Source organism: Calliphora vicina, chromosome 4 (genome assembly GCF_958450345.1).
Source record: "Calliphora vicina chromosome 4, idCalVici1.1, whole genome shotgun sequence".
Taxonomy (NCBI): Eukaryota; Metazoa; Arthropoda; class Insecta; order Diptera; family Calliphoridae; genus Calliphora; species Calliphora vicina.
In genome coordinates this window covers 40,856,915-41,001,093 of record NC_088783.1, presented here as the reverse complement: position 1 = coordinate 41,001,093, position 144,179 = coordinate 40,856,915, and the positions used below count along the sequence as shown (strand labels likewise).

Below are 144,179 nucleotides of genomic sequence, written 5' to 3'. Positions count from 1 at the left end.
ATTAATGACTTAGTAATCCAGATATATATGTAGGTCCAAAATCAAAGTTGTCCTGTTTTTTCCCTCATATTTCTGCCATTTGTGGATCGATTTTGCTGATTTTAAATAGGAACTTCTCGAAAGCATGTCTGACAGAATTATTGAAGATTTGGATCCCGAAGATATCTGGGGTGTGCAGAAAATTGATTTCAACAGACAGACTGACAGACGGACATGGCTTAATCGACTCCGCTATCTATAAGGATCCAGAATATTGTATACTTTGTAGGGTCGGAAAATTATATTGTGGAAATTACAAACGGAATGAGCCACCATTAAAAAATATTGATTTTGTCGTTCCGTTTGTAACACATCGAAATATTCATCACAGACCCACAAAGGTATATTATTCGGGGTCCTTATAAAATTCTAAGACAATCTAGCTATTTCCGTCCGTCTGTCTGTTGAAAACGCGATAGTGCCCAAACGGAAGAAGCTAGCTGGCTGAAATATTCCATAAATACTCTCTTTTGATAAGGTTTGTTTGGTATTGAAAATCGATCAATGATTTCACCTAGCAGTCAGAATTATTTTGATCATGCGGCAATCCTGATAAAATTTTGCACTAATTAATTCTAAGTACATACTTGGAAATTATACTGTAAAGTATGGCGAAAATCGGGCAACATTTGTCCCTAGTCCCCAAACAAGATCGCCACACTGAAAATGACTACAACATTCATAATTGTCTTATACTAATTCCTGATGATATTGGACATAAACAAGTTGTATATGAATCTAAATTTGTGTAACATCTTTTGTGAGAATCGGTCCATAATTGACCCTATGCCAAATATAACCCCTATATTAGAAAAATATTTGGGTAGACAAGGTTCGGAACAGCCAACCTTGCTTAGAGCTGTGTGAGAGAAGAGACAATTAGATGCCCCTGGTAGGAATTGGAATCCCGGCTGTGATTTACTACAGTAGCAAATACCCTGTAAACTTTGTCTATTTTCATAGAGGTATGAAATTATTTACACCAATAATTATACAAATATGTAGTACATAAGTATGGATGTAGGTAAAATACAAAATATGTTTATGCTTGAGTTTTACTAATTTCAGTTTAAATTACGATTTGATAAAAGCATATTCAAAATATTGTACACACAAACATAAATACATAAATATTTTATAAATTCATGTTGTTATATTTATGTAAATATGTATGTATCTATGAAGGTTTATGTATCTATGAATATTGGGTTTTTATGTTGCTAACGGCACTTAGTAGCTGTAATTATTATGAAATATTATGATAAACTGCTTAATTTATGCAGATATTTAAGCCAATTTATTTGTTTAACGCACTAGATACACGTAAACACGCGTGCCACAAATAAGTAATTTTGTATTGAAAAGCCCGCCAAAAAAAAATAAATAAATTTACAACAAATTGGTGTTGAGAAAAATTTATAAAAAAAAATAGTAAGAGAGCTAATTCGACTGTGCCGAATCTTATATACCCTTCACCAAATTATACTTCAAAATAAAAATTTTAAATATTTTTAGGTAAACAAAATTAATTTTTTTTCCAAAGTTGTTTTTTAATTTTTTGGAAATTTTTTTTATTTTTTTAAATTTTTAAATTTTTTTTTTTGGTGAAAAAAGAAATTCGACTTAAAAAATATTTTTTCCGATTTTGACCCATTGTAGGTCCAACTTACTATGGTCTTATATACGTCGTTGCAAAGGTCTTTGAAATATCTATCATTAGATATCCATATTGTCTATATTAATGACTTAGTAATCCAGATATAGGTCAAAAATAGTCAAAAAAATCTAGGTTGTCCTGGTTTTTTCCTCATATCTCAGCCATTTGTGGACCGATTTTTCTGATTTTAAATAGGAAACTTCTCGAAAGCATGTCTGACAGAATTATTGAAGATTTGTATCCCGAAGATATCTGGGGTCTTCAGAAAATTGATTTCAACAGACAGACGGACATGGCTATATCGACTCAGCTATCTATAACGATCCAGAATTTGTGGGGTCACAAATGAAAAATGTAGAAATTACAAACGGAATGACAAACTTGTATATACCCTTGCCACTCATGGTGAAGGGTATAAAAAACATGAAAAACGTGCCTCAATAATATATGAATTTACTGTTAGAATCTAACACTATTAATGTTGAGTTAAATTCGATAAATCTATTTTTATACCCTTGAGAAGGGTATATATAAGTTTGTCATTCCGTTTGTAATTTCCACAATATAATTTTCCGACCCTATAAAGTATATATGTATGTATATTCTGTATCCTTATGGATAGCGGAGTCGATTAAGCCATGTCCGTCTGTCTGTAGAAATCAATTTTCTGAAAACCCCAGATATCATCGGGATCCAAATCTTCAATAATTCTGTCAGGCATGCTTTCGAAATTTTTCACAAAAAAAATTGAAAAAACAAAATAAAATTTTAAAATTTAAAAAAAAAATTTTAAAATTTAAAAAAAAAGAATTTAAAATTTAAAAAAAAAAATATTTAAAATAATCGAAAATTTTTTTTTCCAAAAAATTAAAAAAAAATTAAATTTTGTTTACCTAAAAATATTTAAAATTTTGAAGTATAATTTGGTGAAGCGTATATAAGATTCGGCACAGCCGAATATAGCTCTCTTACTTGTTTTTATCTATATCTGTCATTAATATAGACAATATGGATATCTAATAATAGATATTTCAAATATCTTTGCAACGACGTATATATAGTAAGTTGGACCTACAATAGGTCAAAATCGGGAAAAATATTTTTTTAACCCGATTTTTTTTTTCACCAAAAGTTTTTTTTTCTCCAAATATTAAAAAAGAATTGAAAAACAAAAAACAAATTTTTAAAATTTAAAAAAAATAAAAAAAAATTTAAAAAAACAATTCGAAAAAAAATTTACAAAAAATTAAAAAATAATTTTTGTTTACTAAAAAATATTTAAAATTTGTATTTCTATAAAATCCTTTCACATTTTTTTATTTTACTACGATAGCGGTTGCGACGCGAAACAGGTTAAGCTAGTACCTATATAAATTAGACATTTATGACCGATAAAGTTAATTTTCGCAATGACATTTGTATGGGGGCTAAGTGAAATAATGGACCGATTTCAGTTAGTTTCAATAGGCTTCATCCTTGGCCCGAAAATATTGAATGTACCAAATTTTATTAAATATAAAAAAAATTTAAAAAACAAAAAAAAAATTTTTAAAATTTAAAATTCCAAAAAATGATAAATTTATTTTTAGGTCTAAAATGAAATTCTTGTTTTAAAATTTAATATTTTTTTTTGCAAATTTCAAAGAAATATTTGCCAAAAGCTTTTTATGCGATTAAAATTTATATTTTCTTTACAGCTGTTAAAATTTAGGTTAATCTTTTAAATAAAATTTTTGTAAAACTTTGTAAAAGGAAACAGCTTTTTAAAGATACTTACTTACATTGTATCTAAAATAAATCTTGAATATTTTGCGTTTTTTTTTCTCTTTTTTTGTTTGTTTTTGATTGATATCTGATCCATTTAATACAAATGACAGATAACTGCTATGTTGTTTCCTTTTAACATTTACTCTTCTTACACATTAAAATATATGTATGTAGATGTATGAATGTGAGTTCATACATAAATAAAACATTAATGAAATGATGTAAGTATCTGTGTGATGTTTGTAATTCCATACATACAGTCAGCCAGTCACCAACCATGTCCGTCTGTCTGTCTCTCAGTCTGTCTTTCTTAGTTGTTTTGTATCATTGAAATGATTTTAAAAGAATCTCGTCAAAAGCCCACATGATCCCACATTTTGTACCAGATTAAATAAAAAACAAAAGAAACATAACGACAGCAACAACAACGAAAAATTCAGATGCAATTACGACATACCATAGCAATATGTAAATACATACAATGTATGTAAGAGAATGTACATATTTACATATGAGCATTTCCACGATACCGAACGCGACATTCACACGCCTTGATGTAAACAAAATAAAGATATTGACTTGACTCAGAACTATGTCGCGTGACAAATCATGCTAAAGTTTGAAAAATAAAAATCAATAGAACAATTTTAACAAGACATTCCAAGTTTCTCCTGATAACAAAAAATATTTAATTTTTTGTTTAATATAATGTTAGAGAAATAATTTGGTAATTTAAACATTTTGGTTACGTTGAACCTTTCTGTGGAAATGTCCATATGTATGTAGTATATAAGTAATATGTGTGGTTATATGTACTTTCATATGTGTTTTTGTAAACAACAATAATAATAACAACAATCTGAGAATATGTACAATACAATAAAACACTAACAATTGTATAAATATTTTCATTTACATATAGATAAAGTACATACAAACCTACATTTCCACAATTTTTATATTAAACTGCTCCAAAGAAATCCACGAAAAAATACTACTGTTTTCGGGGATATAGGTTGCTATTTCCTGCTATTCAACTAAACGAAATACTATTTCATGCTATTCAACAGATAAGCGGTTGCTATTTCAAGCTATTCTATAGGAATCGCTTGCTATTCCATACTAATATATAGAAACCAATTGCAATTATAAGCTATTCTCTAGAAATTGTCTTCTATTTCATGCTATCTAGAGAAAATGGTTTCTATTCCTTGCTATTCTATAGGAATATGTTGCTATTTCCTAGAAACTAATTTCTATTTCATACTATTCTTTAAAAAACGGTTGCTATTTCATGATATTGTATTTAAATGGTGGAAATTTTAAGCTATTCCATAGAAACTGGTGTATATTGCTTCTATTCTATAAAAATCCTTCATTATTTCATGCTATTCTATAGAAACCGGTTGCTATTTCATGCTATTCCATATAAATCTGTTGTTATTTCATGTTATTTTATATAAATGGTTGATATTTCATGATATTCTATGGAAACCGGTTGCTAATTAATGCTATTCTATACAAAAAAATTGCTATTTCATGCTATTTTATATAAATTGGTGGCTATTTCATGCTATTTTATAGAAACCGGTTGCTGTTTCATGTTTCATTTTATACAAACCGGTTGATTATATTCTTCGGAAGCCAGTTGCTATTTCATGATATTCTACCGGATGTTATTTCATGCTATTCTATAGAAAGCGGTTGTTATTTCAAGCTATTCTATAGTCACCGGTTTCTATTTCATGTCATTCTATAGAAACCGGTTGCTATTTCATGTTATTTTATTTAAATTGTTCCTATTTTCTGTTTTTCTATAGAAACTGGATTCTATTTCATGCTATTCTATAGAAAACGGTTGATATTTCATGATATTTTATTTAAATAGTTTCTATTATATGATATACTATAGAAACTGGCGTGTATTTCATGCTATATTATAGAAACCAGTTGCTATTTCATGTTATGCTATAGAAAACGGTTGCTATTTCATGCTATTTTATTTCAATAGTTGACATTTTCTGCAATTCTATAGCATTTTTATTTAAATAGTTCATATTTTCTGCTGTTCTATAGAAACCAATTGCTATTCTATGTTTCTCTATAGAAACTGGTTTCTATTCCATGCTATTCTATAGAAACCGGTTGCCATTTCATGATGTTTTATTTATATGGCTTCTATTTCATGCTATTCTATAGAAACTGGTTTCTATTTCATGCTATTCTATAGAAACTGGTTTCTATTTCATGCTATTCTATAGAAACTGGTTTCTATTTCATGCTATTCTATAGAAACTGGTTTCTATTTCATGCTATTCTATAGAAACTGGTTTCTATTTCATGCTATTCTATAGAAACTGGTTTCTATTTCATGCTATTCTATAGAAACTGGTTTCTATTTCATGCTATTCTATAGAAACTGGTTTCTATTTCATGCTATTCTATAGAAACTGGTTTCTATTTCATGCTATTCTATAGAAACTGGTTTCTATTTCATGCTATTCTATAGAAACTGGTTGCTATTTCATGCTATTCTATAGAAACCAATTGCTATTTTATGCTATTCGATAGAAACTGGTTGCTGTTTCATGCTGTTCTATAGAAACCTATTTTATTTAAGTAGTTCCTATTTTTGGCTATTATATAGCAACCAATTGCTATTTTATGTTTTTCTATAGAAACTGGTTTCTATTTCCTGATATTTTATTTAAATAGTTGTCTATTTCATGCTATTCTATAGAAACCGGTTGCTTCTTGATGCTATTCTTTAGAAACTAATTGCTATTTTATGCTATTCTATAGGAACCGTTTGCTATTTCATACTATAGGAACAGATTTCAATCATGATATTCTATATGAATCGCTAGCAGTCTAATGTATGAAACTTTACATACATAAATAAATTATACATATATTAAAATAGTACATCTATGTGTACATAAATAGCCCTAAGTTTTAAATTCCTTAAAAGTTTAAATTAAAACAAATTCATTTGAAAAATGTCCCATAACTTTTAACTCAACGTTTTCTACAATTAAATTTTCATTCAATTCAAAATTCCCTTCCATTATTTTCAACTCCACTGTATAAACAAAAAATACATCTTCATGCGTCTGTTTGTATGAGAATTTGAATGAAACGCAAAAAATCCTGTTTGTTTACGACAATAAATTTTGTTGTATACGAGTATAAGGAGTATAAATAAATAAAACAAAAACAAAAGAGAGAAAAAAACAGCTATACCATCAACATTAAGAAGAAGAAGAGAAAAAAATGAACTTTGTAAATACATATTTATTTACATACATACATATGTATGTATGGATGAGTGTAAAAATTGTATACATTTTACATTTGTGTGTAAAAAAAATAAAAATAATTTACTTACACAGAGTAAAGTTTGTTTGTATGTAAGTACCGGTTATCTGTTAAGCAAAAAATAAAAAAAAGTAAAATAAAAACAAACAAAAAAATACATAATAATAATGAAATAAAAGAATAAAATGAATACTAAAAGTAACAGCAACAAAAAATAAAGCCAGCAATAATATCAGCAACACAAAATAAAAAAATTAAAAAAAAAGCGGCAATGTCGACGTCAACAACATGACACGAATCCAACCAACAACGACAACCGGCACAATAATTTTTCTTACATTCTCCTACATTTGTACGAATAAATGTGTGTTTGAGTATTTTAGATTATTGTATATCTTGACAAAATATAATTACAACCATACATATTAATGGATATACTACACTAATGATTAATATTAAAGGTTTCACCGGTTGCTATTTTATGCTATTTTATAGAAACCGGTTGCTATTTCATGCTATTCTATAGAAACCGGTTGCTATTTCATGCTATTCTATAGAAACCGGTTGCTATTTCATGCTATTCTATAGAAACCGGTTGCTATTTCATGCTATTCTATAGAAACCGGTTGCTATTTCATGCTATTCTATAGAAACCGGTTGCTATTTCATGCTATTCTATAGAAACCGGTTGCTATTTCATGCTATTCTATAGAAACCGGTTGCTATTTCATGCTATTCTATAGACACCGGTTGCTATTTCATGCTATTCTATAGAAACCGGTTGCTATTTCATGCTATTCTATAGAAACCGGTTGCTATTTCATGCTATTCTATAGAAACCGGTTGCTATTTCATGCTATTCTATAGAAACCGGTTGCTATTTCATGCTATTCTATAGAAACCGGTTGCTATTTCATGCTATTCTATAGAAACCGGTTGCTATTTCATGCTATTCTATAGAAACCGGTTGCTATTTCATGCTATTCTATAGAAACCGGTTGCTATTTCATGCTATTCTATAGAAACCGGTTGCTATTTCATGCTATTCTATAGAAACCGGTTGCTATTTCATGATATTCTATAGAAACCGGTTGCTATTTCATGCTATTCTATAGAAACCGGTTGCTATTTCATGCTATTCTATAGAAACCGGTTGCTATTTCATGCTATTCTATAGAAACCGGTTGCTATTTCATGCTATTCTATAGAAACCGGTTGCTATTTCATGCTATTCTATAGAAACCGGTTGCTATTTCATGCTATTCTATAGAAACCGGTAGCTATTTCATGCTATTATTTAAGAAACGCATGTTTTTTAATTATATTTAGACTTATTTGTAAACATAGTCTATCTATTATTTTAAAACTGAGTGTATTGAAGAAGTATATAGTATATTGTAATACATACATGAGCTCATATACTACATACATATGCATATACCCCTTGTTTACTTTTTAATGCAATCTATGTATGAATATGAATTGTATTTTTTTATTTTTTATTTTATTTCTTTTGAAATTGTAATACAAAAAAAATGTATATAAAAACTGAGATTATTAAATCGTATCAGTTTCGCTTGTTGTGTGGTGTCGTTGTTGTCATTCAATTCTGGGGTAACAGTACAAGTATTCGTATATGGAACTCAAAATGATCTAGACCGATTTAAAATGTACAAATTACAAATGTATAGATAGATACATACATATTTATGTATATAACTTACATATATTTGTTGTTGCCATGACAGAATAAGTCGCTACCAATTTGAAATGTTATGATTTAAATAATTTTTCTACTGCTGGTCAAGTATAACTGGGAAATTCTTTAATTAAGAAAGGGTTTTTCATTTAAGAGTGTATTTTGGAAATAAATCACCAAATTTTTAAGCATACTTGAGATAAACTCAATTATTTAGTTGAACAATTTTAAATGGGCTATAAATTTTCTGAGTTAATTGTATCCAACAAATATAATGGCATAAAATCGTATACCACGTATCCACTTGTAACTTGTTTCTGAAGAATAGCATGAAATATCAACCGGTTTGTATAAAATAGCAACATGAAATAGTAATCGGTTTATATAGAATAACATAAAATATCAACCATTTTGTATAAAATAACATGAAATAGAAACCGATTTTTATAGAATAGCATAAAATAGGTATCATTTAAATAAAATAGCAACCGGTTTCCATAAAATAGCATGAAATAGTAACCGGTTTATGTAGGATAGCAGGAAATAGCAATAACAACAGGCTTTTATAAAAGCGGTTACTATAGAACTCCATGAAATAGCAACTGGATCCTACAGAATTGCAACCGGTTTCTAAAAAATAGCATGAAATAGAAACTGTTTCATAAAGAATAATATGAAATTGAAACCGGTCGATATATTGACCTTTAACCTTTGATTTTATGTCTTCAATTTACCTGTTTACAAATTTGTTTTCAAAACCAATTTTTTAAAATATAGCAAACATTTTAGTAAATCTCTTACCCCCATTAACACGAAGTCTGGTTATGCCTTAACTAATAGTTATACTGTCGGGTTAAAATTATTTTTGTATGAAAACTGTCAGAATAACTATTAGTTAAAACATAACCAGACTTGGTGTTACTGGTGGTTAGACATCAGAAAAAACCAATTCCCTCTTTTTTTAACTTTAAGCCGAAAAAGCCAAAAAAAAGAATAATAAGACCATTAACTACTACTATATACAGTTTTAATTAAAGGGAACATGTTAATTAATAAGTTTTATAAAACTCATACAATGTTGCCACATTTCAATTTCCAATCAAAATATGTAGTTTTGAATTCATTAAGTTGAAGTAGCTGGGGATGGGATGTATTGAATGGATGACTTGGCGGTAAAAAAACTGCGACTATGAATAAAAAAAAAATAATAAAAATTAATAATAAACAAAGAAATAAATATGTAAATATTTAATAAAAATTATAAAAAAAAAATACAATACAAAACGTGAATGACTTAAAAAATATGCTTGCTCGCTTGCTTGTGTTTTTGCATGGGATATTTATTTTTAACTTAAAGCTATTAATTATTATTCTAATCAAATAATATTTAGCATATGTAAATATGTACGAATATTTACAACAATACTGATGTATATATTTGAAATGTTTGTTGTACATATGTATACATATGATAATATATCTACATCTCTGTATTTATAAATATGTTAATTTAATATTCATTATGTTTGGTTGTGGCCATCATTAATGAATTTCTTATTAAACATGTGATAGACTTTTTTAGTTTTGTTTAATATACGAACATATATGGGAATTTTTTTTTTTTCAAAATAAATATTAAGCCCATATATTCACATGATTTTGAAATGATAATGATGAATGTTATAAAAGTTTATCAACAATATAAGCTGTCACTTTAAGAACACGTGTGCCATTTACACATTTCTTTAGAAATTATACATTAATTAACTTTCTCCCCCATTCGTAAAATTTACACAAAATTTGCCAAAAATAATATTAATTGAGACTATCAAGACAGGGAAATATATATGTGATTTACCGATTAGAAAAACACTTCAAACTACTTGATTTACTACAAATAATGCTGCAAATATTCTATGCAACACTGTAATATGTCTTCACTATATTGGTTTTGTGTTAGCTAAACGTCTTCGTAAAAAGTGACGTTTGTCAATATGTATCCCACAAGATTTTCTCACTGAAATAGCAATCGATTTCTATAGAATATCAGGAAATAGCAACCGATTACTATAAAATAGCATGAAAAGCAACCGGTTTCTATAGATTGCATAAAATAGCAACCGATTATTATAGAATAGCATGAAATAGCAACCGGTTCTTTTACAATTAAATGAAATATCAACCGATTACTATAGAAAAGTATGAAATAGCAACCGGTTTAAATAGAATAGCATGAAATAGCAACCGATTTCTGTAGAATAGCATGAAATAGCAACCGGTTCTTATAGAATAACATGAAATAGCAACCAATTCCTATAGAATAGCATGAAATAGCAAACGGTTCTTATACTATAACATGAAATAGCAACCGATTATTATAGAATAGCATGAAATAGCAACCGATTACTGTAGAATAGCATGAAATAACAATCGGTTTCTATAGATTGCATGAAATAGCAACAGTATAGAATAGGATGAAATAGCAACCAATTTCTATAGAATAGCATGAAATAGCAACCGGTTTCTATAGAATAGCATGAAATAGCAACCGGTTTCTATAGAATAGCATGAAATAGCAACCGGTTTCTATAGAATAGCAACCGGTTTCTATAGAATAGCATGAAATAGCAACCGGTTTCTATAGAATAGCATGAAATAGCAACCGGTTTCTATAGAATAACATGAAATAGCAACCGGTTTCAATAGAATAGCATGAAATAGCAACCGGTTTCTATAGAATAGCATGAAATAGCAACCGGTTTCTATAGATTGCATGAAGTAGCAACCGATTACTATAGATAAGCATGAAATAGCAACCGGTTTCCATAGAATAGCATGAAATAACAACCGGTTTCTATAGAATAGCATGAAATAGCAACCGGTTTCTATAGAATATCATGAAATAGCAACCGGTTTCTATAGAATAACATGAAATAGCAACCGATTTCTATAGAATAACATGAAATAGCAACCGATTTCCTAACCACGTTGTTTTATTTAAATTTAATGACATAAATCGCTTAATGAAAAACCCTTTATTTGATTTGCTGCAAATCATGCAAAATTATCCTATGTTATGCTGTTATGTGTCTTCTCTAATTTGCTTTTTGTGTCAGCTAAATGTCATTATAAAAATAATGGCAGATTTCTTGTACAGCAAAAATTAAAATTCTGGCAGAATTTGACAGATTAGATTTTCTTTAATAATAAAATGTCTGTTAATTTGATTTTGACAATTACTACATTTAAATGACAAGATATTAGTTTAAATTTTTTTAATAATATGTAGTAAGAAAGCTATATTCGGCTATACCCTTCACCAAATTATACTTAAAAATATTTTTTTTAAACAACATTAAATTGTTTTTAAAAATTGATATATGAATCATGTATGTAAGTTATTTGGGGGCTACGGAAAGTTGATTTCAACATACAGACGGTCAGACGAACTATATCGACATTGCTATCTATAACGATCCAGAATATATACTTTGTAGGGTCGCAAATAAAAAATGTAGAAATTACAGACGGAATGACAAACATATATATACCCTTGCCACTCATGGTGAATGGTATAATAATACTTAGCACGTGAAGACTCTTCGTCATTTGTAACTTGTTTTGATCATACTGTAAAAGCAGAATTGTCAAATCCCTTGATTTCCTGCATATCTTGCCACAAATTGTGTATACAACACTGTATTGTGTCTTCACTTACTTGCACATAGTGTCTTAGCTAAGACTTTGACAGTAAAATCAAAACTTCATTACAATTTTATTAATTACTTTATTATATTATATCTCCAGAAAATCTATTTGAAATTTACCAAAGATTAAAGAAAATTCTCTCAATTTTACAATTAAAATAGATTTAAATGATTTAAATTCATCCCAAAATTCCTTTCCTGGTCTACACGTGTAAATTTTTACACCACAATAAAAATCAACAGCCATTATTTTGGTATTAAAAACGCAAATCAATTTTGTTTGTTCAAACATTAATTCAATTTGTTGTCCTCTTCAGTTCAGTTTAATTTATTTTTTAATTTTTCGTAAATTATGGTTTTCCTCAACAACTGCAGATAATTTATATGACAAGTTTTTAAAATGATGGGTGTGTGCGAGTGTTTGTTGGTTTATTTCAGCTCACCGTTGTTTACGTCAGAAATATTTTCTATAATGACCAACAGGTGTCAATATGTTGTACATGGTCATCGCACCCAAAACTGTTTTGTTTTTGCTGCTACTACTACTACAATCAGATATATTTAACAGGTTTGATACATGTAAATTTACAACAAATTGTACCAAATTGTAAGAAATGTACTTTTACGGCCATAGCCTTTTAACTATTTTGTTTCATAACACTAAGTCTACAACTGACATGAACATTAACATGATGTTAGTGTTAGGTATAGACTCATCATGTTAGCGTTTTATCACAGTTGTTAAACCCAGCGTTTTGACAACTATTTAATAACATGAAATGACGTTTAAGCTTGACAGCAGTCATTTTGATTCTTTTTTATTCATTTACACTACATACACTTTACTAAAATCACAAAGAAATTAAACACACACACGATTTGATTCGCTGACAATGAAAAAATAGTTAAATATTTTGACATTGACATGAGTACGCTACTCCACCATTAATATATTAAAAATTTAATATGAAGTCTTAACATCATGTTTTAACAGCATTTCATGTCTATTGTAGACTCGGTGTAAATGGTGGTAACGGAGAGCAATACCAGTATTGATCTTAAAGAGAGGGCCCAATCGAAAATTCTTAGAACAATGCCGGGTGCATCATGGTACCTAAGATATGAGAACATTCACTGGTAATTGGAAGAACCACTAGTGAAGGATGAGTTTAAGAAAGTCCATGTATTAGAGGATATTTTGAAAGATTGAATGAGTAATAATTTACAAAAAAACATGTTCAACATTTGTTGGAACTTGATGTTGAATAGTACCCCCAAAAAAGTACTATTTTTTTAAAATGTTCATCCCCGTTACTGTCATGTTCTATAACTAATATGTGCATAAACTTAATTCTATTGCAGACAATGTTTTTTTTATAATTTTGTTGTTTATAGAAAGAATGAGTAAGTGTACGAATGAATGAATGAATGACTGACTGGCTGACGACTGATGGACAGAATGAAACGACTGACATACAGTAAAAATAAGTACACTTACCTTTTGCTAGCAGCAGTAGCAGCACCTCATACTCATGCAAGTTGTAGTAGTTAATGAACGATTAAATACTCATACCCGTTCCCGTAGCCATAGCCGTACTGCTACTATTTATACGATAAATCTGATAGAAAAAAACGATATAGGTAGAAACATATGTACGAATAGGTATAACGTTGACTTTTTCAATTTGAATATGGGTGTGAGTTTTTTTTTTGTTGTTAATTTTGTTTAGTTGATCGATCGATTTGTTTGCATTTAATATTCATTAGAGAGTTTTATTTTCTATATTATTTTTGTAGTTATTGGTGTTAAATTAAATATGGTCTGTTGTTGATTTGAAGCGATGATTCATGTCATTTAGAAATAGAAATAAAACTTTTAATGACTTTTCTAGCTCTAGTATATACATAAATATATATTTAGTAGTGTATTTTAAATACTTACTCGTCGTTTGGTCTCAATAATAATTTCTTTTGTTATTTAAATGAATTTCACAATTCCACCACAAGTGAGAGTTGTGTGTAATTATAGACTTGACCTATGTTAAGGATTTTAATTAGAAATGTAAATTTATAGAAAGTCATATTATTAGAAACAATTAATAGCACGTTTAGTAATTATTATGGGATATACATGGTTAAATTAAAATAAATAAAAAGTTCTTAATGGTTTGAGATAATTGAATATTTGTAGCTCAATAAGAAAACTATTTTAAAGCTAAATATGATTATATTTAAATTTTTTCAAATAAGTGCTATTTTGGGTGATCCTAAGCTTATTGCAATATAAATTTAAAGTGATTATACCAGGGACCGTAAATTTATACTCAACAAGTAAGAGAGCTATATTCGGCTGTGCCGAATCTTATATACCCTTCACTAAATTATAGTTCAAAATACAAATTTTAAATATTTTTAGGTAAACAAAATAATTTTTTTTTCCAAAGTTGTCGTTTGTCATTTTTTGAAAAAAAAATTTTTTCGAACTATGTTAAAATTTTTTTTAAATTAAAATTTTTTTTTAAATTTAAAATTTTTAAAATTTTTTTAAAAAATATTTTTTCCGATTTTGACCCATTGTAGGTCCAACTTACTATGGTCTTATATACGTCGTTCCAAAGGTCTTTGAAATATCTATCATTTGATATCAATATTGACTATATTAATGACTTAATAATCCAGATATAGGTCAAAATTCGAGGTTGTCCCGGATTTTCCTCATATCTCAGCCCTTTGTGGACCGATTTTGCTGATTTTAAATAGGAAACTTCTCGAAAGCATGTCTGACAGACTTATTGAAGATTTGGATCCCGAAGATATCTGGGCTCTTCAGAAAATTGATTTCAACAGACAGACAGACATGGCTTAATCGACTCCGCTATCTATAAGGATCCAGAATATATATACTTTATAGGGTCGGAAAATTATATTGTGGAAATTACAAACGGAATGACAAACTTATATATACCCTTCTCACGAAGGTGAAGGGTTTAAAAACTCTCCATGTTGGAGTCAATGGAGGCCTATACTGTCATATACCAATAGATTCGTATTGAAGAGCTCTTTCAGAATAAAAAAATAAAAGTTCGGATGAAACTGTTAAAAAGAGAGTTTTAATCATTCGTCATTAAAAAAACTTATTTGAGGAGTTTTATTTTCCCAGTCAGAAAAATATATCAGATAGACTCTATAAAGAAAAAAAATTAATAAAAATGAGAAAATAAACGAAATGAGTTTTATTTTGTGACGGAAAAAATAAAACTCTTCAATTGAGTTTTACTTTTTGACGTGAATAATAAAACTCATTCGAGGAGTTTTATTTTTACCGTCAGAAAATAAAACTCATTTCGTTTATTTTTTCAATTTCTTTCTTTACCCCCCTGTCTATACTTGAAAAATATTTATCATAACAATTAATGAGTTCTCTCGGCTTCAATTCGTATGATACACAATTTCCCTGCATTTAGATGAATCCTGCTGATTCGTAGTAGCAAACAAATTTGGTGCCAATCGAATGATTCTGAGTTAATGACAGAATTTTACTGTTGTGGCTACGAAATTTCAGAAATGGTAACAAAAGTTTGGTTGCTTCAAATGAAATTCTTCTTTATAGCAGCAACCGAATTTGTTGCCAATCCGTTGCACACATAGAGTTTTTCGGTTCTATCAACAGAAAGATAGAACCGAAAAACTCTATGTGTGCAACGGATTGGCAACAAATTCGGTTGCTGCTACTAATCTTCTTTCTCTGTATCGGCCAATGCTCGCTTCAAACGAATCAGTTGCGTTCGGTATAGGTTCTCTGTGATGCTCTCACCAAATATAGAGAAAATCATTAGCGCCATGGATATTTGGCTTTGGTGTCGATTCGGCTGGTTGGCCGGGCTTTACATACGATCTCTTTCACTTCGGTTTATTCTAATGGATCCATTGTATTGATTAAGTGCAAAAGTGATTTTCTTTTATAGCAATCAAGCTTCATTTCGGACATGGAAAATCGACTTTCAAGATCTCTGTTTCAATTCTTATGGTACCCAATTTCCCTGCTTTTGTATGAATCCTGCTATTCGCAAACGTTTTGAAATTTCTGCTTAAGAAGCTTCCAATGATTTTGCAAGCTCTTGTTGAGTTTTACAACAATCTTCATGGAGTAATAACTCCAATTCTTGGTCTTCGAACTATTTAGGCTGGCATGGGCGATCTTTGTCTTCCGTGTCAAACTCGCCACTTTTGAACTGCACAAATTGATACCGATGAAACACATTCACCATAATCTTCGATGAGCAGTCGGTGTTCTACAGCAAAAACTTTTTTTTAAATTAAAGAAGTAAATCAAACTATATTTTTAAAGGTGAACTTTAGTGCAGCATGGTTCAACCTGCTTTAAAATTTCACTTCCCTGGCAATAATATTATGAAAGCTTAAATACTGATCTATTCGTTTACCAAGTTATGTGACAATTGTTCACAAATTTCCAAAATCCATCTATAGTTTTCATCACCCACTGTGCAACATAATTTGGCCCCAATACCAATAAATTTCTACTTGCATTTCATAACTCCTTCCATATTTATCTAAATTGATCATTTCATGATCTTCATAAAAGCTCCACAAAACCAAAACCAAAAAAATTAAAAAGAAATAAGAAAACTATAATTTAAGATTTAAAATGCCCCTACTCGTACAAACATAAATAATAATTTATTTATGGGCAAAATGTTAAAGCTTTAACTTCATACTGAGTTTCATGGCAATGTGAAAAACTCCAGGTGGTTTTAATAAATTTTTTCCAAACTCCCTCATAAAACCGAAAAATAATAAAAAGAGAGAAGGAAACAAAAAAGTTGGCCTTATTTCGTGCTGTTGGCTTTTTTCCATTTTCAATATTATGGATTTATAAATGATTATATGGGTATTAAACGAAAAAAATAAAATAAAAATGAATTAAAATGTATGTTGGGGCCCAACTATGTGAAATAATACAAGTTTTATGATAAAAATCAATAAAAATATTTATTATTTATTTAGAAATGAACATAACAAATACAATATGTCATAAAACCTCCAAGCCTCCTTCTCTTATGTTAGACGCACACACTCATTATTTGCCTACTCATTTTGAGAGATATGTTCACATTGGGAGAATATTTGGAGAATTAAGCGTTTTGGGAATGTAAGCAACCAATTATAATCCCCAAATAATCGATTCGAAACTGTCTGGATACCATTAAGCCATGTAGTTTCCTTTTTTCCTTTAGCTATCATGGGGAATTGTAACTGTTTAAATGTTCTTACGTATATTTCCTCTACTATTTATTAAATGTGACTGGAGCTCTTTATATTAGTTTTATTTAATCGAATTGACTAATATCTCTCCGTCTCCATTCGTTTGTCTGTTTCTACTTATGTGAGTGTCAGTACAAGTATTTGCATACTTTTTTAAGTGTGTCAATGCTTAAAAAGAATTTATTCTTTAAGACACTGGTTTAACTTGAATTAGTTGAGAGTTATTAAATTCAAATATAATCCAATTTAGATGAGAAATATGCATGATCTCACATTAACCTTTTGGAAGCTAAAAATTAAACTATTGTTTAAATTTTTTGATTCAAATTGGAAATGTTTGCTACGACAAGCTGCTTAAATAGAGTCTTTATGGTAAAACTAACATGATCTCGTTATATGTCAGATAGTTTATCGAAGCTAGCTGATCACTTGAAGATCATTTGTTTCCTCGTCAATGCGGAAGAAGTTTTGAATGTACTCTTCATTGAAATCGCCGTAAATGCAGTTGAATAAGACAATATCCAGTTATTACAGACAAATGCCTCCTATTCATTGAAAGTAAACCCATTTATTCAGATGTAGCCATATTTCTCTGTAATCATTCCTGGTTACCCATTTCATATTCTCCATCATAATATTATTATCCTATATGTCTCTATGTTCCGAGACCCAAATTATCTTTATTTTAAGCTGTTCAGCCATCTCCTTAAGATATAAGGCGTGTTTAAGGTGTAATCCAGAATCTACAGAATATACATTTGTGTAGACGATATTTGAAACCATCCAGACCGCAACTTCCCAAATCTCTATTATGAAATCGTCCTAGTTATAGAAAGTAGGTAGGTAGCACAAAACTACTTAGCAACAAAATTCAATTCGAAAAATAAGTAAAACACTATAAAGGAATACTAAACCATGACCACTCTAATCTCAACTGTGATGATGATATGGCCCAAACATATTGAACCAGACAATACACTGGCTGGCTTTTAAAGTCCCGCCGAAATCGAAGAATGGATCAAGATCTGTCGTTTAAGCTTCATACGGTATCGATGGCCAGCTCAAACTAAAGAAGAGTTAAGAGACAATCTTGACGAACTTCCACCATGATATTGATACAAAAACAAATAAAGCAACAAAAACTATGCCAACTTCAGTGCTCAGAGCATCTATCAGACCGTTTCTGGAAGGCCTACATCCAAAACAACTAACTAAAAGAAGCCATGATCATTAACATTGCAAAGAATGGTAATTTTACAGGATACAAAATCTCAGGATGACAAAAACCCTTACCTGACGCTCTTCTCCATTACAATTACAGCAAAAAATCGAATCATCCGCTTATAAAGTCTTGCATCGAACATCAACAGCCTCCATAGATAAAACAGATTCGTTGTGGTAACAGAATTCATAGTCAATCGAATGATTCAGTCATAATGAACGAATTTTCCAGTTGTGGTTGCAAAATTTTAGAATTCATCTTTATCAACTGACTTTCTGTCGCCGGAACTGGAAAAAATCTCTGTATATCGTCGAAATAATCGATTGGATACATATTTGGTTGTCACAAGGAACATTTCTTCTAAACAAATAGGAAGAATGATGTTGTCCTTTTTATTCAGGTTTCATAGATCTCGAAAAGTTCTTCCATAACAAAAAAATCTGCTGTTTCGGAAGCAGTTTGATGAGGGCTTCGTGAAAAACTCATAATCCATGTACAAATGGTTTAGGATAACGACAGCATTCCAAACAATATTGTGGTGGATGTTCGTCAAGATCGTCTCTTATCACTCCTTCAGTTTGAGCTGGCCGTCGATACGAGATGCTTGAAGAGTTGGACTATGTAGACGAAATTAAAACTTATCTAACCTTATGGTCTAAAAATGTCTACAATTAAAAAAAAACAGATCGAATTTGTGGTTCAAACGAGGATGTTGCAAACAGCTGTGCGAAATGGATAACGTGATATCGGTAGTTGGAATAACGGACTCCCTAAGCAGAAAGTGTCTTAGATTAACATGAGCACCTGCCTCATAGGCCATATCTCATGGTGATCTAAATACCGGATAGAAACATGCGTTTATCACCGCCATTGAACGCCTCGCCAAAGAACGCTCAATTTGCAAATTCTCGCACAAAGATTGCACGGATCATTGCACAAACCCCTTGCTCGAGAGCTCGGGCTACCTAATCCCTGCCATCCATAGCTAGCTAATCAACTAACAAGCCCTGGACAATTATCAGAACAGCAACCTCCGGCCTGGTAATCCAGTCCGATGTATGATCTCTGACTTCAAAAGCTCCCGACCAATAAAAGTCAGAGTGTGCCACTATAATGCACACTTCAGACCTCGATCAGGAACCAAGCCCAATGATCAGTACATCACGGATGCTACTATCCCAACACATTTCCTGAGCACAAACGCTAGTTGTTATCTGCTATTTTCAATGGCTCTGTTGTTCTCAGCAACAGCACTCAGAAGATTCATTTGGTGCACCGAAATTCGTCACTAGCCCGAACATCAGTACTTTAACTAACGATCTTCTTCCCGCGATTTTGGGTTTAAACCACAGCCAGCTCGACATCACCCTAAGTGACCAACACCAACGATCCTACAGGACCGCAGTCCTGGGGCAAAGGATCCCCGAGTTACTAGATAAGACTCTAGACAGCTGCGAATTTAAAAGAATTAAATTCTCACCAGGAATGAGACCCGTGCGTCTCGGAGCTCCGGTTTCGCTCCATATTTTCCCTCGAAGCACAACACCAAGGTCTGGAGCTAACCAAGATGCATTTCCGTGCCCCGAGGGGAAAGGACTCCCTAAGCAGTTTCCAACGCTGATTATTAAAATGTGTCCTACTAAAAACAGTATTTATTAGCAACGATAGACTATGGGTAGAAAATGTAAAGACTCCGATCACGCCGAGAGGCCTATCAGTCTTTACAGAGACCTCAAAGTGATATTACAACCCCTTTTACAATAGATTGTGTAACATGAAAAAAAACGTAGCAGTGGACAGATATGTCCTAGTTTAATGTAAAAACAATGCGTACACAAGCACTCCCATGCAGGACAAACTCCATTTCCGCGTTAGCCGGTTCTATGCACCGGAATGACCCGAGTTCTCTCGGCAAAGGGCAACTCAGCAACCACTGCTGCTACAACAGAAAATTTGAAATCATGTATTAGAACATGACCTCTCCCTTGGTGAGGAGCCTATTTCATCTAAAACTCCTACCGATCATAGCACTCGGTTTTAGTTCAACTCCATATCAAACTCGTGCTCTTTCCGCGATTTGGATTCAAACTACAGTCACGATCGCTGCAGAGAACTATTGGAAATTTAAAGAACTCGTTGAGGATATATACATATATGTTTCTTGAAGGTAACGCATCTTCAAACTTTAGTATCATAGCGACATCATTTAAATTCTCAAATTAATTTTTTAGAGCCGTCTATTGAACAACTTATCTTTTTGATAAAACCTTTAGTTTTCAAGGGAATAATGAAATTGTTATTTTAATATGATTTGTAATCACAAAGAAACATTTGCTATTAAACAATTTCTTCTTAAGAAACACTTCTCTTATAGTATTGTAAAACAAATCCTGTGTCTGTCATTACGACGTCCGCTTCCTTTTGACTGCCCACGTTTTCTGCGAAAAACAAAATCGATTTTCTTTTTCTAGGTATTTTAGAGGTAATTGAGGAAAATAGACAAAAACAAAAATAATAAAACTTCACATAAAGAGTTTAAACTTAATACATACTTGTTTCTTATACCAATTACAACCCATCATGGGTGAAACTAGTTTTTCAACGTCATCGTAGTTGAAGTCGCTGTCGTAGTCGTCTTGTTTGTGTTTTCCAATTTTGCACAATTATACTGGAGGAGGAGAACAAAACAAAACAAAAAAAGAAGAAGAAGAAAAAAAACAAACATTTTAAACCTGTCACCATATGAAAAAAAAAAAAAAGAGTTTAATCCTGTCTTGATTGTCTACTCGTAAGTATAAATATAAATAAATGTGTGCGTTTGAATACATATTTATGATTTGTATGGGTCGTTGTTTGTTGTTTAGTGCACTGTACATTGTACACTGCACTGTACATTCGTTTATGACTTCTTTCCTTCCTCCTGCAGACGTTTCAGGTTGCTGCTGCTGCTTGCTAGCTGTTACTTCAGGTTCAGGTTGTTCATGTCTGTCAGTGGGTACTTGTTTTTCATTTTAGTTGGTTGCTTGTTGGTCTTTCATGCGCTTGAAGTTGCACACTGAGTGTGTTTAGGCGTAGGATGTGTGTTCATATGTCTGTATGTAATCTGCTAACGTACTGGGTTTTAGAAATGTTGTTGCCACATGTGCAACAACAAAGTGGGTTGTAAAAGTTGATTACACGTTTCTGAAGTTTTAGAAATTCATAGTAATTTTAATAGTTTAAGTGTGTGTGTCGTGCGTTTTTTTTACGTTTGGTTTCTTAATAATCAACTGAATGTGAATTTACTTAATGAATTAAGAATTTGTTGCAGGTTTTTTTTATTGTGTTAAATGGAAAAGAATGTTTGTGTATTAGACTGCTGCATAATATGAATTCGGGAATTTTGAAAGTATTAGGTGCATCCACTCCGAAACCCTCAAGATACATTGTGATTGTCTTTATATAAAAAACAGAAAAAAGTTATAGCTGAAAAGAAAAGTATTCCCTATAATAAAAAACTGCTTTACCAATCATTAAGCCTCATAATTCCCTTAGTGAAACTAAAAATATCCTCCAGTCTTCAAGTTGTTATTTCCTCTCTTACATTATGGTAGATTAGGCACGAGGATACCCTTGAGTCCATTATGTTTCCCTCAAATATATTTCCTAACATGTACATTCAAGGCCTTAGAGACCTTGGACTTCTGCACACTTGCAGGAGTCCAGACGCTGAACCCAATTTTCGACGGTTTTCAAGCATAAATCGGCCGATACTGCTGCAATTTCACGTTCGATATTCGTACGAAGTTCATCAATCGTCGCTGGCTTGTTGGCATATACCATAGACTTGACATAGCCCCACAGGAAATATTCTAACGGCGTCAAATCGCACGATTGAGGTGGCCAAACGACAGGACCATTTCGTGAGATAACACGTTCTCCAAACTTGGTTTCCAATAAATTGATTGTTGCATTCGTTGTGTGGCTGTGGCGCCGTCCTGTTGGAACCACATGTCCTCCAAGTCCATATCATCCAATTGGGGCCAAAAATATTCTGTTATCATTGAACGGTAGCGATTCATATTCACAGTAACGTGCCGGTCTTGATCATCACGGTAGAAGTAGGACCCAATGACGCCGCCAGCCCATAAACCGCACCAAACCGTAATTTTTTCGGGATGCAATGATGACTCATGGAGTACGTGTGAATTGCTGTCAGACCAATAACACATATTTTGCTTATTGACGAAGCCATTCAGCCAGAAATGAGCCTCATCGCTGAAGATGATTTTTCGATGAAAATCCGCTCTTAACGTTGAGGCCACTGACTCCGAATTTCGGTAGTAAAATTTAAAAATTTCGACTCGTTGTTGGCTCGTATATCTTTCCATCATAAAATGGTAAACCTTACTGAAAAAAATGTCAAAAGAGCGGCAAAAAATTTGGCGTCGTTTGCTGTCCCTATCGGTCTATTTTTGTAGCGTCCCTGTTGAAAAACCCTTTATTTCCTTCCTCCACGGAATTGATCATTACTATACATGATGATCAAAATAATACTCAATATAGTGCTCTCGAAGACTTGGACAATGCAGACGATATTAGCTTATTATAACACAGATTCGATGGTACGCATTCAAAACTGTGCAATATACATGATCCTCTCGTAGTTCCACCATTACAACTTTAACTTTAGACAATGGCTCCGCTACATCTTTGCGCAATCTACAGAAATCCGGAGTGTTGCTGTCCTATTTACTAGACAAAGAGTATAGCCCCTATAGAGATGCTTAGACAATTATATATTTCTAACAGAAGTTTGGTGCCGGACATGACCAATCAAGGTTACAGAGATCTTACAGTATTGCCTTTCTATCCGAGATTGATCAGTACTATTGATGATCCTCTAACCAAGCACTCAATAGCTATATCTAAAGGAGCATCAACTGTACACTCGAAGACTTAGACTGCAGGTGATGTTTTATTATTAACACTCTAATTAGATGATATGCAGTCGAAATTGTGGAATTTACTTAACGTAAACTTAAGACTAATCTTCGCGAAATCTACAGAAATTCAAATTGCAAGGTCATAGATCCTTTGACTACTTACAGTAATCTCTTTCTCCCCGGAATTGATCAGTAACAATCATAGAGAACATAGAGCGGAAACTAGAAAAAAACTCAAACAAAAAAATTACTCAAAATAGTCACATATACGAGTGTTGTTTTTGTTTTCATATTGTTTCCGCTCTATGTCTATTATCTATGGTAACAATATCCTCTATCCTAGCACTCAATAGAGATATCACATGGAACTTCAACGGTACTCTCAATGACTTTGACTATGCATACACATTTGATGACATTTAACAACATTAATTCCACTATTACAACTTTAACTTTAGGAAATGGGTCCTTTATATCTTTCTAGTAGAAATTTGGTGCCCGACATGATCAATCAAGGCTACAGGGACATTATAGCAATGTCCATGATCCTCTTACCAATCACTCAATAGATATATCTAAAGGAGTTTCAACGGCACGCTCGAAGACTTGGACTATGCAGGCGATATATACTTATTATTATACAGATTCTATGACATGCTGTTAAAACTGTGTAATTTCACCATTACATCTTCAACTTTAAGCAATGGTTTCTTTACATCCAAGCTCAATCTACCGAAATCCGGAGTTCCGCTGTTTTATTTTCTAGTTCTTATCAAACAGTAAAACCCCATAAATATCCTTAGAGCATTTCCTTTTCTAATAAAAGTTTGAGACCTGACATCTCTAATAAAGATCATAGGACCCTAGATACCTTACATTTTCTCTTTCCTCGATGATATACCGATCGTTTTCTTACTTGCAGATTATGTTCTGAACCCTCTCTCGTAATTTCGTCCACGACTTCATTGCCCTTTACCTACCTGTTATCCTATTAACCGCAAAGAGTTCATTTATCCTATAGATATCTCCTCAACAGTCGTCCTGTAACTTCGACTTATTGACTCTTTTAAGCCTTTAGCGTGATTTGTTTCTCTACATAGATATTAACTTTGTCAGTAATAATACATAATAATATAGGTTTCCAATTCCTTTTAGAATGGTTTCATTCGCATAATGGGTGGGCAAATTTAGGTTTATGAAGTAAATTGGCTGTCATCTGATGAAAAGTTGAGCAATCATCCATTGACATTTAATTAGTACAACCTTCGGAAATTTTACCATGGAACGCTACACTCGTAAACAACGAATTTTAACTGTCAACATTTTCTATCAAAATTCTAGCAGCTTCCTTCAGAAACCATAATAATGTTGACATCAGTGATCTTTGGTTTCAACAAGACTTCGCCACGAGTCATGAGAAATCAGTTGAGTCATGGGAAATTTTAAGGTCATGTAATTTCCTGATTTTACGATGTAAAATGGCGGCCCCTCTCTTGTGATTTAACGCCGCTGGATTGGGGAAAATTGAGAGGCCAGCTTTACCAGAACAAACCATAAATATCTGATGCTCTGATAAATTAAATTCAGCGCAGCATTGACGAGATAAGCATAGCGTTTTTTCACTATGTTGTTGAAAATTTTGTGAAAAGAGTGGACGTTTGCCAATGTGCTAGGGATGAACATTTATCTGATATCATATTCCATTATTAATTCCCATATTTCTAGTTTATATTGGTATCAGTAAAACTGAATTTGTGGAAAACAGGTGTATTTTTAAGCCTTTTTACTTCAAAAACTCAAATTGTCCCGCCCTTTATGTCCGCTGTGTTCTGCCAAACCGTTTTTAAGATCATAAACTCAAAGGCAAACTCAACGAAAGGTTATCCAACAGCCTTATACTCCTTCAATCCTTTCTCTTTCCTGTTTTTATACCCTTCACCTTCGTGAGAAGGGTATATATAAGTTTGTCATTCCGTTGGTAATTTCTACATTTTTCATTTCCGACCCTATAAAGTATATATATTCTGGATCCTTATAGATAGCAGAGTCGATTAAGCCATGTCCGTCTGTCTGTTGAAATCAATTTTCTGAAGACCCCAGATATCTTCGGGATCCAAATCTTCAATAATTCTGTCAGACATGCTTTCGAGAAGTTTACTATTTAAAATCAGCAAAATTGGTCCAAAAATAACGGAGATATGAGCAAAAAACCGGGACAACCTCGATTTTTGATCTATATCTGGATTACTAAGTCATTAATATAGACAATATGGATATCTAATGATAGATATTTCAAAGTCCATTGCAACGATGTAGATAAGGCTATAGTAAGTTGGACCTACAATGGGTCAAAATCGGGAAAAATTATTTTTTAACCCGAATTTTTTTTTCATCAAAAAATTTCTTGTCATACATTTTTTTCCAAAAAAAAAAAATTTAAAAAATAAATTTTAAAAAACAATATCAAAAAAAATGGAAAAAAAATTAAATTTTGTTTACCTAAAAATATTTAAAAAAAATTTATTTTAAAGTATAATTTGGTGAAGGGTATATAAGATTCGGCACAGCCGAATATAGCACTCTTACTTGTTTAATATCGGTTTAAAAAATCAAGCTGATGGCCCTGCACACTTATTTAATCCTTTCTTCCCCATTTTCATTTCCCCCACTTGTTAGCAGTGCCGAGAACTTGAATGAATCGGGAGTATTTAAAGAAAACCGGTGCCAAGATACGAGCAGCCAGTTATCATTGACCGGATTTAAGAAGTCAAAATTTCAATTTATATCAAGTTGATCTACTAGAAAAGATAATTTAACTGCTTTAAATAAATATTTTTCTGTATTTTGTCATACACAGAAAATTGTTTTGGTTCTGACAATCGAATTTTTTATACTTTCTGTTGATAGAATCGAAAAAATCTGTGAATATAATCAAATCATTCGATTCGATACTGAAACTTTAAAAAGAAAACATATAAAGAAATTATCGAATAAAAATTAACCGGGAATACCATTTCCCTAGTAGGAACCTTTGCTCTAATACTAATAACGTTTATAAGAAATTTGCAACTGCACATCGATTCTTTAACTCGAGAAGACTACTTTTCTGCCAGTACATACATCCTTAACTTGACAAATATTTAGCTTAGTAACCGGCATCATAAATTGCCTGATATAACAAATATTTTTTTTATCCATTTGTTTAAAACACACGTGTCCCATACATTAATCGTAAATCTTTGTTATGGTCAAAAGCTGACATCGAATCGAATATTTAATTTTGCCTCAAACGAATGCTGTGCAAAAAATTACAATTAAAACAGTAAACAAGAAAAAAAAAACAAAAACAAAAAGAGAGAGAAGAATTTGACATTTATTTTTAAATATTCAAATATCACATGACCGGACTGGACAAACAACTTTCAGACTTTTAAAAAATTAAGATTTAAACACAGCTATAGAGACATACATACATACATATGGTATTTATATGCAAACATTTTGCATGCCAACTGCGATAAATAACATTTAAATGTAAATGCAATAAATGTCATTCAAAATTAGTAAAATTCAGTTCAGTTCAATTCAATTCAATACTGTTCTGTTCTAAATTATAAATATTTCAGTTTTCAACCTGATTTTTAAACAAATAAACAAACAAACATATTTAGTTGCAAGTATAGTTAAATAAATAAAACCTTACAAACAAAATAGTGTTATAGTAAAAGTGGTATTTATTTTTTTTCATTTTCATAACGAATCAGATTACAACATTAAAGGAAAATCGCTCGAAATGGTCTTGATTTACAGAATACTAGTACGTGTAGTACCATTTATTACATACGTACATAAATACCTATATACTGGTATAAATAAATAAATACATCTGTACAAATGTGTATGTCTTTTTATATAGTATGAACCACGTTCAACTCTACGACATTGTGGTATGTCGGAATGTTTTTGTTTTTCTTTACATTTCACTACTATATATAAATGCAGTGTCGGCCAAAACTTACTCAACAAAATCGATGTATGTATGTATTTGTTTCTTTCTTCGTTTCTTTCTTTACTGTCAAAGAATGCTTGTTATCCGCTCTTAATATAAAGATAGAATAAGTTACATTTGACAAATGGATTCCGAGCCAAAAAAAACTGCTCATCTTTTGAGGTCCAGAATGAATCAAGCCAATATCGGATACTCTGTTCCAGAGTAAAGCGTATCCCAGAGAGAGCGTTCTGCATCGATCGAAAAAATAGTAGTCGGACGAGTCACTGTCTGGACTATAAGGCGGATGAGGCAAAACTTCCCAGTTTCATGTCTGGCCGCATATTCTTGGTGATTTTCGACTAATTCTGTGATTTGAATCCGTGGTGGGAACCGAGGTTCCTTTTTTCGATTAAACGCTTATTTACAAAGTTATTAAGGATTTTAGAGTTTGGAGTTTTCATACTTTAGATTTTTCGTATGAAAATTCGATTTTTGGTCCGAAAAATTAGTGATCGCAGATCGATCTCATTTTCTCCATTAAACGCTTCTTCACAAAGTTATTGAGGATTTTATATTTTTGAGATTTTTCATATGAAAATTCGATTTTTTATCCGAAATATGTGTGATCACAGATCGATCTCCTTTTTTCGATTAAACGCTTATTTATAAAGTTATTAAGGATTTTAGATTTTTGATTTTTTTCATATGAAAAATCGATTTTTGGTAAGAAAAAGGAGTGATCACAGATCGATCTCCTTATCTCGATTAAACGCTTATTTACAAAGTTATTAAGGATTTTAAATATTTGAGTTTTTGTATATGGAAAATCGATTTTTGGTCAGAAATATGAGTGATCACAGATAGATCTGCTTTTCTCGATTAAACGCTTATTTACAAAGTTATTAAGGATTTTAGATTTTAAAGTTTTCATATGAAAATTCGATTTTTGGTCAGCAAAATTAGTGATAACCAGGGAAACCAAAATATGCAAATGCATGTTTTTTCTGGTGAGTCTAATGAGCACTTGGATAAGATATTTACACGTTTCAGAACTATTTAAGAATTTTGGCATCGATTTGTTAGTGCATATTTTTGCATATTTTGCCCTTAAATGCATATTTTTGCATATATTTGTTTTAGGAGCATATTTATGTCATATTTTTGCGTTTTAGAGCATATTTTACTGTTTAATAGCATATTTTGACTTTATCAAAAACAAATTTTGTCTTACTTATTTTCGCTGTTGCGTTACAGGTTTTTACTTCCTTTGTTTAAAATTCAAAATTGAAAAATATATTTGTTTTAATATAAAATAAGCTCTATTTTAATAATAGCGCCATCTAAATATCAAATATTAGTTCTAATTCAAACTCAACCGTTCTAAGTGTTAAAGAAATATTATCTTTTAAATTCGCTCCATAACATCAATTGATGTCGAAAGAATATTTTCTATGATAAAAATGTTTTCAGATCCAATAGTCAACGATTTTTATTTGAAAATTTAAGTCAACATTTTGTAATTACAATAATAATCTTAATTGAAGAAGTGACTTTATATTTATATAAAATATCATCAAAAAATACCTCTCGAGGACTTTTCATCACTTAAGTTCCTATTGTTTTTATGTTGTATTTATTTTTTGTTATACTTTTTAGTTCTTGTTATTTTTGTTTATTTTATGTTATTTTACCTTTTTAGAAATGAATTGCATTGATTTTTTTAAATAATAGTATAGGTTTTTCAGTATTTTTATATGAAAAATTGATTTTTCGTCGGAAATATGAGTGATCATAGATCGAGCTCCTTTTCTTCATTAAATGCTTATTTACAAAGATATTAAGGATTTTACATTTTTGAGTTCTCATATGGAAAATCGATTTTTTATCCAAAATATGAGTGATCACAGAACGATCTTCTTTTCTCGATTAAACACTTCTTCACAAAGTTATTAGGGATTTTAGATTTTTGAGTTTTCATATGGAAAATCGATTTTTAGTCAGAAAAATGAGTCATCACAGATCGATCTCATATTTTCGATTAAACGCTTCTTCACAAAATTATTAAGTATTTTAGATTTTTGAAGTTTTTCATATAAAAAAGCGATTTTTGGTCAGAAAAATTAATGATTACAGATCAAGCTCCTTTTCTCGATTAAACGCTTATTTACAAAGTTATTAAGGATTTTAAATATTTGAGTATTTTTCGTATGAAAAATCGATTTTTGGTCAGAAATATGAGTGATCACAGATCGATCTCTTTTTCTCGATTAAGAGCTTATTTACAAAGTTATTAAGGAATTTATATTTTTGAGATTTTTTATCCAAAATATAAATGATCACAGATCGAGCTCCTTTTCTCGATTAAACGCTTGCTTACAAAGCTATTAAGAATATTAGGTTTTTGAGTTTTTGCATATGAAAAATCGATTTTTTTTCGAAATATAAGTGATCACAGATCGACCTAATTTTCTCGATTTAACACTTATTTACAAAGTTATTAAGGATTTTAGGTTTTTGAGTTTTTTCATATGAAAATCAAATTTTGGTCAGAAAAATGTGTGATCACAGATCGATCTACTTTTCTCGATTAAACGCTTATATACAAAGTTGCCTTATAACTATTAGTTAAAACATAACCAGACTTCGTGTTACTGGGGGTAAGGATTTCAGATTTTTGAGTTTTTTTTTTATATGACAAATCAAATTTTGGTCAGAGAAATTAGTGATCACAGATCGAGCTCCTATTTTCGATTAAACGCTTATTTACGATTTCAGATTTTTGAGTTTTCTTATGAAAAATCGAATATGAGTGATCACAGATCGATCTCATTTTCTCGATTAACGCTTATTTACAAATTTTTTTGTGTGATTATTGTTGAGTTTGTTTTGTCCGACACTGTATATACATATATACATACAGTTTTGTTTTTTTTTTCTTCTTAACCACCAGGCAACACCAAATCAAACGAATGGAAGACATTGTTTAAAATCCATGATGATGATTATGAAAGACGCGACATTGTCCATATAGAGTAAAAATGGATTCATAAGGTTGGAGCTGGTAATATTTACAAATGAATTGTAACTATGGTAGTATGGATGTGGAGCAAAAACCAGCTACAGAGTATAGGGAAGTAACAGGCCATATACTGACATTACATTATAAATATGTACTCGTATGTAGTTATGTAGTCAAACATGTGTATATAGAGAAGTGTGTATATACTTACATATTTACTGATCTAGGTAGGTCAAGGTAAAAGATACTAAATTTGTTTTTATGTATATTATTACAGTTTACTGAATTGAGATAATCTTGACTAACCTATAGCAAGTGATCATTCAATCGAGATTTCTTGTTGGAATAACAGAAATATGATGAAAAGGGTTATCTACTTGATATCAGCTATTTACGTACCTTGAAAATTTAACACACTATTGTTCTAGGATGAATGATTTTAACTCTTTTGGTTAATTTTTGAAAAAGTTTCAGAAGTTGTATTTTTAATGTAATGAAGACATGATTTGCTGCAATTAAAAGTAGCTAAACAAATTACTGTTGTCTTTCCATAATGGGATCTTCTCTGCCAAGTTTATAGAGATCTAGTCAATTGTCATATTTTATGGTTTTCTAAAGAGACACCATGATCATTTAATCTCTTGGGATCGATTCATGTATAAAATAATTAACATCATTAAAGGATGTTTTACATTTCCCTATGGTCGATCTAGAGCTTGGTTTGGACACTTTCCAAAAACGAATTACACTCAAAGGTAGTCTTTTCAATCGTTGGAATTTATACGAAGTATTTCGTCAGTTCGTAATGATTCACTGAAATAACGGGATGCTAAAGGAGAAGCTGGAGTAATGGATCTCAACTTCTTTGAAAATAAAAAAACAAATCTCCAAAAACACTGTCAGTTAAACTGGTATGTAAGTTTTTAATCGTAGAAGTGTAAATTAACCATTGTTTTTATATTTATTAGAAGTCAAATATTAAATCAATCGAACTACGTCAGTATCTGTGCATAATAAACCCGAGTCATCCAATTTCTTTGAAATTTACATTCGAGACACGAATGGAGTTGCTAGCAATATTTTAAGGTTATCTTTCAGAATCTCATTGAACTTAGATCAGTCTGACTGAAAGTATTGGTCATGTTACCATCCTAAAGAGTGTAGGAAGGTAAAGTCTGGGATTGCGGATGTATTATATTTCACCTATAATGAATTGGTTCGCGATTCCTTCGCGATAATTTGATTTCGTTCTACTTTAGCGGATATAGGATGGACACCGTTTAGGGAAATTTCTTTAAATGTCGTGACCTTAAGTATCACTTGGATAACACAACACCTATTGATTCAATTTCAATCCAAATCCGGAAGACGTCGACCATTGGTCGATTCATAATGTGGTGAAATGGAAGCATTCAATCAAGGAGAGGTCATGGAAAATCCTCTAGGATTTGTTGATTTCAACATACAGACTGACATGGCTATATCGACTGTGATATTTTCGTTTATAGATTAATTAAACACAATTTTTAATTTACCCACCGACGCGTCGAATGAAAATGCATTTGTAGTTGAAAACAAATAAAACTCATAACTAAGAATTGCAAATAAATCCAAAAACAAACGATGTTGGATGTGAAGTCTACTACCACTCTGATTGCCATGCCGAGTATTCAGACCAAAGTAGTGCGCACAGCATGCAGCAAAACTGAGCAAAAGATACAACAGACATTCATACTTGCACATACTTAGATACTTCGTTGTACAATATTTAATGTGGCAAACAGATAGACAGCCGGATGGACGGACACATAATATATATACAGACAGATCTACATATATGTACCAATATATAAGTTGTATATGGATACATTTATTCATACAGACTCTCAAATGTAGCTTTATGTATGTGTGAATACATAGTGAGGTGCATTTAATGCATGATGAATCGTGTGTGTAGTTTTCTTTTCTACATAGAAACCGTTATTATGTGGCATGTTGGCAAAAAAAAAACAGAAAGACGACAACTGCATACAGTGAATGTGTTTGTTCAGCAAACCATCCCTGCGTCCGTCCGTTTGTTTATCCGTCCGCTTTTATGGCTGTCTATATATCTGCCTGTCTTTCTGTCTGTCTCTGTTTATGTTGTCTTTTGGTATGACTGGCATGGTTGGTTGCCATCACCAACATTATTATCAACATCATCTTTATTTTCCTCCTCGTCGTCGTCATCATCATCATCAACAACATGGTTTGTAGCTGAAGCATCAGCAACTGCAAAATGCATGAGTTTTTCATATGAATGTTTTTGTTTGGAACATGTCTTTGTTATTCTTGCATGCTTTTTAGTTTTAATTATACCCTACGCTACACCAAATAAACATTAACTGATCTGTTGGTTGGTTGACTACACCACTGCAATATGGCGGAGAAACTAGAGAAGCCTTGACATTTTTATTACGCTCATGGCACCATCATAAGTTGCGTGGGTCAATCCAGAGTCTGCGAAATGATTACGATTCAAAACAAAGGCGGCAAACTCTCTCTTTCCCCATAATGCGAGTCTGGTCTTCAAGCTGAAGTATTGGTCATGACATCATCCTAAGGAGTATAGGTATGTAGGTCATTCCTGGTACTGCGAAGTGATTATATTTTCCCTACGATGAATTTAATCACGATTTAAATCAAAGATAGCAAACCTGTCCTTCGCTGTGATGCAAGTGTGGCCTTCAATCTGAAAAGTTTTCATTGAAGGAATAAAATCCTAAGTAGTGTAGGCTGGCTAATCCTGGGCCTGTAATGGAATTACATTTCTCCTATGATTAATTGTTTCATAATTCAACCCTAAGGCGACGGAATCTGTCCTTCGCTTTAATACGAATTTGGTCTACAAGATGAAAATGGTTTACATTTCTATAAAGAAGTCAGTCAGTATTGGTCATCATCCAAAAGAGTGTAATCAGGTCAATCCTGGTTCTGGGAAAGGATAATATATCACCAACGATGAATTAGTTCTCGATTCAAACCATTGCAACCTTTGCTTTCTTTCACGATAATGTAAGTTTGTTCTTCAAGGTAATTGCTCCTATTAAGATCTCCTAACGTCTAAGGGCCAGTCAGTCAGTCGGACCAAGGAATAAGTTGTGTGGGCAGGATTCTGAAAAGCAATCATATTTCCCCTACGATGAATTCATTCAAATTGTCCCTTGAAAATTTTATTTAGTTCTGCCAAGGGTCAATATTTTCTTTCTTCAGACGGACTGAAAGTATTGGTTATGCTATGATTCAAAGGAGTGTAGGAGGGAAAGTCTGGGATTGCGAAGGTATTTTATTTCGCCTATAATGAATTGGTTCACGATTATAACTAAAAGCGGCAAAATTTGTACTTCGCGATAATTTGATTTTGTTCTACATTAACGAATAGAGGTCGGACATCGGTTAGGGAATTATGACCTTAAATATAACTTAGATTACCCAACACCCTCATGGGTTTCTAAGCAGAAGTCAACGCTATTGATGTAGTTTCAATCCAAATCCGGAAGGCGTCGACCATTGGTCGATTCACAATGTTTAGAAATAGAAGTATTCAATCTTCCACTTCTTACCTGAAAGGTATCATCGTATGGAGTTAGTATTAATTTCGGTCGGGAATTGTGGTATACGGTTAACTAAATTGGTCGAGTGTGCGAAATACGAAACGATATCTACATTCCTTAGGTAGAATTATAGAATGATATTGGTAAGTGGAAAGTAAGGATAAATTAGTACATGTGATCTTATGGGTAGAGGAAATAAATTGGCGATCAAGTGTACGAGAAACGGAAAGCTTTTCTTATTAATAAAGTAGGATTATCGAACAAGATTGGTAAGTGGAACTCAAGAAAAATTAATACATGTGGTCTACGTTTACCATTTGTAAGATATCTAAATTTAACTAGCCATAAATTGCGCCGAACAGAGTCTAATATCTCCTAGATCTTTTAATTCTGCATGGAATTTCCTTGTTCCGTGTATTCCAACTCCACCTCAATAATACACATGAACGCAGACGAATTATCTTAGTACAATTGCTTTTAGAATCAGGACTGCTGATGTGATGAGTTGCTAACAAATTTGGTAGAATTTTAGGGGAGTATTGGATGTAAGAGCGCCAGACCTAAGGACTTTGACTCTATTAGGGTAAAAGATTTGAATCTCTGTGATTTATTTGGTTCCTATGGTCCTTCTAATAACAGCTGATTTCTGCAATTGTTTGTTATTGATGACAATCTCGATGACTTTATCAAGTAATAAAAGTAAATCAATACACAACCAAAATTTCCAAACGATTTAGCAATGTTTTGCTTGAATTTCGGTTTTCTAGAATCCTGCAAAAGATAATTTCCTTTGAAGGAATAGTACTGGTCTATTCCAATGATCTACCTATGATTTTAGCTTGTCCTCGTTTGGGAACATATTGGCTTTGTCTGGATAATGGTGAGAGATTTAAATCTATATGAGAGATTTGGACACCATGATCCCTCAGCAGCATGTAAAGGAGATATCTATGACTTCGCCAAGGAATGAAAGAAATTCAATACACAACCAAAATTCCCAAACGATTTAGCAAGGTTTTGCTTGAATTTCGGTTTTCAAGAATCCTGCAAAAGATAATTTCCTTTGAAGGAGTAGTACTGGTCTAACACGATCATACGATAGCCTAATTACTTGAAATGTTTTCTTCTTTTCAATAATCTATCTATTTGTTTCGCTTGTCCTCGTCTGAAGTAGGGTGAGAGATTTGAATCCATATGAGAGATTTGGACATCATGGTCCCTCAACAGCATGTAATGGAAGGCAATATCTTTGATTTTATGCAGGAATGAAAGTAATTCAAAAAGCAACACAAATTCTCAAACGATTTTAGCAAAGTTTTGCTCGAATTTGGGTTTTTTAGAAAGGAATAGTAATGGTCCAAAAAGTACCTACGAAAGTCAAATTTTCTTATTTAAACAGACTTTATTCCAGTATTATGACAGGAATGAAAGTAAATCAATACATAACCTAAAATATTTAGCAAAGTTTGGCTCCACCTTGGGTTTCTTAGAATCAACCGAAATTCTTCTTTATCAGCTGGATTTCTGTTGATAGAGCAATCGAGTCATTCGATTGGCAACAAATTCTGTTTCTACTAGGAATCTGTTTTCTCGGTGTACTGATGCAAGAAGTCCATAAGACAGACCGTTTTCCTGCTTGCATTTTTTTTCTCATTTGTTTATTTTTCTGCATGTTTGTTTATTATTATATTTTTTCTTGTTTCAACTCCTTTCTACACAAACTCAGTATGTAGCAGCCACTAAAACTAAAAAAAAACGAAAAACAACTCCAACTTTAGTAACATGCCACTTGAAGCAATGTATGTTACGTTTACCAGCAAAACAAAAAACAAAAAAAAAGTGGAAAAAATGCAATGTTCCATGTAAGACAATGTAGGTATGGTATGATATTGTTGTTACATTAATCCCCACTCTGGTTGTAATCCATTAACATGAAAATATATAGTAATTATTAGTGTAGATACCGTTCGTTTCCCGCCTGATAAGGAGTAACGGTTTCGTAATTGTAAAATTTCGATGTAGGAGATGGTGGTTTTGTTTTTATTCTGGAAATAGGATGTACAGCAAAAGGAAATTACTCAAGGAAAAAAATTCATAGTTATAGCTCGACCCTCGTAGTTTAATGACAAACATGTTAAAACATATTTTTTTTAACACTGTACTTCGTACCCGTAATTTTCTCCTATTAGTAAATTTGATAATTATTTGTATATTTGTTTTCACTATTATTTAATATTTAAGTTTATTATTATTTATTATTTCTTTTTTATCAAATTGCAAAAATCGTCTGCTGGCTGTACGAGTAAATCAACCATAAAACTTTTGCAAATAATGATGAAATCTTTAAAAAATGAGCTTATAATCATGATTCAAAGTCCATAAACTATTCTTCTTTTCAAAATTTCAAACTCGCAATGTTTAAACATGAGTTGAAAATGTACAAAAAACAAACAAAAAAAAACTAATAATAATAATATTCAAGTTTGCACAGTACAATGACTTGGTGAAAAGTAGGCTCGTGATAGATGTTTGAAAATAATCATAATTTTGCTTTTTTTGTTTTTTTGTTTGTAGTTTCCACTTCAACCAAACACTTGGAATTATGTAAAAAAAAACTGATGACTTTTATTTTTATGATGGAAGGAAATGTTTAATAATAACTCTAGTGGATTTGTGAGAGGTTTTCAAAATAATTATTTGTATGGTATATTGGTTTTTATTGAAATTCAGACGATATACGTATGTAAACAAAATGGTGAAATTCAATAAGTGAGCCAAGATATGATATACAGTCAGTAGAGAGTATCAATAAAGAGATGGTCCAAATTTTTTAAAATCAATCGATATTGGCGCAAATGGCGATATTCAATAAGTGAGCTACAGTCAGTAGACAAAAACCCTAGAGAAATAGGCCAAATCTTTAACAATTCTCTTCAAATCATCAACCTACATCTATTTAAAATATGTATGTATGTTTCTTACTAGTGAAAGATCATGAGTTAAGAATCATGTCCTAGAAGAACTTGTAGGTTAAGTTAGATGGAGGATCGATCACACAATTTAACTATGTGAGTTCATAGCACAAATATTGCTGATCTATGGTGATTGCTCAGAAGATTGATAGATTTCACAGTATCATAGTCCTTCTACAAAGGTTATAATTGGACCGCCTTTCAGAGTTTTGTCATGGAGGTAAATTTAATTCTGTTCTATGGATGAAATCCCTTTAAGAACCTAATCTATTAAATAGAGTACAAGATATTGTGGATTATTGTCAGGGAAAGTATTCTTCTCAGGTATCCTCGCCATTCTATATTCAGATATCATCTATACCAGAGTTTTGTCATGGAGGTAAATTTAATTATATTCTATGGATATAATCCCTTTAAGAGCTTTATGTATTAAATCGAGAACAAGACATTGCGGGTCATTGTCAGGGAAAATTACAGGTATTCTTATCTTCCACTCCATTCTACATTCAAATATCATCTGTATCAGTCGCGGATCCTGGGAGGAAAGAAAACCCGCCCCAAAAAAAAACCGAAAAGTTTTATTATAAACCCCACCCCCTGTTGATCTGGATCCGTGCCTGATCTACATGTCTCGAGATTAAATTTCTCTTTTAATACCCTTCAACTTCGTGAGAAGGTTATACATATATAAGTTAGTCATTTCGTTTGTAATTTCCACAATATAATTTTCCAAAAATAAAAAAAAAACAATTTTGGAAAAAAAAATAATAATTTTGCTTACCTAAAAATATTTAAAGTTTGTATTTTGAAGTATAATTTGGTGAAGGGTATAAAAGATTCGGCACATCCGAATATACATAGCTCTCTTACTTGTTTATACTCAAACGTTTTCTAAACGTCATCTTGTTCTTGGACTCTCATAAGGACATTGTTGTAAACAAATATTTAACAGTGTATCTGTCTCGAAATTAAATTTCTCTTTTTTCATTTTGTAATTAAAATCAAGTTGTTATATTAGTTACAATTATAATATTTGTATCTACATATATATCCGTTTGATGACATACAACTCTTTGCAAGACCTATGATAGCTCTATCCAGTCCTAAACATCTCTTATTTTCTTCGGCAAGGTCTTTTCCTGAGGGGAATCAAGCTATAGGCTTGAATATCTGCTTTGATGACATTCTAGTGTGATCTTCTATATCAAGATGCTGTTACGTTCTTTGAAATACCTTTGTTTCCTTTACGAGCATCATCTTACATAGGAAAGTTCTTCTTTATGTGCTCTAACTATCATCTTTTATTTTCTTTGGCGAAGTCTTTCCCGAGAGGAATCTAACCTTGTGATATAGCGGTGCAATTATGATTTTCTTTGTCAAGATGTTTTTATGTTTTTCAACATCAATAACATTAGTTTCCTCTAAAGGAAACTACTGAATATGAACTGTGATCATAAATAGGAGGGTCCTTTGCTTTGTGAGTAAACTCAATTGCTCTATACTAATATCTAGCGCCTTTTACCGAGATGAATCCAACTATGCTATGTGGTGGTTCAGATATCCATTTTGTTGACATCCAAGATTAATCTTCTTTGTCAAGATGCTGTTGTTTTTGAAGGATCTTTGTTTGCTTTAGGGAAACTACCCAGTACGCGCTGTGATCGTACATACGAGAGTATTTTTTGAGCTTTCATGATATGGAAGGAGGATATTTCGTATCAAGATACTGTAACGTTAATTGACCTTCGGAATGACCTTCGTTTTTATAGGATTTACTGCGATAATTCCAGCGAATGTATTTTGTTTGAAATATCTAATCAAACTGTTGATCTATTCAGACCTAAACATCACATGATTTCTTCACAGAAATTCTTCAAATAATTTAACTATTTTTTTCAATCAGCAACAAAAAAGTGAGAGCTTATTAGCTCCGTTTCATTTTTAAAAAAATATTCCCGGTAATTCCCCGGAAATTATTATCCGAATACGAATACTACTTGTAAAGCTTGTCGATCAGACCAAAACATGCGGTAAGGATATCGAATGCAAAAGATGTATTTGTTGATCAATTCCTAAATTTACGACACTCTTATCTTCCAAATATTTGTTTGTTGGAGTCGATAATGAGGTTAAAAAGTCTTCTAGGATCAGAGGAGTAATTATTGTGAGATGGTTTAATTCTCTTTATACCGATTTGATTCAATATCATGAACTTCAAGATCAGACAATCGCTACCACGGAATAATGTTCTATTATCGGAACAGTACCGCTTTGTATACATTAGTATTTATTTTTACGGTGTTTTTGTGGTTTTAATGGAGAAGACAATCTACCCATTAAGATTACAAAGCAAAATAATGATATTCGTAGTGAACGGCAATGGTAGTTTTTGCTGATGCAGATCTTGTTAATGCTAAACACAAGATCTGCTATTACTGAAATTAGAGCCATAATTTCAAAGTAATTTTCACTGTCTCGACTTAATCAGTTTCTGAATAGAATAACTATAGTTGGTATATGACTCATACTTTTCTAAACCATTCTGAACAATAGACAACAATATTTTCATAATTTTTTTAAACTTCACTTTCTTGACTTTATGAAAATAGTATATACAAAAATGTATGCAAAATTTGTACATAGAAATCCATATGAGTATTAAATTTTTAGCGCCAAAATGTGGTATAATATTCAATATTCCTAAAAACTATATGAAAATTATGAGCACGTTAAAACAAGCCGGTTATGGGATCTAAAAAAACTTAAACATTACTACTTAGCGAATAATAAAAAATAAGAAAATAAAATTGAGTTAACACCGACAATATTATTACATACATTATTTCACTGAAATTCGCATACATAGGCTACCGATCACAATCTGTCAAAATTTAAATATACACGTTTATATGAAGACGATTCCTCTGATGCCATCTGACAGCTACATGGCTTCACGACCACCGTTGTCGCTATAGCCAACCAACTAATGCTTTAAACACATAGACTACAGCAGACTACCGACTACAATCTGTCAAAATTTAAATACACACTTTTATATAAGACGATTCTTCTGATGCCATCTGACAGCTACATGGCTACACGACCATCATTATTGCTGTAGCCAACTTAAGCTAATTTCTATTTTCATAGGCGACAATGAACAATATGCATCGAAACGTCAAACTTCAATGTCAGATGGCTACTATGTTGCTGTCGTTTTCATTATATTTAAGTAGCTGACCACAGGGAGACGATTACTGTCATCGTCGTTTGTAGTCGTGTTGCTATGTAGCCTGCTGTAGACCATGCGTTTTAAGTATTAAAAAGCTTTTAAATTAAAAAATTGCAATCATCAAACGCCTGTTAAACCGGTGTAGGGCACTCAAAGCGATCTTTAGTACACAAACAATAACAAAATCATTAACAACAAATATCGATTTGTTTATGGCAAAGACTGGTTTTTTGCTATTGTTGTTGTTTTTTTTATGGTATTTTAATGGCCAGTCGTCATTAGATTTGGTCTCAAGTCGATGGACGGCTGACTGGTTCGATGAATGGTATGTAGATTGTAAAGTAGATGTTTAAGAAGTATGAATATACGAATATAAGGAGTATTACCAACAATATTGTTTATCATAATCATGCTAACAACAACAACAACAAAAAACAACAGCAAACAACAAAAATGTTGGTTGGGTCTTGAACCCATATAAGGGCATGAGGGGCATATTTCTTAATACATTGTATTGCTTTGTAATTTCCATAACTATTAGTAGTATTACTCGTACTCGTGGTATGTATGCTGTGGTTGATTGTTATCCAGCGGAAAACAATTGCTAGGGTTTCACTTCTTAGGCCTTCTAAAAGAGCTGATTATACATTCTATAAGATCTGATACTCATTTCGCTCTGTCTTCCCTGAGAAGGTTAAAATCAAACATGATTGGTTTTGCAATTATTCCTTCATATACAGTCAGCGTCAAAAGAAAGTGTACAACTTGTTTTTACATTTAAAACGTTTTATTTACATATTAAAAAACAAATCTTTCTCCAGTTCTAGTATATTTAACAAAACACTTAATTGTTCTCTTGCAATATATAAACAAAAAACTAAACTATTTCAACTGCAACAAAAACAGTAACAACAAAACCAAAAATACTCCATTTTTAACGCGTCAGAAAAAAGTGTACACATTTAGAATTGCAATAAGATTTTTCTAGCTACATAAAAAAATATATTGTTATTCTTTATTTTTGCCTAGATTATAATTTTTTGTGGATCTTGCTGCTAGTCTCATGAGATTTTAAGATAGTAGCTTTTCTTGTTTGATCGCGAGAACTTTAAAACCAAAATGGGAAAACAAACTGCAATTGAAACAAGAAAGTAAGTCATACAATTTAAAAATGGAGGCAAATCGTCACGTGAAATCTCCTCTATAATAGGAAGAAGCCATAATACTGTAAAAAAATTATAGACAAACAAAAAAAATTAGAATTTTAGAAGATCAGCAACGTGCCGGAACACCAAAACGCCTTAACAACCTTGAAATACGATCGATTGTGAGAGCAGTGAAGAAAGTATTCACAGTAAGTGCAGTAAAATTATGCGAAGAATTAACAGATTCGTCTGGAGTGAGAGTTAGTAACAGTACGGTTCGCCGAGCGCTACACCCAAATGCTCTATATGGTGGAGTTCCGAGAGAATAACCCCACATTTCCAAACGAAATAAAGAGCGACTTCGAGAATTCGCAAACAGGTATAAAAACCAAGAAAATTGTTTTGGAATAATGTGCTGTTTACGGACGAAAGCAAGTTTGAGATTTTCGGAAGTAAAAAAAGGAGTAAAATTTGGAGAAGCAAAAATCAAGAGTTCGACCAAAAAATGTACTATCCACCGTAAAGCATGGTGGTGGTTAGGTGATGGTGTGGGGGTGTATGGCGGCAAGTGGCATGGGAAAACTCATATTTATTGATAGTTTGATGAGTAAAACCGATTACCTAAACATTCTTATAGAAAATATGGAACCCATCATTAGAAAATTAAATCTAGACCGAACCTGGATCTTCCAACAGGACATCTATCCGAAGCATACTTCTTAATTTGTTAAAGAATGGTTGTTGTATCATACACCGAAACAACTGGAACAACCCCCACAGTCACCGAACATTAATCCCATTGAACATCTGTGGTAGCATTTGGACAGACAGATCAGAAAATGAAATATTACCAGCAATGACGCTCTACACGAAATCCTGCAGGAAGAGTGGTTCAACATCCCAACATCGGTGACATCAAAATTAGTAGAAACAATGCCAAGGAGGCTTGAAACTGTTTTAAAACCCAAAAGATGTCAAATAAAATACTAAACACGTTTTTTCTTCTAATTTCCCTAAACTGTACACTTTCTTTTGACGCGTTAAAAATGGAGTATTTTTGGTTTTGTTGTTACTGTTTTTGTTGCAGTTGAACTAGTTTAGTTTTTTGTTTATATATTGCAAGAGAACAATTAAATGTTTTGTTAAATATACTAGAACTGGAGAACAAATAGCTTTTTAATATGTAAATAAAATGTTTTAAATGTAAAAACAAGTTGTACACTTTCTTTAGACGCTGACTGTATGTTGTTTCTTTATAATTAAATTTATTTTGCTCTCTTTATTATAAAACTGAAGAAGATACAAAAACTTCTAAAACAAATTTGTCGTTAATAAAATTGTATGTTGTGAAGCTCGTTCTATATATAAAACTACACACGTGATTCTTTGAAGTCATTCTTTAGATTTTATGCTGAATTTATTAAGAATATTTTTTTAATAACCCTCTTTGAAGGCATGGTTGAGCAGAAGTCCCTAAATAGACAGGTCTCCTAACAGATCTTTAAAAGAAAAGCTTCTAATATGCCTTCTTAAGTAGGCCTGCAACAGAAGCGATTATGCATGGCCTTAGCTCCCAATGACAATTGAAAGGGTTTTGTAAAATTGAAAGGGTCTTGCAAGTTAAGTGTCTTTGTGTCTGCAATATAAGGCCTTTACGAAGGCCTATTTACTGCACCTTTTTCCTTTTGTGTATTCTTAGTTCATTGGTAAGTTGGCTGGTTACTGTTTTTGTTTGTTTTTGTGAATGTTATAAACAATTGCAAAGAAATACCTAAATAATTGTTATTTTTGAATGTGTTTCCATTATGCCCGTTTAAAAGCCATGATCATGCAGCAACCATATAGTTAATAGAACTTTGAACCTGAACTTCTTATTAATTTGACTTAAAATCGTGAATATTTGAAAGTCTAACAGAATATGGCTTAAATAATTATCATCAGACTACAATGTACAATTAAAATTGTGTATACAAAAAAAATGTAATTATAAATAACTGCATGTTTGTACATCTAACGAAACGTTTATCATTCGAAAATATTGGAAAAACTGAAAGTGCTAATAGGATTTATTAAATTCTCATATTTACCAGTATTATAATTTTCGTAGAAAATTTCTACAGAACTGCTACATACTTCGGAGAAGAAATGATGGATAAAGCTTTGTCCCATAAATACTCTATCAGCAATTATTCATAGTATTTAATTTGTTCTTGAAATTATTTCAATTGGATTAAGTTTGCAATCTTCTATCAGTCATTAATAATAGTAGTATTTGGCTATTTATTTGATTAGGATAATACAATTCTGTATTCATTGTAAAAGAACGAGTACATTTCTACTCGTTATCCTTTAATTTTCTTAGACAACTTTTCAACATTATAACTTTATTCAGTAAATATTTAATGTAGCATGGTGTAAGTGAAATTGTTTTGGCCACAACCAACGAGAAACTGTAAAATACAATCGACGCAAGATAAGTCAAACAATATTGCCAGAGCTAATGGATAAAAATGAATAATAAAGCAAAGACACATTTATAAACTCACAAGTGACCACACGGAACTGCCAGATGTATATGTATTTATCATAGACACTGCACCAATATAGGTGAATGTCTGAAATAAAAATTTGTAAAACAGTGATGGTAAAATAACAAAAATTAACTAACTAACAAAACAACGTAATTTTGTGGCGAATTTCTTTAATTTCAACACGATTTTTAATTCTCCACAATTTTTATATTCTACATGATTTTTTATATAAAGCGTGATTATTATATAGACCACGATTGTTATTCAAAACCATGATTTCTATATTATCCAGATTTCATCAGGATCACTACTTTGATGATATTCACTTCGATTTTATAATCCCCACGATTTTTAAATTCGCCACGTTTTTATATTGACCATGATCTATTATATTCACCACAATGTTCACCACGATTTTATATTGGTCTCGATTTATTATATTCACCACAATTTTCATATTCACCTCGATTTTAATATTTATCACGTTTTTATATTGACCATGATTTATAATATTCACCACAATGTTTATATTCACCACGATTTGATTCTCACCTCGATTTTTATATTCACCACATTTTTTATATTGGCCATGATTTATTATATTCACCACAATGTTCATACTTTTCACGATTTGATATTAACCTTGATTTTTATATTCACCACGTTTTTATATTGGTCACGATTTATTATATTCACCACAATTTTCCTATTCACCACAATTTGATATTCACCTCAATTTTTATATTTACCACGTTTTAAATTGATCATGATTTATAATATTTACCACAATATTCATATTCACCACGATTTTATACTCACCTCGATTTTTATATTCACCACGATTTTATATTGGTCACGATTTATTATATTCACCACAATTTGATATTCACCTCGATTTCTATATTTACCACGTTTTATATACATATATTCATTGACCATGATTTATAATATTCACCACAGTGTTCATATTCACCACGATTTGATACTCACCTTGTTTTTTATAATCACCACGATTTTTATATTCACCACGTTTTTATATTGACCGTGATTTATTATATTTACCACAATTTTTATACTCACCACAATTTTATATTAATCTCGATTTTTATATTTACCACGTTTTTATATTGACCATGATTTATAATATTCAACACAATGTTCATATTCACCATGATTTGATACTCCGCTCGATTTTTATAATCACCACAATTTTTATTTTCATCACGTTTTTTATTATGACAATGATTTATTATATTGACCACAATATCAAATCGTATGTTTATATTCACCACGATTTGTTATTCACCTTGATTTTTATATTCACCACGTAAATTGATTTTGTCATTTCGTTAATTAAAATATTTGTCGCAGACGTACATTAGTATACATATACATATATTCTGGGTTCTTATTAGATTATAAGACGACCTAGCTATGTCTGTATGTTGAAAACACGATAGGGCCCAAACGAAAGGAGCTAGCTGAAATTTTCCACAAATACTGATAGCGTATTTCATATAACCCATATATCAGAAAAATATTATATTGTCACATATTAATGGTGGGTATACAGGCGAATATTAACACTTATAAGAGAATACCAACTTTTTCAAATTTCTTTTAAATTTATTAATAATTTAATTGTTTTTACACCAATAACCAAAAATAATTATATCTAATTTGTTCACTATTTTCGACCTTTTTGGATAATTAAATCGGTTATTCCACTTTTTTCAGCACATAAAGTCGATTGTTCGAACAAGAACCCTACGCCCAATTGGATTTCGTTTAATTTGCCGATAAAGCCGAACTGAATGAAAATGTGTGGTAACTCTGCTAACTTTTTCTCGCGCTGTTTTCTCGTCTAATTTGGTTTGGAATTTTTTGATTTTTGTGTTAATAAAATTTACTTGTAATTAAAAATGTGGTGGTTTTAATAATTAAAAAAAGATTATGATGACAATGTGAAACATAGAATAAACGTCTATGCTGTGAAATATGTTCTATTTTCGTATAAAATTTATCAACAATGAAAAGAAGAGATTTAAAATTCCAAATTAATAATTTATCGGGTGACTACACATCTTTATTTTTGTTTTACACAAAGGTAAGTTTATATTTAATTTGTTTTAAAATTATGTTTATAATAAAAGAAAGCAGCGGACGGCACTCATACCCACCAGGTGCAAAATACATTCGACAATTCTGATGTGCCCAGCAAACGTTAAAATTATCAAAAGGGAATCAAATTGGAGATGGTGCAACATGTTGTGGCATGTTGTGTTTCTATTATAATAGCGAGAATTCTTCAGAAAATATTTCTAATCAGAATTACAGGCCTTAATTCCAAAATTGTCGTTAAAACATGAAGTAAAATTCTTAGTACAGCAATTGAAACATATTATGATATGTTTTAGTGGTATAATCTTGGAAATTACCTTAAATTGAGCCCATGAGAAATGCGATACCAATAAAAGTATTTTTTTTTATTATTTTTAAACTATTTTTTTATTTATTTTTAAAATATTTATGTCTTTAACGAAATCTGTTTCTTAACAAAACTATTTTGAAAAAAATGGCAACTTACTATACAATCAATTATAAACTTAACAATTAAGCCTTACGTACACCACGTAATTCTTTGTCAGCCTTCTTTAAGCTCACAAAATTGTTCAATTGTTTCACACGCAATTTCGACCAGATCATAAAGTTCGAAAGACCCAACATTTGAGCAGCATGTAAAGCGGCAGTTTCGGGATATAAAACGGTGGGACAGCCCAAACCCGAAGGTACATTAAGGCTGGACCAAACATCGACTTGCATATTTTCGGGCTTAAGAGGTGGGCAGTTGATGACGGGGTAGGTGGTGTTGCCCGATAGCACAGGACCCAAACCATTTGAACGTCCAGCAACACAAATGAAAATGAGATTGTTCATTACACTTTCGTATTCACGCATAATGCGTAAAGATTCTTCGGGAGCCTTGTGGGCCGAAGTGACACGCAATTCTGTGTTCAAACCCAAGCTCTTGCAGTGATCGGCAATCTTTTCACAATGCAATTTATCGGAGGCACTGCCCATTAAGATCACAACCAAATGATCGTTTTTGGGAATGATGTCTTTAAGTTGGTCACTGACCCAAATGAAATTACGTTTAACGGTGTCTAAATCAGACTCGGTGACAGAGGCTAAATTACGGTAGACTTGTTTGTCGACCATCAAGCGTTTGTCGCCAGCGGGCCAGAGACGCCATGAATCGGAATCAATGATATCGGCCAAAACAATAGTGCCTGTGGGGAAAAAAATTAAATGAAAATATTGAAAACAAAAAATTAAAAATCAGAACAAACTTTTTATAATAAAATCTTATTCGATATCGAACAGATTTTTATAAAAAAATTTACACACAGCACAGAGTTTTCAAAAAATTTAAAATTTTATCTAACTTGATGAATTATTTACTTTTTTCTTGTTGCCACATAATTTTTATACTAATTTATAAATTGTTTTTAATTACCTTTCTCATCAACACCAAATTCAACTTTCATATCGATCAAGGCACAATTTTTAGTAGCCCAGGCCTTTTCCAAAACCTCAAATACAGCCAATGTCATTCTCTTCATTATATCAACTTCATCTTGGCCTACAAAAGTTTCAAAAATATTTCATTATTATAGATTTTAAACCCTTTTTTCAAATTATTTATCACCTACCAATCAATAAACCATTGAAATTGAATTTAGCTGAGATAATTTGTTCATCCATCCATTGGGGATCGTGATTGGCATCATCCTTAAAGAAAGTCTCTTGTTTGGGTGGGGAGAAACTGTAAAAATAAAATTGTTAAATAATTAAAGTTTGTTTAGAATTATTTGTTATTTAAAGCTTGTTGCTAATTGTTTTATTAAATTTTGTGTTTCGTTATCAATATTTTGTATATTTATTTGCATTTGTTTATTGATTGATGAGTTTATTTACTTAATTTTACATGGTTTATGAAATTATTTCATCAGCATCATCAACAATCAGTCGTATCGTCATAAATGTTGTTATTTGTTTTTATATTTTGCCAATTGGGGGTAAATAATGCAAAAGGTCAGGAAAATTGATAATTTTATTTAAGCTTATCAGGATTGTTTTTGTTTTTGACATTTGTTTAAATAAACAAATAAAAACGTACATACATATGTATTTACAATGTTTAATTAAATATGTAAGTAAAATTTTAAAATTATGGATAAAAAATGCAATAAAATTGTTTGCAACATGTTAAAAATTTAAACAATTATCTATTTTATATTGTAAACTTTAAATTCAATAATGCAAAAAGAATTTAACATTGTTAAAACACCATCAGCAATGTAAATATTTAAAAATATTATAATAATTCAAAATTGTTAGGCATTTTTTTCAGATAACTTTAACCAAAGAATAACAAGAAGGGAAGCCTCTCAATTTTTCTACAACAACAACTTCTCTCTCTTCTCACATACAAGTAGCATGTGAATTCAACACACTTGAGAGAGAGATTTGACTTCAAAACTTTTTCTTGAAAATTGCAATAAATTTGCAATTCTAACACACTTTTTCACAGACACATAATATTCTTTTATTTTTTTCCACACATATAAACCATTAAAATAACCGAAACATGTATATTTCGCACAAACGAAAAATATTTTTTTTAAATTATTTTGACTTTTAATTTTTGGGTGTTGAAATTAAAACTGTAAAAAACACACTTGTAAAATTTAGTATTAAAAATTAATAAAATATTCAAATAGATTTAATTTTTGCAGAAATTATGGAATAAAAAGCTGAAAAATCTAATTATATAATCTTTTCAGTTCAAATATACATTAAATAATTTGAAAATTGTTTGAATTTTTTAAATTTAATTGTAGTACAATTTTGTTATAATTTTTAAGGTCGCTTTTTTACAACTCTGTGCGTTTGAGGAGTGTGGTGAAAGTGGTTTGAAAACTAATACATATAAACAAAATGTTACCAATACATGCATAGAGTTAGGTTTTTTTTGACAGCGTTTCACTTCTTGTTATTATTCTTTGACTTTAACTATTTAAAACTTATTTTGCATTTTATTGAAATTTATTGATTTTCAGTTTAATGTCATTGAATTAAAAAAATTGATACAGAATTAGACAAATTCTTTATTATAAAAACTATAAGTTCAATAATGCAAATGAAGACACATTTTATAAAAATTCTAAATCTTTTTCAGGAGTAGTTTTTGTTTGAAATACATATGTATAAATTTGTTGCACTATGTAAAGAATAGAAATAAGTCAATACTTTTGGAAATTTGTTAATGATCTGGATATTCAAATGAATCAGAATGATACTGACTTACAAAATTGTTTACACTATGTCAACAATGTAAACAATTGCAAAATTTAAAGATTAACTTTATTTTTTACTCAATTTTAGGTTGGACATTTATTTTTTTTTTTTTATTATTTATTTTCAACAACCTAGCCTATTGGCCATAATCGGTTACATTTGGAAAAATTTAATTTTTTTTTATTGATTTTTGTTTAATAACAAAAAAATCTTTTTTTTACACTGTGTAAAATATGAAAAAACTAACAAATATTAACTTTCTATTGAAAATTTTCAAATTTATAAAACTGATGTAGAGTTAGGCAATTGTTTACACCATGTCAACAATGTAAACAATTACAAAAAAAGTGGAAAAGATCATAAATTGTTGCTGGAAATTTTAAAGTTATTAATTAAAATACATTTTTATTTGTTTACAATATGTCAACAATGTTAATAATCAGAAAAATGTGTAAAAAATCTTTAGTTTTCTTATAAACATTTATTTTACATTATTTACACAATGTAAAATTTGTAAAAAAAATTACCACTAATAAATTGTTTTAAATTTGTATTAGAAATCTTTAAATTAATAAAGATTTACACGATTATTTACACTCAACAATGTAAACAAAACCAAAAATGTGGAAAACTTTTATCTTTTAATACTTTTTGTAGATTTACGATAGATGGCGTATCGTTTGAAAGCGGTTTTTGTTTCTAATAACTTATATGTCATTTTGAAGTATACATATCTGTCATTTATTCTCACTTAGTTATTAAACATTATAGTGTAAACAACAAAGATTTTTTTTATTTTTTTGCATCGAAAATGAGTTTTATACCAACAGAGCAACATATGCGGGAAGTTTTGCTTTACTTCATTAATTTGTAGAAAAGTGTCGCTGAAGCACACCGATTGCTCAGCAAAACTTATGGTGAATGTGTTCCATCGGTTTCAACGTGCGAGAGGTGGTTGGTGCGGTTCGGAAATGGTGATTTTGATACAGAAGACAAAGATTGCCCAGGCCAGCCAAAAAAAAGTTTGAAGACCAATAATTGGTGACATTACTTCATGAATATTGTTGTCCAAGAGCTTGCAAAATCATTGGGAGCTACTTAATCTGCAATTTCAAAACGTTTACGAGCAATTGAAGCCGACAGACCTTGAAAAACGATTTTGTATGTCTTAAATGTTGCCAGAACGCATTTTTGCACCGAATCATTACTTGCGATGAAAAATGGATCCATTACGATAACCCCAAGCTTAAAAGATTGTATGTGAAGCCCGGCCAACTAACCGAATCGATACCAAAGCCAAATATCCATGGGGCTAAGGTTATCCTATGTATTTGGCGGAATCAAAAGGGTCCTATCTATTATGAGCTGCTGAAATCTGACCAGACCATCACCTGTACCGAACACAATTGTTTCGTTTGAAGGGAGCACTGGCTGAAATATGCGGCCAGACATGTTGGAATATCTGTTAAAAAGTATTTAGAATGAAGTGGTTGGGAAGTTTTGCCTCATCCGTTTTATAGTCCTGACCTTATCCTGTCCGACTAATATTTGTTTAGATTAAAACAGAACGCTCTCTCTGGATACGCTTCACTTTCGAACAGAGTATCCGAAATTGACATGATTCGTTAATGGCCTCAAATTATAGGCCCCATATGTTGTCAGAAAGATGGGAAAGGACATAGCTAACAATAGCCAATACTGTGAATAAATTTATATTGTGCAAATGTTTCAAAATAAAAACAGAAAATTTTAAAAAAAAATCCCGCATTTTTAAGTCATACACCCAATATAATGGAAACATTTAATTTAATTATGATAAATTTGTTTAGATTATTTGCACTATGTCAACAATGTAAATAATTATGACAATTTTACACGAATTTGAATTTTTCATTCATATTTTTCGAATTTCGAATTTACTTTTAGCCAATTTTACATTGTTTTAAAACATTATATAAAGGAAATCTTTAGTTGAAACAAATTGTGTTACATGGTTTATTGTAAAAATTATTTACGAAACTGGTCTATATTTCTTTGTTGACAAAAACTTCAATAAAATTAAATAAAAACTCAAACTCACACAACTTAAATGCCTTTGAATTTACTTGATGTAGTTAGTTAGTATGTACTTTGTGGTAATTTTCCATTTTGTACAATATGTTTAAAAGTGATAAACAATTTGATTTGAATAGACACAAAGCAACACTTACCGATAACCTTCTGGTACACCTGGGTTACGTTTTAAAAATGAACCAGTTGCCAAACGTCTGGTAACCCACTCAATTGGCACCATTTCACATTTCTTGGCAATGAAAGCCTTAGGTCCAGCTGGTTTAACGTAGGCTGTGTTAATGCCTACAAACGATAAGCAGAAAAAATTAAAATTAAATAATAAAATCAATTTAATTATCTAAGTAATACATAGTTTGTTTGTGTTTTATTTATACTACTTACCGGCTTCATTGAGAATCTTGAACACTAAACCATTTGTGTTATTTGAAATTTCGGATTTGCCTTGCAAATCATGAGCCTTAACGCCATCACCAGCTGTAATACGATCCTTGCTCAACAACAAACACAAACCGGGTTGTTCGGGTAAATCATAAACCTGTTTAGTTTTACCCTCATTAAGAACTTTGCCCAATTTATAACCTTCAACTGTAATAAATTGTGTATTATATTAAATCTAGTTTCATTGAAATTACTTTACAGGAGCAGAGAATAAGAAAACTTACTGCTGGTGGCCATGGTGTGTTAAATTTGTTATTTATTTTTTAGAATAAGCTGATGAAAAAGAAAAATACACGTGTTTTTTTTATTGAATCTGGTAGAGACTATCCAAATTTAAAACGTTCTAGACGATCGTTGAATCCGTACTGATTCCAGTTGGCACATGTGTATCTCTTTATTATTTACCCACTGTGTGTATTATGGCGGTAGTATTTCGTTTTATTTTATTTTTGTTTTACTTCAAGTTGTTGTTTTTATTTATGTATGTTTCGGTGATATGCCAAGGGTACAAATAAAGTACTTTAAGGTAATTTATTAAAGTACTTTTTGTTTTTCAACGAATATCGAATACTAGATTGCCGATTTAGAATCTACTAAATATACACTGTTTAAAGTAGGGAATAACTATAATGAATTGATTGATTACAGTTTGAAAAATTCAGAATAAACTTTATATCGCCAAATTTGAATTAAGTAACAAAATATGTTCTAAAATTAGTTGTTTTCACTATTATTTTAATGTATTTTTATACCCTTCACCTTCGTGAAAAGGGTATACTCCTTATAGATAGCGGAGTCGATTAAGCCATGTCCGTCTGTCTGTCTGTTGAAATCAATTTTCTGAAGACCCCAGATATCTTCGGTATCCAAATATTCAATAATTCTGTCAGACATGCTTTCGAGAAGTTTGCTATTTAAAATCAACAAAATCGGTCCACAAATGGCTGAGATATGAGGAAAAAACCAACAACCTCGATTTTTGACCTATACCTGGATTACCAAGTTATTAATATAGACAATATGGATATCTAATGATAGATATTTCAAAGATCGGAAAAAAATTTTAAAATTTTAAAAAAAAATTTAAAATTTAAAAAAAAAAATTTTAAATAATTTAAAAAAACATTTTTAACAAAAAATTAAAAAAACATCTTAGGAAAAAAATTTTTTTTTGTTTACCTAAAAATATTTAAAATTTGTATTTTGAAGTATAATTTGGTGAAGGTTATATAAGATTCAACACAGTCGAATATAGCTCTCTTACTTGTTTGTTATTTGGTTAGGTTTTAATGACATAATTGGCTTTTCACCTTTATAATAAATATTGAAAACTATTTTTTTAAAAAAAATTTATGGTAAAAAAAAATTTTGGTGAAATTTTTATTGTTTATATCAATTGTTTTTTTGTTTATATCAACCGAACAAGGACTATTACCGATATATTGATGTATTAATCTAGTTTATTTATTTAATGACTTCGGACAGTTCATTCCATCCATTTTGGTATAAAAAAGTGTAATTATTAATTATAATTCAAACTTTTGAATATTTTTAGAATTAACTAAAATAATCATTGATTATTTTATAAATTTCAAAACATGTTTCATTTGCTTGCTACTCTTATATATGTATATTTTATTTCTTCTAAATTATGGTACTTTTTTATAATTATTGCCACAAAAGTACCACAAGATAAGAAAACTGATCAGCACTTGAATTAATATTATGATTTTGTATGCTCTTGCTAAAAAATATTCTCTTTTTATTATGAAAAAAGAGTACAAAAATCGTCTGATAGATGCTTTTAATCATTAATTCATTAATTAATTCATTAAAATTTAATGAATTATTGTTATTGTGTGTATTGTATTGGTCTCTAATCGCGTTTTCAAAAAATATTATATTTTTCATTACGTTTTTAATCATGAGACATGATTTTATAAAAAAGCTAAAGAGACAGGCCACCAGATGTTTTCAAGTACATAACTTTAAAAATCCGTTAGATTTAATTTTATCTAAAGATTTACTCAGTCACACACAAATGAAAATAAGTTGTAGATTTAATACATATGATAAAAATATTATTCAACATCAAAAACCATAAACAAGGATTCCTTCAACAATGATGCCATTGAGCTTGTTAAATATCCTAGAAACACAGATAATAATAACACCCATAAACTTCTGCCACAATCTCCGACTTATCCAATTAAATTCACCTAACAAATAAAGTATTCGAAAGTATATCCCGCTTCAATGGCTATTAAATCTCATCAACCACCCACAAACAATACAAATAAATGTATTAAAATACATATATCGATCAATATCATTTCGAACTGAAATCATCATGGAAGACTTTAAAGGAAAAATTAATTTCTGCTTTGAAGAAAAAACTATTCAGTTTTTTTGGTAAAAAATATGTAGTTATTTGTGGGGCCGGACATGTCTATATCGACCAGAGTATATATAGTATATATATGTACATTGTGGGGCCGCAAATGAAAAATGTAAAAGTTACAAACGGAATGACAAACTTATATGTATATACCCTTGCCACTCATGGTGAAGGGTATAATAACATTTTCGGAAGCATTCCGTATTTATTGATGTATTTGAGTGCTTCGGAAAGTTGACGTATATTGATAAATCCACACCCTTAACTATAAGGATCCTAAATATAAATACAGTGTTTGATTCTTGTCCTTTGAAATATTTTGCTTCCTTCGAGATATAATTTTGAGTCCGAATTTTGCGACCAACAATTTCTTATAGGTTTTCTATTATATAGAGATATGACGTAACACTCTGTTACACCTAGAGATGAGTTTCGGGTCATTGTCATGCTGGAATCTCCAATTTAGGAGCATACTTTCCTTAGCGTAAGTATACATAACATCGTTTAATATGGATCTGTTTCCAATTCCAGTCACATTATATTTTATGATAAGAATTGGACTCATACGTTGTCCTGAAAAGCAGCCCCTTACCATAATACAACAGTAGAATTGTTACAACAACTGTTTTATTTGTGTTCTTGGGGTCCAGTCTCTATCCCTTCCATTTCTGTCTTTAATAGAACAACTACTAAGTTTGAATTTATCTTAAGGTAGGATCACACATGGCAAATATTTGACGAAAAAGACGTCACCACTAAATAAAATATATTTGAATTATTTTATTTATTTCAAAAGAATATATTATTTAAGATGATTCAAAATAAATATTTAGTTTTACATATTTTATAAACAAATTTATGCTAAAAAAAGTGGTTACGCTTTTTTGAATAAATATTTGCCGTGTCATGTTTTTGAAAACTGAAATTACGGAATATAGTTGTCAATGAATTTTTCCATTGTAATGTCAGTAACGGTAAATGATATGAATATATACTCTAACTACAAATTATGTTATATTCAATATAATTTACTAGTAATTACATACATTTATTGCAGATTCTTAAACTAGTCCAAAAATGGAATTTTCCAACGTTTGCCTTTTTTTTTTTTAAAAAAGTGCATTCTATCCATGAAAATAGTAGTAAACAATTTATTTTATTACGTTACAACATTTACATTGTAAATATTTATTATGTATGCATTTAATTTTTATTAAATAACTACTTTTTGTTAATAATAATAATATAATATTGTAATTTTTTTTTATAAAGTATAACAAAAACGTATATTGATATTTGTATAATATTGTGTTATATTGCAATACTAATAATATAATAATAAATTTTAATTTAGCTACCTTAATTTAGAACTACGGAAGATAGAAAATTTTGTTAACCGGAATAATATTGCCATGATTTTTGTTTTGCCTTGATTATTTTCACAAAAAAATACTTTTTAAATAATCTAAATGCTGCGTATGGACTTCCAGCGTCTGAGAAGAAGACAGGAGGAGGTTAAACCCAAAGAAAATTGGCTAAATTCACTAATATTAATGTTGCGCGTAGGAATGTCAATTTTTTCTTTAATTATCTAAAAGGAAATATAAAGAAAGGGATTTATATTTATTTCTGCAAAAATAAAAGATTCGGTTTTAATACTTTGTGCGATTCAGTGATTTCCAAAGGTGATCTATGTACTAAAGTGCCATTGATGTATAACATATTGGCAGCATGTTCTTCGGGTAGGGTGATTTTTTGATATTTAAAACTAGCTTCACGCTCCATTCGTTTAAGAATTTCCACACATGTTTTACTAGAGCTAACGCACAGCACATCGGGACCAGCCATAGTGATATAGTATTTAAGACATTTGTTACCACCACCAACCTTTGAAGGGATTTAAAATTATTTTTTTTTATAAAATGTGAGTAACTGAAAGTGTATAACTGCGAAATGTTTTACCTTGATAGGCGTTACTGGATATTCGGGAAATGTCATAGCCACTGCTCTAGCACCATCTTCATTTGTGTATTCGGAAATGCCCACAAAGAATTCTCTGCCTAAAGAATTTTAATTTTTTAAAAGATTTAAACATTTAATCATTGATATTTATACCTGTAAATAAGACATCACCACCATCCAATTGTGCGTTGGGATTCTCTATCACTTCTACGGGTATATCTAATTCTTTTTTCAATATTATCGCCATACTATTGGCCTAAAATTTTTAAAAACACAAACAAATTTTATAAATTAAATTGTATTTAAAAGTTTTATTTTTTCAATTTTCAACTAACTTCTTTTTGTCTCATTGGATTATCCGATTTTCCTATTAACGCCACTCCATTACATATCACCGCCGACGTTTCCACAAACACACTTTCCGGTAACTCGTCATCGGGCGGTAATTCAATGACATCTAAACCAATTTCCCTCAATAAACTACAGTATTGTTTGTGCTGTTCTTTAGCCAATTCAAGATTAAAGTCTTTTTTCGTTTTTAATGAATCGGATATTCTGAAAATAGAGTAGGAAAATTAAAATGAGTAAAGTTTACTATTTTATAGCAGTAAAATTTATTAGATTTTCGTCTATTATTTATGTATATATCAAGCAATACAAAGGCCAAACAGTTTCTTTAAATAAAATTACATTTGTCTGGATCGTTATAGATAGAGGAGTCGATATAGCCATATGCGTCTTACATACATGATTGGGAACATCTACCAGAACTGAGGCTGAGCTATAAGCAAAAAATGACGACTAGTGACCTATTTTTGTATCTATATCAGGATTATTAATTAATTAACATAGACATTATGGATATTTTGTTACAACAAACAAATTTTTCAAATTTGTTTTTAAACTTTATCTTAATGTATAACAAATGAAAGCTATTGCAAAGACCTCCCCAACTATGTATATAACGCCATAGAAATTCAGACCTACATTAGGTTAAAATCGAGAAAAATCTCTTATAACCCGGGAAAAACACTGTTTCACCAAATAATGTGTTTCTAACTTTCTCACATAATTTCCATAGACATAAGACCTAAAGCAATCATGTCTTGCCTCCATTGTCAAAATGATAAAGTGAATAATTAACCACTTATTAGATACGCAATACAAACACATACGTATGTTAATTGACGTATGGTAATCTACTTGAAAAAGTCAATTTCTCGCCATAAATTTAGATTAATAAAGATTATATTATTGAAGAGTATTTATTCAAATATTAGTAATATTGTGGCAACAACAATTGCAGCATTCAATTACAGACTATATGTTAAATAGATGTATTTTTTTTTTGCACACCATTTAAATGAACCAAAAACAGATATATATTCGTTACAACAATGTGACAGTTATTAGTGGCTACAATTTTCAAAACTGAAATAGAAAAATTAAAAAAAATATGTAATTGAAATTTGTAGCCACTACAATTCAAATTTTAGTTTTGATTTATGGTGTTTAAGGAATGATAAAATGGGATGGAAACAATTTTATTCGAAACTGAATTTTTTTAACGGTCTATAGCATTTTTCATTGAAATTGACAAAATACATTAAGTAATTGAGAATTTTAAATGAAATTGAGAAAATTCTAATAAAATTAAAAAAGTCCGTTGTCAAAAACCTAATTCAAGACGAAGGTGGCATTTACACTTTGATTTAAAATCATGTCGTTTTTTTTGTTTTTCTATTAAAACCCCTACGAAAATCCCCTTGCATTTATACGATGCCTTTTTTTGTCAACCACGTTTGCCTTTTTTTGGCATATAATCGTATCAACAACCAATCAGAAAAGAGCTTAAAGCAGAATATCAAAAAAAGTCTTGAAAAACAGACAACTTGCCTTATGTTTAGACGTCAAAATTTGTTAGTACAAAAAATAAAACATGACTTAAAGTCATAATGTAAATGCCCCCAATGTATTGACATGTTTTATTAATTTGTATTCTATGATTAACCCCCATTAACACGAAGGCTGGTTATGTGTTAACTAATAGTTAAACTGACAGTTTGCATATAAAAATAATTTTAAACGACAGTATAACTATTAGTTAGCACCTAACCAGAGTTCGTGTTAATGGGGAGAAAAATTTAATTTTGTAAATTGAGAAAATACCAAATGATATTGAAAATTCCAATTTGAAATTGAAAGAATTCCAAAGAAAATTGATATTGAGAAAATTCAAATTTCAAATTCAGAGAATTCCATATAAATTTGAGAATACTAATTAAGGATAGGAAACATGTGCTTTTGAGGTGCAATATTGGTTTGACTTTTTTTTAGTTTAGGACAAAATTTGTAATTGAATTTTGAACTAGTTCTGGTAGCCCGACTTTAGGCTTTCATTTGGCATCCATTCATAAACCTGATGAGAATGCAATATTATGTTCGAAAATTAGAAATCAAATTAGAAAATTGGAAACATTTTTAAAACTGTTGAAATAATCTCTAGATTAAGCAAAAGCCTAATGATAATACAATTGGAAAATTAGAATTTTTGTTCGTAATTTTTTTAAAGCTGTTAAAATAATCTCTAAATCATGAGAATTCTTAAGTTTCTTAGTTTCATTTTAGACCGATTTCTTAAATTTTTCAAATACGAACGAAAAAATTTTGAAAAAAATAATTCAAAATTATGAATTTTAAAGTGAGTACAATAGCAGAAACGCATTCTATGGAAAATTCTGAGAAATTTTCCCCAAGAAACCATAGGTCTAAAATCAAATACTATCTTGCGCATTTCGTCTTTTATCCAATGATATTTCAATATAAATTTATTTTTTAATAGTTTTTTTATTGGATAAAAGACGAAATGTGCAAGATAGGATTTGATTTTAGACCTATGGTTTCTTGAGGAAACTTTCTATACGATTTTTTACTTTTTGATCCTCCATACAAATCGACCCGGCCTAATGTACAATGTACATATTTTTAATATACATACATACATAGTAACAGAAAATAAGCTTTTTAAAATATGTTCGAAAATTCGAAATATTCTAGGAATCTAAAAAGAATTAAAAATTTCTTAATTTAATTTTTTTTTTAATTGAAATTGAAACATATTTGAATTCTCAATTTCATTTGGATGTTTTTCCATTTCATATTAAAATTCTCAATCATATTTAGATTTTTCTCAATTTCATATTGAAATTTTCTATTTTAATATTGAAGTTCGTAATTTCAATAGGAATTTTACAAATTTTAAATAGAAATTCTCAATATCATTTGAAATTTTTTCAATTTCGTATTAAAATTCTAAACTTCAATCGGAATTTTCTCAAATTAGAAAATTTTTAGAATTTTTAAATTTTGAAAAAAAAAATTCAAAATGATCATGAATTTAAGTATTTTCAAAATAGTATCAGAAAATAAACTTTTTAAAATATGTTCGAAAATTCATGAATTGAATTTTTTTTTGTAAATTTCTGAAATTCTCAATTTCATTTGGATTTTGCTCAATTTTATAATGAAGTTCATAATTTCAATTGTATTTGCTGTTACACTGTTGCATTGTATTTTGTGCACACACTCAGTATGTATAGTGCCATCATTATTAACCACTTATCTACTCCCACAGTAAAGGTGATGATGATGATATTGTTTTTTTTTCTTTTGCACACCAAACACACTTGTTTACACTATGAATTGAGTGAGATATAAAGCGAATTAATGTTAAATAAAATACAAATTGAAAAAAAAGAAACGTACAATCACACCACACCCAAACTACACACTAAAAATTTCAGTGCGAATTAAACAACAAACTATGTACAATAAGAAAATCTAACTAAAAATTTGAAATCCAAACATGACAACATACACACGCACTCAAACACACATTAAAAAGGAAATTGAATTTGAACTGGAATAGAAATGAAACCAACTAGAAGAATACAAATTGGCAGCAATGTTGTAACTAACAACAACAAAAATATCCTGATGTATTTAAGGATATAAACAACAACGCCCTATTGGCCTACTTAACTAGGAGCAATGAATAACTAGAGTTTGCCTTTTTAACAGAATTTCTTACCATAGACCACAAATAAAGTATGTCAAAAATATCTTCTTCCAAAAAAAAAAAAATCAATTTTTTAATGAGATACCAACACACAGTATATTTACAGATTACATTAGATTTACACAAAAAGTCGTTTGATAACTTTAATATCTGAAATATCTGAAATATTTCAATAATTTTTATTGCTTTTATTTTATTACGCACCTGGCCACTATGGCATGACTATATTTAAGCGTCATTTCTTTTTATTAATATCTAGTTTAGTTTTAGGGAATTTTTTCACACTTTATTAAACTGTTTAAAATATGTATAAATAATTCCTTATTGGACTTGTGTGCTAATGGAATGTAGTTTTATTTAATATTTTTATAATTTTATTTAAGAATTTTTGCAATAACAATAGCACAACTTAAAATACTTGTTATTTTAGTGAGTGTTTAGCAGAGCTTAGTAAAATAAACACAACAATATTTGACGACTGTCATCAGACATTCCACACAAATACATCTGCAATTGCTTAAAAAAATAAATGTTGTTTATTTTCTCTCTCTCTTTTGGACTGGTTGTATGACCAGCTACTACTAAACTACTTAATGTCCACAGTTGGAAATAATATGTAGTTGCAGAAACTGTAGCGGAAACAGGAAACAATTGTCTGATTGGTTGCGAATTATTTAATTTAGTTGTATAAAAAATTGTCGTAATAAAAATAATAACAAATTTAGTTTTAATAAATAACTAGAGGGGCCCAATAATTTTACAATTGTCTATAATCGCTTTCAGACAATTCAATAGTTTTGCTTATATCCTGTTATTTTTATGATTAAAAATATAACTGATTATTCGTTTTTTCATGTATTTTATACCCTTTAGCTAGGTACTCTGTTCAAAATTTCGTGCGAAATGCTGTCAAACTACATATAAAATATTTGGAATGAAATATATGCGAAATAATTTCGCACAAGCAGTACTCTGTCTGGCAACCTTATTTTTCCACACGAAATAACATACGCAGCACTTCTTTCGCACGAAATTAAAACCAACAGCTAGCTGTCAAACACCATGTAAAACTTTTCGTATGAAAAAACCATAATTTTTCGCAAATATGAACAGAGTACCTAGCTTTTATCGTAAATGGTAAAGGTATATAGAGAAAATCAAAAATTTTGGAGAATCGCTTAAGCTAAATTCAAATGGCTTGTATTTCGAAATGATAAAAATAAAACAAGTAAGAGAACTATATTCGGCTGTGCTGAATCTTATATACCCTTCACCAAATTATACTTCAAAATACAAATCTTAAATATTTTTATGTAAACAAATTTTTTTTTTCAATTTTTGGAATTTTTAAATTTTAAAATTTTTTTTCTTTTTTAAATTTTTTTTTGGTGAAAAAAATAAATTGGGCTTAAAAAATATTTTTTCCGATTTTGACCCATTGTAGGTCCAACTTACTATGGTCTTATATACATCGTTGCAAAGGTCTTTGAAATATCTATCATTAGATATCCGTATTGTCTATATTAATATAGTAATCCACATATAAATCAAAAATCGAGGTTGTCCTGGTTTTTTCCTCATATCTCAGCCATTTGTGGACCGATTTTGCTGATTTTAAATAGGAAAGCATTTCTGACAGACTTGGATCCCGAAGATATCCGGGGTCTTCAGAAAATTGATTTCAACAAACAGACGGACAGATAGACATGGACATGGCTTAATCGACTCCGTTATCTATAAAGATCCAGAATATATATTGTACTTTATAGGGTCGGAAAATTATATTGTGGAAATTACAAACGGAATGACAAACTTATACATATATACCCTTCTCACGAAGGTGAAGGGTATAAAAATTGTGACACATATCGAAATATTAGGATAATAATATGGCACCTCTTAAGCTGAATTCACCCATGAGTTTCTGAAACATTTTTTGTTCGGAACAATTTTTTTTATCTCTCAAAAATAGAACGTCAAACTACATATAAAAAAAAAATTGTTCCGAACAAAAAATGTTTCAGAAACTCATGGGTGAATTCAGCTTTAAAGTTATGATCATTTAAAATGTCACCTGCGAGTTTTAAAATTTTTTTACATATTTTTCACTCACATTTTTAATAAAAGTAATAGATAAAATCATAACTTTTTTCATTCAATATTATTTGTTCACTAAATTAATTTTTTTTAAAATTGTTTTCAATCTTTAACTTAAAGTATACATTGGTGAAGATTATAAAAGATTCGAAACAGCCGTATATAACTGTCTAACTTGTTTTTCTTTAGGTTGAAAATTATTTTTTTAAACAAAATTTGATTTTTATTGAAGCAATAAGAAGTTTTTCTGTTAAAATTAAAAATTATTTTATTTAACTTAACTTAACCGTTGTCATTACATACTATTTACACATAAATCTATTTAAATTAGTACTTGATTTTTAACCTCATTTACATCAATTTCGGTTGCTAGTTTTGTTATTCGTTTTTTTCTTCCTTCTTCCCATTCCACGGGATGTGCTCGCTTACGATGATGATGCATATTCGAACTAACTTTGAATCTTTGCGGACAATGTGGACACTGATACAGTTCTTGTCCTGTATGCGAAGCTATGTGTTCTCTCAGTATTTTAGGCTGTTTAAATGCTTTATCACAAAATGTACACTTGTATTTACGTTCCTCATCATGGACATTCTTCTTATGAGCTAATAGTGTATTCTTGCTAGCAGCCACTTTACCACATATGCTACAAACATATACGGTTGTATCATCATGCAATGCCGAGATATGGCGTTTTAGAGAGCTGCGTGAATGAAGCTCAGCACCACAGTGATCACAGGGAAATTTTGGTTTTTTAATGCCAGCATGTTCCATTAAATGCTGTTTTAGAGCTGCTTTGCCATGTATAGTCTTGCCACATTGATCACAGACACGATCAACATTATGTACAGTACGTATGTGTGCTTTTTGCAAAAATTCCGAAAGAAATGCTTTTCCACATTCTGGGCAAACGAAGTCTTTACTACCCGTTTCATGTTGCAGCATATGTCGTTTTAATGTGGTTTTCAGATTGAACGCTTTGTGGCAGACTTCACATTCAAATTGTTCGGTATTTTCATGCATATTTTTTTTGTGTAATTTTAGATTTGATATGCTAGAGCTGATTTTACCGCATATATCGCATTTATGCGTCTCTGGATTTAAATGGAAATTAATGTGATCGACCAATAAATGACGCCGGTAGAACTTCTTTTCACAGCATTTGATATAAGGTCTAGCGTTATGTATATTTCTAAAGTGACGTCGTAAATTTTCCAAGTTAGTTTCCACCGCATCACACAAGTCACACTGTAATTCTGGTTTCCATTCAGCTATAAACAAATCCGATTCTAAACCTTTATCAATTTGATTACTAGACTTTTCTGTATCTTGTTTTGGTAGTCTGCGTTTACGAGATTTTGATTGTTTTGATTTTATGTCTTTGCTTTGTCCTGTAATTTCCTCAGATTTGTCCAAACTTATTAATAATTCTTCATTTTCAACTTGGTCATCATCATCTTTTATAGACATAACATCATCAACGAAGTCATTATTATCATTATCATCTTCTAATGTTTCATTTTTAATATTTACATCATCAACACTTTTATCAAAGACATCTTCTTCATCTTCATTGTCCAGCACATCTTCCTGTTTAATTTCCACCGATATTTCATTAAAGTAGCATTTCTCCTGCAGTACATTTCTAGTGTTCATAACAGTCGTCTGAAATTCATGAAAATCTTTGATGTGCAACCAACATTCCTGGCAAAGGATCTTAATTTCTTCGAAATGATTGCTGTCATCATCATCTGTAAGTAACTTTATAAAAAAAAGGTTTTTGGTAAAAGGTTTTCTTTGTTTTTAAATAAAATCTTACAACTGGATCAAAGTATTTGATAGTAATTTCGTAAATTTCATTTTGCAAACTTTTATATTCATTACATGTTCCACAACACAAGCTGCAGGATTTATCTACAGACATTTTATGCTTCATATGTTGGAATATTTTATATTTAATTAACAAATTTATGATTTCTGATTGGTTTTTGGTTTATTTCATTTGTAAACAATAACTTTGTTATGATCCAGGCGAATTCATATAAGGTGGAGTCAGTTAAACAGCTGATTACTTCTTTTCGCTTGTTTGGTTCTAGCGCCTGCCAAAGCTTGTTTTTATATTTCAATATCTACATATTCTATATGCTAATTAACAAAATATTTTTTTTACAAAACAAGTTAAACCCGCTCTATTCAATTATCCACCCTATATTAAGTTTTAGTACACATTATTTTAATTTTTCATTTCTGTTTTATGACATTTGGTAAGACCAATTTTGTTTTTGTAGAACTGCCATCACCTTGTAGGAATTCGCCTTGGTTATCATACTGCAATCAGTGGTGTCTGTCATCTGTTATTGAAAAAATCCCGTAAAATTTATTTCGTTCATTGCACGTTGGAAACTTTACCACATTTTTGCCCAAAATTCAAAATTAAAGTTTTTGCAAAATGCATGAAACTAATTTTTATGAAAAAATTTTTGGTTAAAAAGTTTTTGATTGAAAAAAAATGGTGTAAAATTGGTAAAAAAAATAGAGGTAATCTTGGATTTTTGATTACATCTCAGTTATTTGTGTTCCGATTTTCTCGACTATACCCGATATATTGATTTTTGTAAGACAGACGTACAAGTCTATATCGACTCCGCTAACTATAATGATCCAGAATATACACATCTGCTCAAAATAATAGATACACCTAATTGGAAAAAATTTAAATGGCGGTAACATTGAAAATTTCCTCGCAAGCGTTAAGAATACATCATATTATTAAAATTTCTATCTGGCAATGTCATGTCAGTCAAAAATCTGGCAACTATTTGCTTTCATGTTGATTTTTAAAAACGAATTTATTTGAATTACAAACAATTATTTGCTCATAAAAATAGATACACATCAGTAATTTGTAATTTGTTTATATACAATGTTTTTTTTGTGCAATTTTTTGTTCCTATTTACGTGAAACAGTAAGTATAATTTAAATTTTAGCAACAATTTTATAAAAAATAGGACTCTTTTGAAGAAAATGGGACGAAATCATCATTGTACCGAAGATGAGAAAAAAATTGTTCAAACGATGAGAAATCAAGGAAAATCATTACGGGAAATAGCAAAGAGCATAGGAAGATCTTTACATTTTGTCCAAAATGCTTTATCTAAAAAACAAAAAAGAGAAACTTGCGGTAGACCAAAGAAAACCAGTCCAGAAACAGATAGGCGGATCGTCCTTATGGTTAAAAAAGACCCTTTCATATCATCGAAAGCTATTTCTGCGGAGCTATGTAACGAAATCAGTCCACAAACAGTTCGTCGTCGTCTTTTACAAGCTAAATTGCCGGGAAGAATTGCCAGAAAAGTGCCACTAATGCGCCAAAAAAATATCAAGACAAGATTAGAATTTGCTAAAGAGCACTTACAATGGTCCGGGTGTGAAGGCGAAAAAAAATGGAGAAATATTTTATGGAGCGACGAAACAAAAATAAATTTGTTTGGAAACGACTGCCAAAGAAATGTACGCCGACCAAAAGGAAAAGAATTCCACGTTAAATTTACAAAAAAGACGGTAAAACATGGCGGGGGAAACATAATGGTTTGGGGTTGCTTTCATGGAATGGTGTTGGTCCGATATTCCGAATAGAAGATACCATGAATGCTAGTGGGTATAGAGACATATTGGAAAACGTAATGCTTCCATATGCATCGGAAAATATGCCATTAATATGGACATTCCAGCAGGACAACGACCCAAAACATAGTTCAAGATTAGTTAAAAACTGGTTCTTGGAGAATAACGTACCTGTTTTAAGCTGGCCCAGCCAATCCCCTGATTTAAACCCAATAGAAAACTTGTGGATTGAATTAAAGATAAGGCTTTCGAAGGAAGTTTTCAAAAATAAAGACGATTTATGGGAGAAAACGCATAAAATATGGTACGAGATTCCATTGGAGAAGTGTCAGAACTTGATATCCAGTATGCCCAGAAGAGTGGAGAAAGTTTTACAAAACAAAGGTGGATATACTGGATACTAGCTTTACTTTAATAATAAACTAATTTTTTTAAGATAAAATTTATTAGCTTTTGTTTAATAAGAATTTTTAAAAATGTATCTATTATTATGAGCACCAAATTTTTCGAAATTTAAGAAATTTTATTTACTTTATAATATTTATTATTAATTATGAAATATTTTGTTTTTGTTTTTTACTCTCCTTTTAACTATAAATAAAAATCGACTGAATTTTTTTTATAATTTTACAATATACCATTATTTTTTTTCGTTTTTAAAAAATAAATTTTGGTGTATCTATTATTTTGAGCAGATGTGTATATACATATGCATCCCACTAAGCGATTAAAACCCTCTTAAAGGAATGGACCTAAGCTTTCTTTTGAGCAAAACAAAAAGTCAAAAATTGTATGTCTTGAGCTACAAAACAATTATTTTGATAGATAGCCCACTCGCATCCCACTAAGCGACCATAAGGGCCTGCAAGGAAAAGACCCATGCTTTCTTTGGAGCAAAAAAAAAATTAAAAAAATGGTCCATTTTGAAAAAAGGTCTACAAAGTTTTTGATTTTGCAAAAAATCAAAAAATCAAAAATTATATGTCTTGAGTTACAAAACAATTATTTTCATAGATATCCCATTCGCATCTCACTAAGCGACCAAATAGGTCTTCAAGAAAAATATGCTTTCTTTTAAGAAAAAAAAGGGCCCATTTTGAAAAAAAGTTTTTGTTTTCGAAAAAAATATTAAAATTTTTTTTTTTAAATATTTGTTTTCTAAAGATGTAAGAAATAGATACATATCTAAACTATTTGGAACACATTTTGCTAAGAATAATAGGTAATAAGTTACATGGATGAGAAAAAACACATGTTTGGTGAAAATGTAAAATTTTGACCCCCTCTAACTCAGAGAGTTTTTGACAGATCTTGTTGAAAAATTGTGTCTGAATTACTATTCAATAGCTCTAACCTTGGTGTAAGTTTCATCCCGGAAGACATTGATTTAAAAAGGTGGTTCACTTGACGTGAAATCGATGAAAAACTATTGTAAAAAATCGATTGAAAACAATTGTAGTTTTTTCGATCAAACAATCGATCTTTGAGAAGTAATATGAGTGATATTAAAATAACAGGGAGGAAACAAAAATGTTCGACAAGGTATCGGACCTTACCCGTTCCAAATGTGTTAAAACTTCGTACTCTTGTTCCTTATGGTCTTACTAAATTTGAATTTGCTTAACAATTGTATTCGCATTGATTTGTTTATCTTTAATCGAAGTTCAAGAATCAAATTTTATATAAGAATGAATCTTGAATCGCTCAATTTAAATTGTATATTACTTTTTTACAATAGTGGTCTCATTATTAATGTTTCAGTAAATTATCATATAAATCCAAAAAATTATCCTTGAGAATGTGCTATGTAGTTAGCAAAACTAACCTTTATCTTATCACATCCTTAAAATCCCATTTCCAATTTTTGGCACGTTTTTCCCAACAGTATAAACTAATTTCTATTCAACAAAATACAAAAATTAAGGACATGAATTTCGAGATATCCTTCTTCAAATTAAACTAATTATCCTTTTTCTGATAAAAATGTTTTTTTTTTAATTATTCTTATTCTAACCCCCAGTAACACGAAGTCTGGTTATGTTTTAACTAATAGTTATACTGACAGTTTTCATACAAAAATTATTTTAACCGACAGTATAACTATTAGTTAAGGCATAACCAGACTTCGTGTTAACGGGGGTAAGGAATAAGAATTAGTAAATAACTTTTTTCAAAACATCCCAATATTTCAATTATCTCGAGACGAATTTTTTATATTTGATTTTAATTGTAAGTTTTCATGTGTATATTTTCATTTATTTATTATAATACTCTTTCGAAATATTCCTAATTTATATTACAACTTGATTTTTAACTTGATTAATGTTAACTTTTGGTAATTGTAAGCGATTTTTTCTGCCTTCTTCCCACTCTATGGGATGTACTTTTTTGCGATGATGATGCATATTGGCACTAACTTTAAACGTTTGCGGACAATGAGGACACTGATAAAGATCCTGGCCCGTATGTGTGGCTATGTGTTCGCGCAATACCTTGGGCCTCTTAAATGCTTTATCACAATACGTACACTTATGTTTACGCTCCTCTATGTGAACATGCTTCTTATGTGTTAATAAAGCATTTTCACTGGATGCAACTTTGCCACATATACCACATACATATATGGTTGTACCATCATGATGGAATGCTGCCATATGACGTCTTAAGGAATTGCGTGAGTTAAGCTCGGCACCACATTTATCACAAGGGAATTTAGGCCTTTTAATGCCGGCATGTTCCATTAAATGTTTCTTGAGGGCTGCTACGCCGTGTATAGTTTTGCCACATTGATCGCAGACACGATCAACATTGTGTACTGTTTTGATGTGGGATTTTAGCTGAACCTCAAGAACATAGGCTTTCCCACATTCTTGACACACAAAATCTTTACTTCCCGTAACATGTATCAGCCTATGACGCTCTAAGGTGGGTTTCTGGTTGAACATTTTATGACACACTTCGCACTCAAATTGCTCTGTGCTTTCGTGCATTATTTTCTTGTGAAGTTTAAGATTATATTGACTGGAACTGGGTTTACCACATATATCACATTTGTGCATCTCCGGATTTAGATGTAACCGTATGTGATCGACCAATACATAGCGACGATGAAATTTGCGCTCACAACATTTAATATAGCCTCTAGTTTTATGTTGCTCTTTAAAGTGCTGTCGTAATTGCTGAAAATTTGTACTAGTTTCACCACATATATCGCATTCTAATTCTGGTTTCCATTCGGCTATAAAGCTGTCCGACTCCAAACCTTTTTCTATATTATTCGATGACTCTTTTTTGGTATCATCCACCAATTTCAGTTTTTTTCTTTTGCTAGGCGATTTTTCGTTTGTCAGGTCATCATCATTGTCATCAGCTTTCAAATCTTTGCTAATACAATTTTTAGATTTTCTTCCTCTACGTGATTTAGGCTTTTCCAGTTGATTTTCCTCATCAATAACTTTATTTTCACTGTTTTTACTTTTATCACTGGCTATTTTTGTTAAAGTTATTAAGGGCTTCTCATCGTCATCATCATCATTATCCTCATTAGAATTTATAGAGATATTATCTGCTGCCAAGTTATCACATTCATCTTCATAATTATTTACATAAACATCTTCAAAACTATGGTCATCATCATCACTTTTATCAGTTTCCTCCTCATCTCCCCAAAATGTTTTATCATCCTGGACATTCTCCTGTTTAATATCTGTTTCTAATTGCTTTATCATGTTGCTTTTTTCCAGTGTATTCCTAGTCGTAATAACATTCTGTTGAAATTCATTAAAATCATTGATGTGCAACCAGCAATCCTGGCAAAGCACCTTAATTTCTTGATCATAATTTGGATTTCCTTCTTCATCTGTGAGCAGCTATTAAAAATATTTATAGAAAACATAAATTTAATTGAATGTTGTTCCAAGTACTTACCATGGGATCAAAATATTTGACTGTGATTTCATAGATTTCATTGCTATCCCCCGCTTCGTTTTGTAGCAATTGATATTCACAGCATGCAGTGCAACACAAACTGCAACATTGTTTAATTGACATTTTAATGCAATTGTTTATTAAATAATTTATTAAATAAAATAAACGCTTCTGTTTGGTTTTTAATTCATTTGTAAACAAATGTTTGGCTTTGGGATTGCCAGGTTTTATCAAATTCCACAGAGTTGCTATAAATTGTAGTATTAGTAGTTTCAAATAGAATTAGTACAGTGAATAGAGTTGAATAAATCATGTATACAATTTATATAAAATAAACCAAAGTTTACTTTAAGATTGAAACAAGGTGCATTTAATAAGGTGCCATCGGCAGCACAGCTGATTATAGAAATAGCTCGCACAAATGTCAAACTACATATATAAAAAATATTCGCCCGTACGCCCGTATGTCAAACTCTATATATAAAAAATAAATGAATTCGCCTGTATTTATTTCAATTCGCCACTGCTGTCACCATGTTAAATACGCCTTGGATTGAAAAAAATTGGGTTGAAAAATATCTTTTGCTGATTTTAAACCATTGTCGATCCGAATTTCTATTTTTGCATATATCTCTGGATAATTACTATCCAGAATATATATGGGGGATTTCATGTCAAGTGAAGCAACTTTTAAAAAATTTAAAAAGTATCCATTTTGCAAAAAAAGTCAAAAATTTTATGTTTGGGTTACAAAATATTTATTTTGATAGATAATCAACTCTCATCCCACGAAGCGACCATAAAGCTCTTTAAGAAAAAGTCAAAAAAGATTTGATTTTTTTTTTAGAAAGTTTGAAAAATTAGCAATCTAAACTAACTCAGAGAGTTCATAACCGATCTTGTTGAAAAATTGTGTCTGAATTACTATACAATAGGACAGGACCTTGGTGCAAATTTCATCCAGAGCTGTAAATGAATCATTCTTTTTTGATTTTAATTCATTATGAATTAGCTAAATTTTGAAATAATTCATTGAATTGAATGAAATTTTAATCAATTCAAACGAATTAGGCAGAAATGAGTTGCAATTCATTTCCAATTCATTTGATTTGAATTGAATTGATTTTGAATTAATTCAATTGAATTAGAAAAAAAAATTAGCAATTCAAATGAATGAATCAAAAATGAGTTGCAATCAATCAAATTCAAGGGGGAATGAAAAATTTCTCCTACCAAAATAAAAATATCCAGTACAAACATTTAAAAGCCTTGTCATGTATCCGCGCCTGTTTAATGAAAACATGGTGTTTGGAGTTTGTTTCTTCAAGAAGAACTGATTTTTATTTTGAAATAAGCTGAGCGACAAAACACATTTAATATTCAAGAAGCAATTAATAATTTTTGAAATTTTGTGACCTACGACCACCCAACGACAAACTTTTTGCTAATATTTATGTATACAAATAATCAAAAATCAGAAAAAATAACGTCGGATAATTATGCAGCATATGCTGCGAATTACGCTTCGGAGTTGGAAATGAATTGCTAATTATTTTTTTCTAATTCATTTGAATTAATTTAAAATCAATTCAATTCAAATGAATTGGAAAATAATTGCTAATTCTTTTCTCTAATTCATTTGAATTAATTGATTCAAATTTCATTCAATTCATTTTTTTTGTGTGAATGATTCGCGAATTAATTCAAAAAATGAATGATTAATTTAGAGCTCTGATTTCATCCCGTTCGGAAGACATCGATTTTAAAAAACTTTTTAAATAATTTGCACTTTTTTTATTTGTTTTTACATATTCTAATTAATTCTACATAAATATGTACGTACATATTATTGTATGTCAGTAAATCATATTATAACTTGTTTCTTAACTTGATTTATATTAATTTTAGGTTGTTGCAGGCGATTTTTGCGACCTTCTTGCCATTCAACGGGATGTACTTTTTTGCGATGATGGTGCATATTGGCACTAACTCTAAATGTTTGCGGACAATGTGGACACTGATAGAGATCCTGACCCGTGTGAGTGGCAATATGTTCGCGCAATGATTTAGGACGTTTAAATGCTTTATCGCAATATGTGCACTTATGTTTCCGTTCAACCACATGTACAAGTTTTTTGTGATTCAACAAAGCATTTTCGCTTGAAGCTACCTTACCACACACCCCGCAAACATATATAGTCGTACCATCATTGTGATAGGCTGCCTTGTGGCGTTTAAGACCATTGGGTGACTTTAGTTCAACGCCGCAAATGTCACAGCGGAATGTAGGTCGTTCAATGCCGGCATGCTCCATAAGATGTTTCTTAAGAGCTTGAAATCCATGAATAGTTTTGCCACACTGATCGCAAACACGATCAACGTTATGCACATGTTTAATGTGCAATTTAAGTAATTGTTCCGCTACATAACCCTTGCCACACTCGGAGCAAACGAAGTCTTTGCTTCCCGTAGAATGAGTTAGCAAGTGCCGCTCCAGTGTAACTTTTTGTTTAAAAAGCTTTTCGCATATATCACATTTTAATTGTTTTGTATCTTCGTGCATTACCTTTTTATGTAGTTTAAGATTGTGCTTGGTTGAACTGGATTTTCCGCATATATCACATTTGTGAGTTTCCGGATTAAGATGTAATTGTATGTGATTGACAAGGACACAACGGCGAAAGAATTTACGTTCACAGCATTTAATATAAAATCTGGTTTTATGTTTCTCCCTAAAATGACTACGAAGTTTATCGAAATTATTAGCGCTTTCACTGCACAAATCACATATAAGCTCAGGTTTCCATTCGGCTATGAAAGCATCAGATTCTTTTGCTTTTTCCATATTAAGGGCAGAGTTTCCTTTCTCTTTTTTGTTTTCCGATAATTTGGGTTTTTTTCTTTTTTCCCTTTCACCGCCATCTTCTTCGTCTTCAGGCTCTTTAGATTTTGTGGAATTTCTAGGCTTTCTTCCTCGGCGCGATTTAGCTGGTACTTCTAGCTCATTCTTGTTTTTCTCTTCATCTTGTGCCAAATTGTTTTTATTATCCTTTTCCTCGGATTGTATAGCTATGGAGTCTACAACATCTTCTAGGCTCGATAGTGATTCTGTTTTCAAATCATAATTTTCCACATCATCAAAATGATCCTCATCATCATCGTCATCACTTCTATAAAACTGTTCCTCATCCTCATATTTTGTACTGACATATGGCTGTTCATCTTCCTGTTTTACTTCAATAGGCAATTGTTTTTTATTTACTTTATCTTCCCATAACATTCGAGCTTTCAATACCGTTTGTTGAAATTCATGAAACTCTTCGATGTGAAACCAACAGTTCTGACAAAGTGCCTGATTGTGTTGAGAGTCTTCGCCCTCCTCTTCTTGGAGTAACTATTAAGGATAAACTTTTGTAAGCTATGGAATAATTTTGGTATATATTACAATGATTTCATTACCATGGGATCAAAATATTTCACTGTAATTTCATAGACTTCATTGCTTTCGCCCAAATCATTTTGCAATAATTTATATTCACCGCATGTAGTACAACACAAACTACAACATTGTTTTATAGACATTTTACATTAACTTTATAAATTAATTCAAAATTAAAATTAACACAAAAATGCATCAAAATACTATTATTTGTAAACAAAATAGTTTTATTTTCGTGTTGCCATATTTATAATCCCAGAGTTGTTTAAAAGGTTGGTGTTATATTCGGTTATGTTGAATCTTATACACCCTCCACCAAAGTATACTTTAAGAATAATATTAAAAACAATTAGTGGTGAAAAATAATTGTGACTTAAAGCTTGAGGTGTTAATTCCAGAATTTTAGAACTAATAAAACTTTTTGTTTTGTGCATTAGGAAAAAAAATTTAGTAGGCGGTCCAACTTCCCGAAAAATTCTTTAGTAAGCGAAGCCAGTGATGGAAATATCTTAAAAGTAATTTTATAATGATGTAATGTAACCCAGAAAATATGAGCCACGACAATTATTTTATTTTTATACCCTTCACCATGAGTGGCAAGGGTCGATATAGCCATGTCCGTCTGTCCGTCTGTGTGTTGAAATCAACATTCTGAAGCCCCCAAATAACTTACATACACGAATGATACATCAATATCTCCGAAATTCTTCCGGCTCGGTTGCTATTTAAAATCGAGAAAATCGGTCCATAAATAACGGAGATATAAGGAAAAAACTAGGACAACCTCGATTTTTGACCTATTTTTGACCCATATCTGGATTACTAAATCATTAATATAGACAATATGGATATCTAATGATAGATATTTCAAAGACCTGTGCAACGACGTATATAAGACCATAGTAAGTTGGACCTACAATGGGTCAAAATGGAAAAAAATTTTAACCCGATTTTTTTTTCACTAAAAATTTAAAACTAAAAAAAAAATTTTTTAAAATTATAAAATTTAAAAAAAAAAATTTTTAAATTTAAAAAAATTAAATAAAAATTTTAAAAAACAATTTAGAAAAAACAACTGGAAAAAAATTTAAATTTTGTTTACCTAAAAATATTTAAAATTTTTTAAAGTATAATTTGGTGAAGGGTATATAAGATTCGGCACAGCCGAATATAGCTCTCTTACTTGTTTTATTATACCCTTCACCTTCGTGAGAAGCGGAGTCGATTAAGCCATGTCCGTCTGTCTGTTGAAATCAATTTTCTGAAGACCCCTGATATCTTCGGGATCCAAATCTTCAATAATTCTGTCAGACATGCTTTCGAGAAGTTTGCTATTTAAAATCAGCTAAATTGGTCCACAAATGGCTGAGATATGAGGAAAAAACCAGGATTTTTGACCTATATCTGGATTACTAAATCATTAATATAGACAATATGCAACAACGTATATAAGACCATAGTAATGGGTCAAAATCAGAAAAAATATTTTTTAACCCGAATTTTTTTCACCAAAACTTTTTTTCGCTAAATATTTAAAAACAAAAAAAATTTTTATAAATTTAAAAAAAAAAAATTTAACATTAACATTTTACCAAAAAATATTTTTTTTAAAAAATTTAAAAAAAAAAATTTTGTTTTAAGAATGCTGTTTTTCCTTCACTGTACAAATAGTTTACTGAAAAAACTGCATGGCAGCCTTGTGTATATTTTTTTGTTTACAAACAAAAATCTAGTAAAATTTCCTCCAAATGAATTTTAAACAAAATTAAGAAAGAAAAAACTATTTTTAAATAAAAAATGTCTATAAAATTATGCTGCTGCTTGTGCTGCACGCCATGTAATGAATACAAATCTTTACAAAATGATTTGGGAGAATGTAATGAAATCTATGAAATGACTGTCAAGTATTTTGATCCGATGGTAAAGAATGGTCAACATTTTAAGGATTTTTATTCCTAAAAAAAAGAGGTGCTATATTAATAATATATTTTTATGTGATTTTAGTTACTAACAGAATACATCAATACAAAATGTTCCAAAGACAATAAGATACTTTGCCAGGACTGCTGGTTGCATATAAATGAATTTCATGAATTCCAACAAACGGTAATAAAGACACGGTCATTGCTGGAAGAGACTGATGTCAAGCAAATGCCGTTGGAAATTAAGATAGAAGAAGAGCAGGCCACTCCAGTAATAAGTGAGAAAAACAAAGATGTGGATAACAGTGATGAGGAGTTGACACATTTTGAAGATATGTTAATAAAAAATGATTCTGAAGATGATCAGGATGCATTAGGAGATGATGTTGAGTTGGATGACGAGGATGAAGATGAGGATGACATTAAGCCATTAATTGAACTAAGAAAATCCAAAAAGGCAATAAAAGTTACCAATGAAAACGACAATGACAATCAAACGAAGGAAAAAGAAATAAGTGACACGGAGTATCGGAAGCCTAAATCCCGTAGAGGTCGTAAACCCAAAGATTCATCTAAAGAGAATGCAAAAACGGATTGTATTGAGGACGAAGAAGGAGATGAGACATTAAAAAAAACACCCAGAAAAAAGAGAAAACTAAAAGAAGCAGACAAACCTAAAAAGAATCCTCGCATTAATTCTGGCCTGGAGAAAGGCAAAGAATCTGATGAGTTCATTGCGGAATGGAAGCCATTACTAGAATGTGATATATGTAATGAAACTTTCCCAGTTTTTGATTTGCTAAAGGGACATTTCAAGGATATACATAATGCCAGATGTTATATTAAATGTTGTGAACGCAAATTTTATCGCCGTTGTGTTCTGGTTGATCACATTCGTCTACATATCAATCCAGAAACCCATAAATGCGATATTTGTGGTAAGCCTAGTTCTAGTAAATATAATCTGAAACTGCATAAGAAAATTGTGCATGAAGAAACTGAACAATTTGAGTGCGATGTATGTCATAGGACTTTTAACCAAAAGCCCAATTTAGAACGTCATTTGCTAACTCATGCAACTGGCAGTAAAGATTTCATTTGTAAGGAATGCGGCAAGGGATACGTTCTAGAAGTTCAACTTAAATCACACATCAAAACAGTTCACAGTGATAATCGTGTGTGCGATCAGTGCGGTAAAACTCTGCATGGCATCGGAGCACTCAAGAAACACCTAATGGAACATGCTGGCATTGAAAGACCTAAATATCCTTGTGATGAATGTGGGGCCCAATTAAGATCGCGTGGTAACTTAAGACGTCATAAAGCAGCCTATCACAATGACGGTACGACTATATATGTTTGCAGCATTTGTGGCAAAGTGGCTGCCAGTGAATATGGCTTGTTGACGCACAAAAAACATGTCCATCAAGAGGAACGTAAGCATAAGTGTACGTATTGTGAAAAGGCATTCAAACGTCCTAAATTTCTACGTGAACATATTGCCACACATACCGGAGAGGATCTGTATCAGTGTCCCCATTGTCCGCAAACATTCAAAGTTAGTTCGAATATGCATCATCATCGTAAGAAAGCACATCCCGTTGAGTTTGAAGAGGGTAGAAAAAATCGTTTACAATTGCGTAAAGTCGATATAACTCAAGTTACAAATCAAGTTGTAATATAAATTAATTAACATATAGATATATAATTTAATTTTAATTTAATTAAGTATAATTAAGAAATTTATTTATTTTATTAAGACTAGTCCAAGCAGTTTTAAAATTAATTTGTAAATTAAATAAATCTTAGTTTAAATAAGTTGGAATGAGTACTTTATTCGGCTTTATATCTATCTTACATCAACAATTTTTTTTATTATCTTCTTTATATATATAATTCTTCTGTACGTGTGTTAGTAACTGAACTCCTCCTTAACGGTTAGGCAGATTTCGATGAAATTTGTTGTGTGTGTTTGAGTGGGTCCCTGAATGGTTAGGTTCACAATTGACCTATATAGGCACAATGGGCATGGTACCTCCCATACAAAGTAAACATTTATTATTGCATATCTGGAGTACTATTATAGCGGGAGTCTTCAAAATTTTTGTGAGCTATGGCAGAACAACGTTTGCCGGGACAGCTAGTTTTTCATATAATCAGACTATTTTATTCTTTTTTTTCTGCTAAATATTTCATAATTTTAAATGAAAATTACAAAAATAATGATATCGGATTAGTAAACAAGACACTACAATTGTGCTTTTATTGGCATGTAATAAATTATTACCTATTCGTTTAAAAGTTTAATTTGCTTCAACCATTATTTTTAACAACTGCAATTTTGGGGCTATATGCATGTACATTTATGCATACATATCTTTAATAGGGTTCATTATTTCTTTCATATTTTCAGTATATATCGATAATTATATTATATTTGTCTATAAGTTGCTCAAATACCTTATTAATTCTTAAAAAACCAAATAAAAGTGTTAATTTGGGTGTGCCAAATCTTAAAACATACCAAAGATAAAGATTAAAAAAAATGTTTGTTGAAACCTTTTTTTTTGGAATTTTTTAGAATTTCTATGGCGTTATGTACGTTGTTGGAAAGGCTTTTGAAATGTCTATCATTAGATGTACATATTGTCTATAACTTAGTAATCCAAATATAGGTACAAAATAGGCCAAAATTCAAATTAGTCGTGATTTTTTTTTTTATATCACAGCCATTTGTGGGCCGATTTTCCCTAATCTAAATAGCAACCTAAGGACTATAGCGGATGAAAATGTGGAAATTACAAACGGAATGACAAACTTAATATATCCTTATCACTCGCTCATAATGAATACATATTATTAAATTGATTTGAGATGTACTTTTATAATATTAAAAAAAAATTAACACGATTTTTGAAAAAAAAAAATTAAATTAAATTTTAGACTTTGCTCTCATATTCATCTGATGATCTCAAAATATGTAAGTTCTCACCTGATTATCTACTTAAAAAAATACACTTTGAAAACATTAAAAAAAATCCATCAAAATACTTTTGATTTTTTTGTATTAATCAATACATAATTTTTCTGAGACGGATCATAAAATTATTAATTTTTTGTGGAAACATTTTTTTTTTTTTTTTGATAAAGAAATTTCAGTGAAAAATTAAATAAATAATTATTAATTAAACAATGGATCATTCCTCTTTGTTACCTCATATTTTGGAAAGCCTTAGTCAAAAGCCTGAATTATGTAAGTATTTTTGATATTGCAGACTCTATAATAAATCTGATAATAAATTTCATTTGGTTTTCAATTTCCAGGTGACACTCTTGAAAATCTCTGTGGAGAGATTAATTACATTTTGTCCTCAGAGAATCTGAAACGTCGCTATGGAAATGTTGAAAAGGCCATAGAAAATGCTTTGGATGTTGGACAAAATTTGGGGGTTATAACATTAACAGACGATCTTGTACGGATGCCATATAAAAATGTAAGATTGCGTTTAGTTCATTCATAAAAAGATTTTAATTTTTTTCTTTTTAAAATCAGAGCGCACAAAAAAAGTCAGCTTTAACTGATGAATCGGAAAATTTTGCAATGCAACCCCGGCGTACGCACACTGTCCGACCAAATATGATACCTCATGGCCGTTCTAGAAGAAGGGTTTCTAGAAGTCGTCGACGTAGACGTGGAAGTCGTCGTCGCTCCCGCTCCAGACGTCGTTAGTGATGCGTCTTTCTAATATTGTTTGGAAAAATATGGTATTTATGTATTTAATATACATATTTATGTTGTATTTAAATTTTTGTGTAATAAAATTAGAATTGTGCCTAATGTTTTTATTACGAAATTTTGTGTATTTCTTAAAGAATTTCTATAAGAATTAAAAAAATCGAACATAGCTTGAAGAAGCTTAAAATCAATCGGTGTAAAGGGCCATAACATAACATAGCGACTGGCTTGACTACTTAAAATACATTTGAAATACGATCCATTTCTAGAATAAATTTTGAACCAATCGTTGTCGTAATCGGTTTTTAAAAAGACAGAAAATGTTCATTGGTCTCGTGAAATCGAAAGTTATCGGGTTTATATTCGATCTAGAATTAAATTCTTTATCGATTAAACAAAACATTATGCTAGGTATACACGTTACGATAAATCGTATAAGTATGAAATTAGTAACGTGTATCATGTTGTCGTACTAACGAAGTATGAAAATCAAAAATGTTTGTGATACTTTTATTACTTGTCATTTTCTATCACAAAATCGTACTTCAACTCATACTACGATTAGTACGAAAAATAGTATCGTGTATACCCAGCATTACAACGCACAGAGGGATTTTGGTGTCAAAAAGTATATTTTTCAAACACTCAATTTCAAAAATCAAATGATGCAGTTTTGTAGAGAAATGTTTAAAGATGAAATGTACACTTATAGTTTTAAGATAAAATTTATTTTATTTTTAAAAAATTGAAGTAAAGTCCATGCAATGGTGTTAAGCAAAAATTTATTTATATTTTCACGCAATTCAGTGGTTTATATATCGCACTCGTTCAACAATACTGTATTAACTCAAAATGTTTAAAAATTCACTTTTTGCAAGAAATCAACTAACAACATAAATATCTATGTATCTACTGTAAAAATTTCAACGTATTCCGATTACTCTTTCATCTTGAAAACCACATTTGAGACCATTTTTGTGATAATTAGTGACTACCTTGAATCAACAAAAAAGTATTATTTTGAGTTAATACAAAAATTTAAATAGAAATACATCGTATAATTGAGCCTTTATTAAAGTTAAAAATAATCAAATTGTTTTATTTAAATTTGGTTGTATTTTGAATTGATACTGTTTTGTTGATAAAATAATACAAAAAATTATCGAGAAGTTCCAGAAAAATGGTAGTAACTCAAAAAATAGATTTATTTTGCAATAATTACAAAAATTTTTAAGAAAAACAATGTAAATATATTTTCTAATGGAATTTGCTTACTATGATGTATTCGGATTTTCAAATTCTCTTTAAATGTAATCACAAACAGTTTTTGCCCTCTATTGAAAATTTTAAAATTTTGAGTTAATACAGTATTGTTGAACGAGTGCGATATGTATAATTTTCATAATAATATCATTTACCTTTAACATATTTGAAAAATATAACATGTCTCCATCAATAAAAAAAAAAATTATGGGGATACCATAAACCGTTAAGAAGATATGCCCAAATCTATAAGTCTCTAAAAATTATTTTATTTTTGATTTTCCATGGAGAAAAAAAAATGTAGCCCCACTTTCCCCCAAGCTATTTTTTAAATAAAATGAAAGGTGGGAGTGCCTTGTTTCGGAAGTTTTCGGAACAGGATGAAAATTTAACATTTTTTGTCGAATAATAAACGAAATATCAAAAAAGTTCTTATCTATGTATGGGTTTCGTTGGCTGTAGGGGTGACCGATTTTATTGAAACTCGTCATGCGTTCCTTTTTTGTTTCAATAAATGTATGTACCAAATTTCTAGACTTTTGCTTGGATATAAACAATTTTATACAAAAAAATCAATTTTGATTGTATGGAGAGTGGGCGTTGGGCGTGGACGATTTTGATAAAATTTATTTTTTATAGTGACAGATTATTATCGTAATATTCCGGACTCACAGTTATTTTCTATGGTCTACCGATATGTGTCACAATTTGTATACCCTTTACCTTCGTGAGAAGGGTATATATAAGTTTGTCATTCCATTTGTAATTTCCACATTTTTCATTTGCGACCCCATAAAGTATATATATTCTGGATCATTATAGATAGCGGAATCGATATAGCCATGTCCGTCTGTGTGTTGAAATCAACTTTCCGAAGCCCCCAAATAACTTACATACACGATTCATACATCAATATCTCCGAAATTCTTCCGGCTCGGTCGCTATTTAAAATCGAAGATATAAGGAAAAAACTAGGACAACCTCGATTTTTGACCTATATCTGGATTACTAAGTCATTAATATAGACAATATGGATATCTAATGATAGATATTTCAAAGACCTTTGCAACGACGTATATAAGACCATAGTAAGTTGGACATACAATGGGTCAAAATCGGAAAAAATATTTTTTAACCCGAATTTTTTTTCATCAAAAAATTTTTTTTGGCATAAATTCTTTTTCCAAAAAAATTAATTAAAGAAATTTAAAAAAAATTTCTTTTCAATAAATTTTGTTTGTTTTCGTTGCCATTAAATTCCTAAAATCGTTGTTGATTTTAGTTGTCACTCGTTTCCAACCCCCAAAAAAAAACTCGAGTTAATTTCCGGTGTTGTTATTTTTCGATGCTATCTTGACGCACGAAAACAAATCTACTAAAGTTACCTACCTCCAAATGAATTATTAAACAAATAACGTTATTCTTTGCAAACACATAACTATAAAAATAAAACATTTAAATTATAAAATGTCTATGAAACTATGCTGTTGCTTGTGTTGTACAGCCTGTAATGAATATAAATCTTTACAAAATGATGTGGGAGAATGCAATGAAATCTATGAAATTACTGCCAAATATTTTGATCCGATGGTAAAGATTAATCAATGATTTTTAATGTTAAAAAAAGTGATATATTAATAACTTGTTAACTTAATGTGATTTTAGTTACTAATGGATTACATAAATTCAAAGTCCTCCGCAGATAATAAGATACTTTGCCAGGACTGTTGGTCGCATATAAACGACTTTCATGAATTTCAACAAACGGTAATAAAGGCACGGTCTTTGCTGGAAGAGGCAGATGTTAAGCAAATGCTGTTGGAAATTAAGGTAGAAGAAGAGCAGATAACACCAGTAATAAGTGAGAAAAACAAAGATGTGGATAACAGAGATGAGAAGTTGACACATTTTGAAGATGTATTAATAAAAAATGATTCTGAAGATGATCAGGATACCTTAGGAAATGATATTGAGTTGGTTGGTAATGAAGTTGATGATGACGAGAATGATGATGAGGATGACATTAAGCCATTAATTGAACTAAGAAAATCTAAAAAGGCAATACAAATTACCAATGAAAACGAGAATGAAAATCAAATGAAGTATACAAAAGTAAGTGGTAAAGAGGACCAGAAGCCTAAATCCCGAAGAAGTCGTAAACCCAAAGATTTAACTAAAGTGAATGCAAAAACAGATTGTGGTGATGACGAAGAAGGTGACGAGACTTTAGAAGAAACACCTAGAAAAAAGAGAAAACTTAAGGATGCAGACAAACCTAAGAATAATCCTCGCATTAATTCTGGCATAGAGATAGGCAAAGAATCTGATGAATTCATTGCTAAATGGAAGCCATTACTAGAATGTGATATCTGTAATGAAACATTTCCAGTTTTAGATATGTTAAAAAGACATTTCAAAGATAAACATAATGCCAAATATTATATTAAATGTTGTGAACGTAAATTTTATCGCCGTTGTGTTCTGGTTGATCACATTCGTCTACATATCAATCCAGAGACCCATAAATGCGATATATGTGGTAAGCCTAGTTCTAGTAAATATAATCTTAAACTGCATAAGAAAGTTGTGCATGAAGAAACTGAACAATTTGAATGCGATGTATGTCATAGGACTTTTAACCAAAAGCCCAGTTTAGAACGTCATTTGCTAACACATGCTACCGGCAGTAAAGATTTCATTTGTAAGGAGTGCGGTAACGCATACGTTGCAGAATCTCTACTTAAATCACACATCAGAATAGTTCACAGTGATAATCGTGTGTGCGATCAGTGCGGTAAAACTCTTCATGGCATCGGAGCACTTAAGACACACCTAATGGAACATGCTGGCATTGAAAGACCTAAATATCCTTGTGATGAATGTGGGGCCCAATTAAGATCACGTGGTTGCTTAAGACGGCATAAAGCCGCATATCACAATGACGGTACGACTATATATGTTTGCAGCATTTGTGGTAAAGTGGCTGCCAGTGAATCTGGTTTGTTGATGCACAAAAAAAATGTCCATCAAACGGAACGTAAGCATAAGTGTACGTATTGCGATAAGGCATTCAAACGTCCTAAATTACTACGTGAACATATTGCCAAACATACCGGAGAGGACCTGTATCAGTGTCCCCATTGTCCGCAAACATTCAAAGTTAGTTCGAATATGCATCATCATCGTAAGGTAGCACATCCCGTTGAGTTTGAAGAGGGCAGAAAAAATCGTTTACAATTACCTAAAGTTGATATAACTCAAGTCACAAAACAAGTTGTAATATAAATTAATTAATATACATACGTACTTACATACATATTTAATTTAATATTAATATAATTCATTAAGAATAAAGAAGAATTTTTATTTGCCTATAAAAATATTTGTCATTAACATAGAAAATATGGATATCTAATGATTGATACATCATGGACCACCCCAACGACCTATATATAACGCCATAGAAATTCGGTCCGACAATGGGTTAAAATCGGAATAAATTATTTTTTAACCCAATATAGCTCTTGTTATTTTTGTGAAAAATCGATTTCATGTGAAATCAGACCATTTTATATTTTATGTTTTTTGAGTGATTATGGATCAAAAATGTAATTTTGATGACAATCATGTTTTTTTTTTATTTAAAAAATAGTTTTTCTTATATCTTGACCACTTGTGTAATTTCTCAAGACCCAATGACAATTTAAAGTAAATTCCGCATACAACGTATAACATTGACAAGTTAGTTACAATTCAATTCCTCAATAAAAATGCTATCAGCATTGTTTTTTTTGGGGTAGAATGTATGATAATTGCTGAATAAAATTGGTTACAATTTGTTCAATTTCAGTAACTTTAAAATGTTTAGGGTGATTTGGTAATTGCGTCCTGCAGCCACTTTACTGTATTTGATGCGAGTTACCCTCCTATTTATTTCATCATCGCTGTTTCTGATGTTATCATGCAGCTTCTTTTTTATGGTAGGAAAATGTGTTGCGTACTCACCATCTGATAAAATTTCTTAATAATTTGTATTTAGAGAGTAGTTAAGAATAACTTATTTTTTTGAAAGATTTGAAATCGCCATAATTTCCCTTATATCTGTCTCCTTTTTCCATGATATACATTTCCTAGCATCAGTGGAGACATGATCATTAGCATTGCAATTGATGCACTTCATTTCCTCACAAGCAGTGCAGCTTGTTTTCTCAAGACAAGAACTGCATCTAAAATTTTCACTTTCTGAGTTATCGCAGAGTAGGTGTATCCCACAGTTTAGGCATCGTTTCTTTGATAGACAAGACAAGAACTGCATCTAAAATTTTCACATTCTGAGTTATCGCAGAGTAGGTGTACCCCACAGTTTAGGCATCGTTTCATTGATCTGCATCTAATTGCAATATGGTCAAGGCGGCCACAATTTTTTCACTGACGCAAAGGGGTACATAAATTTCAGTAGACTTTTGTCAACATATTTTTTTAATTTTTTGTGAATAAAAGTTAAATTAATTATAAATTTAGCGATATTTTTTTGTTATATTACAAAAAATGCATTTGAAATAAAACTGCATCATTACTTTTACTTATTATGGTTTAGAAGTCCACGAGTTACGAAAATAATGGTCGTATGTAGACTTTTGTATACATAATTCATTAAAAATACAGAAGAATTTTGATTTGCTTTTTTTTTATCAATATTTGTCATTAACATAGACAATATGGATATCTAACGATAGACATATCAAAGACCTCCCCAACAACGTATATGAAACCATAGAAATTTTGATCGACAATGGTTCAAAATCGGAGAAAAATAGTTTTTAACTCAATTTATTTACTCAAAAAATTTTTTTAATTTTTATTTTAAAGATTCGGAGCAGCCAAATATAGCTCTTGTTATTTGACATTAATTGAAAAATTATAATAAAAGACAATTTACTGACACCATTTATTTACTTTAGCCGTTATTTTTATTTTATTTTTTTAATCAAAATAAAGGATATTTATATAAATATATGTCGATTAATATGTTTTTATTTTCTTTTCTATATGTATTATTTTTTTTTTGAATGGTTTTCTTTATTTAGGGCTCAAGTTACTTTTTTTAAAAACTCACTGATTTCTTTCGATGAACTTATATTTCCAAGCCTAAAGGAGCTCCCTGAGGTAGTAATTCTTCTTCCTGTTAATACACAGGTTCTAAACTAATTTTTCTTCACTTAAGCTCTATGCTAATTTTCTTTCTTAATGCCTGAGATATACATATCTATAATTTTCTATATTTCATTATGATTTTTCCTGTTGGGATAAACTTACTATAAGAGGGAACACTGTTTATAATTAACGCACACATACATCTAACTACACTCTCGACAGACTTACAATTTTCACACAGATTCACAAAAAACTTAAATTTAACTTAGGATAAATATTTTATTTATACTTTTAATAGAAATAAATAAATATAAACTATACAAGGACCTTAGATATTTTCCCTTATGTAATTTTTAGCTTCATACGGTTTTTTTTCTCAATTTCGTGGTTTAAAATGCAGGCAGATATTAAGCATTGTTAAGATCTTCCTTTTCTTTAAATTTACACAATAATAACTCTTTGTATGCACTTATCTTCTGTTTCTAGTGACTCTTTTGGATTTTGGCGATAATCAGGATATTTTCACTAAATTTCTAGGGTATTAATTCCTCTAAAGCTTGGCACATATCATATATTTGTAATTTAAAAATTTTACTTGGCTATTTCTGGAACAACTGAACATCCATATATTCCAGGGATAAACATACATCCATAGCCAGGTAATAAAAATATTCTTAAAGTTCTTTATCTTCAATATTTTCACTGCTCACTGTTCGACTTTAAATTTGTCCTTTTGCACAACCACAGTAAACCGTTCTATTTTAATTTTGCCTATGATACATTTTGTTAACCTTTTATCGCTTAAATACTCGCTACCATGTACTATATTCGCGGGTTTTCGCTATATACTGGAAATATAGTTTGTTGCCAATTTTCATACCGCCAAATTCAAAAGAAAATAAATGAAAAATTCCCCTCTAATCTTATTTTAGGTTCCTATATATTTAAATTTTTGCGCTCAATACTAGTTATTATTATCATTTGTATATTTCATAGATTTGTATTGCCCCTTAACTAAAATTTTGTCCTCGCTAATTCCCTATCCTATAAAATCCCATTATATCTGAAAGATATACCAGCCAACTATATTATCAGGAGCTCATGAAATTTAATTGGTCATTTTTTCATTCATAAATTTACTACTATTTTAACTTATACCTCCGTTACTATATTTTTGATTAATGAAAATACAACACTGTTTACTATCATTGCTTGTAGTTGCCAACTACATGCATCTTTAGTACCAAATACAATATTAAATTACATGTACACACATACAATAAAACAGACGCATTTCTTTTCTTGCACATCAGCCGAAGCACATGCAATTTTAAGTTGCTAAATTTATTCAGCTTTCTGCAACATATAAACAAAAATATTTAACGACAATAAAGAAATCAAAACATCACATATACGAAAAAAAAAATCATTCAATAAACCAAAAGGATAGACAAAAATTAAGGAAACCAAAATTATACATAGAATCTTTAGAAAAAAAACAGGCAACAACAACAAAAAACGATACAAGAACAACAATAGCAGCAGATTACAAGAATTTTCCATGCAACCATATAAACTGAAAAACCATCAAGAAACATACAAACAACAATAACTTGTACGAAAAAATAAACAAACCAAACATAAACACACAACAACAAAGAACTCCGGCTACTATTATATTGGAAAATTTTCATAGGCTTTTACACCCTTAAGATCCCTTGACAGTTCAATTTACCCGCAACAATTCTTTGCACATAACTAGTATAAAAATAAAACATTTAAATTAAAAAAAATGTCTATTAAATTATGCTGTTGCTTGTGTTTCTCGGCCTGTAATGAATATAAATCTTTACAAAATGATGTGGGAGAATGTAATGAAATCTATGAAATTACTGTCAAATATTTTGATCCGATGGTAAAGATTGGTCAACTTTTTAAGAATTTTTATTCCTAAAAAATAGGTGCAATATTAATAATTTATTTTTATGCGATTTTAGTTAATCACAGAAAACATCAATACAAAATGTTCCAAAGACAACAAGATACTTTGCCTGGACTGCTGGTTGCATATAAACGGCTTTCATGAATTCCAACAAACGGTAATAACGATACGGTCATTACTGGAAGAGGCTGATGTCAAGCCAAAGCTGTTGGAAATTAAGGTAGAAGAAGAGCAGATAACCCCAGTGATAAGTGAGAAAAACAAAGATGTGGATAACAGTGATGAGAAGTTGACACATTTTGAAGATATATTAATTAAAAATGAGGATGCCTTAGGAAATGATGTTGAGTTGGTTAGTAATGAAGTTGATGATGACATTCAAATGAAGGATACAAAAGAAAGTGTTACGGAGGACCAGAAGCCTAAATCCCGAAGAAGTCGTGAACCCAAAGATTCAACTAAAGTGAATGCAAAAACAGATTGTGATGAGGACGAAGAAGATGACGAGAGAAAACTTAATGATGCAGACAAACCTAAGAATAATCCTGGCAATAATTATGGCCTAGTGATAGACAAAGAATTTGATGAATTCTTTGCTAAATGGAAGCCATTATTAGAATGTGATATCTGTAATGAAACCTTTCCAGGTTTTGATTTGCTAAAGGGACATTTCAAGGATATACATAATGCCAGATGTTATATTAAATGTTGTGAACATAAATTTTATCGCCGTTGTGATCTGGTTGATCACATTCGTCTACATATCAATCCGGAGACCCATAAATGCGATATATGTGGTAAGTATAAACATAATCTTAAACTGCATAAGAAAGTTGTGCATGAAGAAACTGAGCAATTTGAATGCGATGTATGTCACAGAACTTTTAATGAAAAGCCCAGTTTAGAACGTCATTTGCTAACTCATGCTACTGGCAGTAAAGATTTCATTTGTAAGGAGTGCGGCAACGCATACGTTGTAAAATCTCAACTTAAATCACACATCAGAATAGTTCACAGTTATAATCGTGTGTGCGATCAGTGCGGTAAAACTCTTCATAGCATCGGAGCACTTAAGACGCACCTAATGGAACATGCTGGCATTGAAATACCTAAATTACTTTGTGATGAATGCGGGGCCCAATTAACATCACATCGTTACTTAAAACGGCATAAAGCAGCATATCACAAGGACGGTACGACTATATATGTTTGCAGCATTTGTGGTAAAGTGACTGGCAGTGAATCTAGTTTATTGATGCACAAAAAAAATGTCCATCATACGGAAAGTAGGCATAAGTGTACGTATTGCGGTAAGGCATTTAAACATCGTAAAATACTACGTGGACATATTGCCAAACATACCGGAGAGGACCTGTATCAGTGTCCCCATTGCCCGCAAACATTCAAAAACAGTTCGAATATGCGTCATCATCGTAAGAAAGCACATCCCGTTGAGTTTGAAGAGGGTAGAAAAAATCGTTTACAATTGCCTAAAGTTGATATAACTCAAGTCACAAAACAAGTTGTAATATAAACTATGTATATAATTTAATTAATATACATACATATAAAAATAAAAAATATTTTTTAACCCAATTTGTTTCCTCAAAAAATTGTTTTAATTTTTATTTTTCGGAGCAGGCAAATATAGCTCTTGTTATTCATGTCTGTAATAATGGACATAGAAATATGAAATTAAGCGTATATGGTCCTAAGTGATTGAAAATTCAAGGGTATACTTCATGGTACTTTTTCTTAATTCTCATTGGTACTTTTTTGCATTCTCTATAATAATGGACCTATAAACATAAAATTATGTGAGTGATACTATGTTCACATTTGCAGAGTTAATCATCTCAAACGTGATTAAGCTCTAATCACTTCAAAATCGAGATGATTATCCATACATTTAAATGATTTGTTAATCACTTCAAATTGACATGATTAAAAATTAATCACTTCATTAATCACCTCAAACCGACTATGATGTAGCATCAGCCACCATTCAGTGTAGTACCGATAAATGAATTTTGAAGGAAGTTTTTTTTCTTTTAAAAAGCCTTAAATAATCCATCAATGTTCACAATTTTATCATTAATAAGTTTAAAATAATCTGCTGATATCTTTAATAAAGTAGTTATTTCCATATTTAATGCCTTAAAGAAATATAAATTTGTTTGTTGTTTTTTATTTGTTAACTTATTAATTTTAGTGTCAACTTAATCATCTCAAATTTAATGTGAACGGCTTTGATTAACTTGCTTAAACGCGTTTAAAAGCCCAAGTGTGAACATAGCATGAGAATTCAAAGTGGTACTTTTTACTTATTCGAATGGTACTTTTTCTATTTTCATCACCAATGAACTTAGAAATACTATGCTCAGTTTATATGGACCCGAATCTACAAATAGTGACATTATGGAACTTTTTCTTTATTCTAACGGTAATTTTTGAATTTTCTACAATAGCTGATTGATTAAAAGTTTGACTTTTTTTAAAAATGTATGGTACTTTTTTTATTCTCATGGTACGTTTTGTATTCTCTTCACCAATGAACATGAAATAAATCTTATATGGACCTAAGCAAAAGAAAATCTACAAGTGGAGACTTTTTTCATTATTCTAATGGTACTTTTTGAATAGTCTATAATAATGGACCTAGCAAAATTAAAATAAATAGGAATCAGATGGAAAAGGACGATTAAATATTTTGAAAATTATGTACACACGTTATTTGCTAATCAAATAACTTGATGAGTTAAAAATTTTCATGCTACATAAGTAACACATTTTTTAATTGTACATTAATATACATACTTTTTTTTTGCATTTTGATGATAATCAGGTTGTTTTTATTTAAAAAAATCGTTTATCTTATATCGACCACTTTTGTAATTTCTTAGGACCTAATGACAATTTACAACGAATTCCTCATATAACGTATAACATTGATATGCCTGCCAAATTCGTTACAATTGAACTCCAGTGTATTAATCAACACCCCCTCCTAAAAATAGGTGTTCACATTGCTTAAATGTGGCAACCAAACGAAATTTATATAAGGTAATCTACAAAAACATCAACTAGTCTTAATTAATGTCAGAAAACAGCTGATTGTTTTATATGAAAAATTAAAAAAATATGTATTAAAACTTAAAATAGTATTTATATTTGAATAGTGGTGGATTAAATTGGTTATGTAAATAGAAAATATTTTGATAATGAGCATTGCATATGGCGATATTAAAATATAAAACTCTGCTTTGACAGAAGTTAAGACCTAAAATGAGAAACTATAATAATCAGCTGTTTGACATTTGTGCGAGCTATTTCTATAATCAGCTGTGCTGCCGATGGCACCTTATTAAATGAACCTTGGACTACATCTTATATGAATTCGCCTTGGTGGCAACTATTATAGAAATATTTGTTTACAAACAAATTTGTTTTGTAAATTCGGATGCATTATTTTTAATTAAAAATATATAGTTTATCTAAAAATGTCCATAAAGTTATGCTGTAGCTTGTGTTGCTCTCCAAGCAGTGAATATAAAACATTACACAATGAAGTGGGAGACAGCACTGAAGTATATGAAATTACAGTAAAATATTTTGATCCCATGGTAAGTAAATAGAAGTTACTTTATTATCAACTACTGACATTTTTTAATTCAATTAAAAATTTTCATTGTAGTTAATAACTGATGAAGAGATCTGTAAATTCCCACAAGAAAATAAAGTGCTTTGCCAAGACTGTTGGGTGCCCATCAAAGAGTTCCATGAATTTCAGCTGAATGTCATAAAAACCCGTTCACTACTGGAGAAATCTGAAATAAAACAGCTGCCATTGATAATTAAAACGGAAAATGAAATCGAACTGGCAGATCTGAATGTAAATTCTGAGGTTGATAGATATTTTGATAAAAGCGATGATGATGATGATAATGATAACTTTAGGTTTGAAAGTATTGATATTAAAACTGATTTGGAGGAGGAGGAATCAATAACCACACACGATGAAGACGAAGATGAAAAGCCTTTAATAAACTGGAAAAGAACAAATGTAGCTAATAAGAAAATTAAAATTTCCCCAAAACCAAAAAATTGTGAAAGTAATGCAAAAACAGAGCCAGATGCCACAAAACCAAAAGCCCGAAGAGGTAGAAAGCCCAAAAATATGCCGGCGGCAAGCTTTAATAATGACAAAAATGATAATAGTCATGAAAATTCCGACTTGGATGAAAATGGTCTAAAAATAAAGAAAGTAAAACTAAATGAGGACGATGAAAAAGAAAAGAGTAATTCTAAATTTAATTTAGAAAAAGCTCGAGAATCGGATGCATTCATTAGAGAATGGAAACCTGTATTGGAATGTGATTTATGCGAAGAAACAACATCCAGCTTTGATAAATTGCGATCTCATTTTAGGGAAAAACACAAAACCAGATTTTATATAAAGTGTTGTGAGAGAAAGTTCTATCGACGTTATGTATTAGTTAATCACATACAACTGCATCTCGATCCCGAGACTCACAAATGCGAAATTTGCGGAAAAGTAAGTGCAAACAAAAACAATCTTAAGCTGCATAAAAAATTAATGCATGAAGAAATCGAACAACTGGAATGTGAAGTTTGTCATAAGCTATTTAATCTGAAAACCTCTTTAGATCGTCACTCACTAACCCATGTAACCGGTGATAAAGACTTTGTTTGCCAAGAATGTGGCAAGGGGTATGTGCTTGAAGTCCAACTTAAGTCCCATATCAGAACTGTACATAATGTTGACCGTGTCTGCGATCAGTGTGGAAAAACTGTTCATGGAATTCAGGCTCTTAAAAAGCATTTAATGGAACATGCTGGTATAGCTAAACCTAAATTTCCCTGTGACGAATGCGGTGTTGAATTAAATTCTCGCAATGGTCTAAAACGTCATAAGGGGGCATTTCATCATGACGGTTCAACGATTTATGTTTGTGGGATTTGTGGTAAAGTTGCAGCCAGCGAAAGCGCTTTACTAAATCATAAAAAATACGTCCACGAAGAAGAAAGAAAACATAAGTGCACTTATTGTGATAAAGCATTTAAACGACCAAAAAATTTACAAGAACACATTGCCACTCACACGGGTCAAGATCTGTATCAATGTCCACATTGTCCGCAAACTTTTAAAGTTAGTGCGAATATGCATCATCATCGCAAGAAAGTACATCCGGTTGAATGGGAAGAGGGTAGAAAGAATCGTTTACAAGTACCTAAAGTTGATATCAATAGTGTTAAAAATCAAGTTGTGCTTTGAAGAATTGTAATTTAGTTAATTTATTTTACGAATGTACTATTATATTGTACAAGTTTCGAAATAAAACAATGATTTCGTAATTCATTAAATAAATTTGTGGTTTTCCTTATAATAAGTTTGAGTTTTTTTAATGTACACGACTCCTTGCTTGTATTTACTATTTTTACTAGCTTTGGTCATTTTCAATATAATAGTAAACAAATGATTGGAAAATATACTGATTATTGTATCATGAATTTATTAGTTTAGAAATTTAATTTATTTTTTTTTTTTGAAAATACGAATTTTTTACTTTGGTTCATCATCGATTTTTTTGTATACAAAGCTAATGGGAATAATTTTACAATTGCGAAGTGAAAATAACATGATCTTAACAAAATATGCTATTAATTACCCATAAAACAAATTTATTTCAAGTTAGCAAACTATAGAACACAATTTTAAAAAGTATGAATTTAAAATTTACCCAAAATAAAAACAAGTGTGTTATATTCGAAATTTAGGAGAAACATTTTTGGGAAAACCAAGGTTGGCTACCGATTCAAAACGGTTAAATGTTGCGGTAACGTTAATTTGGATTATTTCGGTAACGATATTTGCTATTATTTCGGTAACGGTTATTTCATCCTGAATTGAATTATTATTAATACAATTTACAAAAATAAAAATAAGTTGACATATTTTAGTTGGTGATATTTTATTACATTTTAAATTATATAGATTTCATTAAACTCAATTATTGAAAGTAAAAATTTTTATTTTTATAATTGAAATTATTTATAGAATATCGGTAACTGTATTTAGAGGTAACGGTATTTACGATTATAAACACATGTAACAATATTTTATCGGTTACGCTAATTGCAGTTATTTCAGGAATGGTAGCTTAGCGGTAACGATAATTGAGCTAAAACGGTAGTTTAGTGGTAACGGTTGCCAACCTTGGTAAAAAATGTATATGAAAAAGAATTTAGGTTTTTTGCTTATATATGTGGCCTGTTGCTGTTACTTTAACAAAAAATCGGGAAAAATTTGAATCTGCTATAAGCTAAAAACCATACAAATTTAATATAAACGTGTTAACGTTTTTTTTTTTTGGAATGACAAAAAAACGAATCCGGTTAAACCGTTAACAATCTGAATAATCATTACACATAATGTTCAGATAATGTATTAAATATAGGAGACATTTACTATTAAATATAATCAGCCTAACCACAAAATCTTAAAGTCTATAGTCCATAAAGTTGACTATTATTTTAAATTTCGGTCCATAAAACAAATTTTAAATATAATTTAAAATGTTTTATTATTTTAAAATAAGGTTTTTGTTTTGAACTTTTATGTACATTTTGTTTTTTTTTTTTTGGAAATTTCGTTTTTTCATTTATTTGAATATATGAGTTGGTAAAAGTTTTGAAAGATTTTTTAAAAACACAAGTTCTATTTTAAAATAAAGTCGACTTTAACAAAAATTAACTTTAAAATTTCTTTTATAGTTAGGCTGAATGACTTTAAAATCCTATAACAATGTAACGCTTTCGTGCTTATAATTAAGAGATCTATCAACACAAAACAAATTATTAAAATACAAGCTGTTGATCTTCATTTAATTAATATTCGGGATACAATTTTATTAATATTTAAATGTTTGTCTTTAAATAATTATCATAAAAAATCAAAAACGGGAACGGTGTAAAAAGCTGGCATCATCATTTGAAAATATGGCATGCCTAAACACATTTTCCATAGTTCGCACCCTGTATATAGATTAATTTCTTGTCTTTGCTTTCACTCGTGTACGTAAATACAAAATGTTTGTCAGCATTTTTTGGTGAATAACACAAACACAACAGAAAAAGAAAAAAAAATAAAAAATTTAGGAAAATTATTTTGTTGAATAAATGTAATTATTGTAAAAGTAATAAAATTTCCGCAACTACAATGTCTACAACATCTTTGTGTCGTTTATGTATCTGTGACTACACCGAAAGCAAGAGTTTATTCGATGAACTTGGCCAGGGAAATGAAGTCTACGAAATTACTGTGAAATATTTTGATCCCATGGTATGTATAGGTTTTTTAGTTGATATATTCGGAATGTTTTGGTTTAGTTATTAAATACAATTACTTTCCAGTTTCTTAACTCGCAACAATATCCACAACTGTCTATGGTAATATGTATGAAATGCTGGCATCACATTAGCGATTTTCATTCCTTCCAACAGACCGTGCTCAATGCTCAAACAAAACTAGAACAAGAATTTAAACAGATTGTTACTAATATTAAAGTGGAGGATGATTTGTTAGCTGGCACAGAACATATCAATACACAAAATACGGGGGAGTTGTACAATGATGTTTTTAATAATAAAAATGTGGATGTAGAGGAGAAAAGTGAAATATTTTTACCCGATTTAGATGCGGACGACATCAAGGATGACAATCCCTTTTCAACGGATGACGAAAAGCCCTTGATTACTAGTTTGCCCAAAAGCACAAGAAAAAAACGTGGAAGAAAGCCGAAAAAGCAAGAAGACATTGAAAAGGATATTTCCCCCGTAAAGCGCACAAGAAAACCAAGAAGCAAGAACAGCACAGAAGAAAGCACACCACAGACAAAAACTACAATAAAACGCAAAGCAAAAACAAAAGATTTGAACCATAAAAGTCCGCCTGTAAAAACGGAATCTGAAATAGAAACTTCTGCTAAAGACACTGATGTTAATCAGAATTCGGAAAATAATGACCATGATTCTAATGTATCCTCAAATGATGATGACGATGATTATGACATTGATCAGGACGATAATGATAGCGAAAATAATCATCACCAGGACGACCCGGATGCCTTTGTTTCATCCAATGACAAACAAAAGACGGGTAAACAAAAAACGAAAGAGATTGATGCATTTATTGCGGAATGGAAACAAGAATTGGAGTGTGACATTTGTAATCAAGTTTTTACAAATTTAACCTTTTTAAGAAAGCATTTTAGCACTGAGCATCCCAAACAAAAATGTTACGTTTCCTGCTGCCAACGCAAATTGAAGCATCGTTTTGATATAGTCGAGCACATACGCTTCCACATAGATCCAGATACGTTTAAATGCAAAATTTGTGACAAAGTCTCTACAAATAGTCGTAATCTGAATAAGCATATGCATGAAAAACATACGGCCGAAGGACAAGAGCGTCCATTTGAATGTTCGATATGTCAGAAACGGTTTGCTAAAAAATGTACCCTTAAAACGCATATGGAAACACATGATACGGGGAAAGATTTTAAATGTAACGAGTGTGGAAAGGGCTTTTCTACCGAACAACGCCGAAAGATTCATGAACGTATGGTACACAATGTTGATCGTGTATGTGACCAATGTGGCAAAACAATACACGGCGTTTATGCTCTAAAACAGCACATACTCGAACATGCTGGAATTAAGAAACGTAAATGGCCCTGTGATCAGTGTAATGCCGAACTAAATTCCCGTTCCAGTTTAAAACGTCACAAAACGGTGGCTCACCACGACGGATCTACGGTTTATGTCTGTAGTGAATGCGGTAAAATTGCTCCCACAGAGACGGCTTTGCGTAGTCACAAGAAATACGTCCATCAAGCAGAGCGTAAATTTAAATGCACCATTTGTGACAAGGGCTTTAAGGTTGCCATCGTATTGCGAGAACATATGGCCACCCATACGGGAGAAGATTTGTACCAGTGTCCTCATTGTCCAAAGACATTTAAAGTTAATGCCAACATGCATCATCATCGAAAGAAGGCGCATCCCAAGGAATGGGCGGAAGGCAGAATGAATAAACCGATCATAACAAAAGTGGACGTTAATTTGGTATCAAATGAAGTTGTTATCTAAAAATGTTAGGCAACGACACTTACTTTAAAATTATTTAATAAATAAAAAATAGCAAAAAAGTAATTTAAATCTAAAATTCGAAGTTTTATATTATTCATAGGTACATCTTTTAGGGCGGGTTATTTTTCACTTGAAGATCAAATTCAATTAATAATCACTTTACGTATAACATACATACGTACTTATTTTCTGAATGAAATCCATCAAATTAAGTGTTTGTACATTATAATGTATCCATTCGTAAAATATGAAGATTTGAATGCAATAACGACACGGGCATCAGTGCGACCTGTTGATGTCAACATACAGGCGGACAGTCGGACATGGGATCGCAAATGAAAAATGTGGAAATTACAAAGGGAATGACAAACTAATATAGGCTATATATGGCACTCATGGTGAAGAGTATAATTAAAATTTTTTTTTTAATTTTATGTTTTCAATATAAAAAAAAGTTACAGGGTTCCGTTGAGTTCAGTGAAATTTATTTTACTGTAGCGTTTACCATCCTTTCTATTTCTAGAAACAAAAAAGAAAATCCACCCCAATTCACCCCCGGAAAATGTTGACTCATAAAAGCATCATGACCAAACAAGTTGTTCGTAATGAAATTTTCGAAATTTGGCTTTAAAAAAAGCAAAATAACATGACCGTATTTTTGATTTTATATGTGGAAATACATATACTTAAGTACTGGAAACGACAAAGTTGTAGACTTTTGTTTATGAATTTTAGAAAGTCCATATATATTTTTTGAAAAGCTAACTCTACATAAAATATTTCAATAGAAAAATATTTTTAATTGTCAAAAGTTATATAGGTATATTTTTGAAAAATAAACAAATGTTTTTGACGTGGCAAATTAATTTGATGGAAAAATTTCTAAAATTCCTTTTTAGCTTGACAAATGAAATTTTTTCTTGATTCTTGACACGCATTGAAAAAGCTTAACAATCAAGCCCGTCTGGCAACCCTATGTATGGTTATATATTAAAATTTTGATTTTAACATTTGTATGGGAGGTAGGCGTAATATTGCCACGCCCACCTCCATTTTTTCTCCAAAAATTTATCAAATGTAGGAAAACTGTGTTTCAAAAATCATTGAATTTTCTTTACCCGTTTTTAAAATACAGACCTTGTAATAGATTTGAATTGAAGAACTATTTATTTAATCATTCCATACATTTTATTGAACTACTTTGTAATAAATTTAAATTACAGATAAATTTAATGATTCAATAAGGAAGTAATTCTATAAATAATGAATTCTCAAACGAATGAATTCAATACATTTGAACTGCAAACAAATTCGTGGTGAATGTCTGTAATGTAATGGTTAAAAGAATAAGAATTAATTCTTTCGAACCTTTGCTTTTTTTGCATAGAATTCATTTGTTAAATAAATTCATAATTGAATTAGTTCATAACCTTCAAAATACATAAATGGCAAAAATTCATTCAACGCCTGAACGTTATTCTTTGGCCTGAACATTAAATTAATAAATCATTTCATTGTAGTTATGTATGTATGTATGTAAAATTCTACTTTCACAAAAAATCGAAAATTTTACAAAATTCAACTCGAGGGGTAGCATTATGCTTTGGTGTTATACTTTGGCTTTGGTTTTCTTTCTATATTTAGGCCACCCTACATACGATATACAAATTCGTTGGAACCAAGGCGAATTTATACAAGGTGGAGTCAGTGAAACAGCTGATAATTTTTTTTTTTCGCGTTTTGGTTCTAACAACTGTCAAAGCTTGTTTTTATATTTAAATATCTACATATTCTAAGCTTATTAACAAAATATTTATTGTTTACATAAATAAGTAAAGCCCGCACTATTCAATTATCTACACTATATTAAGTTTAAATACTTATTTGTTAAATTTTTCATTTTGTTTTTTTGACATTTGTTAAGACCAATCGTTGTTTTTGTAGAACTGACACCACCTTGTATAAATTCGCCTTGGTTGGAACCAAATGTAGAATTATGTTTTGTTTTTCTTTCTATATTTTGATTATCATACGTAAACAAAATATTTGTTAACATTCCGTAATGAGTGAATTAAATAACAAAATTAGTTTACAAATAGATTTTTAAGAAGATGTCTGCAACAACTTTATGTCGTTTGTGTATTTGTGCCCACACGGAATTTAAAAATCTATATAATGAACATGACCAAGGAAATGAAGTCTACGAAATTACTGTAAAATATTTTGATCCCATGGTAAGAGAACTTTTTTTTTTAATTTGTAAATTGCTTTAATAAATATTTATTTTTATTTTTAGTTTCTCAACTCCCTGCAATATCCACAACTCTCAATGAGTATATGCATAAATTGTTGGCAGCACATTTATGACTTCCATAACTTCCAAAAGTCTGTTCTCAATGCTCAAATGCAATTTGAAAGAGATGTTAAAGAAATTGTAACTGATATTAAATTAGAAAATGTTTTCTCAGCTGAAGTAGAGCCTGTTGCTGATAATATACTATGTTTTAGCGAAGAAAATACAAAAGAAATAGCTGCTAAAAATGAAGATTCTAACTCATTCGATAGCATCATGGCAGATGATAACACCTTCACAATGGACTTATTGGAGGTATTACCCAAACAGACAAGAAAAAGCAGCAGACAAATTAAGAAACAAGATAAAGAAAAAATGTCAGTAAAATGTGTTAGACAAGCAAAAAAAGACGAAAAAAGAAAAGAACCTCCGGGAAAATGTAGACCAAAATTAAAGAGAAAAACACAGGTTAAAAACAAACAAAATGAGAAAGACAAGCTTACAAAGGACACTGACATAATAAAAACAGAAATTTTAAACGATTCTTCCAATTTATCATTAAACTATAATGACGTTAATGAAAGCGACAACGATAATTATGTTGCAGATCCAGATGCATTTGTTTCTTCAAATGATAACCAAAAGTCAGTTAAAGAAAAGAGAAATGAAATTGATGCATTTATTGCAAAATGGAAGCCGTCATTGGAGTGTGATCTGTGCAATCACAATTTTAAAAACCTTACATTGTTGCGAAAGCATTTTAGTTCAGAACATCCCCAGCAGAAATGTTATGTTTCCTGTTGTCAACGCAAGTTAGTACAACGTTTTCATATAGTCGAACATATTCGCTATCATATGGACTCAAATACTTTTAAATGCAATGAATGTGAAAAGGTGTTTCTCACTAGCCGAAATTTAAGTTATCACATGCGTGATCAACATACTGCCGAAGGACAAGAGCGTAGCTTTGAATGCACCATATGTCAAAAGCGTTTTTCTAAAAAAGGAGCACTGAAAAAACATATCGAAACACATGACACCGATCAAACGTATAAATGTAGCCAATGTGATAAAGGATTTTCTACAGAACAACGTCGAAAAATTCATGAGCGTGCAGTTCATAACGCTGATCGAGTGTGTGATCAATGTGGAAAGACGATACATGGTGTCGCTGCTCTTAAACAACATATGCTTGAACATGCTGGCGTAAAGAAACCAAAATGGCCATGTGATAAGTGTAATGCTGAACTGACTTCAAGATCTAGTTTAAAGCGTCATAAAACTATTCATGAATCATCGCAAGTTTACGATTGCAATGAGTGCGGCAAAACTTGTTCTAGCCAAATGGGTTTGCAAAGTCATAAAAGATATTTTCATCAATTGGAGCGTAAATTTAAATGCACCATTTGTGAAAAGGCCTTTAAAGTTGCACATGTTTTACGCGAACATATAGCTACCCACACTGGAGAAGATTTATACAAGTGCCCGCACTGTCCTCAGACATTTAAGGTTAATGCCAATATGCACCACCATCGGAAAAAAATGCACCCCATAGAATGGGCAGAGGGTAGAGCGAATAAATCGTATACTACTAGCAATCTGAGGTCAGCTGATAATATCTAATAAAAAATGGTAAGGAGATTAAAAATTATGGTTGTATGTGTAATTTGTAAAGAAAAATAAAAGCCAATATTTCTAAAAAAAATATCGGGACAAAATTGGACCAACGACTCGTCCATCGCCCCCATATATAATGAACATATTTTAGTATATTTATACTTACAGTGAGTGTCACTCAAAATCGTACAACATATTTTTTTTTTAAATATTATGAAATTATACAGGCAATAATAGGTGATTATATAAAAAATTAAAAGTAATTTTATTAATTGGAACAAAAAATATGTATTTTAACAAAAAAGTTAACAAAACCTCAATTCGTTAAAAAAAATATTGATGAAAATTAAAGAACATCACAAAATTCATATTTCACTTAAATTCGTACAATTATATTAAATTATAATTAAAACTTTAAAAATTAAAAAAAATGTTAATATTAAATAATCCTAATACTTTGTAGGCTATCATTTGCTATTTTTTAGTGCCTTTACGATTTTAAATGAAGCGTTGATATTCTGGGCACTGACAGTCTTACCCAATTTTTTTATTTGTGGATAAGGGCAATTAAAATTATACCCAATTTTCTGATAGGTAATACCACCATAGCTGTAAATTGTGAATAAAATTCAAAATATAAATATTTTTTTATATTTTTTTAGTTTTTGTTTCCAATTATAAATATTTATTTTCCAAATTATTTATTAGTTAAATAAAGTATTTATCTAATTTATTAATAATATTTACAGTTAAATTTATTCATATCTATATCTTTTAGAACCAAATAAATTATAAATAAAATAATTTTATATTAGTTTAATTAAATTATATTGATATTTTTTTAGAAAATAGTAAAATTTTATATATTCAAATAAAACAAAGTTGAATAAAATTTAAATTTATTTCATTTAGATACAAATAAAATCAACTAATTTCTTTTGAATATTTATTCAAACAAAACACAAAAAACTAAAACTATTCAAACAAAAAATGATTGAATAGAAATAATTCTAATAAAACTTTAGAAATATTTTTATTTCTCACAAATTTGAAACAAATAAATTTATTTTTCCAAAAATTACTGAATAGAAATAATTCTAATAAATGTTAAAGAATATTTTTATTTCACAATAATACTGATGTAAAATGTCTTCTGATTGCATTCTGAGTTGAAAAAGTTATTTACGAAACGAATTACAATTTTTTTCAGATTTAACTTGATTTTTCTTAGTTTGGGATGGAGGTTTATTATTAATTTAAATTGTGAAGAACAAATTCATGAATTATTTTTAAAATCTGTTTTTAAAGTAACTAGTTGTTCAAAATGATCGTCTTACATGGCATTCCTCCTATGGCTATTTAATAACCCTGCAAGTGAAATTAGACGTTCAAAATATCGTTGAATTATTTTTAAGCATTGTTTTATTTATAGCAAACGAAGGATATTTTTCATAATCCTCGGAAGAAAAATCGTTATCGTCCGAATATTTTTTTATATAATTGTTCAAAAATTTGTTGTTAAAATATTTAACTTTATTTTCATAAATAAAATTATTCAATGAAAATTTCTATGAATAAAAAAGTATTCTAAAATTTTTTGTTGAATATTTAAATATTTTTCTTTTTTTTGGAGAAATAAAATTATTCAAAGAAAATTGCTTTGAATAAAATCTATCAACAAATTTTCGAATAAGTAAAATAATATTTTATTCATAACTAGTTGAACAAACTAAATGAATATTTAATTTTTACTATAAAAATATAATTTCAAAATAATTACATGTTTTCATATTGATTAGAATATTTTAAAATCTATTCATTATATAATAAATAAAATACAACTTATTGTTACTAAAATACAAATACTATTAGTATAATTTTATAAATGTTTATTAAAAACTTTTAAGTATAATTTATTTAATATCGTATTCTATTGAAATCAAATAATATTTAATGCTTTATATTCTAAATAGATATATATTAATTAGTATCCTATTTTGAATAATATAGAATGATTTCAATATCAATTTATTTTTTTAAATATAACTAAAATTCAAAAATAATTAAGTTTTTGGAAATATTTTGAATAAAAATATTCACAATTTACAGCTATGAATACCACACACAATATAAAAATAGCATTTTAAAATATTTCCAAAACATCAACTTTCTAAAACTAATGAATAAAATTTGACTACGATGGTGTACGATTTTAAGTGACATTCACTGTATGTGTTGTTTGTTGGCGAATTTTAACTATTCACTACAAAAATTGGTGAATGTGGGTATATAAATTTGTCATTTCGTGTGTAACACTGAAAAATATTCCTTAAGTATGTATATAGTTTCTTGATCCTTATGAAATTTTAAATCAATTTAGCTATGTTACGTCTTTCTGTCTGTGTAAAACACAGAATCAGCAAATCGTTCCAGTTGAAGCAGAGTTATGGACCAAAATGTCAGCTAACCTGCAAAAAATAAGTTTTTCACAAAATTTATATTTTGTTTCAATATATTGCAGTTAATGCTATGAAATTTTACACACGTTATTCTCATGATAAAAGGGCTAACTCTGTTGAATATGGTAGGAATCGCTCCATGATTTCCCCAAGCCCCCATATAAATTATAAATAAGAACCAGGAAAACCTCAATTTTCAATGTTTGACCAAAATTTGTTTCACCTAAAAATTAAAAAAGAAATTGAAATTAAAAAAAAAATTGAATTTTTTTTTACCTAAAAACATTTAAATTCTTTATTTTAAAGTATAATTTGGTGAAGGGTGTATAAGAGTTGGCACAACCGAATATAGCTCTCTAACATGTTTTTTCAATGATTTTAATTTCTGAAATTTTTGTTTTTACAAAAAAATCCAAGTGATTTAATTCCTAAATCACTTAGATAAGTCGTTTATAGAATGACTTTAGAATTCCAAAAACGGGTTCCAGAAGTAATTGTTCCAAGGCTGCCGTTAAAGAATCTGAAGTAGTTCTGAATACATTCGTTCTAGATTTTTTGTGTTTTTGAATTATTATTTTTTTTATACAAAGTTATATACATGAAAACATAGGGTGCATGTAGAGTTTTGCTTGACTATAATAATTTTAATTAAAATATACGAAAGCAGATATCGGATATAATGCCAAATCCCACATTTATATTTACAAAAATATAGTTTGGCATCTCTATTAAGGTTATTATAAGTCTCAGAACTATATGGCAACTTTGCGTTAAAAAATGTTTGCATAAAAAGTAGGGAATTGGTTTCATTTACTTCTTAAGCTAAATAAATTGTATTACTTTTAAAGAGATAAAATGTCTTTAAAATTATGTTGTTGTTTGTGTTGCACACCATGTAGTAACTACAAAGCTTTACAAAATGTTTGGGGGGAATGTAATGAAATCTATGAAATTACAGTCAAATACTTTGATCCAATGGTAAAGATTGGTCATATTAAGTGTTGTGTTTATGTTTGTAAACTCATAAAAATGTTATTGTCTTTCAGTTACTCACAGAATGCATAAATACAATAAGTTCTGGAGAGAGTAGGGTACTTTGTGTGGACTGTTGGATACACATAAAGGACTTTCATGAATTTCATCTAACGGTATTAAAAACAAGGTCGTCACTAGAGCAGACCAATATCCAGAAATCACCGTTGCACATTAAACTAGAAGAAGAACAAGTCACTGTGCTATTGCATGATGAATACGTCGCTACTGCAGGTGGAGAGTTGGTAGAATTTAAACATGTATCAATTAAAAATGATCAGAATCCCATAGGAGACGATACTGAATTGGTCAGTGATGATGATGACGAAGATGACGAGTGCTACAAAAAACCTATAAGCGAATTATTGAAAGCCCAAAAGTCTTTAAAAAGCAGTAAAGAAATACAGGATAAAGTGACCAATTTGTGTAATAATTTAGACAATAAAAGTGAACCTAAATCTCGTAGAGTTCGAAAGTCAAAAGAAACTGAAAAATTAGCTGCTATCAATGATGGTGACGAAACTTTAGCAATAAAAAAACCTAAAGACACTGAAAATAAAACACGCCTTCATCCAGCCTTAGAAAAATTTCGAAAACATAATGAATTTATAGCGGAATGGAAATCACAACTAGAATGTGATGTTTGTAGTGAAATATTTTCCAATTTCGACTTGTTAAAGCGGCATTTTAAGGACAAACACAATGCCAGATGTTATGTCAAATGCTGTGAACGAACATTTTATCGTCGCTGTGCTTTGGTTGAACACATACGTCTCCATATAAATCCAGAGATACACAAATGCGACATATGTGGTAAACTTAGTACCAGTAAATTTAATCTTAAACTTCATAAAAGAACTATTCACGAGGTAACACAGCTCACATTTGAATGTACGGTATGTCAAAAGATTTTTAAACAAAAACAAAATTTAGAACGTCATTTGTTAACGCATGTTACGGGCAATAAAGATTTTAAATGCAACGAATGTGAGAAAGCATACGTTCTGGAAGTTCAACTTAAAGCTCACATTAAATTGGTCCATAATGATAATAGAGTTTGTGATCAGTGCGGTAAAACTCTGCACGGCATTGGTGCACTTAAAAAACACCTGAAAGAACATGAAGGTATTGAAAAGCCTAAATTTCCCTGTGACGAATGCGGTACGGAATTAGCATCGAGTACAAATCTAAAACGCCATAAAGCTGCATATCATAACGATGGCTCTACCGTGTACATTTGCAGTATATGTGGGAAAGTTTCAGGTAGTGAACGCGGTCTAATGAATCATAGAAAATTTGTACACGAAATCGAAAGAAAACATAAATGCCCGCATTGCGATAAGGGATTTAAAAGACCGAAAAATTTACAAGAACACATTGCCACTCATACAGGTGAAGCATTGTATCAGTGTCAAGATTGCCCGAAAACCTTTAAAATTAACTCCAAATACCATCATCATCGTAAAACAGCTCACCCTGTTGAGTGGGAAAAGGGCAGAAAGCATCGTTTGGAAAAACTAAAAATTGATTTTGAACAAGTTACAAATCAAGTTATACTTTAAGTTACCTTCACGCTGAGTAATAAGGTTGAGTAGCAGGCCTTCTTGGAGAAGTTTAATGTCCAATATCCCAAATGGAAGCCTCAAGAATGTTGCAGAGTCACGTTGACGTTATTTCAAATTATTTAAAAAAGAGGAATATAGAAAAGTCATCTCATATCACTTTTGCTCTAAGAAAAGGCTATTGTCCAGCTGTATACGAGTATATCGACAGACAACAAATTCCGAATTCGAATTGTGGAAAATATCTTGGAATGCACTTAGATAGACGACTAACATGGAAAGACCACATAAAAACAAAAAAAAGAACACCATAATATTATAAGATAACGAAAGTACTGGCTTTACGTTATAAAACAGTATTAAAACCTATGTGGACATATGGAATAGAGTTATGGGGCAGCTTCAGCAACTCCGATGTTGCAATTTTACAACATTATCAATCGAAAACTCTTCGAATGATAGTAAACGCTTCCTGGTTTACCAGGCTAAAGTTATCATTCAAACGTTCTTGCAATAAACTTACTAGACGATAGTAATGAGGTCAATAGACTTAAAAAATATATTCGAAGCTCCGTTAATAAGTTTATTTATATTTAATACACATGTAATTAAACATAATAAATATTTTGTATATTTTAAAATCTTAATCCTAATATTTTTATATTTATATTCACTAATAAGTTATTCGGAACATTCAATGTCATAATTTACGTATATATCACGAAGTGTATTACTAAAAGTAGACCATTCATCGTTTACCGGATTTGCCAGATCCTCGGAAACGTTGTATAAATACAACTCACCCTTCTCAGTACCAACTGCAATATGTTGCCCATTTGTATTCCATGATACACGATTGATGGCAGTCTCTCCTTTAATAGTAATCGATTTTGTGGGTTCATGAATATTTTCATTAAGATTGTATAAATCTAAATGTCCACTATCATCGGCCGCAACAAATAGAGCTGGATGTACTGGGGACCAGGCAACATCCATAGCATAATTGTAGTTATTTTTAAAAGTTTGTAAAGCCCTGGAGTTGTCTAATGACCATAATTTGATGGTGCCATCAATGGATGAGGTAAGAAATAAATTGCCAAAATCTGTTGATGCTTGATTGTAGTGCGCCGAGATGCTAGTGACGGGAGCTTCATGTTTTTCATAACGATTATTAATACCCGACTCGTAACCATAACGAAAGGCTATAGAATAAGTTAATTATATTTATACAATCAATAGGGATTCTGCGATTGTCAACATACATATCGTTAGCTTAATGTGCAATCGTGCTAAGTACACTTTTTATGAAAATTTAGATTTTAATACAAATCGCTACAAAAGAATTGAATAAAATTAAGTTATTAAATATTTAATAGTGTCAAACTTGTTATAAGGATTTGAGGGCGTTTTTTGTGAAAAGGAACCTAGCACGTTTGCACACTAAGCTAACGATATATGATCATGTAGCACCATGTTACAATTTTCATACAATGTTAAATTTTTACAAGATATAACTATTGAAATGTAGCCCATACGAAAGTTGAGTACTTGTAAATACATATGCTGATCTTACCTGAATAAACATAACCTTCTTCTCCACCTAACACTAAACTATTAGTACCGTCTGACGAAAAATCCATACAGTTAACTGCAATTGGCTTTTTTATTTTTTCCGATACATCTAATTGCAGTTGCATAACATCAAGCGGAAACGACAACATGTCCAAATTCCATGAGCATAATTTGCCATCTGACGATATAGATATTATATTATGAGAGCTATCGTCACCAATTACACGCAAACAACATATAGGCTGAGTATGAGCTTTATAATTCAATTTTGTACATTGCATCGGTATGGACGTTTTCAGACGATTGTCCCAGAAAACAATTTGTCCCGAATAGGTAGCACCTATTATTAAATTGGGATTGAATTTTGAAAAACACACACACATCACCGAACTATGACAATGGAATACACGTTCTGGAGTTTGATCGTTAAAGTTACGATTCCAAATGATCACATCCTCACCCGTAGCAAAAGAAGTCTCCTAAAATGTACAATTAAAAATCTCAATCAAGAATTAAATTTAATTTTACTGCCATAAACTACCTCATTTTTATAATAGGATGTTGCAATTTGATCCGGACAATGTGTGGACCAGTCTATACATGTAATGCAACGATTGTCCGTCAAATTTTTATTACAAAAAACATGATTTAAACTGAGTAAACCCTTTGAATTGTTGCCATATATACTGTCATCATTTACACCGCCAATATAGTCAACATATATATTTTTATTTGTGCTTATAACTTTCTCCATGGCAACGCTAACACGCTTTAGAGATTTATGAAAATCTTCTGATAATATCATTGCTTCACATTGTTGTTCCAATATTTCTAAAAAAAAAAAATATGTAGCAAAATTCATTGCATATTCCAAGTGTTAAGCTTTTATATACTTTTATTTTTCTCTTTCAAAAACCTCCAGGGACTTTCTTTATCTATTGGTGTTAATGCCGGTGGGATATCCATTAATTTCGGTAATCCGGGACTTAGAATACCAGGTGGTAAATTTGATGAAAACTTGCAAACCAATCTTAGGGGTGTCGCATCATCTTGATACTCTAAATCATCATCTTCGTACTCTTTATTTAGAGGAACTGTTGAATAGTGAAATTAAAAATAACATATTTGTAAATTACAATGTATAATCTTATAAAAATTCGACCCCATAAAGTATATATATTCTGGATTGTTATAGATGTCACCATGTCCGTCTATCTGTTCAAATCTACTTTCCGAAGCTCCCAAATAACTTACAAACAATATATGTATCCCCTATTTAAATTCGAGAAAATCGACCCAGAAATGTCTAAATATACAGTCCAATTATGAATAAAAAATAATTGGGTTAAGGGCGGTCCAAATATATCTTTTTAAAAATTAACTAAACTTAATTTCTTTTGATATATTATGGCTTTATTAGTAATAACAAATATTCCCATTATTTATGGAACACGATATCATTCATTTCAGTCGAATTTTCCAAGACTTCGTTGACGGTTTCTGGTTCTATATCCCGAATGGCTAGGACGATATTAGCCTTAAAGATGTGAATCGTTTCTTAATTATTCGCATAGCATCGGTCTTTAACGGACACAACAAGAAAAAGTCTAAAAGTCGCAGCTCCGAGGCGGCCAATTTCCATTGCCAAGACGGCTGATAACACGATTGCCGAACTTAGTGCGCAAAATATCGATTGTTTGATGAATTGTATGACTTCCAGCGGCATCCAGCTGATACCAAATATTATCCAAGTTCATATTACAAAAAATAGCATATCTTAGCATAGCCTCGATGTTGTTGCTCCTTTTCGTCCAAAATCTACTTTCAACGAACGAACTGTTTGGACAACATAGCACTCAATTTGGAAATAAGTTTGCAATATTTCCCAACGTTGTTCAAGTGCAGAGTGAACCATTTTTGTCCACGGAGGTATTGATTGATAGTCAATATTTCACATATAAATTTTTAATTATCCGATCATTGACAAGGTATGCAATCAAAAAGCCAGGGTACCCCACGTCGATTTAAGTAAGTCCCTAGTAGACCTATATCTTTATATAGGATACTGGAACGCTTAAACCTTGTTATCAAAATCAGAAGTGATAACGGTACTTCACCTGTTCATTAGTCGAGTTATAAATGGTACTCCATCAATTTGTAAATGGTACTTCACCAGTATCAATGAGTTTTTATGGTCTCCCACCAGGGTTTGTCCAAATTAAAAGACACGCGATTGGTGTAAACGACGTAGAATAGGAACCGTTATACGAAGCCTTACATAACACACGCACCAGAACAAGACCAAAAATTGTCGAAGGCAAAAAAACAAAACGAGGCTATGAAATAATTTGCGACGATAGAAACGCCATAGAAATTCGAGCCGATAATGGATAAAAATCTGGAAACAATTTTTTTCAACCAAAAATGTTTTCAACCAAAAAAAAAAAAATTCACCAACAATTGTTTTCAATCTCTATCTTAAAGTAAACTTTGGTGAAGTGTTTATACAATTCGGCACAGCCCAATTGTTACTTGTTATCATTTGCTTACTTACCATCGGTTTGTATATAAAGTCGTGAAATATCGGTTTGGGTCTGTTTTGAATGAGTGATAGTCTCTATGGGTGGAATTTCCGTTATTGGCAAATTACAGCATTTCAACTTAAGCATTTTGTCACTTTGATTTCTATTTGATTAATCAAATAGCAAATAAAAAAGAAAACAATTGAAGAATTAAGAACATTTGTATTAATAAAAAAAATTATAAAATTTTTTAAAAAGAATCCACAAAGATAAAAAACATGATTGAAAATATTAAATATTTTAAAACGTTTCGTTTTATAAAATGAGGCGCTACATCATAGGGTAGAACTAAAGGCGCAACTGAGTGTAAAATTAATTCTGGCTGACACAACAACCAAATACATTGCTTTACATGTATTTTGTTGTTGCAAAACTTAGGGTTTTGACAACAGACTTAAGTCTTTTGTGTCTCAGTAACGCTTCTAGGTAGTATATTTTATTATATGCCCTACATAGTTCTTACCTCATTGTTTGTGGTTCTAGAACCACAGTCTGTTCACTTTTAGAATTTTCATTAAATTTATTTACTTCGCAGAGTATTTTATCAATTTCTCTATAAAAACATAAAAAAAGTTAAGAGTTTATTCTCCGTTTTCTCAAAGTCTGGTTATTGTTTTTCATAACGATAAGCTGCCTGTAAACATATTTATCTACTACACAACCATGTAAGTCCGTCACTCTATCTGTTAAGCTCGTAATTATGAAAATTTTATTAAATTGACAGATATTATACTTTTGACACAAGGAAGAACCATTCTTGTGATCGGTAATTTTCATCTGGCTCCCACACAAATGTACTCGTGGAATAGTGCTTTTACATACAATATAAAAAAGTTTTGTGTTGTAAAAATTTAAAGTATAATTTAGTAAGAAAACTTTCAGATATCGTTACGATAAAAAATAACCAGAAATTGAGGGTAATTTAAACCTACGAATCGTTGATGATTTGTGTCGCCTTTTCGCGAATTTCATTTTTTTTACGAATTTCCTCAACATTTTCTTGTATTGCCATATCACGCTTTAATTTTTCAAATTGCAATAATTCTCTTTCTTTGCGCATTTTTTCCAATTTTGCTTTTCTAAGAATTATTTGATTCTCGTATTTGTTATTAGATTTTTTGGTATTCGAATTATCCATGATCAAATTTAATTCAGATAAAAATTAAAATCTATTATTATTATTTCAATAAAAATGTATTTGCTTCGTCTAACAGCCACATTTAAACTATACTAAATAAATCTTTATATTAATTTTATTTAATGTACTCGTTTGTAATAAAAAAACCACTTGACTCAGAAAGTTTTAAATTTAGATGGAACTGTGGTAAAAATAAGTTTTATAAAAAGACTTACGTTTTTGTTTTGTACTGCACCAATTACGTGAATATTTATTCGAATCAACACATTAATAGTTAGCAGAAGTATTTTAATTAATAGTATCGATGGCCACATGTTGACACCATAAGATGGCTTTATAGATAGATATTCTAGGTAAAAATGTCGTATCTTAAACATGTTTTGAAAAATTTAAATAAAATTCGAAATACATAGATTGAATTTCGAAAAAAATCGTTTTGGTGAATTTATTAGGCATTCTGTTAGTCCAATTTTGTGGAGATAAGGTCCGAAGATGCCACCAGCGTGTAAACCGCACCTAGCTGTTTTTGTAGTCTGTTGTGTATTGATCTCACTCCATATGCGAAAACTTTGTTTATTAGACAAAATTTGGATATGAGTGATTGTGATTCCCTTCAATAGATATAAACAGTGAGGATAGATTTAGAATAAAAGAAGAGTCCAAACACCGCCTGTTAAAAAGAGAAAGAAAGAAAGAGAGAACTTGTTACGGATTTGGAATCGCCGTAGAACGTCCCTTAAGTAGCCACCCTAATCCCTTAGTGAAACCTAGTATGTTGCTCAGTTTGCAGCCAGCAACACTATCAAGTTCGTCCAGAAATCTATTTCCTAGCCATCTAAGTCTGTGACCCTGTAACCTAGGGCAGTTGCACATGATGTGCTCTACTGTCTATAGCTCCTCTGCATCTCCACACACTCTATAGAAGTCTTGTGTGCCATTATCCCATTTACCCTTAAAGGCTCCAATTGAGCAATGACCGGTTATCACTCATACTAGAATCCTGAAAAAACTGAATGCGTTTGCATTCTGAATGCGTTTGCATTCAGTTTTGGCCATAAGGCCCTGGACACTTTGCAATCTGACCTATTGATCCAGGATTGATACCAATAGTGTATTAAATGACATTCCAGAGCCTTTAGTGCCGCCTGACTGTCTACATATATAGTTACTGCAGACCCTCTATTGACGTGTGCCTTTATCAACTCTATGGCTATCCAGATCGCGAAGATCTCTGCCTGGAGAGTCGTTAGAGAGTCTATATGAGCGCTTGATATTATTGTCGACCAAATAAACCCCGGCCCCTGTACCAGAGTCCATCTTGGATCCGTCGGTGAAAACTGCGCACCCATCAAACAGTTGATCGGATCCAACCCACTTATCACTAATGGGGAACTCTACTGGGGGTGATGCACCGAAGTTGAAGGTCGCGACCTTATAGTCAGAGATTCCAGATGGAATAATGTCCTTACCAATAAGACCAGCCTCATACAGTATCCTAGTGTGACCTACCCGCAGGGGTTTTACCAAAGAACTCTGATAGTCTGAGTAAGTTCCTTGCTGCCACACTATCAACGCCTAAGAGTCGGTTAAGTCGAGCCGCCGAAACGTGAAATTTTAGAACATTATGACATGATATCTTGTGAAACGACCAATTATGATTTGCCAGAGCATACTGGTCATAAATGTCAAAAAGTGAGCGCCGTATGACAGTTCGTTTCACAGTTAACCCTTTCGTAAGTTTTATCAGACTTAAAAAAACACCCTTTACTTCTTTCTCATGTCATTTTTTTATGAGATACAATCACTGGATTTTCAAATATATGTACAGTTGCGAACATGATAATAGCAGTACCGCTAGTAAAATATTTTGAATTGGCGTACAACCATTTTTATAGTTTAAAACTGAAAATTTTGTGTATTTAAATGATTGGATAAGTCTATTCATTGTTTGTTAACTTAATATTTTTGGAAGAATTATGATAACTATTGGGTGTATGACTTAAAAATGCGGAATTTTTTTTAAATTTTTCGCTTTTATTTTGAAACATTTGTACAATATAAATTTATTCACAGTATTGGCCATTGTTAGCTATGACCTTTTCCCATCTTTCTGGCAACATAAGGATTCCGATCCAAAAGAACTGTTCATCTTTTGAGGACAAAAACGAATTCAGCCAATATCGGATAATCTGTTCCAAACTGAAACGTATCCTAGAGAGAGCGTTCTGCATCTATCGTTCTGCATCGATTGACCCCATACAAATGTCGACCCGGAATACTGTTTGAAAAGTCATAAATATGTTGATTATACTGCAATCCTCCTAAATTTGTTAGAAGTACTCTGAAATTATACTGTAAAATATACCGAATATCGGGCAACATTTGTTCCTAGTCCCCATAGGAAATGATTTGAACATTCATAATTGTCTTATAATAATTAATATCGTGATGAAATTGGACATATACAAGTTTTATATGAACCCAAATCTTTCTACGAACTTTTTTGAGGATCCATAATTGACCCCATCCCTCTCTTAATTGTTATCAAATGAAAATGTTTCGATGAACTATAAATTTGCCTTATGGAAATTTACACACAGTTCTTTAGTTTGAACATATATTTTTATTAGACATATTGCCTATACTAAATATTTATCTTAAGTATAAAAATATATTAGGCACTTGAAGAAGGTGTATTTAACAGATTGAGGGAAGTGTTTATTGTTGCAAACTATTACCTTAGCAACTTGCGAATTCGTTAATGAATGCTGAATGACAATGCAAAAATTTAAAAAATATGCAGAAGCTTTTTGCAAATTAATTTTATATTATATTGATTATAAGTATGATTAAAGAATATAAATAATCTCACGTGAAAAGTTTGTGTTTGTAGAAAAATTTATTCATACATGTACCTTAGGGGGATAACGTTTGAATTTATTTCTAAATATGAAAATGGCCCTGTTGTATCCAAATAGAATACTAAATATTATTAAGAACAAAATTTAACCACAACAATCGCTTAAATTTTAAATGTAGATTTTATTTGTATGTCCATCACCATGATTAAGTGAGTCTGTCAGTCCATTTCGAGAATATTTCAGGAACAAGTTTTTAAAAATTTTTGCACATTTGGAAACATGATTTTGTAGATGTGGTTCTTGTTTTCCAAAATTTCACGAAATATTAGTTTTCGTAAATAAATAAATCAATAAATAAAAATTGAGCATCACGTGATGCTAGGGCCATAATTTGGTTATACCCCTAATGTACAGTGGTGGCCACCAATTTAAGACAAATACTTGCATTTTTTTCATCAACTGAATTTTAAGTGCGATAGAGCCAAAATAAAAGGACCTCTAAGGGTATGAAATTTATTATTAATGTTTCTAGTTTCTGGAAAATGTTTGGAAAAATCGGTAAAACATATATGGACAAAGATATGTGGAAATACGTTGACCCACCTCAGCGAACATCCGCTGTTAATAACATGATATGACCGAAACTAATGGAAATAAAAATACGAAATTTGGTCTGAATATTTTATAATAATAAAAATATAATGATATAAATGTGAGAAAATATGTTTATTTAAAAAAAAATTTTTTTGGTCAAGCTGTATAAAAATTTTATGTGTTCGTGGTGAATATGTATGAATTGACACAGTCGAATAAAACACATTTGTGTGTTAAAACAGTCCTCATGCATACATATGTGTGGAAATATTTGAAAAAATAATTGACAATCACGTGGAATTTAGCAAACTATTTTTGTCTTAAATTCGTGGCCACCACTGTATATACATACATATGTATAAATAAACTAACATTGAAATCTAGAAAAATTAGTAGTTTTTAGCTCTTAATCGCATGGTGACATTCATTTCTTTTTTTTTTAATTTTATATGAAGTGGAAAGATTTATTTGTTATAACATTTTTTAATCAGAATAAAACTTTAATATCAAATTTGCATAGTTGAACTACTAAATAGTCTAATTAAACATATTTTTTGTAAAGTCATGGCACCCTCCTCTTAAATTTATTAATAAAAAGATTGTAGTACATGACAAGCCTTCATTTATTTGTTTACTTTTTTCTGTTGTTGATTTGTTTCTAGCAGATTATGATAAGCTTTGAATTTCTAAATAGAAATGAAACTTGTATTCTATATTGATAATCTCGGAATTTCTGTATAAGTTAAAACTTAATAAATATGGAAAATTTAAAGAGGAGATATACAAGGTAATATAAAATAAAGTGAGTGTTAATATTCGGCTGTGCCGAATCTTATATACCCTTCACCAAAATATAATTAAAGATAAAGATTGAAAACAATTGTTGATGATAAAAAAATTTAATTTGTGGAAAAAAATTTTAGGCGAAATTAATTGTTTTGGTAAAATTTTTGTTGAAAAAAATAATTTGCTAAAAATAATTTGGGAAGAAAAAAATTGGTTCAGTTAAAAAAATATTTTTCATGATTTTCATCCATTGTCGGTCCGAGTTTCTTTGAAATGTCTTATCATTAGATATCCATATTGTCTACGTTAATGACTTAGTAATCCAGATATACATAGATAAAAAATATGTCAAAAATCGAGGTAGTCGTAGGTTTTTGCTTATATCTCAGCCATTACCCGAATTTAAATAGCGACCGAACCAGTACTATTGCGGATATATTGATGTATCTAAGTTATTTGGGGGCTTCGGAAAGTTAATTTCAAGAAATTACCAACTTATATTAACCCTTACCACTCATGGAAAATTTAATTTGTCTTGGATTATCTTAAACTTAAGATTTAAATAAATATGTACTTGAAATGATAATCGATTGATTGCCAAGTACTACAACTATTTGATTAGACTAATCGATTGATATAAGGTGCGTGTCAAAATTATAAAGTCAGTACATATTATTTCACCTTATCGACATTTTTTTCGATTGATACATTGAGTATTTTTATTTATTGTTTTATAAATGCGATTAGGCATACTATTTACGAAATTCTCTAGTAATCTTATCCATATATACCGCCAATCATTGAATATTTTAATTCAACTCTTCAACCGAAATATACTGATGTTTTTCACTAGAAGTCCTCACATGTTCTCTATAGCATTAAGATCTCGTGATCGTGCCGGCTTTTAGTTGATGGCACGATTTTTATCCAAAATGATATGATAGCAAACCTGGGAATCCAAACTATTAATTCTAGTTGAAGGAAACAATATAATAATGGTTCTACTTGATCTAAACGCAGCCCAAACCATTAGGGAATCGCCACCGAAATAATGTGCTTTAATGGTATGTCTAAACATTATACCCTTAGAACCAAATTATGTCACATTTGGTTTTTATTTTTACCGTAATTTTTCAGATGTTTTAAATAATTTTGCCAAACATAAATATGTTGATTATGCAGCAATCCAATCAATCCAGCAAAAATTATTTCTAAGTACTCTGAAATTATACTGTAAAGTATGGCGAAAATCGGGCAACATTTGTCCCTACGCCCCCCACAGAAAATGATTTGAGCATTCATAATTGTCTTATTATAATTATTATGAAAATAATAATATTGAAATAATGATATTATGAAAATGGACATAATCTTTCTACCAACTTTTGTGAGGATCGGTCCATAATTGATCCATATTGATGGTGGATATACAAAATTCAGCAGAGCCGAATATATAACTCTTGTCGTTATTTCGGTTTATAAATACAACTAACAGTAATCAAATGAGAGGAAAGGATTCTTACATGTATTTTATACAAGTATTTTATACAATATTACCATTCAACACTTTTTGTATTTTTAGATAAACAAAAGTAAAGTGACCTTATCATTTTGACACGCACCTTTTAAAAATTATATGTTTTTGCCGAATTTAATTGTGAAATTCTTTTGGAATTAGGTGATTTTAACTTCCCAGACTTTGTGATAATACCATTGATTTTCACATCATAACTGATTACACAATATTTGGTAAATAAAAGAAATGACAACATTATCAACGACTTAAACTAAATTGTATAATACATAAATAATATATTACCAGCCTTATTATGAATATACAATATTAAGCGAAAATTATGACTTTTAATTTTATTATTTTTACGAATTCGAAAAAAAATATCGGTTAAAAATTATATTTTACTTCATATTATTAATAAAATGATGTTTTGGCGATTTTAAAACCTACATATAACAAAATGGTTAAATGTAATGTGAAATATTTAAGAATGTATTTGAGGTTATGAAAGTATACATTGGTTTATAGAATTTTAAGTCCTTATTTTAAATATTTTTAAGTCCATAGGATTTTGGTATCAAGCTACATGAAAGCTTTAATATATGACACCAATTTTGATAGTATTATGAATATTTGTGTAGAATTTTATTTGAATATAAACATTTTTAAGAAATCTATACTCATTAAAATTATTTTCGGAGCGGGATTTATATGGGAGCTATGACAAATTATGGAGCGATCGTTATAAAAGTTAGTGCTATGACTTTTGTATATATATAAATTATTTGTATTGAATTTTATTGGAATACCAACATTTTTAAGAGATTTATTTGGTGAGGCGAGTTCGGCTTAAATAAAACTTATTATTGCTAAATTTGGTTTGGATATATAACTAAGTCCTTGGGGCAATTGAAGACCTTGTACCAAATTTTGTAGAATTATTTTTGAAATTATGACCTATATTATGATTACAAGGTTTACATGGACGGACGGACATCGCTTAATTGACTTAGAAAGTGGCCCTGAGCAGATTGGTATACTTTATGGTAGGTGTTGGGACAATATTTTTGTACGTTACAAACAGCACTAACCCAATATACACTCACCATTATGGTGGTGTAAGGTATAAAAATGGGAAAAGGGCAAATACTCCCGCGCATTTTTTATTCATTTATATACATTTGTATGTATGTATATACTTATTCCAGAGAATTTAATGTTGTCGACAATTATTTAAATGTTTTATTTTTAAGATATACCTACTACATAGTAATTTTTACTCTGCTACACAAGTTATAACAAATATAATATGCTCTCAATAGTGTTGTGGCGATTGAGTATTACTACAAACAGCTGACTGACTATACAACATTGTTTGTGTAAACTTATCAAAAACTAAATAAAAACAAACATAAATTTAGTATTTCTAACAATACATTCCGCAATTAGAATTCAGTTTCAGTAAACAACTTACTTAGATCACATACATATTTATAACGTAAAAATAAACTGATAATGGTTTTAGAAAATCAAACAACTTATGATAGAACAAATAAAATATGGTACGGCCGGAAAACCAAATCACGTTTTGATTCGGACAGCTCTATAGGTTCAGTGATTTTCGATACATTGCAAAAAAATCCTGATCATATATCACAGGTACATAAATGAAGCTGCAGCAAAAAAGTGTAAAAAAAATAAAAATTTATTTTCGTTTAACAGATTTGTTATCCTTCGAATAAAAAATATACCAATAAGGAAATTTTAACATTATCCATACGTGTGGCTCAACATTTGGAAAAACTGAAAATTAAACAATCTGCAGTAATTGGCATATGCGCGGGTAATAGTGATTTTTTGGCACCTCTTGTATTTGGTTGCATGTTTAGAGGTTTAACTATCAGCACTTTAGATCCCAGTTTTGATAAAGGTAAGAAAAATTTCCGTTATCTGAAAATAAAAAAAAATTAATTAAAATTAATTGGAAAGTCCACTTCAAATATAATTTGAAATTATAAAAATCGTGTTAGTTACCCAAAGGAATACTAAAACAATCTTCATTCATAAGAGGTTGTTCACATTATCCAAGAATATTCCTTGGTATATATACAAATTTTTCCGAACGTTGGATGTGTTAATAAATGCAGTAAATTACATTTTTGTCATGATATACTCCGTCCGTCTGGCTGACTGGCTCTTCATGTAAACCTTGTGCGCAATGTACAGGTCGCAATTTTGACGATATTTCGATCAAATTTGGCACATGCATTTTTTCGAATGAAGCCTTTTGAAACTGACTGAAATCGTCCATTATTTCACATAGCCCCCATACAAATGTCTTCCGGAAATAGGACTTTATCGGTCATAAATGTTTAACAATTTTCACTCAAAATAAGTTTTATTTATATTTACGGAAGTCATGTTACCTAATTTTATGATGATGGGTCCATTATTGGTTACCCACTTCCAAAAATCACTCACGAATATAAATAATTGAAATTTTAAATGTTTTTGTTCATTTATTCAGTGTATGGTATTATATGGACGGGCTTGGTCGACCATACTTACTTACTTGTTGTTATTATTGTACTAATTTATAAAATCTACTTCTAAAGAAATTATTTAAACAATTACTCCCATATTCATAAAGGCATTTTCACACTACAATACTCATGTATCATAATATAATTTCATCGTCAATACAAAAACTGTATTCGATGTTCATATAATACAAATGATTTTTTTGATGTACGGTCGGTATTCGCAATTTTTTTAAAACAAACATATGTTTGTTGTATGGAAATTTAGTTTTATAAATCTTATATAAATTTAAAAATTGTTTATTAGATATTAACCATATTTTTTTGTTTGTTTTGCAGATGGAATTAAACATATTTATTCAATTACTAAACCGAAACTTATGTTTTGCGACGGTTCTGCTTATGATAAAATTAAGGAATCATTTGTTGAGTGTGGTTTGGCATCAACAAAAATTGTTACAGTCCGTGATCACATTGAAGGGGTACCAAGTTTGGAACGATTTTTAAAAGAAACTGGAACTGAAAACGAATTTAGGTAAGATACTCATTATATGTATATATTTCTTATGTAGATGTTTGTTGAAATTATAAGTTTAGGCAATTATAAATATTTTAAAAAATTTTCACGTTTCAATACTTTAAAAAAAATGGTCTTATTTTATATTTAAGATGTGTTGATTTGGATGATGGTTATGATCAAACAGCTGTAATTATTTGTTCATCCGGTACTACGGGCCTTCCAAAAGGTGTATGTGAATCTCATGCCAGTATCTTAAACATACTGTAAGTAATCTATCATAGATTTATATATGGGGCATTTCATGTCAAGTGAACAAACTTTTGAAATAGATGTCTTCCGAAAAATTGTGTCTGAGTTACTATCCAATAGAACTAACCTTGGTGCAAATTTCATCCCGATCGGAAGTTAGTTCACTTGACATGAAATGCCCCATATACTAAAAGTTCGAAAGAATTATTTCTTAATTCAATTTTTAAAATCATATTAAATTTCATATATTTATTAACCATTCTATTAAAGCATTCATAACGATTTAATTTATAGGCTTAATTCTTTAGTACTTCAATCGTATTAAATGGAATCATTATATTTTTTTAATTCAAATCTGTTACATACAATTTATTGAATAATATTGAATTGTTCCTTAATCTATTACAAATTAGCTATATACATTTTTTTCGTTCATTTGAAAAATTGAATTAAAAATAATATTTCCATTCAAAAATAAAAAAGTTTTCATTAAGATTTCAATTAAACAAATTTACTAATTATTTTGCGTTTGTGTTAACTGTTTTAGAAAAACTTATTTTGATCTTTTACATTCAGTCTGTTCCCTTAGCTGCTAGTTTTACTACTATTTTCCAATATTGTTCATTTGTTGTAATGAAAGATTGCAAAAATAGTAATCAAAAAAATAATTTCATATCCATCCTTCCATCAAAATATTCCCAAATTTTCCCCATTTAAAATGTTAACAATTATTTTTGTTATTTATTACTATTTTAGCAAATTACCATCCAGTCCCAGTATTCTTTGCTTCAGTTCCATTTACTGGATTTCTGGTATATTTGCCCTCATCACCGGTACCATTCAGAATATGACTCGTATTATTAGCTACCAACCTTTCAATCCCGATGATGCTTTAGAAATTATTAAACTTTATAATGTTGAATTATTTTTGGCGCCACCAAATCAATTGGCCCTAATGTTGGCTTCATCGAAATTCGATAAAGATTATTTGACAAGTGTAAAATTATACTTTATGCTAGGTAGTCCGCTGTCCTTTAAATTAGTGGAAAAAATGAAAAATTACTTACCACATGCATTGATATACAATGGTTATGGCATGAGCGAAGTTTGTGGTGGTATTGCAGGAGGATTGGCTATAAGCAAGGGCAATTGTGGACAGCTATTTGACAATCTGGAGCTAAAAGTAATCGATGATGATGGTAGAAAATTGGAAGAGTTTGTGGTAGGTGAAATATATGTTCGAACACCATACACATGGTCGGGTTATTATGGTAATAATGAGGCAACATCGGAAGTATATGATTCAGAACGTTGGGTGCATACAGGTGATTTGGGTTATGTGGACGATAAGGGTTGTGTTTATGTGATTGATCGGAAAAAGGACATTTTAAAGTACAACAACTTCCATTTCTTTCCAACGAAAATTGAACATGTTTTACTCGAATTACCGGATATTGTAGAAGTGTGTGTTTGTGGTATTCCCGATGTTATGTGCAACTTTTTACCAGCTGCTGCAGTTGTAAAAACTGCTAATAGTACTTTAACAGAGGAAGAGGTCTATAAACAGTCCACTAAATTGCAAAATTTTAAACATCTGCGCGGTGGAGTATATTTTGTCGAGCAGCTTCCTAAAACCATTTCGGGTAAAGTTCTTCGTCGTAAAGTAACGGAATTGTGTACGGAACTTTATAGAGCAAAAAATCCAGCAGCAGAGGAGGATTTGTAATGTAACAATAGATGATAAAATGGACAAACAATTTATAACTTAAGCTGTTGACTATATTTTCTTACATTTTAAAATAAATAAGTTTTATTTACATACATATATTTGTTTCATCTTGTTGAAAATGTGTACCTTTCTTTAACATTAACTTAGATTCTCTAAAAACGAGTAGAAGAAAGAAAACTGGTAAGTTACTAGGTAGTGTATCAAGTTTGTTTTATATTATTCTACTTCAATATGGTTTATTGTTTTCTATGGTTCCTAATATACCCAAAAAATAATAAATAATGTTAATACTAAAAAGCCAAAAATCAGTAAATTTGTTAAAATAATTGTCAAAATTAAATACTTCCATTTTTAAGCTTAAAATTATACCTAAAAGTTACATTAATGCTTGATATCCCTGGAAAATAGAGTTTTACAAAAACCACAAATATGTTGTCCTTTATATCAGTAAAAAAATATCTTAAATCGGTTCAGTAAATCCTGAGATAAAGAAATTGCACACATTCATGGAATTTGAAAGAGATACAATATCTAAAACGATATGCCAACCATATGTACAGAAACTAGAAATAATTTCCAATCGTATGAATCCAAAATCATTTAAATTGGTTCAGTAGATTCTGAGATATAGCGTTTTAAAGAAATCCCGTATATTTCATTAATTAGTAGAGTTGGCAACCCTGGATATACCTCATAACAGCGCCATCTGTTGGACGACATGTTTTTATTTTGCTCGAAAAAAATCATGCCGCTCAATAGATGGCGCTGTCAGAACATTAATGTCGGCATTGCCAACATCAAAAAATTTGCCCATGTTGATGTACAGCATTGCCAGAGCAAAACTCTACAAATACATTAAGTACAAATGCCATATAAAATAAAAGAACACTATTTCTGTACTTACCAGCCAATTTTAATGAAAATTATGTCATTTGAAAGGTATTGAACTAAGGTATACGCTGACAGTAAATAATCCTACAAAAACATGTTTCCAATAAATCATATATGTATATTTATTATAATTTTGTTTCAATAAATATTTATGTAGATCTGCTTAATAGGTAATTTCAGTTTTTTTGTAGACTTTATTCTTCTTCATACAATATTAGTTTTTTTTATGTATATTTTGAGTGACATTTAATTGAATTTTTATAGAGTTTGTCACTACATTTTCTTAGAGAATAACTGCCATTAACCGATTTAAGTTATCCGATTATAATATCTTTTTGAAAAGATTTAATATTTAGAAAATTATATTTAAAGTCGTAATATAATACCATAAAATATAAGACTGTTATACAAAAAATTGTTTTAAATTTTGTTTAAAAAAAAATGTACAAAAAAATTTAATACAAATTAAAATTGTTTAACAATTTATTATTAGTTTTTTTGTTGTTAATTTATGTAGGGGGAAAACTTTCATTTTTAATGAACTTACAATAATACTTTTAAGGAGAAATAAAATAATATTAAGAAGTAGAGATACAAATTAAAACTGAAATTAAAAAGAAATAAAGGGACGAAATATGAACTAGATCTAATACCAAGAACAGAGGGGAAACGATGAAAAGAAAATGTTTTAAAATATTTGAATAAAAAAAGAAAATTAAAAGAAGAAAATGAAAGAATAATAATGCTAAATAATTATTGTAAAATTGCCATTTGAAACAACTTTATATAAAAGTATTTTTTAAAAGCTGTATAAATAAAATTCATCATGCTTTGTTCGTTTTCTTTTTCATCTTCTTTTTCGTTACAGTTTCTTATTCTTCTCCTTAAACCTCATCGTTTTGATTCATTTTGAGCTCATTTAGAGTAGCATTAAATCTAGACCATTCATCCCTTGATGGTTGCGCCAAATGCTCTGCCACATCGTAGACATACAAATGGCCACCATCATCACCCACTGTGACATGCTGGCCATTTGGCATCCACGACACACGATTCAAAGCTGGAGCACCATCAACTACCACAGATGCTGTGGGTACTTCGGTATCTTGATTCAGATTCCACAAATCAAGACGACCACTACCATCGACAGCAGCAAAGAGAGCAGGATGAATGGGAGACCAGGCTACATCCATAACATAATCGGAGTTATCTTCAAACGAGTACAAAGGTTTGGTATCCTTTAACGACCACAGTTTGATGGTCCAATCGATGGAAGATGTAAGGAACAAATGGCCAAAGTCAGGTGAGGATTGGTTGTAATGTGTCGAGATGCCAGTAACAGGGCCGACATGTTTCTCAAATGTTTCATTGACTCCAGAACGTAAACCGTGACGGGATGCTGCCATAAAAAACAAATACCAATTAAATTTTTATTTTTCGCTGTAAATCCATTTGCAACTTACCCGAATAAACGTAACCATCTTCACTGCCCATCACTAAACTATTAATCTCATTGGCCGGGAATGCCATACAGGTAATGGCTATGGCCTTCTTCTGACTCTGTTGCAATTCTAAAGTATCTTGCGGTTGTGACAACATATCCAAACTCCACGAACATAATTTGCCATCGGATGAAATCGAGATGACATTATGAGCATTTTGTGTACCAACCATTTGTAGACAATAAACGGGATGGGTGTGAGCTGCAGCTGAAAGGGGTGTACGTTGTATGGGGGTACGTTTCTGTACACGATTATCCCAGAGTACAACTTGACCGGAATAAGTGCCGCCCAAAATAAGATTGGGATTGAACTTGGCAAAGCAAGTCGACATGACAGCACTTTGACAATGGAATACATCTTCAGGTGTGTTCTTCTTGAATTTTGTATTCCAAACCATGACAACACCATCCGGTTCATTGGGGCTTTCCTAAAATCAAAAAAAAAAAAAAAAATCATTAATTTAAATATAAAGAGTAAGAGAGCTTTTTTCAGAAGTGCCGAATAGCCAAATTACACTTTAAGATAAATGTTGAAAACTATTTTAGTTGAAAAAAATTGTTGGCGAAAAATGTTGTCAAAAATTGAGGTAGTCGTGGTTTTTTGCTTAAATCACAGCCAATTTTTCCGGATTTAAATAACAACCGAACGAATCATGAAAGTTATTTGGAGTGTTCGGTAATTACAAACGGAATGACAAACATATAAATACTCTTACCACTAATGGTGATAGCTATAACTATGCCATCATCGTCAATTACCTCGTTATTATGATAGGAAGCCACTACCAATTCGGGAAAATGTGTAGACCAATCCATGCATGTAATACAACGATTTTTCGACCAGCGATCATCATAGAAAACACGATTCAAAGAGAGGCGTGCATGCGATTTTTCATCATTTGCCTCTTCGTTTTCACCGCCACCAATATAATCCAAATAGATGTCAACGTTCTCCGAAATAGCCCGTTCCATAATGCGACCGGCACGTACTACAAACCTTTGGAAGTCCTCCGATAAGATAATCATCTGTTTTTGTTCCTCCGATAGTTCCTTAACTGAAATAAATGCATTTTTTTTTTAAAACCAATAAAAAAAACAACAAATGATATTTGTTTAATTCATACTCTCTTTCTTTTCCTCCTGCTCTTTCTTTTGTTCCATGGGCGTGATGGCTGGTGCAACATCCTTCACTGTCGGCAAACCATGCGTCAAGTAGCCGGGTGGCAATTTTGAAGTGAATCCATCCAAATGTGGTAGAGAACTCTCTTCGTCATCTCCTTGGGCATCAAATGCAAGCACTGTTTAAGGTATAAAAACTAACACAGCTAAAGGAACATGACAATCGACAGAACAGGAACAAATTCTACTACTGTTTTTTTTTCTATTTTTTGTTTCGTTTTGTATTTATTTCAATTTGAATTTAATTTTTATTATTTTACACTTTTTAAAGATATCTTTTGGTTTCGTTTTAATTATCTTGGCATAAACAAGATCTCTTCCAAGTTAACATTGATTGGAATAAATTGTGTGCACTGTGTTTTAGTAACAAAAGCATTTCATTACTCAATAGAAAGCCATGTGTTGCAAAAGCCTATTGAAAAGGTGATTTTAATTATAATAGTAGTGTGTGTGGCTAAATGGAATAAAATAATAATTTTAAATATTCTGTATGTTCTTTTTTTTTAGTATTTACAATCAATTAAATGTTGGCATTCAATAATAAAACAATAATAAATTTTATTTATACATACATCTATGTACCATTACCTATGAATTCTCTAAGCTTCATATCTAGTAGCAAATAAATTTCGAAAACCATGTTTGTCATCTGAATTCAAGTCATTTGTATTATTTTTTACTTTGAATATCACCTATTTTTGGGAAAATTGTAGTTACTTCCAATATTATCCTGTCATCAAAAATTTTTAAACAAAATATAAATAATGTCCTACTCCTACTCCTACTCCAATCCATTGCCTTTTCTTTTAAAAACTCTCCGCCACGCCTATTTTCGCGGCTTCAAAGTTGAATTTTTTGACTATATCTGGGAAACCGTATTTTTTATAGAATATTTTTATGCGCCACCCACCCCTTTCGAGTGGGCGGGCTTTAAAGATGAATTTTTGTTCGACTTGTTTTGCCCTACCAATATCTGTTAGACCGTTTATTCTTCCTGATCTAGGCTTTCTTTCAATGTTTAAGCCTTCCTTGTAATGTTTAATGACTTTTGAAGCAGTATGATGATAAACCTCCAATCTTTTGCTTATTATTTAAAAGTCTATATTGGATTTTTTTGAAAATTTAAATTAATATTTTTTTACCACCCCCAAAATATATTTTTGATTTTTTAGTTATGTAACTAAAACCGACGTGTTCCTATATCGCAATAAAGATGATGTAACGATTCAATTGCCACACCCTGTAAAATGTATGAAATGTTGCTTCTGCAAATTTCCTTCGTTTTTGTTACAATAAGATAAAAATCTAACAAATTGCTGGGACATTACTTTCACATGTAGAAAGCAGTGTAGTTTCATCAGCTATCCACTAGCATATCGTGGAAACTAAACAATAATGTTAGGTTATGTCAAAACAAGCGCATGTTACAAGAGTGAGACGTATAAATTCCAAGGACATAAACAGCAAAGCATTTTGCTTGTCTGCAGATACACCCAGTCTCTGGCGGGAATCTAAAGCGCAACCCTTAGATTGATAGTCCAATGCACTATCGTCTAGTCTATCGGAACTGCACTATTGTCTAGTCTATCGGACATAAATTGAATACTGTTTATGAATCTAGGGGTTAATAATTCTGGGGTGTTATTATGTAATTCGATTCGAAACGAAACACTTTCGAAATACAATCTATAAAGCATACAAATTCGAACGAATTTTTTTTTCGAAAGGAGTTACATAATAACCCAACTGTTATTATGATTTTAATTTGACATGATTTTGTATATTATTAAAGTTTAGGAAGAAATTTGTAAAAAAATTTAGAAAAACAAATAATTACAAACAAGTGGTTTCATTTCGAAAAAAAAATCGATTTACTTTTTCTGAATAAGCAAAATAGGGAATTAATTCCACTTACGATTGGAAAGGAATTGTGTTAGATAAATCAATAAATACTTTAAAAAATGTGACGAAAAGTTATTTGTCAGTGACATTTTGAGTCAATATACAAATGAATGCTTTCCAGAGCTTGTTTCTGAAAAAATTTTAAAAATTAAGAGATCCCAATTTTTTGATTTTAGTTTGAAGTTGTGAACTTCGAAACTAGTTCATTAATTGATGTTAGGAATCTGTCTACAATCGGTCGAATAAGTGCGTTTATTGGAGAGTAAAACTAATTCACTAAAGAAACAGTTTTGGACTTTAGTGTTTGCGATTTTTTGTAGTTATCTAGAAATGGGTCTATTTAAAGTTTCTTTAATAATTTTTCGATAAAAAAATATGTCAGCTTCGAATTAATTAAATTTAAGCTTAATTCAGAATTACTAAATTTTAATTCATAAAACCACTACTCACAAAACAAAGTCTTTCAATTCAAAATAGAATTGAAAATAAAAATGTCTAAAGACTATTTGTCATAGACTTGAATTGAAGAAAAATATATTCGTTCAATTAATTTTATTAATCTCTTTTGTAATGAATTTGAATTAAAGAAAACTTGAATGATTAAATTCTTTTAAATTATTTGCATTTTCTCTTGTCCTTATCGTGCTGAAAATACACACTTTTCTTAAAATTTTTTTCTTGAAATTTATCGAAATTCATCATACATTTTCAAATCGATTGAGTTTCGTCACATCACATCGCCATGGAAACTGCAGGAGTAGGGTACACACTCTTGTGCACTGGATTGTAAGCAAACGCGCAGCCATCTTGCGGAAAGCTTTCTTATACCCAAGTGATCATTTAAAATTGAAACTACTGAGCCATGTGAGATGCATATGGCTTCCACAATCTCTCGCACTTTCAATTACGGGCAACACCATATCGTGATTTTTTCAATTGTTTCGAGTGTAGAGACCTCAACTCGCAATGATTTCTAAATTTTAAACCACTAGTGGATTTGACCGATATTTCTGATAGATCTGTTTCTAATTTTTGGGATTTCGGGATCGATTTTGCTGATTTTCAATAGCTAAAATCCATAATATATATTAGGTCGACTTTTTTAATTTTTGAATCGATCGATCTTTTTCTTCTATTTTAATGTCGCTAGATTGATGAGAATTATTATTTTTTTTTCATTTTTACAACAAAAATTAAAAATATTGGGTGTATGACTTAAAAATGAGTAATTTTTTAAAATTTGTAGCTTACATTAGTACAATATAAATTTATTCACAGTATTGACCATTGTAGCTATAAGCTTTTCCCATCTTTCTGAAACCTATGGATTTCGCGCCAAAAGAACTGATCATCTTTTGAGGCCAAGAACGAATCAAGCCAATTTCGGATACTCTGTTCCAATTTTTTCGTATTTGTTTAGATTGTTTGGACTAATTTTTCTAATTTTAAATTGAATTGACATATTTTTGCTAAATTAAAAATTATGCATAAACCTAATTTTACACTGTGTCCAATTGTATGTACAAATTTTTGTTAATTTTATTTAAATAAAGTTAAAAACACAAATTATTTGTTTGTTTGTTTATTAAGAATGCGTGCATAAGTGTTAAAAAGAACGAAAATATGAACAGAATAATATACAAAATGAAGTTTTTAATTCAATTAAAGCTGCAAAATGGTAAAAATTTAATGTAACTCGTATGTTTAATATAAAAAAACAAGCTGGAAAAAATTAGTGCAAAATAATCATAATCATAATAATAGAAAAATGTTAACAATTTATAATGGACACAAACACACACAGTTTTTAAGTAAAATATTTCGATGGCTTTCTTTGTTTTTTATACAAAATTACCTTGTCGAGTGCATGATATTTTGTGTATAAGTTGCTTGAGGAAATAAAAAGTATTAGAATTTTTATTGTCAAAACAAATTTGTTAATTTTAGACACACACAAACACATATTAAAGTTGGAAAGAAGTATCATTGTTTAACACCTAAAAGAGGTTAGACCTAAAATGCCAATGTTTACAAATTATTTTTTTTTAAATTATTATTCATAAACAAAACACCAAAAACAAACCAAAAGTATAAATTTGGAAAAATCAAATACATAGTACATATTAATTATTATAAGTACATATAAATTCAAAATTTTAATTTAGATTTAGATTGTACAGAAGAAGTAATTAATTTGAATGATTGATTGATTATTAATTAACAGCTGGTTTTGATGTAGTGCACATTTTAAAGCCAATATGTACGATATTTTATACTATATAGTAATTATTTTACAAATCAAATTGACTTTTCAATAATAACAAATAGTATTTTAAATTAAATGTACGTTTGTTTGTTTTTGTATGTATATAAAAAATTTCTCCACCCAATTTTTTAATTTCAATAAATTACTGTTGATGTTTTATTATTTTTAATAGAGCTGGTCTGTAGTAAGTAGTATTATATGTAAAAAATATATATAAAATGAATATTTTCTTTTTGTTGTTATTTTATAATAATTATTCTATAGAAATTACTTAAAAAATAAATACAATTTATGCTTTAAGTGCTAAAGAATTATTTTTCCATTATTTTTATTTGTTTTAGAGGAGGTGTTGGTTGGTGTTTCGATGAAATTTTGAAAATTACTTATATCGATAATATGTAGGAAGATATTATGTAGAAATCATACACCGATCAATGAATACAAATTAGGAACATTTATTAAAAATGTGTATACAGTTTTAAATTGCCAAACAATTTCAATAATTTACAATTTGTTTAGTTACACAATTTTTGATTTTACTGAAATTTTAGAATTTATAAAAAGTTATATAGTAAAGGGTGGGCAAATTCGAGGTTAGAAAGTAAATTGGCTGTCAAATGAAATGTGTAGAATTGACATGTCAAGATAGAATTAATTTTAGACGTTTAACTAAAAAAATTATAAAGTAATGCTTCTTTTTACATAAAGCTGCAAAAATAAAACAAAATGTATTTTGTCAGCTGGAGACATCATAATGCGGTTTTTTGCTTTACATACAAAATAGGTATATGTAAACTCATTGTCGACAGTGGTTGTGGTCCCAATTGTAATCAAGCTGTATTCTTGATATCAGTGATATTTGGTTTCAGCAAGACGACTCCACGGCACAAAGCCAGCCACACAATTCAGTTGTTGCATGAGGAATTAAAGGCCCGATTTAAGTGAACAAGCCACAAACAACTGATGCTCTGAAAAATTAAATTTGGCGCTGCATTGACAAGATAAGCTAAGGCTTTTTGCAAAATGTGATCCGAAATGTTGTGAAAGAGGCCCGGCATCATATTCTATTATTAATTCCCATATTTCTACTTTACTAAAATTTGTTTAAAAAACTGTGTTTTTAAGCTAATTTACTTCGTAACCTCAAATTTGCTCACCCTTTAGCTAAGACTAATTCGTTGATTTTGTTTCAAATTTAAATGTAAATTCAGAATAATTGAAAATTTCTATAAATATTAAAAATAGTTAAAATTACTTATTGCTAATTTTCAAATACTCTGGACATAGGGAAGACACATAGAGAGGAAATGCAATTGCCAAGAACCAAAGTCATTGGTTTAAAAACTGTAAGATCCTAGCAAAAATGGAGGTTTAAACTTAAATTGAGAATAATTTTAAATCAAAGCCTTTTTGAAAAGAATTATAACAAAACATTTGATAATTATGATTTTTCCAATATTTTTTTTGAGATATTTTAAATAAATCAAATGTAATCAAATAAAAAAGCCTATATTGTGAAAAAAGGTTTAGTTTACTCACAATTAGGAGAGTACTTAAACATTTTATGAGAAAATTTAAATTACATTTGATATCAAATGAAAAAGCCATAATTTTTCAAACATTTGAGTTTGCTGGGAAAGCAACAACACTTATGCATATAATTTTTTCTGCATTTTTTAGAGATTCCTCTCTATGTGTCTCCTCGATTTTTAAAACAAATTTTGATTTTGAATGTACACAGAATAGTTATTATTAAAATCAACGAACATATCTTATGATTACTTTAGTTTAAATTTAAAATAAAAATATATAATTTGGGAATATTCAATTTATCCTTAAATATATGAACATTTTATGTGTTTAACAACCCAGCAAAAAATAATGGAAGTGCATCTTTACATATGACATTTTAATCACATCTAAAGTTGCAAATGAATCTTTTCTACCTCTGAAGATGTGATTTTAAATATGGGTATTTGACACTGAATTATAAATATTTTGTTGATGTAATTGTTTCCTACATTTTTTGAATTTTTTAAAATTTATTAAAACCTGTAAAAATTGGTATACAAACAATTTTTACATTTTTTAATCATTAAAATTAATCAACCATTGTTTCATAAATTTTATAACTACACTAGCTGAACCCGGTCCGCGTTGCTGGCCCTTACAATAATTCTGTTTTATATTGCATCTCGATTTGAATATATAGTGTCGGACAAAAAAAAGCACGGACTCCCCCGACCTGACATCGCACCCGAAACACTGAGGTGGTCTTTTGACAAAGTTGTTATTTCTCGAATGAAAAAATAAAAATAATTTTTTGACAATTTTTTTTTTTGATTTTTTTTAACTTTTTTTTATTTGCAAAAGTTTGGCCACAATTACTGACCTTTAAATCATTACGTATAGTGTCATTAGCGCTATAGTGTAAAAATTTGAAATTTGAAGATTCACTGAAAATTTGATAAAAATCGGTTCAGCCATATCTCCGCAACCACTATGGCGATTTCGATTTTTCTATTATTTATATTTCCATCCAAGATGCCAAAAAATATAGGTATCCACTACCTACATTAAAATAACACCTTAAAATCGAAATTTAATCGCATCGAAAGCATCGAATTTATTAAGTAACAAGTTGTCAAAAATTAACAACATCCCTCCAATGACAAGCTAATGTAAAATTCATAGCTTTTTCACCAAAATTGGAAGTACATCAAGCATGCTATTTGTTGTGAAAATTCTGCATCTTCTTCCTCACTTTTTTTGCTGGGAACTAATGAGGGGTGGATAAGACTATTAGAGAAAGCAGCCTTTACAATTTGCTATACACAATTTAGAATTTTCCTCAATGACATGTATGCTTGTAACCATTTAGAAACACATGATTTTAGAATTTGTAAAAAGGATGCTTTAGTTTTAAAGTTCCTGGAGGGGGGGTTAGGAAATTTGTTAGTTTTATTTATTAATTTATTTTTTTGCTGAAAAGTTTATGTTTTTAGGTGTTATTGACAATTAATCGAAATGAAAACTGTGTTAATGCATGCTTTATATAAAATATGGAAAAAATGAAGCATTTTTAAAATTCGAATATATTTCTTATGTGCTTTTGTTCTATCACCGATATCAATGACATTTTGACCGACATAAAATCTATAAATATTTGTTTTTTATTCTATCATAAAAATTTAATGAATCTAAAAAAAACTACACCATAAGTGGTGGCAAGGGTTTGTCATACCGTTTGTAATTTTTACATTTGCGACACCTTAAAGATATACTGGATATAATCTGGATCGTTATAGATAGCGGAGTCGATATTGCCATGTCCGTCACATTGCTTGAAATCAACTTTCCGAAAGCTCCAACATCGGTTGCTATTTAAAATCGAGAAAATCGGCCCACAAATTACTGAGATATAGGCAAAAAACCGCGACTACCTAAATTTGTTCACCAAATTTTTTCCACCAAAATTATTTCTAAATTTTTTCACTAAATTGTCTTGTCGCCAGAAATTTATTTAACCAACTTTGGTGAAGGGCACATAATATTCGGTACAGCCAAATATAGCACTCTTTGGCCGAATAAGAAACAAAAATCACAATCAATAACTGGTCAGATTACAACAGAGAAAGAAAGTGCTTAACTAGTTATTATAATTCATATTCCACATTATCTTTATGCCGACAACTGGTATAATGTCTGGTCTTCTGTCTCTCTCCAATGTGAGCGAGGTGTTACCTGTGCGCAGGCTAGTCAGAGACGTAGGAATTTTAAAACGCTTTTGGGAAAAGGAGGAGTTGATTCTTATTTTTTATAATAACAATCAACTACCAATAATTGAACCTTATATCATGGCATAGGAAATATAGATTTAGAATTGTAGTGAAAGTTCTTTTCATTACAGCTGTATTTCCAATAACTTATACAATAACGATAACATTTTTAGATACAAATCAGTATTTGCCAGAAGTTTGAATTTTTTTCTGGCAGATTTGTGCTTTATTAACTTGATTTTTGTTTCGATCTTTCATATCCGATATATTGATGTATTATACATGTTCCTAAGTAAATTGTTGATGTTGACTTCGTTTGCATGTCTATATACTATATGTATTATCAATATTTTTCTTTATTTTCGGCCTAATAAGAAATCTAATATTAGGTCGTTTTGATTATAGTATTTCAATAATATTTCATGGTTCGAAAACTAAAAAAAAATCATCTAAAAATGCTTCATATTTCATATTTGAGTTTAAATATTTTGCGTAAAACATACATGTGTACACAGGCTGAATTAGAAGTTAAAAAACATAGAATTCGAAACTGATTTTAAAGCAAGGCAACAGATTATTATACATAATATGAAACGAGTATATGAATATAATATGTATATAAAAATGTATAAGTATCTTTATATGTAGATATGAAAAATAACATTTACAAAAGCATTAACACATATAATTATGAATTTATTTTAATTTTGTATGAATTTAACGTAACAATCGAAAGAAAGATAGAGAGATTATATGTATAGAAGAGTAGGTCTAAAAATAAATTTTAAAAATTTTGAAAGAGAGGAATATCAAGTGCATGTTAAAATATTTAACTTAGGTTTCTTTTTTTGTTTGTTTAATTAATTAAATATGCGATCCTAAGTTACCAGTATTCAAGTTAAAAAAATTTTGACGTTCCTATTTTGCTTCATGTCGATTCCGTCACTGTTTGCAAAAATTCAAAGAGTACCTACCTGTGAATTCATCCTCCCATTCTAAACCCGGATTTAGATTGTATTCATCTTGAAAAATAGAAAATTATAATCACAATGCGGTTTTGATTTAGGTTTTTTTGGTATTTTTGTAGTCATTATTTTGAATTAATGAAAAATAATAGTAAAATTTAATGATTAAACCCCAAAAAAAAGTTCTATAAAAATATTAAATTAAAAAAAATCAGGTTAAAAAATAAAAAAAATATCTAGCGTTTTTCTGGGAATTTGAGAATATTGAAAACATGCAGTAGTGAAATTCACCCCTAATTTGGTTTAATGACTTGTGGTTAAAACTTTGAAAGGGTTAAACACAGACTCATAGTGTTCAAAAACGTAAATAATAATTATAAATGTTAAAAACTTAAGAATGAATGATTTTTGAAACTTAAAAATTATTAATTAACTTAAACTAGTTTAATGAAAAAAAAAAAAAATAAATAATAATAATAAATAAATAAAAAATTCTAATAGAAAATATAAAAAAAACAATTTCACAATTAACCACTTAAAGTGTTTAATTATGGAACTGCTGGTTGTTAAACTGCTAAAACTTCTGTTTAAAACTAATAACGAAATTAAATATTTATATATATGTTAATTTGTCAATTGAAATTATAAAAAATGGGTGGAGAAAAATAAATCATTGTTGGTGACTTCTTGTTTTCTATACGTTATGCAATATTTTATATACAAAATTAAAAAAAAATATATATTTATATATCATTATTAAGAAATAATTGAAATTGTTAACCGGATTTTAAGTTAACAATATTTAGAAGTTGTAAAAAAAAAAATTAAAACGAAACAAAAAAATCAATATACATATATAAACAAATTTACTAAGCTAAATATAGAAATTTATATAGAAACTAAAAGAAGAATTTCAAAAACTAATAAACTACACATAAATTGAGATTGATAAACAAAAAATCAAAGAAACTAACAAAAAAAAAATCTACATAATTCTACAATCGAATACTTTTTACACAAATCATCAAACTCACCATAATAATCCGTAGCATGAGCTAAAAAATTGCACAGAACAGAAGAAAAGAAATAATTTTCAATTAGTAAATAATTTATAAAAAATAAAAATTATTGCAAATAAATTCAATTTGTGTGTTGTACTTTTGTATGTACAAAAAATATGTATGTCGATTATTCGAACAATAAACCAAAATGACAATGTTGAAATTTAAAACTGAAACTAGTATCTATTTATTCTTTTAGGATTAGGAATGAGCCAGTTCTTGAGTTAGTGAATTATTTGAATTATTTTTTGGTAATTTTGTTTTTGCTGATAATTAAATATTAAAAAATTAACTTTCTTATTCAGAAACATGAACGAAAAACAATTCTCAAATCTTTGTATGTATGAATAACACTCGAAAATTATTTGTAAACTTGTTCTTGAATCAGGTCCTATATTTTTTTTGTGGACGAAACTATTTTTTTGTGAAATTTTGATGGCGGGATGTTTAAAAGTGATTTCATATGTAGTTGATGCTTTGAATTAATATGGGAGTTCAAGGCTATATTTTATAACATCACAATTAAATTACAAAACTGTTGCTACTTGTCGCTATTTCTATTCAATGACATAAATACAATTTAACAACACTACAATACTATACTAAATATCAAAACCCGAAATTTAATAAAATTTAATTCGTTGATTCTTACTAACACATGATTGTCAGTGAAATGAGAAATAGGCTACAAGAGTGCAAAGTTGGAAAAAAAAAGAAAACGTTGAGAGTGAAAACGATTTAGAGTCAGCGCCCCAAATATAGCTAAAACATACATGTACCAATACATCGTGTATTGTTTCGTTTTATTGAAAAAATTACTTGTTAAATATATAAAAAATCAACCACAACATCGATCCATAAATGGCCGGGATATATAATCGAATAAAATGCGGACATTTTCCACTCAAAAATGGCTTCCAAAAACTTATTTATCAGCTAATTTTTCATAAAAAAAAAAATAATGGATTTGTAAATCTTAAGGGAGTGTGCTCAAAGTCTTAGTTCCCTCCAGGAGTGATTGGTGTAGGGGTAAATTCATTAGAACCCCGAAATAATTTTACATGTCCCACTATTATGGTTCCATTCAGTGGCCCTTGGACTACGATTTCCATATAGTGTGATATCAATGCCCTTTCCCTAATTTCTAAAATAGCCACAAATCCTTCCTTTTTTTAAAACTCAAATTTATTAAGATCAATCAAAATACATTTCTATACATTTTATTCGATATCGAATAATGGGATACCAAAAATAAAAAAATTTGCACGCTTGACTAAGTATTCGCTCGTATATGCCCCCAGTTCAAATATACCTCTATTATTTCAAATAATTTTTTTTATATATTTTTTTTCTTATTCTGAAATTATTTCAGATATTGTAAATATAATGAAACTAATGTGCTGAACTGTCAGTCTGGTTGTTTCTGCAGACAAGCCAATAAATAGGGCCTATTTAATAGGCTTTGAAGTTTGTATAATATCAATATCGATCGGTTGTACTCTTCTCTAATAGTATGTTTATTATTCAATATAATCTCCATACAACGGTATATGATTAATTGCACTCCGAATGAACCTCTAATGTAAACTGACTGAGCTGAAAATGTTTTAACATTTTTGTTATACCTTTAAAAAAAATATCATAAACATCACGTTTTAATCAACCAAGATTAAATTTAAAAATATTTCCATACTGATAATCTGGAGATTAGTTAACAAAAATATGTAAAAACAAAGATGTAAAGCTTATCAGTTACAGCAAGTTATTATAAAATGGTTAACATTTTTACATATTTAAACTATTGCTTGTAACGAGTGCGTGCTAGGGCAAGTATGGCGAAAACAACCTACAATGAGTTAGAGAAAATATGGAGTGGAAATAAAACAGATACACAATATGGCTCCCAAAACTCCGTAGGTATGGTGATTTTAAAAAGTTTACAAAAGAATCCGGAAGGTATTGGCCAGGTATATAATCAATTTGCATTGAAACTACATACATAAATACTAACTGTCCTTACTTTTTTATAGATTTCTCATCGTACCGGCAGGGAGCTGACTAATAGAGAAATTTTATTATTATCAATACGTGTGGCTCAACATTTAGAAGATTTGAAAATAGAACAAGGTGAAATAGTTGGTATCTGTGCAGCTAATAGTGATTATTTGGCTTGTTTAGTGTTTGGTTGCCTTTTTAGAGGTCTAGTCATTAGTACTTTGGATACAAGTTTTGATAAAGGTATAATGTAAAGTAATTTAAAATAATGTGTGAGTGAGTGCCTTGATCTACATTTGTTTATTTACAGATGGCATTAAACACATTTATTCAATTACAAAGCCCAAATTAATGTTTTGTGATGCAGGGATTTATCAAACTGTAAAAGAAGCATTTGAAGAATGTAATCTCCATTCCTCAGTGATTTATACAATAAATGATTGTTTAGAAAATGTACCAAAATTAGCAGATCTTTTGAAAGAAACTCAAAGAGAACAGGAATTCAAGTAAGTAAATTTGTATACAAAAATATTTAATATAATTTATCAAAATAAATGTTTTTATAGATGCGTTGATTTAAAAATGGGGACTAATCAATTGGCTGCAATTCTGTGCTCTTCCGGAACTACCGGTTTACCAAAAGGAGTTTGCTTGACACATTTTAGCATTATGACTCATATGTAAGCATTTTTTGATAGAAAATCATAATCAATTTAAATGTTACAATATTAAAATAATTTTAATTATTTCAGCTTTGGTTTCGACTCTGTTCAGGGACGATTTCTATGTTTTAGTTCACTGTACTGGATATCAGGCCTATTAGGTTTACTTATTAATACAGCTAGAAATGTAACACGTATTATTAGTGATCAACCCTATACACCCGAAAATTTTATAGAAATTGTTAAAAAATATAAAGCAACAATATTTTTGGGACCTCCTAGTCAAATAGGTTTGCTGTTATCATGTTCAAAATTGCAAAAAACTGATTTAACCAGTTTGAAATTAATTTATCTTGGTGGCAGTGCCGTGCCCTATAGTTTCGTAGAGAAATTACAGCCTTACGTACCAGAAGGCAAAATTTTTGTGACTTATGGCCAAACTGAAGTTTGTGCAATTGTTGCAGCAGGTGTGGCTACTGAGGATGGTAATTGCGGACAGCTGGTTAACAATGTAGAAGTTAAAATAATTGATGATAACAATAAAAATCTGGGTACGGGTGAAGTTGGTGAAATATGTACAAGAAATATATGGCCATGGCCTGGTTATTATTGCAATCCGAAAGCTACAGCCAATGTTTATGATTCCGACAAATGGATTCATAGTGGCGATTTGGGTTATTTCAACGATAAAGGGGATCTCTATATCGTTGATCGTATAAAAGATATTTTAAAATACAACAACTATCATTTTTATCCTACCGAAATTGAAGTTGTCATTCTAGAGCTAAGCGATATAATAGAAGTTTGTGTTTTTGGTAAGCCACATGTAATTTTTACACACTTGCCAGCTGCTGCTATTGTTAAAACGCCGGGAAGCAAGCTAACAGGTGAACAAATATATCAACATGTAAGCAATAGAATGGCACATTTTAAATATTTACGTGGTGGAGTTTATTTTATGAATGAATTGCCAAAAACCGCAACTGGTAAAGTTTTAAGACGAAAAATTGCCGAATTGTGCACAAATATCAATAATGAACTAGAAGCTAAATAATTAAAGTGTTGCTTATATTTTATTCCTGTTAAAATATTGTACTTGAAAGCCTTTTGGTTTATTGTTCTTTTATATAGTGAATACTTAATAAATAAAATGGCAAGCATTTTAATTACTTAAAAAGTAAAAAAAATATGAATTTAAAAAATATATTGGTGCATTTTAATAAAAAAATATATATATAAAAATAAACTCATTTCTCTGTATAGCATATAAAAGAAGATAAATATAAATTAACGTCAGAAACTTAAAAGCAAATAAAATTGTGTATTAGTTTGTAATTAGTTAAAAATTAATAAACATTAGTATTACCAGTACCTTTGCGTGGTCTCCACCAATCCTCCATATATCCTGACAGAGGTGAGGAGTGGCAAGAAAGAACTGTATTTGTTATTTTATTTCACTACGTTTTTCATCTTATTTAAAATAATTGTTTTGTTTCATAGATATTATTTTAATTGTATTGTTAGGCGGGATTTTAAATAGAAATTTTAGCATTTAAATCAACAGCTACATACAAACTTACTTTACGAGGTTATAAAATAAAAGTTGTTAAAAACTAAATACATACTACATAGTTATATAATTTTAAGAATTTTATATGTTTTTAAAACATTTAAATATTACTTAAATATTCTTTAAAAAATTTTGCATTTTCAAGGTTTTTTTGGAAATTTGCAATATTGTTTGGCCATCTCAACAAACAAATTATTGGGTATGACCAACAACAAATACTTAATAGTTTTTGCCTTTAATAGCCTTTAATTCTCAATTATTTCGTATTTTTAACAACTTTTTGCCTTTATAACTTTATAACATTATAAATTTTGGACTTAAAATAGGAATATTTATATAATACAATATGAAATCATGCAAAAGTTTGCCATACATAGATTATTATCATTCAAAATAAAAATGGGTAATGTTAATTTCGCTAATTTATTTTTTTGTTTGTATTATAAAATTCAAAATTAAAAAAAAAAAAAAAATGGAAAATAATAACCAAAAATAATGAAATAAATTTAAGAGTTCACCAAAGGAAATTAATGTTTATGCGAGACCCTAACAACTGTCAACTGCGTTATATTGTTAAACTGTTTATATTGTTAAAGCCCTCTATAATAAAAAACCAACAAACATTCAGATTTGTTATTGAATGGATTATGATTTGAAATCTAAATCATTTTCAAATGTCAAATGAGTTATAAGATTAGAAAAGATACTTTTTAAGTACTAGAAGAAAAGTTAAGTTTTTATTTGAAAAGTAAAAAGATTTTTTTTGGCAAAATCACAAATGTCTAACGATAAAATCACCCAGAGTTTTGGATGAAAAATTAAACCCCCATATTCATAATCTGTTTTTTTGGGGGATACAAACGGTCTCCTATTAGGTCGTATTGTCATAATGTCATAAAATATTTTTTAGTTTAAACAATACAACAAGAATTTGCTTAAACTAAAACAATATTTTACGACATTATGACAATACTACATAATAGCACACCGTTTGAATCCCTCAATTGTATGGAAATTTTGTTTTATAAATCTTTTACAAATTTAAAATTTGCTTATATGTATATAGAAGTAAGATTTTCAAATTTATTGGAGAATTTTCATTGAAATATTTTAAACTAATATTCGCATGGAAATCATAAACATTAATTTTTTTAACACACATTTAAAATTAAAAAAATATACTTATTAGATCGCTGTTTTTTAGATTAAACTTTCAAAACAACACATGATACATTTCATAAACTTGAAATTAAATTGCCAGATGTAGCATTCAGTTAGAAATTAAGTATAAAACATTGAATAAATACTGACAGTGTAGTATTTGTATTCAAATTATGGACTTACAATGAATCTGTTTCGGCCTTACATTGCTCATTAAACTTTTTTCTTGAGAACGATAAATATAAACCATAATAAACTGCTAATTTGGAAATTTGTTTTATTTTAAATGCTCATGTATAAGTCGAAATGATTTAGTTAGGGTGGTTACTTTAAAATTCAAATCGAAAGAAAATATTTTGCAATTACGATGTATGTATGCATACAAATTTGTCGACATCGAATACAATTATGGTATAACCTGCCTTTTAAATATCGTATGATATTTAGAAAAAAGGCAAACGTCCAATTGGGATATACTACATAATAGACACCAAGAAATTATTTGTTATTTTCTTATTTGCCAAATAAAATCTATACTAGCCAATGTGATATAGTTGTGTGTCAAAGTTTTACATATTATACACATAATTTTCAACTAAATATGTATATATGTATTCATGAAAATGAATATGAAATAATATGACAAATATTAATAAACAGCATTACATAATCAGGACAAATAAAAGACATTCCAAATGACAGAAAAGTTAGTATGTATACTTTAAAAAGGGAACTTGTTAAATACATAAATCTAATAACGAAACTGTAAAAACACAAGTAAACATATAAAATACGTACCATCACGTTCATGACCGCCACTACTTTGGGTTTGGGTTTGTTTTGAATACGTAAGAGTTTCTTTTGGTGGAATGTTAGTAGATTGAACATTGTAAACACTCAAATTTAAAGGTTTTTTGATAGCACTAAAATAAATAAAATTTTGTATTTGTTATTAAGTTATGTTGTGTATAATTAAAAATAAACTCAAATATACCTGGGTCCATTCATATTTGTTTGCAAACTAACATCGGGTGTTTGAGTATTTGAATTATCCGAGTTTAATGAATTAACCGAGGACAAAGAGGTTAGAACTTCTGAAACGGGTGCAACACCCAATGATGAAAGCATTTCATCTAAATCTCTGGAAAATAATAATTGAATCGTATTGAGTTTTTTGGGATTTCATGATTTTTTTTTATATTTTAATTTACTTCCGTTGATCTTTGTCAGCTCTCACAGATATTTCTTCCATATCTTTCATTTCTTTTTCACGGCGACGTCTGTCCTTCTCCTCGCGCAAAGCTGCCAAGCGTGCCTTTTTGCGTTCTAATTCTGCTTTACGATCCATTTTGTTTAAAATTGTTTGGCTGTTTGTGTTTTGTGACAATTGGTGGTAATGAAATTAGAATTGGTTTTTGCAGATTTTTATGGGAAAGTTAAGTTGATTTCGTAATCTGAAATAAAATAATTGAAAAGGTAAATTAAGTGTTTCTTCGTTAAAATGTTGAATATACGATTCCATAATAAACATTTTTTAAAACAAAAAATCTAAAAAAAAATTTTGCTTTAAAATGAAACGGAAAAAAGTTTGATTCTACCAAAAAACTGTTTCAAAATTCGGAGTTAATAACTTGTACGCCCTATTTTTTTATTCGGAATATAAAAAATATATTTATCATAATTCAAGAACTTTTAAATGATATAAAAATGTTTGAGGTCGAATAATTTTTATTGTTTATATTTTTGACTTTAGTTTAAACAAGTAAAATTAACAAAATAACAGTTTTCCTAATTTTACTATTTATTTCACTATAATTTTATCATCTTTTCCAAATATTAACTTAAAAAACTTGACTAACAAACTGTTCTTAACAAATCTAAGGTGTAACTTAAATCAGTTAAAAAAATGCGTCAATTTAGGCTTTAATGATGATGTCACCAATAATAAAAACACTTTTGTTAACATATTTTCTCATCGTTTTTAATAACTTGTCACAAGAACTAACATTAATTTTCTTATTTTTTAAATTCGTAAGAATTTCTTATAATTTATTAAGGATTAAAAACTTTTTCTTTTAAAACTTTTAATCACATCATTATTTTTTTAACTGGTATGAAGAAGAAAAATAATCAATAACTTCAGTTCATTTTGGATTGTGTCGCTGTTGACAGCTGTTTGTGTGTGTGTTGCAGTTGCAGCGAACCTTTCAAATGTTTCTTCAAACCTTTAATCTCAATAATATGTAATTTCCCATAAGATTAACAACCCCCTATAACAAAGGGCCAGGAGGCTGTAAATCTAGCTTCAATCCCATTTAAAATTTACAAGTCTGTGTGAAACTTTTTGAACAACATTAGCGATGACTTCGCTGCTGCTGCGATGTGCTGCACCTTTCGATAATGTATGCAGTTTTTTTCACACAAAGAAAATTCATATTTTCTTGTAGAATATTTTGTTAAATTAATATATTTTTATAGTTGGGCTTGGTATATACCTTTTTTAACTTTTTATTATAAAATTAGAAATTTTTCCGAGGTTTTAAGTACTTAAATTAACATATTTTTATTGGAGCACAAACGACAAATCTTCCTAACTTTTTGCGAGTTTTACAATTAATCATTAAAATTATAGTTGTCTCTTATTGTGTTCAATATAGCTGTCTCTTTTTATTAACATTGATGACATCTCTGATCAGTGATGGTAATTTTTTGCTTCAGAATCCACTGTCAAAAATCGCTGGAAAATATCTAAATTTATTTCTATTGAAAATTGTAGCGATTTATAATAAAAGAAAATAATATTATTTTTTTTCTCCGTTTGATTTTTTTTAGAAAAAAAAAACGTTAACATATTTGCCCTCTATTTCTTAGTTTAGGAGTTATAGAAATTTAAAATCAATAGATATAATAGTAAATTTCTAATATGTATATGTATTTTGAAAATGATCTGATCATTATGGGTATAATTGAATAGTGCTTCAAAATACCTTTCATATTATTTATAATCACACTTATCGTGGTTGGCGTAAACGTAAAGAACCAGTTTCCATTTTATCTTTAATCTAGTACGAAACTGTCGTAGGTATGACGTTTACGCCAACCACGATAAGGGTGAATATTGTATTGTTTATTAACATTATGAACCAATAATTCTTTTTTGAATTTATATTACAGTACATACTTCAGAAATTTTGATACACAGAAAAAGTGATTTTAACAAATCCGGTTTTCGATACACCTCAGAGTTTAAAGTCCGTTCGGCCGGCCGAAGGCTTTCAATACAGAACTACCTCAAAAACGCTTTGACAATTTATATTTTTGGCGATTTTTTACGAAGAATTTGGCACACTATTTAATAACGGCCATTAATGATGGATGACCGTTGCTACACCAACAGTGGAACCGTAAAAAAATTTAAAATTCTCGAATTCTTTTTTAAATTTTTGAATAATATATAAATAACGAACGAAGAAATTGCCACACTATGTAATAACGGAATTTATTAATGTT

At 30.2% G+C, this 144,179-nt stretch overlaps 14 protein-coding genes across 26 annotated transcripts; 7 read left to right on the top strand and 7 right to left on the bottom strand.

Moving 5' to 3' along the window:
• The first annotated feature begins 46,038 nt into the window (after positions 1-46,038).
• Positions 46,039-121,829, top strand: LOC135957205 (uncharacterized). 2 transcript variants are annotated; one of them, XM_065507900.1, is made up of 5 exons: positions 46,039-46,207; positions 118,422-118,629; positions 119,579-119,774; positions 119,909-120,022; positions 120,765-121,829. In XM_065507900.1, the coding sequence occupies exons 1-5, from the start codon at positions 46,130-46,132 to the stop codon at positions 121,732-121,734; spliced, it is 1,566 nt and encodes a 521-aa protein (XP_065363972.1). In that variant the 5' UTR covers positions 46,039-46,129; the 3' UTR covers positions 121,735-121,829. The 2 variants fall into 2 exon arrangements, with proteins under 2 accessions (XP_065363972.1, XP_065363971.1); XM_065507899.1 differs by lacking the exon at positions 46,039-46,207 and adding an exon at positions 118,157-118,358.
• Paics (PAICS bifunctional enzyme) lies at positions 46,580-52,383 on the bottom strand. The gene is made up of 6 exons (XM_065507500.1): positions 52,197-52,383; positions 51,916-52,119; positions 51,672-51,816; positions 47,814-47,926; positions 47,618-47,743; positions 46,580-47,390 (listed from the first exon to the last, which is right to left on the bottom strand). The coding sequence occupies exons 1-6, from the start codon at positions 52,207-52,209 to the stop codon at positions 46,714-46,716; spliced, it is 1,278 nt and encodes a 425-aa protein (XP_065363572.1). The 5' UTR covers positions 52,210-52,383; the 3' UTR covers positions 46,580-46,713.
• LOC135957426 (N(G),N(G)-dimethylarginine dimethylaminohydrolase 1) lies at positions 55,521-60,866 on the bottom strand. Its single transcript, XM_065508165.1, has 6 exons — positions 60,615-60,866; positions 56,668-56,887; positions 56,486-56,588; positions 56,333-56,430; positions 56,030-56,257; positions 55,521-55,961 (listed from the first exon to the last, which is right to left on the bottom strand). Exons 1-6 carry the CDS (start codon positions 60,647-60,649, stop codon positions 55,836-55,838), a joined length of 810 nt encoding a protein of 269 aa, XP_065364237.1. The 5' UTR covers positions 60,650-60,866; the 3' UTR covers positions 55,521-55,835.
• Positions 62,782-64,487, bottom strand: LOC135959143 (zinc finger protein OZF-like). The gene is made up of 2 exons (XM_065510190.1): positions 64,328-64,487; positions 62,782-64,269 (listed from the first exon to the last, which is right to left on the bottom strand). The coding sequence occupies exons 1-2, from the start codon at positions 64,442-64,444 to the stop codon at positions 62,830-62,832; spliced, it is 1,557 nt and encodes a 518-aa protein (XP_065366262.1). The 5' UTR covers positions 64,445-64,487; the 3' UTR covers positions 62,782-62,829.
• LOC135956551 (zinc finger protein 729-like) lies at positions 65,018-83,717 on the top strand. Its single transcript, XM_065507085.1, is given in 6 exon segments — positions 65,018-65,022; positions 67,428-67,509; positions 75,294-75,419; positions 75,504-77,103; positions 81,925-82,010; positions 82,086-83,717. Coding segments are annotated over 6 exon segments (3,519 nt in total). The 3' UTR covers positions 83,706-83,717.
• On the bottom strand, positions 68,379-70,210 carry LOC135959145 (transcription factor grauzone-like). Its single transcript, XM_065510192.1, has 2 exons — positions 70,061-70,210; positions 68,379-70,002 (listed from the first exon to the last, which is right to left on the bottom strand). Exons 1-2 carry the CDS (start codon positions 70,181-70,183, stop codon positions 68,425-68,427), a joined length of 1,701 nt encoding a protein of 566 aa, XP_065366264.1. The 5' UTR covers positions 70,184-70,210; the 3' UTR covers positions 68,379-68,424.
• Positions 71,857-73,741, bottom strand: LOC135959142 (transcription factor grauzone-like). The gene is made up of 2 exons (XM_065510189.1): positions 73,520-73,741; positions 71,857-73,454 (listed from the first exon to the last, which is right to left on the bottom strand). The coding sequence occupies exons 1-2, from the start codon at positions 73,640-73,642 to the stop codon at positions 71,925-71,927; spliced, it is 1,653 nt and encodes a 550-aa protein (XP_065366261.1). The 5' UTR covers positions 73,643-73,741; the 3' UTR covers positions 71,857-71,924.
• On the top strand, positions 78,498-79,275 carry LOC135959144 (uncharacterized). The gene is made up of 3 exons (XM_065510191.1): positions 78,498-78,674; positions 78,746-78,915; positions 78,975-79,275. The coding sequence occupies exons 1-3, from the start codon at positions 78,614-78,616 to the stop codon at positions 79,149-79,151; spliced, it is 408 nt and encodes a 135-aa protein (XP_065366263.1). The 5' UTR covers positions 78,498-78,613; the 3' UTR covers positions 79,152-79,275.
• LOC135956550 (zinc finger protein 729-like) lies at positions 86,892-92,905 on the top strand. The gene is made up of 4 exons (XM_065507083.1): positions 86,892-87,489; positions 87,572-89,047; positions 91,002-91,139; positions 91,211-92,905. The coding sequence occupies exons 1-4, from the start codon at positions 87,367-87,369 to the stop codon at positions 92,810-92,812; spliced, it is 3,339 nt and encodes a 1,112-aa protein (XP_065363155.1). The 5' UTR covers positions 86,892-87,366; the 3' UTR covers positions 92,813-92,905.
• On the top strand, positions 94,637-100,738 carry LOC135956549 (zinc finger protein 236-like). The gene is made up of 4 exons (XM_065507082.1): positions 94,637-94,879; positions 94,951-96,675; positions 98,787-98,921; positions 98,984-100,738. The coding sequence occupies exons 1-4, from the start codon at positions 94,757-94,759 to the stop codon at positions 100,601-100,603; spliced, it is 3,603 nt and encodes a 1,200-aa protein (XP_065363154.1). The 5' UTR covers positions 94,637-94,756; the 3' UTR covers positions 100,604-100,738.
• Positions 103,912-106,059, top strand: LOC135956546 (transcription factor grauzone-like). Its single transcript, XM_065507078.1, has 2 exons — positions 103,912-104,034; positions 104,103-106,059. Exons 1-2 carry the CDS (start codon positions 103,912-103,914, stop codon positions 105,648-105,650), a joined length of 1,671 nt encoding a protein of 556 aa, XP_065363150.1. The 3' UTR covers positions 105,651-106,059.
• LOC135957604 (cytoplasmic dynein 1 intermediate chain-like) lies at positions 106,213-110,331 on the bottom strand. Its single transcript, XM_065508380.1, has 6 exons — positions 110,268-110,331; positions 109,777-109,907; positions 108,116-108,316; positions 107,764-108,053; positions 107,224-107,701; positions 106,213-106,852 (listed from the first exon to the last, which is right to left on the bottom strand). The coding sequence occupies exons 1-6, from the start codon at positions 110,270-110,272 to the stop codon at positions 106,332-106,334; spliced, it is 1,626 nt and encodes a 541-aa protein (XP_065364452.1). The 5' UTR covers positions 110,273-110,331; the 3' UTR covers positions 106,213-106,331.
• Positions 121,830-122,725: 896 nt separating the features above from the next.
• sw (short wing) lies at positions 122,726-143,309 on the bottom strand. 12 transcript variants are annotated; one of them, XM_065509771.1, is made up of 11 exons: positions 143,165-143,309; positions 141,881-142,123; positions 141,664-141,810; positions 141,468-141,592; positions 139,311-139,373; positions 135,255-135,275; positions 134,230-134,277; positions 125,254-125,406; positions 124,889-125,184; positions 124,092-124,557; positions 122,726-124,027 (listed from the first exon to the last, which is right to left on the bottom strand). In XM_065509771.1, exons 2-11 carry the CDS (start codon positions 142,015-142,017, stop codon positions 123,513-123,515), a joined length of 1,971 nt encoding a protein of 656 aa, XP_065365843.1. In that variant the 5' UTR covers positions 142,018-142,123; positions 143,165-143,309; the 3' UTR covers positions 122,726-123,512. The 12 variants fall into 12 exon arrangements, with proteins under 12 accessions (XP_065365843.1, XP_065365844.1, XP_065365846.1 ...); XM_065509772.1 differs by having other exon boundaries at positions 125,254-125,403; XM_065509774.1 differs by having other exon boundaries at positions 139,311-139,343.
• Positions 137,094-139,475, top strand: LOC135958849 (uncharacterized). The gene is made up of 5 exons (XM_065509784.1): positions 137,094-137,248; positions 137,312-137,519; positions 137,587-137,782; positions 137,843-137,956; positions 138,029-139,475. Exons 1-5 carry the CDS (start codon positions 137,114-137,116, stop codon positions 138,990-138,992), a joined length of 1,617 nt encoding a protein of 538 aa, XP_065365856.1. The 5' UTR covers positions 137,094-137,113; the 3' UTR covers positions 138,993-139,475.
• Positions 143,310-144,179: the final 870 nt, after the last annotated feature.

What these genes read in the sequence shown, in the direction of transcription:
- Paics (XM_065507500.1), bottom strand. An exon ending in TTTCAATGGTTTATTGATTG is followed by an intron (nt 47,744 to 47,813) that starts GTAGGTGATAAA and finishes AAACTTTTGTAG; the next exon opens with GCCAAGATGAAGTTGATATA. An exon ending in ATTTGGTGTTGATGAGAAAG is followed by an intron (nt 47,391 to 47,617) that starts GTAATTAAAAAC and finishes TTTTCCCCACAG; the next exon opens with GCACTATTGTTTTGGCCGAT.
- LOC135957426 (XM_065508165.1), bottom strand. Translation starts at nt 60,649, where the DNA reads ATGACGCTTAAATATAGTCATGCCATAGTGGCCAG. An exon ending in AGTCATGCCATAGTGGCCAG is followed by an intron (nt 56,888 to 60,614) that starts GTGCGTAATAAA and finishes CTCTATTTTCAG; the next exon opens with AATATCCGATTCATTAAAAA. An exon ending in TGGTGATGTCTTATTTACAG is followed by an intron (nt 56,431 to 56,485) that starts GTATAAATATCA and finishes AAAATTCTTTAG; the next exon opens with GCAGAGAATTCTTTGTGGGC.
- LOC135959143 (XM_065510190.1), bottom strand. Translation starts at nt 64,444, where the DNA reads ATGAAGCATAAAATGTCTGTAGATAAATCCTGCAGCTTGTGTTGTGGA. An exon ending in TCAAATACTTTGATCCAGTT is followed by an intron (nt 64,270 to 64,327) that starts GTAAGATTTTAT and finishes TTTTTTATAAAG; the next exon opens with TTACTTACAGATGATGATGA.
- LOC135959145 (XM_065510192.1), bottom strand. Translation starts at nt 70,183, where the DNA reads ATGTCAATTAAACAATGTTGCAGTTTGTGTTGCACTGCATGCTGTGAA. An exon ending in TCAAATATTTTGATCCCATG is followed by an intron (nt 70,003 to 70,060) that starts GTAAGTACTTGG and finishes TATTTTTAATAG; the next exon opens with CTGCTCACAGATGAAGAAGG.
- LOC135959142 (XM_065510189.1), bottom strand. Translation starts at nt 73,642, where the DNA reads ATGTCTATAAAACAATGTTGTAGTTTGTGTTGTACTACATGCGGTGAA. An exon ending in TGAAATATTTTGATCCCATG is followed by an intron (nt 73,455 to 73,519) that starts GTAATGAAATCA and finishes TATCCTTAATAG; the next exon opens with TTACTCCAAGAAGAGGAGGG.
- LOC135959144 (XM_065510191.1), top strand. Translation starts at nt 78,614, where the DNA reads ATGGATCATTCCTCTTTGTTACCTCATATTTTGGAAAGCCTTAGTCAA. An exon ending in TAGTCAAAAGCCTGAATTAT is followed by an intron (nt 78,675 to 78,745) that starts GTAAGTATTTTT and finishes TTCAATTTCCAG; the next exon opens with GTGACACTCTTGAAAATCTC. An exon ending in TACGGATGCCATATAAAAAT is followed by an intron (nt 78,916 to 78,974) that starts GTAAGATTGCGT and finishes TTTTAAAATCAG; the next exon opens with AGCGCACAAAAAAAGTCAGC.
- LOC135956550 (XM_065507083.1), top strand. Translation starts at nt 87,367, where the DNA reads ATGTCTATTAAATTATGCTGTTGCTTGTGTTTCTCGGCCTGTAATGAA. An exon ending in TCACAAAACAAGTTGTAATA is followed by an intron (nt 89,048 to 91,001) that starts TAAACTATGTAT and finishes AATTAAAAATAT; the next exon opens with ATAGTTTATCTAAAAATGTC. An exon ending in TAAAATATTTTGATCCCATG is followed by an intron (nt 91,140 to 91,210) that starts GTAAGTAAATAG and finishes TTTTCATTGTAG; the next exon opens with TTAATAACTGATGAAGAGAT.
- LOC135956549 (XM_065507082.1), top strand. Translation starts at nt 94,757, where the DNA reads ATGTCTACAACATCTTTGTGTCGTTTATGTATCTGTGACTACACCGAA. An exon ending in TTAATTTGGTATCAAATGAA is followed by an intron (nt 96,676 to 98,786) that starts GTTGTTATCTAA and finishes GTTTACAAATAG; the next exon opens with ATTTTTAAGAAGATGTCTGC. An exon ending in TAAAATATTTTGATCCCATG is followed by an intron (nt 98,922 to 98,983) that starts GTAAGAGAACTT and finishes TTTTATTTTTAG; the next exon opens with TTTCTCAACTCCCTGCAATA.
- LOC135956546 (XM_065507078.1), top strand. Translation starts at nt 103,912, where the DNA reads ATGTCTTTAAAATTATGTTGTTGTTTGTGTTGCACACCATGTAGTAAC. An exon ending in TCAAATACTTTGATCCAATG is followed by an intron (nt 104,035 to 104,102) that starts GTAAAGATTGGT and finishes ATTGTCTTTCAG; the next exon opens with TTACTCACAGAATGCATAAA.
- LOC135957604 (XM_065508380.1), bottom strand. An exon ending in CATCCTATTATAAAAATGAG is followed by an intron (nt 107,702 to 107,763) that starts GTAGTTTATGGC and finishes TGTACATTTTAG; the next exon opens with GAGACTTCTTTTGCTACGGG. An exon ending in AGAAGGTTATGTTTATTCAG is followed by an intron (nt 106,853 to 107,223) that starts GTAAGATCAGCA and finishes CTTATTCTATAG; the next exon opens with CCTTTCGTTATGGTTACGAG.
- LOC135957205 (XM_065507899.1), top strand. Translation starts at nt 118,215, where the DNA reads ATGGTTTTAGAAAATCAAACAACTTATGATAGAACAAATAAAATATGG. An exon ending in ATCCTGATCATATATCACAG is followed by an intron (nt 118,359 to 118,421) that starts GTACATAAATGA and finishes TTCGTTTAACAG; the next exon opens with ATTTGTTATCCTTCGAATAA. An exon ending in GCCAGTATCTTAAACATACT is followed by an intron (nt 120,023 to 120,764) that starts GTAAGTAATCTA and finishes TTACTATTTTAG; the next exon opens with CAAATTACCATCCAGTCCCA.
- LOC135958849 (XM_065509784.1), top strand. Translation starts at nt 137,114, where the DNA reads ATGGCGAAAACAACCTACAATGAGTTAGAGAAAATATGGAGTGGAAAT. An exon ending in ATCCGGAAGGTATTGGCCAG is followed by an intron (nt 137,249 to 137,311) that starts GTATATAATCAA and finishes ACTTTTTTATAG; the next exon opens with ATTTCTCATCGTACCGGCAG. An exon ending in TTTAGCATTATGACTCATAT is followed by an intron (nt 137,957 to 138,028) that starts GTAAGCATTTTT and finishes TAATTATTTCAG; the next exon opens with CTTTGGTTTCGACTCTGTTC.
- sw (XM_065509771.1), bottom strand. Translation starts at nt 142,017, where the DNA reads ATGGATCGTAAAGCAGAATTAGAACGCAAAAAGGCACGCTTGGCAGCT. An exon ending in TTGGTGGAGACCACGCAAAG is followed by an intron (nt 135,276 to 139,310) that starts GTACTGGTAATA and finishes GCAATTTTTTAG; the next exon opens with CTCATGCTACGGATTATTAT. An exon ending in TCATGCTACGGATTATTATG is followed by an intron (nt 134,278 to 135,254) that starts GTGAGTTTGATG and finishes CTATTTTTCAAG; the next exon opens with ATGAATACAATCTAAATCCG.